The 119726-nt window shown below is 37.1% G+C and overlaps 4 protein-coding genes across 12 annotated transcripts; 1 reads left to right on the top strand and 3 right to left on the bottom strand.

Annotated features, from left to right (window-relative positions):
- The first annotated feature begins 336 nt into the window (after positions 1 to 336).
- Positions 337 to 19819, top strand: LOC115438252 (uncharacterized). 2 transcript variants are annotated; one of them, XM_030161700.1, is made up of 7 exons: positions 337 to 481; positions 6673 to 6975; positions 8597 to 8869; positions 13782 to 13898; positions 14004 to 14053; positions 17680 to 17763; positions 19365 to 19819. In XM_030161700.1, the coding sequence occupies exons 1-7, from the start codon at positions 403 to 405 to the stop codon at positions 19419 to 19421; spliced, it is 963 nt and encodes a 320-aa protein (XP_030017560.1). In that variant the 5' UTR covers positions 337 to 402; the 3' UTR covers positions 19422 to 19819. The 2 variants fall into 2 exon arrangements, with proteins under 2 accessions (XP_030017560.1, XP_030017561.1); XM_030161701.1 differs by lacking the exon at positions 8597 to 8869 and having other exon boundaries at positions 340 to 481.
- Positions 19820 to 30167: 10348 nt separating this feature from the next.
- LOC115438255 (uncharacterized) lies at positions 30168 to 41411 on the bottom strand. Its single transcript, XM_030161707.1, has 7 exons — positions 41332 to 41411; positions 36992 to 37201; positions 36805 to 36915; positions 35127 to 35396; positions 32389 to 32542; positions 31020 to 31049; positions 30168 to 30934 (listed from the first exon to the last, which is right to left on the bottom strand). Exons 1-7 carry the CDS (start codon positions 41366 to 41368, stop codon positions 30928 to 30930), a joined length of 819 nt encoding a protein of 272 aa, XP_030017567.1. The 5' UTR covers positions 41369 to 41411; the 3' UTR covers positions 30168 to 30927.
- A 1235-nt stretch (positions 41412 to 42646) lies between these two features.
- vangl2 (VANGL planar cell polarity protein 2) lies at positions 42647 to 65501 on the bottom strand. The gene is made up of 8 exons (XM_030161789.1): positions 65194 to 65501; positions 57612 to 57853; positions 57391 to 57511; positions 54422 to 55029; positions 51111 to 51247; positions 48716 to 48851; positions 46824 to 47070; positions 42647 to 44248 (listed from the first exon to the last, which is right to left on the bottom strand). The coding sequence occupies exons 2-8, from the start codon at positions 57680 to 57682 to the stop codon at positions 43991 to 43993; spliced, it is 1578 nt and encodes a 525-aa protein (XP_030017649.1). The 5' UTR covers positions 57683 to 57853; positions 65194 to 65501; the 3' UTR covers positions 42647 to 43990.
- Positions 65502 to 69350: 3849 nt separating this feature from the next.
- arhgef11 (Rho guanine nucleotide exchange factor (GEF) 11) lies at positions 69351 to 119252 on the bottom strand. Of its 8 annotated transcripts, none has more exons than XM_030161781.1 (44): positions 117605 to 119252; positions 116304 to 116339; positions 114411 to 114425; positions 113995 to 114086; positions 113182 to 113286; positions 112974 to 113023; positions 112819 to 112876; positions 112513 to 112712; positions 112085 to 112156; positions 111217 to 111324; positions 110039 to 110087; positions 109911 to 109948; positions 109695 to 109787; positions 107520 to 107588; positions 106785 to 106889; positions 106546 to 106644; positions 103350 to 103392; positions 103162 to 103258; positions 102927 to 103049; positions 99888 to 99911; positions 99666 to 99792; positions 97654 to 97747; positions 97273 to 97302; positions 96975 to 97107; positions 95119 to 95325; positions 93594 to 93641; positions 93288 to 93436; positions 91652 to 91792; positions 91042 to 91118; positions 89715 to 89840; positions 88659 to 88776; positions 88423 to 88571; positions 87815 to 87890; positions 87331 to 87513; positions 85135 to 85216; positions 84942 to 85013; positions 84802 to 84860; positions 83662 to 83811; positions 81951 to 82184; positions 79609 to 79713; positions 77421 to 77728; positions 75938 to 76070; positions 71564 to 74059; positions 69351 to 71052 (listed from the first exon to the last, which is right to left on the bottom strand). In XM_030161781.1, the coding sequence occupies exons 1-43, from the start codon at positions 117637 to 117639 to the stop codon at positions 74010 to 74012; spliced, it is 4362 nt and encodes a 1453-aa protein (XP_030017641.1). In that variant the 5' UTR covers positions 117640 to 119252; the 3' UTR covers positions 69351 to 71052; positions 71564 to 74009. The 8 variants fall into 8 exon arrangements, with proteins under 8 accessions (XP_030017641.1, XP_030017642.1, XP_030017645.1 ...); XM_030161782.1 differs by having other exon boundaries at positions 116304 to 116336; XM_030161785.1 differs by lacking the exon at positions 97273 to 97302.
- Between the last annotated feature and the right edge of the window lie 474 nt (positions 119253 to 119726).

The raw sequence follows: 119726 nt of genomic DNA, 5'->3' as shown, positions 1-119726 counted from the left end.
TTTAGTCATGTGAAGCTCTCATCTATTCAGCATCTTCTCATTTTGGAATATCTGATGACAGGATGTGGTTAACATCTTCCTACACAGATACGGACCATCGCCTTAAATTTTCGCACTTCCGCCACAGCTTTAGAAAACATCTGACTTCTGATCTGTAATTAAATTATCTCTGTCTTTTTTTTCTGCTTCACTGTAGCTCTTCTCTCTGCTGTTTATCGCTGTATATCTTTCGAGGCCAGACTTCTTCTTCTGCTTCTTCTGCTTCTTCTTAGTGACAGACACCTCCCCCTGCTCACTTAACCACCCTCTTTTTTTTTTTTTTTTTCTAGTAACTCTTCACAGCTCAGTTTTTTTTTTTTGAGACTAAAAGAGGAAACAGGCGTTGCTTCTCTCCATACAGACATGGATGGTGGTCGACTGCGTTGTTTAATCACCTTCTTTACATGTAATACCCTGCTGCTTCTTGTGATCTTCCTCCATGGTACGTGCACCTCTTGCTTTTAGTAACTCTTTTATTGTCGGTAGATGTGTTTGTGTGATGCACTATGACACGTTGGTGGAAAAGTGAGTGTAGGCTGAGACTTCAGTGTTGACTGGACGTGCATTTAATCTAGGAAATGACGTGTCTTTGTTGGAAAATGCCTGGAGTGTTCGTTTTATTCTTGCAATTTGTGTTTTTCACATGTATACGTACTTAAAACCTGCACATTATCTTGGGTCAGTTACATTTAATAAAAATCTGTAACCATTTTCTCAGTATTTATTGAAGATTTCAGCTACCTATTTAGACTTTTTTTGAAAGCCTCCTGTCTGTCAGCAAATTTCCAGCGAAAGCTTTTTACACACTTGACTCAACTCAAGGATGAGTTTTTCTTCCTCTTTGGCTGTTGTAGCAAGATTGTCTGTTCTAGTTCAAGTCAGCAGTTTGTAACGCATATTTACTACTTTCTGATAAATTATAGCTGGTTCTAGAGCAAGGGTGTCAAATTCATTTTATGTCACGGGCCACATTCAGCACAATTTGATCTCCATTGAACCCATAAAGACCCAGTGCTATTCTTATGGCAGTTCCCAAATTAATTTTTCTCTCTACTTAACCTTTCTTAAACGATTTATCTCCATTTATTATAATATTATCCTCTATATTTTGTACTTTTCACTGTAAATTACATATTTTCCTGTATATAATTTCCTATATTTAGTTTATATGTTCATGTAAACTTATAGTAAATTATAAGGTTGTTATGTCAAAACAGAGAAAATTGAAGAAAAAGTTACTTTTTCAGTAAAATATATCATTGACTGAACAGAAAACAAGTGTGTCCATCCACTGTCATTGATCCAACTCCATGGGTTTTACTGGTGAATCAATGTTGTAGAAGATGACGGTGTTTCCATGGTAACTACGGAGCCTCTGAACATCCAAATGGGTCATATCTGATGACCATGAAAAGATGACAAACTGTATTTTACACCAGTTATTTACATGTATTGATAGGATTAGTGGATCAACAGATATTAAACAGTTTAGATCAGAAGATGCTTTCGGTTTCCAGTGGAGGTTTGGGTCTTAATGGGTTAAAATAACAGCATATTAATCTATAAATAATGACAACTCCAAGTTTTTCTCTGTTTTATTACATTAAAAACATTCAGTTATGAAAATATTTACATTTATGAACTATCCAATTAAAAAAGATGTAAAATAAACTGAAAAAACTAAAACTTCTTAAGAAAAATAAGAGCAATTTTAATGTTAGGCCTCAACTTACCATTTATACATGTACACACACTACACACAATGTTACATAAATCTTTGGTTACAGGCATAACATTGATAACATTTTTAAGTTTGGAATTTGGAACTAATGTTAGACTTAGTTTTATTTTGTCCACATTTTGCTGTTAAAGGGTTATTATGCTATTATTTTACTTTCAGTCATATTGGTCTGTATTTGGCCCCTGAACTAAAACCAGTTCAACATCCTTGAATGTTAATATCTTCAGTAGCCGCTTTTCCGTTGACCCTCAAATTGCGTGAATATAACTTGCGCATAAAAATTTACCTAATGGAAAACAACAATTTCTTGTTTTTCAATTAAAAGATTTTGTACTGGCAAGAGGTAGTTTTTTTGGTGTAGCGCATTTGGTATATCACACAAAACTGCAATGGAAAGACCTTTTTCCGCAACTAGAGTCACTTGAATAAAAAAAAACAAAAAAAAAAAAACGGATGTTGACGGACGTTACAACATGCGAATAAGAGTTTTAAAGGAAACATGGCGCTCTATGTGTGGACACACCAGGAAACTAAATCATTTTTTAATTTAGTACGAGATAGAGGGGTAATATATAATAATAATAATAATGAATATATCTGTAAATCAACACGATATTCACATTTGTCGACATGTTTATGGAACGACTTCTCATGTCATCTCGCGATAATAAACAAATCATTACATTTGTGATTTAATGGAAAAACTGACATTATGTGCTTCTGTTTTTCAACATTCAGTAAATATTGGTAAAGTTTTGCACAGATGTCCAATATTAAAGAATGTAATGTAATTTTTGCATTTTGCAAATTGGATTGGAACCTTTGGAGGGCTGGTTTTGGCCCATGGGCAGTATGTTTGACACCTGTGTCCTAGAGGATAAGGGCAGACAGAAAAGTACAAGGGTATAGACTGGTTTTGCAGAAGTAGATCGGTGCAACTTAGAAATTAGGGATGTAACGATTACCGGTACAATGATAAACCACAGTAAAAATGCCAACGGTTACTATTACTGTTTAAATTCTAATTATTGTGATAACCGTGTTTGATTACCGCACTTTTCTGGAGAAAATGCTTATATAAGATCTGCTTTTATGTCAAATATTTGAGCATAGTTTTGATTTATTACAATTTTAATTGTATATACCTAATATTTGGAACCAATATTCACTTTTAAAGTCTTTGAAAAGGTCCGTTAAGCATCTTGTGTTATTTATGCAATAAGTATATACATTTTTCAAATCAGATTTTATATAGTTTTGTGTTTTTTGTCCTTTTGTGTTGATATAGTAAGTTAAAGTGAAAAAAATAGTAGGCAGATGAGATAGAAAAAAAGATACCAAACCTGGGTATAGTAAACATTTGTTTATATAGTATATAAAGGCTAAATCAAAAGTACTGAAAAACGGACAAAATAGGCTCAGACCACTAAGGGTTAATATTTGAATGTTTCTGCAACAGAAGGTACATTGTACCAATTATTTTGCTTGGGGTTTTTTGTTTGTTTGTTTGTTTGTTTGTTTGTTTGTTTGTTTTTTCAAAATAACATTTGGTTAAATTATTTCAGTGTGTGTATTAGTACTTTTTGAACATTTTGAGCACAATTTCAACAATACCATGATAATAATAATAACCATGATAATTTTGGTCACAATAACCGTGATATGAAATTTTCATATCGTTACATCCCTATTAGAAATGCATATATTCACTGAGCTTTTACATGGTTCATTAATGCACAATATCAGTTTTTCACATAGTTGTTGACACTTATTAGATACTTGTACCAACCATCACACGCTGTTGTCATTTCTACATTTTCAGTCACATATACATATATCAGAATAGACAACCCTCAACCCAAAGTGAGTTAAACCGAGACAGCTTGTGCGGTATTTTCGTCACTGAGGTCAGTCTGTGGTTGCATTAAAACTCAGGCTGCAATGTTTTTGGTTTTGTTAAAATGTTAGTTGTTAATAAACTGCTGAAGCTCTGCAGGTTTGAGACTCTACAATCGCGGAAAAAAATTATTAGACCATCAAAAGGAATCAAAAACAGTGGTTGTGCAATCAAGTTCTAACTCCTGTGTGTATCATGTGAGTAAAACAGACAGAAAAGAAAAAATGGCATGTCTAAAAGCACTGTTTTTGTCAGTACAATGCCATAGATATTGATGGAAGAACTGAAGTGATTTTAGTTATTAAGAAGAAAACCATGGAAAATGGATAGATATCAGCTCTGAAATTAAACTTTTATGATGTATTTTTGTTATTATCATTATATTTGTCCAAACAAATGTACTTTTAGTTGTACCAGGCATTAAAATGAACAGGAAATTGAAGAAAACAAGGGTTTTCTAACAATTTTTTCTGCGACTGTATATAAGGAAAATATAAACATCAGCTGATTTCAAAGTGTCCTGTCATTTAACAGATACAGATATAGATACAGATCAACTTTATGTGTCGCTAGGGGGAATTTATCAGTAACAGCAGAAGTAAATATGTCGAGGGCAAAAGAGGAAGGCAGATGAAGTTATGATTGAGCACCAGTTCGTGCACATTGTACTAAGCATGACAACTTTAACCCAGTAGTAGTTGGCTCACAAATGATAATCTCTCCAATAAGTATTTTATCACAGCATTATTTTCTATCAAAATGAGCTTAGTATTGCCACTAATATCTCATGAAAACTTAATGATCTCATAAAATAAAACATTATTGTGACATAATTATCTGGATTTACTGTAATAGATCATGCTTTTATTTTGAAAATTTGCTGTTGCAGACTAATGCTGCGTTCCAGGCCTCCCATAACTCGTGTTTTTCTAGCCTTCTACTGGTGTAAATGCACTGGAATATCAATCAAACCTGTGACTTCCCACCCATGAACTCATACTAGATCAATGTACTCCCAGTTCTGAGTTCTGACATCATGTAGCAATGGCGCCCCCCATGGATGTGCTGTTTATGCAAATTGTTATTAAAACAAGGTATTGCTCTGATATTTATCTGCAAATGTTCTGCATAATCAGCAGCTACTCTAGAGTTAGCTAGTTTTCAGTCCACTGAGTGCAAGAATAAATGAATACCAAATACATAAAAGATATAACAGCTTCTCTTGCCTCATGCACCATTTTTACTCCTCTGTTTCCCTCAAATAAGCCAAGAAGAAGCACCTTTGCCTATAGAAATGATTGTAAATGAGCATAACGTACGGTCCACCATGCTGGTTTGTTTACATCTAGCTCCCACAATTCCTTGCGCTCAGGCAGTTTGGCGTGACTTGCCTGGAATGTTACAAAGTCGTGAGTTGTGGTTTAAAGTCATGACTTATGGGCTCAAAAACAGCCTGGGACACAGCATTAGGCCCAATCCCAATTCAGCCCTTGGCCCCTCCCCCTTACCCCTACCCCTTGGCCTTTGCACTTGGCACCACCCCTTGAAACGGAGCTGCAAGGGTTAAGGGTTGAAACATTCTCCTATGAAATAAGACAACCGTTCCAGACCTGTTACGTCATCAGCAGTCATCGATACCACTATAAACAGATTAACTTTGTTTCCGAAAGTGTTCTCCATGCCGTCAGCAGCTGTAACCATCTCTGTTCCATGGGCTTTGGTCATCTTTTTGCAGCTATCAACTATAAACCGCAGAAATGCGATCTATAACACCAATTATTTACATGTATTGATAGGATTAATGAATCAACAGGTATTAACCCTTTAAACCCTGAGCCTAAAATGGTCTGCCTGGACTTTTTTTTCTTATTTTCATTCATTCATTCATTCATTCATTCATTCGTTTGTTTATTTCGAGCATTTACAGAATCATGTAAATTCAAATTCCAAAAAAATCATTCATCTATACTTGAAAAGGAGTGGGAAGAAGAAAAACTTATTAATCCCACCCCCCACTCTCATCATCAAATAACTGAACATAATAACATTTTAAATACTTACTCCTGTCCTTTGACTTCAAGCCAGAACAATGAACAAAATAGGCCTATACCAAATTGGAATGAACTCATTTGACAGCATTTACATTGCATAACTAAAATGTGTCTAAAAAAATAGAACAAGTACATTCCTGGTGGTGTACCACAGGTAACAGTTAACCGTCAACTTACATGATATAATTACATACCAACAATATGTAAATTTTGACTACCAAAAGGTTAGAAAATATGCTGTGAGTGAGTCTATTTGCCCTTTTTTTCAGATCTTTCCAAATCTAGCAGTCATTTACAATTTACAGCATGTTATAATTCTGCTAAACCGGCTTCTTCTACAGCTTCTAGTACAGGCATGAGTGAAATCACCATAATGACTCAATAAAATCTATAAAGCACAAAGTCTCAGGTTTCAAAAACTGTTGGAGTTTTTCCAGTCGCACAAACAGTGAAAGAGTTCCAGCCATCCAGACTGCATATGCATAGGGTGTGTCAGCGATGATGCATCAGGTTTTAAAGAGTTTAACAGTTTGGATCAGTAGATGCTTCTGGTCGGTGATGGATGTTTGGGCCTTTATGGGTTAAGATAACACCACACTGCATTATATTATGTACCTTTTATTATTACGTCTTGTGCTGTTACTGTAACAAAGTAATTTCCCCATTGTGTGGATCAATAAAGTCTAATCTAATCTAATCTAATCTAATCTATTTGGGATGTCTTGTTTTATGTGCCTTTTTTTGTGGCATTATGTGTCACACTCCATCCTGTAGGATACAAATACTGCTGCACAACTGTTACACTTTACTGGACCTTAGAAAGGTTTTCCTCAGAATGGTATATTTCTTACTTACTCTGCTCTCTAAGGATGTTCACGACATATTGTCATATGTAAGAATGATTTTTGTGGAATAAATCAATTTTTTTTTCTTGTGTGTTTCAGATGCGGAAGCTACCAAGTGGAAACAACAAAGTGGAAAAGTTGATGAAACTGTGGTGCTTTCCTCAGATTTACCCCCTGAAGGGGTCAGCTCAGCATATTGGAAGTATGACAATTTCACCATTGCAGATAAGGATGATTTGGTTTCTGAACAGCATCCATTCTTGGGCAGAGTCGACCTAAACCCTACAGACTACAGTCTAACAATAACAAAACTGACTGTTCACGACTCTGGTAACTTCACTTTTGTCTCACTGGTGAATGACGAACAAAGAGAAAGTGTCTGCATCACTCTGCAGGTTCAAGGTAAGACGGCGAATCTGTAAATACATTATTCAGCTGCACTATCTGACCTTTATTTTATCATATAGGTTAATGGGTGTCAGAGCTCCACCTTTTAATATTAAATGTTGGTGTTTCCTGACACTAAACATACCTAGGGTTTCAAATAGTTTCTATGACAAATCACATCTTTAAAATAAAAATTTACGCATTTAATAACTTACGTTCCTAAAAAAGGTTTTCAATTTTACTTTTATTGTTATAAACATATTATTTCCATTATATGATAAAGATACTATATTGAATTTTACCTTCAGTGTTTCTCTCTAGTTTTATACTTTTTACTTGTTTGATTTGAGGATTAAGTTCAATTCAGTTTGTTGAATATGAATATAAGCAAACAATCAAATAATTAGTGAGGTAAACAGTCGATGAAGCAAATGGATGAATGTCCTGGGCATCCCCCATCCTTAGACCCTCCTTCTAAGCAAAGAAAAAATCTCCAAAGGGAGTTTTTATCCTTGTGTGTGCTCAGTAAAACATGGACTAAAACCACATTTGCATATTTGCTTATTCTCAAAACATAATCATTGAGTTTGGTTATGTAATTTAAGCATATTAGTGTACACGTACATACATTAATATAGTTTTATTGATGGAAGTTAAATATTGTACATCCTGCACATGCATACAAAAAAATAACAACACAAATCACATAAGAAAGGTTAAATCTAGACACAAAAGTAACACTGGGTTTTTATAGGTTAAGTGATTTATCACTATTTATTGTAATTCTGTCCTCTGCATTTTGTATTCTTTTCAGTGAAAATCAGGTATTTTCCGATATTTAATTCACTGTTCACGTAGATGTTCATTAAAGCTCAGAGTAAATTCAAGGGATATTAAATGAGAAACAGAGAAAAAGTGACTTTTTCAGCAAAAATATCATTAACTGAAAGCAAAAACAAATGTGTCCGTTCACTGTCATTGATCCAACTCCATGAGTTTTGCTGGTGAATCAATGTTGGAGAAAATGATGGTGTTTCCATGTTCACTACGGAGCTTCTGAACGTCCAAATGGGTCATATCTGATGAGCATGAAAAGATGATAAACTGTATTTTACACCAATTGTTTACATGTATTGATAGGATTAGTGGATCAGAAGGTATTAAACAGTTTAGATCAGTAGATGGTTTTGGTCACTAGTGGCTGTTTGGGTCTTTATGGGTTAATTATAATAATTATAGATTGGATTTCTATAGCACTTCAAATTATTGATCCATTACTCATTCACACAGTGGTGGTGGTAAACTCCATCTGTTGCCACAGCTCCTCTGACCACCACCAAACATTCATACATATTCATACACTAGTGTGAGTGACACTGGAGACACAACGGCACATGACTAGGCCAGAGCAGGAGTCAAACCACCAACCCTCTGGTTATTGGACGACCCTCCTGAGCCCCTGCACATATTACATATGTGTTTAAAAGATTAATGCCGCCACTGCGAATACGTGCAGTAATCAAAGCTAAAGGTGATCCAGTGCAATGTTGTGTGTTTGACTTTGGCCTGGGAGTGTTTTTACAGTAGTAATGTTTATGTCAACTTATCATCACCTCTGTCTACATTGTCTCATTAGAGGTCCTATCGAAGCAGCCTGAGCTGAGTACCATCTACCTAGACTGGCATGCAGTGAATGAGTCCTGTACAGTTGGGCTCCAGTGCAGTTCACCCTCTCACAGATCCGTCTCCTACAACTGGACTGTGAAGAACCAAACCCAGAGTGGACCCACGTTCCATTTTGTCTTAAGGCCACAGGATGAAGGCACCACAGTCACTTGCACCATTTCCGACTCTTTGAGTGAAAAATCAGCGTCTAAAACCCTAAAGTGTGGTCCATCTGTTAAACCAGGCATGTACTGTCCTGTAGTTGTGGTTTATTACCCTGCCCCCTGAAGGGGAGGCAAGGGGTATTGTTTTTGGTTCAGTTTGTTTGTTTGTTTGGTAACACTCTAGCAGCAAAACTATCACTTCAATTCATACCAGGTTGGGTTTATAGATTTCCAGTGACCTAGAATAGATCTTATTACATGTTGGGAATAGTAGGTCAACATTAAAAAAAATTTAATGAATTTTTCAATCTTTTTTTCCCATTTACTTATCATGAGCAAAATTTCCCATGTCTATAGCAGCAAAACTATCGGTTGAATTCCTACCAAATTGGGTTTATAGATTGCCAGTGACCCAGAATAGATGTGGTTACATTTTGGGAAAAGTAGGTCAAAGTTAACCTCCTAAGACCCAGGACACATCAGCAAAGTACAAACTTTTTTGTTTTTTATTAAATATGTGCCTATATTGGAAACATAATGATGCAACAGTTTTTTCAGATGCAGTTTTTAAAATTTTTATGGAATGTCCTTTGTGGTGGACAGTTTTCTTTTCTTTTTTTTTGTATAAGTTGAGAAACTCTTGTCCACAAATGTGGACAGTGGGTCCTAGGAGGTTAAGACTCTGTGTGTGTGTGTGTGTGTGTGTGTGTGTGTGTGTGTGCGTGCGTGCGTGCGTGCGTGCGTGCATGTGTACACACAAAATCTGTGCAGAGCTGACTGCTGCAGTTTGTCATATTCATGTATTTTTGGTCAAGGAACAGACTAGCAAAAATGGCAAAATGATGGGACCAATATTTTGGGGGAGATATTAGTAATTTGGAATACAATAGTCTTACCATCACGTTACTGTACTCACAATGATTTGGTGGTGACTGCTGGACAAATACGGTACAGCATGCATGAATACACAACATTATAAAAACGACCACATCTAGAACCTGTGGATCCCCATGGGTCAACGAACTATAGTTTACTTGTAATGGGCGAAATTTCAAATTTCTATAAAAACATCAATTTTGTTTCAATTTACTTTAAACTTGGCACATATATAGAGGCAACTGATATGATGACATGTATAGACATGATGACATCAGCTGGATCGATGCCATAATAAGTGGCATCGATTGTAGATGTAGATTGTCGATTGTATGTAGATTGAAGTTACATTGAACATTAGAACATTCAATTTCAAAAGCATTAAACATGGCCCATTCTTCCCAACCCCACATCCTCCGTCCCCTGGTCCTACATGACATGCTTTCTCTGTTCATGGTACAATAGTAATAATAACAACAGCATTATTATTGTCACATCATTAAACCATAATTCACAATGACATGAATAGTAACAAAAATAGCAGAATACTCATAAAATAAAAAAGGTAAAAATATAAGAGAAAGAAAAATAACGAGAAAGATAATAGCAGACAAATCTGCTTATTCACAGTTACATCCTACACGCAAAATATGGACATGTGGTGTTATTAATATTATTAGAGAGAACACAAGTATATAGAACACGCCAAAAAATGTGTGTATGGGAAAAGTGCACTAAAAGCATTTTTGTTGTTTAGAGTGTTTTACTTTTTTTTTTTTTAACCATGTGGCCCCATACTACTTGAAATTTTGATGGCTGACCCCTCAGATTGTATTTAATCTTCTCTAAATTTAGAAACAGCATGAGGTCACTAGGCCATGAGGATGGTTTTGGGGAGATTGTTGATTTCCATCCAAAGAGTATTTGTCTTCTAGCTAATATTGTTGAGAAGGCAGTAATGTCCGTTTCATCTTTTTATGCATTATTCATGGTTAAGAGAGATTCCAAAACTGGGTGATCCAGCAGATGGTATTCATGCAGTTTCCAAAGCTTCAGACAGGTGATTAAATATATCTGCTCAGGAGTTTTTGAAGACCAGAGCATTTGACATCTGGTATCTGTTGCATTTATCTGTGACATTTAGGTAAATCTTTGAGAGTTTTGATTTAGTAAAATAGATGCAATGGACAGTCTGAAATTGTATTAAGTTTGGATTTGGGGTGTTTACTAAATTGTTTTTATGGTGAAAAATGCATATACCAGAAACTAGAGGTATAGAATATATAATATAATCTGATATGTTATTTGACATGAAATGGTTTCTAGAAACAAACCTTAATTATGTTTAAGTCAGCAGGCAATATATGTCTTTATCTGAAATATTAAAATGTCAGTGGTCACTTTTCAATTAGACATCTGCACAAAACATTACGGATATTTATTAAAATGTCAAAAAAACAGAAGTGTATAATCTTGGTTTTTCCATTAAATCACAAATGCGATGATTTGTTTATTTATTATCACAAGATGACACAAGAAGTCATTCCATAAACATGGCAATGAACATAAATATGGTGTTGATTTACAGATATATTCATTTTTATTATATATTATATATATTTTCCCTCTATCTCGTACTAAATTTAAAAATGATTGTGTTTCCTGTGTGTCCACACATACCGCGACATGTTTCTTTTAAAACTCTTCTTCTTCGCTTATTGTAACGTCCGTCAACATCCGTTTTTTTTTCATTCATGTGACTCTAGTTGCAGAACAAGGTCTTTCCGTTGCAGTTTTGCATGATATGCCATTTGCGCTATGCCCGAAAAACCACCTCTTCCCAGTACAAAAACTTTTAATCAAAAAACAAGAGTTTTGGCGAAATTGTGGTTTTTCCATCAGGTAATAGAAGTCAGTGGAAAAGCGACAAGTGTTAAATTACAGATATTGCTAAATGTATCCCCTATTGCACAAGTACATTTACTGCATTGGTCAAACTTTAAAGAGTTGTAGAAGCCAATAATGTAATAACAACCGATAACATAGTAACGGCCGATAATGTAATAAATTTGCCATTTTTAAAATGTAATAGGCCAATAATGTAATATCTGGCCAACAGCATAATAAAAGTCCTGAACCGATAATGTAATAACTTTTGGCCAATAATGTTATAACTTATTGGCTGGTTATTACGTTATTGGCCCGGTAAAAAAAAATTCTTTGCAAATGTAATAACTTAGCCAGTACCGTAATAAGTTATAACATTATTGGCCAAAAGCTATTACATTATTGGTTCAGGACTTTTATTACATTATTGGCCACTTATTACATTATTGGCCTATTACATTTTAAAAATGGCAAATTTATTAAGTTATCGGCTGTTATTACGTTATCGATTGTTATTATATTATTGGCTTCTACAAGAGTTTTTGCATTAAAATGAAATAGAAAAGAGAAAAGACAATAAATATTTTTTAAAAAGACAGACAAACTTTATTGATCCATACAGGAAATTATTTGGTCACAATAGCTCAGTTACATACAAAAACACTAGCAAAAAAATAAATAAATAAAGCAAAAATGAAAGTAAGAATGAAGAGATAAAAGCAATAAATAATATAAATAGAATACAAACAAATAAATAGAAACAGAAATAATAAATAAGTTAATAAAATATGTGAAAGAACTAAATGGGCAGTATTGTACTTAGAATAACTCTTGCACATTGCTGAACACCTTTTACCTTATAATTACACGTTGTTCTGAAAAAAATATATATATATATATGTACATATAATGATAACCTTTATAGATTTTGGGGGAAATTCCCATAATCAAGTAGCATCAATGTATTGCAATTTGCAGAGCACCAACAGCTGACCCCTACTATCTATTCTATGTATTGTCTATTTGTATAGGGACAAGTGTGTAGCACAGGTTATCATCACAGACCAAAGCTTTTATAACCAAGGGTAATTTTCAGTGGCCAAACAAAAGGATCACAGTTTCACACAGGATCTCCAGATGTGTAAACAGCAATAAAATCAAATCACTTTGACGTAAAAAGCACAATTTAACAAGATGACAAAATGCATGAGAAAAGTACTAAAATGCAAAAAGCTCAGGAGCTGCAGCAACAGTCAGAGATTAATAAAAAAAAGTTTGTATATTACAACTGAGGAATAAAAAATAAAATAAATTTTGAAAGGTATTACACTTAAAACTAGAAGCACTCGGAGAGCGCAGACCTCTGCCAAGGCTGATCAGTGGCCCCCCCTGTGGGCCCCCCCCACGCCAAGGAGGTTATGTTTTTGCCAGGGTTTGTTTGTTGTTGTTTGTTTGTTTGTTGTCTGTTTGTTTTGTTTGTTTGTTTGTTTGTTTTGTCCGGTTAGTGTGCAACATAACTCAAAAAGTTATGGACAGATTTTGCTGAAATTTTCAGGGTTTGTTGGAAATGGGATAAGGAAGAAATGATTAAATTTTGGTGGTGATCGGGGGTGGGGGGGCCCACGGGGGGGGCCACTGATCAGCCTTGGCGGAGGTCTGCGCTCTCCGAGTGCTTCTAGTTTGTCTGTCTGTTTGTTTGTTTGTTTGTTTGTCTGTCCGTTAGTGTGCAACATAACTCAAAAAGTTATGGACAGATTTTGCTGAAATTTTCAGGGTTTGTTGGAAATGGGCCCCCCCGTGGGCCCCCCACCCCTGATCACCACCAAAATTTAATCATTTCTTCCTTATCCCATTTCCAACAAACCCTGCAAATTTCATCCAAATCTGTCCATAACATTTTGAGTTATGTTGCACACTAACGGACAGACAAACAAACAAACAAACAAACAGACAAACAACCCTGGCAAAAACATAACCTCCTTGGCGGAGGTAATCACTGTAATTGTGCAGAGTCTTTATTTTGTGTAGATAATAAGTAAGTGTTAAAGTTAAGTTCCTCTTTTCAGTTTAAGATGAGGGTAAAATAAACGAAAAGTAATATTTTAAACAACAAATTACTTTTTTTAACTTTGATAAAGTACTCTTATTGAAGTACATGTTTGAGAAATGTATTTACAGACTTTCTATAATTAATAAAACTATTAACAGTAATAATTCTATGATCTACAGAACCAAAATCACCAACCTTCATCATCATCCTGGGAGTGGCAGGAGGCAGCTGTCTGATCATTGTCATTATCACTGGTATTATTGCTGTGGTTTGTCACCGCAAGCACAAAAGAGCTGGTGAGGAACTTATTTTCAACTTTTCAACTTTACCAGTGGATCTTTGATGTGCATTTTCTTTGGCTTCAACATGTAAAGCTCTATTTGATGTTGTGTTTGTTTCAGTAATGGGCACTGAATCAGTGTATGCAGATATCAGTGATGTTAATGTGAATGTAAGTATGAGACGTTTAAGTTCTTGCTTTGCATTGGTTTTCAGCCTGTTTATTGTGTCATGTATACGAGGGCCGTTCAATAAGTTCATGGCCTCACCCAGAACAGAACAACACAGACTGATAATTTATATTTTATTTTTCAACATAATCTCCATTTACAGCAATGCACTTGGTCCATCGATGTTCAAGCATCACTATCCCATCATGAAAGAATGTAACATCCTGTATTATAACAACCAGTATTTCTGGGTGAGGCCATGAACTTATTGAACGGCCCTCGTATGTATATGTATATGTATATGTATATGTATATGTATATGTATATGTATATGTATATGTATATGTACAGTGGTGTGCAAAATATTAGAACACTTGTCAAATCTCAAGAAACTGGTGGTTTATTGTTTTCCCAGAACCTGAATTCCACTTTTTTGCCATTGCAAAAGGTAAAGGCAAAGGTACTGAGAATATTTCACCTACAAATTTATCCTGTCCAGTCTAGGGATGGGAATCGTTAAGAATTTAACGATTCCAATTCCATTATCGATATTGCTTATCAATCCGATTCCTTATTGATTCTCTTATCGATTCTCATTGGGTGAGGGAATTAAAGAGTGCAAATGGGTGTGTTTGTATTAACTGTCTTTTATATTTCCATCTCTGCACAGAAAATATAACATACAGTATGTACAAATAATAATAACAGATGACGCCGGGCGGGGGGGTGTGCAGTGAAAGTGAAACTAAAGACTCTTTACTAATTCCTCTATTGTCGCATTTCTACTACGTGGAACCGGTCCAGCTTGGCTCGGCTTGTCTCCCGTTGTTGTGCACCTCATTTCCTTTCCCTTCTTACTTTCGGAAACTTGTATTTGAGGAGTTACGATGTTCGTTGCCCGCACCGGAACCGGCCCGGCGTTCACTCTGCTGCTACATTCACAAGCACCGCTAAGTAGAGTATCAAATACGTGACATTCCTGTAAATGATTCACATGCTCTTGACAAATGTTTGAGGATAGTGGAGGGATTCCACCCTTTTGAAGACATGGAAGCTTTGACAGTGTCCCAAGTAAGTGGACCTGGTGTCATCTGTTTAGACCGTTTCTGCCTCAATGCCATGTTGGCTATGTTCTGACCAAAACAATGCAGCGTACGTGTGACATCATCGCGCATGCACAACGAAGGCGGAATCGATAAGCAGAATCGTTAAGCAGGCAGGCAAACGATTCCAAGGAATCGAGCTACTGGGAACCGGTTCTCAAAAAAGAACCGGTTCTCAATTCCCATCCCTAGTCCAGTCCTTTTTTTTACATTTTACTTAAATATTTAGTGTGGCCCCCCCTTGGCAACAATCACAGCAGTGCATCTTTCTGGTATTGTGTCGATGTATTTTCTGAGAGTTTCAACCCCAATGTCATTCCACGCTCTCAGAAACTCATTCCAGAGAGTTTCCTTAGATTGTTGCCAAGGGGAGCCACACTAAATATTAGAGTAAAATGTAAAATAAAGGACTGGACTGATAAATTTGTAGGTGAAATATTCTCAGTACCTTAGCCTTTACCTTTTGCAATGCCAAAAAAGTGAAATGCAGGCTCTGGGAAAAAAAATAAACCACCAGTTTCTTAAGATTTGACAAGTGTTCTAATATTTTTGCATACCACTGTATATGTGTAAATGTATATGTATATGTATATGGCAAGGTTATTATCGTTAATGAAAACTAACAAAATGACGAAAACTAGAATTGAAAAAACATTTTCGTTAACTGAAATAAATAAAATCTACAATTAAAAGAAAAAAACGATAACTAACTGAAACTGTATTGTGTGTTTACAAAACTAACTAAAACGTTTAAAAATTCTGGATAAAATCCCCTTATTTTCGTCTTTGTAAATGTCGGATTGATATAAAATCGATTTATTTCCCTCAAGCAATTTTAGCTAGCGGCACCATATGATATTTAACTGTCCATCACTTGTGGTCACTTGTGGTTTCCAGTCGTCTTCTGGTCCCCACTCTACCTGGAAACGTGCAGACTAAAGTTGGGAGAAAGCAGCAGAGTCCTGTCTGGGATTTATTTGAATTCGATGGTAAAGAAGAGAAAAGATATAAAGAAACTAAAACTAAACTAAAACTAAGCATTTAGAAAATAACGAAAACTAATAAAAACTAGCAAACCTGCTCTAAAAACAAATTAAAACTAACTGAATTAGAGAAAAAAAAAAGTTGAAACTAAATAAAACTAACCTATAATGAAAAATCTAAAACTATTAGAACCTTGGTATATGGGTGCTTCTGTGAAACTGGTCCTAAAAACAGGACAGAGGGGCTAAAAATTCAAACCAAATGTAGACAAATGTTATGAAGAAAGTTTGGAAGCACTTTAGGTCTATTTTAAAAATAAATATGCTTGAGATAAAAGAGAAACTATTTTTCAGATAAAACACATTTTTATATTATTTTTATACAAAAATCCGCATGTAACACGGTAAAAAGGACACAAAAATTACATGCCACTATTTTTTCGAATATTTTTTTATTCTCTCACAGGTACATTTTGGGAATTGAAGTAAATATTGAAGGCAGAGTGTTTCACAAAAATGACCACTGTTGCAAAATCACTCACGATTTATATGTGTTTAAATGGGCAGGTTCTGTATGTAACGCAAGTGGACACGATGAGTTACACACACTACCTAGAATGAGACTGAGATTCATAAAAAACCCAAATGTCTGGATTAGAAAAACCACTAGGATTATCAAATTTAATACAGTGTCTTTATTTATAGCGGTATATAAGACCATTTCAAGTGATGTGTTCCAGTTCAAATGCACTGACACCTAGGTAGCTTTTCTTGTCCCAATTTTGGTCTTATTTTTGGCCCCAGTATTTTATTAAAAATTCATTAATTTTGGGATGGCTCAGAGCAAGAGTATAATATTTGTGCATTTATCTGAGGTCATCATTAGGTACATCCTGGGGGAAATATTTCTAAATTTCTCTTTTATTCTTGGGTCTAAAAAGCTGACAAAGGGACAGATACTGAAATAAACCCAGTTTCATGGAAAGTCCCACATGTATATTTAGCCTTTAAAAGTCCTAGAACTATTTTTGTGGCAACTTCCACATTTTTCCTCTATATTTAACCATTCCTGAGTAATTCAGCCCAATTTATTATAATATTATCTTTTGCATTTTGTATTTTTCAGTGAAAATCAGGTATTTTCCTGTATTTATTTACTGTATTTACTGATCATGTAAATGTTCATAAACACCCAGAGAGAGATAGTTGGAGTTTATTTTGTCAAAATGGACAAAACTGAAAAAACTGAACATCAAAACAAGCGTCTACTGGTGAATCAATGTTGCAGAATATTATGGTGTTTCCATGTTCACTCTGGAGGCTCCGAACGTCCAAATATGTCATATCTGATGACTATGAAAAACTGAGAAATTACACTTTACCTGGACTATTTAAATGTATTGATAGGATTAGGGGGCTTAAAGGTATTGAATATTGTAGATCAGTAGATACTTTTGGTGACTGTTTAGGTCTTTGAAAGTATTGGATAAAATGTCACTTTTACTCAGTTTATCTGTAATGTGTGCACCTTTAAACTCCCAGGGGACTTCATCGACCATGACGCCGTGCTCAGTGTATGAAACCATCGATAACAGGGTCAGCAGAGACCACAAAGATATGCCTGCGGTAAGACCACGATTTGGATCAAATGTTTGGGATTTATTTACCAGAACAAAACTCCTCAAAGACACGTTGAGCTTCTGAGGTTCATATTTTCAATGTAAACACTGTGTCTTTACAGCTTTGTAATTCTAATGAGGCTTATGGGTACATCCCCCAAAGCCCCCCAGTCCTCTGCTATATATAAATCTATCCACGATAACTGTTAGACGATCAATTTAATGTAAACTCAACCCAGCCAGCATGTCCATGTGGGCCCCAGAAGGGTTACAATTGGGCTGCATATACAGGAGGGTCCCATATGGGTTTGTCTGCAGTTTCCATGGTGACCCCACATGTGTTTGCCCATATCAGAATCAGAATCAGAATGTCTTTATTATCATTGTACCAAGTACAACGAAACTGAGGTAAAGCTCTCCGGTATCTATCTATCTATCTATCTATCTATCTATCTATCTATCTATCTATCTATCTATCTATCTATCTATCTATCTATCTATCTATCTATCTATCTATCTATCTATCGTTCTATCGTTCTATCGTTCTATCGTTCTATATATCGTTCTATCTATCTATCTATCTATCTATCTATCTATCTATCTATCTATCTATCTATCTATCTATCTATCTATCTATCTATCTATCTATCTATCGTTCTATCTATCGTTCTATCTATCGTTCTATCTATCGTTCTATCTATCGTTCTATCATTCTATCTATCATTCTATCTATCTATCGTTCTATCATTCTATCTATCTATCTATCTATCTATCTATCTATCTATCGTTCTATCGTTCTATCGTTCTATCGTTCTATCGTTCTATCTATCGTTCTATCTATCTATCTCTCTCTCTCTATCTATCTATCTATCGTTCTATCGTTCTATCGTTCTATCGTTCTATCTATCGTTCTATCGTTCTATCGTTCTATCAATCTATCTTTCTCTCTCTCTATCTATCTATCGTTCTATCGTTCTATCTATCGTTCTATCGTTCTATTGTTCTATCTATCTTTCTCTCTCTCTATCTATCTATCTATCTATCTATCTATCTATCTATCTATCTATCTATCTATCTATCTATCTATCTATCTATATCTATCTATCTATCTCCCTGAAACTCAATTTCGAGGATAAATAACTATTCTGCCTGTACATTTGAGTTAGCTGAAGTATTATTACTGTGTTTGTTTGTAGTTCTTTAGTTCCCTCTTGTGGTAAACCAAGTTTTTACACAAAGTGTTCAGTGCATGTGCAGTGAATACTGCATGATGGGAATGGTATGAGGAAACGGGTTTGTGCAGAACTTAGTACTTTTGCCTCAACAGTTGTCACCTTGAACATCATTTGTCTTTTTACACGTTCCAAAAGTGATGTCAGAAGTCAGTAAACAAGACCAATAAAAGACCAATAAAAAAGACCATCTTGTCATCTTTGGAGCCTACATCACACGTGTTTGCTAATTGTCTAGCATACGAAAAGAAGAGACTCGATATGAGGGCAGTAAAATAACAATGGATGGAAAACTTAAATATTTCAACAAATGTCACAGTTCTTTGTATTGTAATGAGTGTTAATGATGTTTGATTTTCTTTTCTGTCACATTTAGCCCCAAACAGTGTACGACAAGATCCAGCTGAACCGTGTGACACCTGGAGTTTCCTAGAGGTTCGGATCATCGTGTATGGAACAAACATAATGAAACATAAGGACGAACAAAACACACTTTCGGCCAAAAGTAGAGACTAAACTTGCTGTTGCATTTATACATACTCTGTTTTAGCCAAGAACTAAAATGACCTTCACACATTGATGCTACAACCCCTGTAAGCTGCAGTTTGTCAGTGTTGTACATTCTGTAAATATAAACGTAATATTTTTAAACTCTGTTATGTGTTTTGTTTTGTTTTTTGTTTTTTGTTTTTTTTTTTTGTTTTTTATCAAATGCAAGTATATAATCTGTACAATTTGTAAAACCTGAGTTGCCAGTGTTTACATGTGTACATATGCTACAGAGGTCAGTATATTAAATTACATTTACTTTCATTACTGTGAAGGTGTATCTGTATTGTTTCAGTTGTGGTTTTTCCTATAAAACGTGTCAAAAAAAAAAAAAAAAAAAACTGAGAAAATGTACCAATTTGAGGGTGAAAAAAAGGTAATTTGGAGTTTGATGACAGCATCACATTTATAATAGTTGGGACAGGGCCATGTTTACTGCTGTGAAACATCCCTTCTTCTTTTAAAAACAGTCTGGGAGCTGAGGAAACTAGCAGATAGAGTTTTGTGACATGAATGTTGTCATTCTTGTCTGCACTGGAAAAAAATTAAGATCTTACCAAGTGTATTTTTCTTATTTCTAGTCCAAATATCTCATCACACTTAAAATAAGACATAATCACCTAAAGAGTGACTTTTCAGTGAGATATAAGAAATTATTTTTAGACAATAGATCTTGAAAATCTTATTTCAAGAAGTCTTACCAAGATAATTTTCACTTGTTCCATTGGCAGATTTTTTTTTTTCTTCAGTTAAGCTGCAACCGGCCTGCGAAAGGGTCCAATCAGGCCCCTAGGATGGATTTATGAAATGCAAAAATTACACTAAAAACATTAACAGTCAAGTGTGTCAAAATCATTTTCAATCTCAAGTGGGTCAAACCAGTAAAATACTATCATAATAACCTATAAATAATGATTACCCCATTTTTTCTTTTTGTTTTAGAGTAAAAAAGTTAAATTACATGAAAGCCAAGGCAGATTTATTTGTATAGAACCATTCATACACACGGCAATTCAAAGTGCTTTACAAAGGCATAGAAATACATGAAATTACATTAAAATCACAGACTAATACTAGGACAATAGTAGAATAAAACATTAAACAACAGGAAAGTGCAAAAAAGATAAAAATAAATAAATAAAGAAATTTAAACACAAATAAGAGACAGTGTAAACAAAAGCTAAAAACAGCCCTGATTAAAATTAAGAATTTAATGTTAAATCAATCAAAACAGTTACAATTGTGAGTTGCAGTGCTGGTATTAAAAACAAAATAATATGAAGAACATTTAACCTGAACAAATAACATGGCCTAATATGAACAAACTGAAATGTCTTAAGAGAAGGAAGTGCAATTTTAACAACATTCTGCATGTTACTAAATATTTTGTGTATTTGTAGATCCACTGTGATCTGTAAGTTGTAATGTACATGTGTAAATGAGAAGTTGAGGCATAATGTTGTTAAAATTGTATTTGTTCTTAAGACATTTCAGATTGTTTGTTTTATTCACAATTTTAAGGAAACGTTTTGGATGTAAACATTATCAATAAGGAATTTTACTTTTGTCGCTGTTATTATTTTCACTTGACATCACATTGGGCTGTACTAAAATGATCTTGTCACGCCGGTCTGCATTAACCTCTTCAGTTAAATTTTGGCGCATGCGCAGTACTTCTATTGGCTGATTGGCCGTACCTGTCACCAGCCGCGTGCGCTCTGTAATCAACTACAGCTGTGGAACGGACTGTGTACCGACATTTTGACGTTCTGGTGTTTTTAGAATAGATAAAGACTAAATAACTGTTTCCTGTGTCTGTTGGTGGATCTGGCTGATTTACTGTCACACATCAGGACTTAACGGTAAGTTTTTAATGCGTCTATTCATCTGCACTGACATGTTTTGGCCCATTTTTACGGAAGCCGAGGGCGGCCATGGTTTAACATATTATTTTATGGTCGTTATCTCATGATAACGAATTAATTAAGTCGTTATCTCGAAATAACAATGTTTGTTATCTTGTGATAACGAACCGTTTGTGTTAGGAGAACCTAATGCAAATGGCATACGTGTGTGTATGTACCTTAGGGTGACCAGGTGCTTATGAGCCACATGTGGGACAAGGAACTGAGGTGAAGTTAGCAGCGGGTTGGATATTCCATGGACATTCAAAAGCCATTGCCTTAGGAACTATCAATAAATTACTGCTCTAAACGTTTTTCTTCAACAGCTTCTCAGTCATGTGACCCCGCAACTCCAAACCAGTCTGAAATCATTATACTAAAGAGGGCCTTTAGGAAACACCACTTAATATTTCTCTCCAGTCTATGTTAATATTTTTTATGACTATTATTCATATTTTTAGGGAAAAAAAATCTTTTTCTTCAATAGTTTCTCAGTCATGTGACCCAGCGATTCCAAACCAGTCTCAAATCATTATACTAAAGAGGACCTTTTGGAAACACCACTTAATATTTCTCTCCAGTCTGTATTAATATTTTTTATGAATATTGTTCATATTTTTAGGAAAAATGTCTCTTTTTCTTCAATAGGTTCTCAGTCATGTGACCCAGCGACTCCACACCAGTCTCAAATTAATATAATAAAGAGGACATTTAGGAAACACTAGTCTATACAGACTGGAGAGAGCGGATTTGAGACTGGTTTGGAGTCACTGGGTCACATGACTGAGAACTATTGAAGAAAAAGAGAGATTTTTTCCTAAAAATATGAATAATATTCATAAAAAAAATTAATATAGACTGGAGAGAAATATTAAGTGGTGTTTCCTAAAGGTCCTCTTTATTATAATAATTTGAGACTGGTTTGGAGTCGCTGGGTCACATGACTGAGAAACTATTGAAGAAAAACGTTTAGAGCAGTAATTTATTGATAGTCCCTAAGGCGATGGCTTTTGAATGTCTGTCAAATATCCAACTGGTGGACAACAACTGTGTTTGTGTGGGACATGTAACTGTAATGCTGGAACAAAGTCTAGATTTTTAAACAACGTCCAGCTTATTGTCGATCTTATAAATATGAATTACAACAATTTGATTTGGTTGCACACAGTATGCATATTTCTGTACTGGGCATTTATTTTTGCTTTTTTCGCACAGGTTTCAACAACTATTTTTACTTGCAAAAACAAAACAAAAAATCTACTTATAAAAACTCAAAAAAGAAACCTCAAGTTTCAAATATTGTAATTAAATACTTTTAGAAAGTCAGCTTTTTAAAAAAAAAAAATTATTTATTTGACTACATGTTCTCAACCCTCAAAGGTAAACTAATCTATGTGCAATAAAACAAAAAGGCATAACTGACAACATCATAAGAACTGTTTCCATTTCCTGCCAATTTCAGATTACTTGGACCCAAAACCTTTGTGCATCCAAACACAGAACAGTCAAACATTTAGCATTCTAACACAGTAATAAAAATAGTTAAAGGTGCAGGAGACTTTCGGGACCAATTTTTCATCAGATCTATAAAACCTCAGTCATAGCTTAAGTATCATGAATCTGTAAGTCTTTCTGTGATTACTCACCTGAATCTCTTGTATTACAGTGAACAATTTCCAAGTGCCATCACACCTGATTCAATTAATGAGCAGCTCATCATCAAGCTCTGTAGAAGTCTGATAATGATGTAATGGCTTCCAGGTGTGCTGGAAGAAGGAAATATCTATAACATGCAGGATACTAGCACTAGAGGACCCGATTTGAATACCCCTGATGTACATTATATATGTATATATCATATGTTACTATTGTAGCATACTGTTAAATTCATTGTCCACTAGATGGGGCACTCACACTGCTAAATGATTCACTATACTATTCCAATGGTTAAAATCCTGCAAGAGTGGAAAACAGAAAACCAACACAATTATTTGCCAGTTTCTGTGGAGAAATAAAACCCACTACATAAAAAGATATCTGCTTATAAAGGACTATGACAAAGGTGGTGTTAAAGCCCCAAATTTTGAATCTATGGGTGGCACATTTAGAACTAGAAAAGCACTTGGAGAGCACAGACCTCCGCAAAGGCAGATCAACCCCCCCCCCCCATTGCCACCAAAATATAATCATTTGTTCCTTGTACCAGTATCAACATTTCCTGAAAATTTCATCAAAATCCGTCCATAACTTTTTATCACAGCCAAACTCCACGTGGTTCCACATTCCAAGGCTTTTGTTTAAGAAAATGGGAGGTTTAGATTTTATTTTGAAATGTGATTTTGATGTGAACAGAATCCCAATCAAGATGTCCACTTTTCATACACAGACTCTTCAGTTTTAGAAAATGACATTTACCCACAATTTTTCTCCTCATAATTCAACTTTATGGAATAATCGAGTTATTACATTGAATAGGAAATCAGTATTTAAAAATGATTGGTACCAAAGGAACATTATATTTGTTACAGATTTAATGAATTGTGATGGTAACCTTCTAAGATATGCAGATTGTGTGTAAAAATACAATTTAGATTGTTCAATGAGTGAATAAAACAAAATGTGTAAAGTGATCCCTTTACCTTTATTCCATCTGATTCGAAACTTCTTAAGTTGTAATACATTTGTACTAACATTACCAAAAATATTGATTGGTAAATGTAATCTATTTGAAAGAAAATGTAACAATAGATTCATTAGTACTGTTTTGAAGACTGGGTTGTACTATGATTATTGCAGAGATCAGACAGCAGAGACCCACTTCTCTAACATTTCGTACATTGAACAAAGCACACTCTAAATTTATGAAATGATCAATCTTGCCAAAGGTTAAAGACACTTTAAAATCATGAACAAGAGTTATCCTGTGGCAGAGTTCATTCAGAAAATATTTAAATTTGAGGTGGATCAATGCTTCTTCTGCAGTGGTAGAGATGAAACCTTAGAACAATTATTTTTCTTATGTCCTATCCTCTTACATCTCGAGATAACGAACTTTGTTATCTTGAGATAACGACTTAATTCATTATTACAATATAATGAACATTGTTATCTCGATAACAAAATAAATTAATTTATTACGAAAACGAACTTTGTTATCTTGAGATTACGACTTAATTTATCACAAGAAAAAAAACTTTATCTTGAGATAAGGACTTAATTAATTCGTTAGCATGAGATAACAACCATAGAATAATATGTTAAACCACTGCTGCTCTCGGCCTCTGTACATCTCAGCTTGTGTTGACAATCCCATTGCAATAGATGGCGACATTGTTGTTTCAGTGTAGCCTTACTACTCTGACTGTTTTAGTTCATATTCACCTCATCATGAGTTTGAAAAACTGTCCTTTATGGCTTTTGCAGGCTTTCAGTTGATGCAGTTCTATTTATTCTCAGTGTATTTATCTGCAACCTAACCAACAGGTCTACTTACTACTTATTTCCTATTTTCTTACTCTTATGGGCTTCAAGGAACAGCCTGCAGCACACATTACACTACTGTTATGGCTGTTGTCATGGTTAAAAAGTGAAGAGAGATATTTTATTTGGGAAATGATTCTTTCTGCTTCCTTATCAGCTCTCATACTGATCGAGAATATCCTGTTTTACAACTGTTTGGTGTCGGTAACTGACACATTAGCACTAAATGAACCAAAACATTATGAAGATGCTTAAATTTAATCGGTGGTTGGCATATTTTATCAATGCGTGTGAACACAAGATAGCATAAAAAAGTGGATATCTATTTCGAAAACTGTATAAAAATATGAATCAAAGTGGAAGGGATTTTGTCTTGGCTTTCTTTGCAGAAGTCTGAGGAATAATCTTTTAATATTTTATCTCCTTTTATTTATTATGCTGAAGCCTAAAGAATTCTTGAAGTTGACAATGATTTAAGGCAAAGTAGATTAACAGGTGATGTAATACTGTAATAGTTGAACACTCTTGTCAGATACTATAAAGATTTCTATCTACACAATTCACAAACATAAGAGATGACACAATATCTTAAACAGTTTAATATATTTTATTAGAAAATCTGAAGGATCAGCAGTGCAAATAAAAACAGCTCGTACCAAAGATATATACAAGTATTCAGTTGTTAAAGCAAAAATGTATATTAAAAAAAAAGAATCCATACATCAAAAAACAGAAAACAGGAAGGTTCATAAAAGTGCTGAAATGCAATACTTTGGACCCAAGATAATATAAACTTAACCTTCCTTTTGTGTTAGGGTCAGCACTGACCCATTTTAGGTTTAGATGTATAAATGAATCGCATAAAATTTGTGTGTTGCATCTAGGCTTTTTGAATTGTTGTCAGGAACCTTTATTTCAATAAAATAATGCCAAAAAAAATTTTTTCCACTAAATTATGAAATGCTCTGATTGAAATTATGACCTTTGTGTTGTTAGGGTTGGTTTGGACCCAGTTATAAAAGTAAGATCATAAACCAATAATTAGAGCCAAAACTGAAATCCTAAGTGCGCTGTCAGCCAACACTCTGACAGACAGCTCCTCTAACAATCATGTGAGCTTTCGGGGATTCTCATTTTGCCTTATCTAGTTTTACCAGCACAAAAACAAAACAGGCAAAGACGGGGATGTCCACACATGAGGTCAATTCAGTATAGAGTTGGTGACATTGCAGAGTGCACATCGAGGGGTATACTCACAATAAAAGGCCCAGAGGCTCACACCAAAAATATTAAAACCAATATTTTCATGGATAGGGAACCTAACAAGGTAACCAAGAGATGAGAAGCAATTTGGGTGAAAGATAATTGTTTTTAGTGTATTTTACAGCTGATTTAAGACCTGGGTCAAAACTGACCTGTTAACATAACAGACGGTAACAGAAAGCTAACACAAGAGGAAGGTTAAGTGAGGTCGCCACCATGATGAGGATCACACATTGACCCGTCCGTAAACACATTCAATGTCATCGTGAGAGTTCTTCAACAAATTATTACATGTTCATTCATTCATTCATTTTCCATAAATGCTTAGTCCTGGATGTTTCACCCGTTCATCAGGGCTGACCTATAGAAACGAACAATCATTCACTGTTATACTCATACCTACAGGTGATCTGTTTTGGCCAGCTGACCTCTTTGCGGTACGAGGAAGCCGGAGTCCCAGAGAAAACCCGCAAAGACATGTGGAGAACTTACAAACAAACCCATGGGAATTTCTCCCCAGTAAGCAACAGTACCAACAACACCCTGATATACACATGACTATAATAATAATATTAACTGAGTGAACAAATGAACATCATGACCGCACAGTACAGTGGAATATCTAAATCGCACATTAAATGCAAGCACCATGTTATATAATACTGTTACTGCGCATGTCATAATTGTGTTGACAAAGAAAATGCTTTACATACATGTACATGGCTGTATGTAGACACTGTATGCAGACTTGGGCCAGATCAAGCAGTGATACAGGGACACATTAGTTCCTACAGATTCAGACTTAAAATATCACTTATACAAGCAAGAAAAAATATAAAGTTTATAGTGCATTTACATATAGTCTATGTCAGAAGTATAACTTTACATAATCAGTTATATCTTTTTGTGTACAACGGCTAAAATTTACTTAGGGGGTCAAATGAGTGGCCATTTTTGTCAAAAAAAAAAAAGAAAAAAAGTTGTAAGAAATGCATAGAACTGTGTTGAAATAATGCTAATACATTTGTACACAGATTACTGATATTATTTGACAGTTGAAGCTATATTTTCAGAAATATTGGATTTTGAATAGCACGTGTATGTGAAAACTTTTGCTGGTGGACATTGCCCGTGATGATCTGGTCAGTACCAGTACTTTATTAGGAATAAATTTATATACTTACTATTGCTAATTATCCTCTTATATCATAAATGTTAGTATTATGGATCTAAAACAATAACAGCTGAACAAAAACACAAAATGTGGCAGTGGACAAATGTGACATGGTTGTTCCAGATTCCATCATACTGATGCTCGGCAGCCATGCCACCGTTTCCACAAATGATCCCTGTGCAAAAACTAGTATCAGAATTATTTATTGTATACTTTATCATCATTCTAAAGAGTAAATAACAATATAGAATTGTTATTTCTTTATAAAAATGCTTATTATTAGAAAACTGTTGATTTAAAAAGCGACGTGTGACATTCTTAATGTACGTATTTGTGTAACGTAAGCAGAATGGGTCAGCACCATACTCCATATTGCAACCTGTAAAAATAAAACATGTAATATGTAGTATATAATCTTCTAAGAAAAATTGGGGAACCTAAAATAATAGAATATTTGTTTTTCAGATAAATTCAGTTCAAATATAACTTGGCCATTTGTGACATGAAGATATAGCATCAATTGTGATGGAATTGGACATTTTTGACCTGAAAACATAGTTCATATGACCATCAACATGTTGCAACAGAACTGAAATCCTGTAAATTTGCATAACTTGCATTTACCAACACAAAGTTCCTTTGGGGATTCACTTATATTGATTTCTTATGCACAAAGCCTCTAAGACCTCTAAGCAAATTTTAGCCGACAAGTGATACTGAAATTTTAGTTCCATAAAATAGAGTTCTGAAGCCAAAAAAATAGTCTATTTGAGAAATGATAGGTATAGTTGAAACTTTAATTTTTGGCACTGATGTTCAACTTTTGCTTGATCTGGCCCATATACTGAAATCCTGACCCTTCTGGTGTGTCCTATGTGATGGAACTTCAGAAAGAAATGGTCAATGGCAAGAGAAAAATACCTAGTTTTGTATGGAACCTAGTGATGAATTGCATCTCTTGTTAATGTTAAAACAATCACTGCCCTGGAACATTTTACCTCAAACTTAGAGAGTGAGGCAAAAACATATTAAAGGTGGGGTCTGAGATGTTTTTCTGGAGCATTTTTATTATATTCCTTAAAATCCCCTTCACACCCCGATTACAACTAGTTACTTAAATGCTCTAACACAAAAATTTAAAAAAATCTGTCACCTGTGGAACAGGCAGGACTGAAAAAACACCATCCAATCATTTTGAGCGCCCACTCAAAATGATTGAACGGTGATATGTCTATCAAACTCAACTGCCATTCACCCCTCCCCCCTTCCCCCCTCTTCGCGTTCCCAGAGGCTGGAGCACTTGTACAGGAAGCATAGCCAGAGCTTGGCTATATTAGTTCTATTAGGATGGAAAGTTCACCTGCAGACTGTTTTGTCACTAACATAAACCACTAGGAAATGTAACATTAGTCACATGGGTCTGAACTGGGGCTGTTCTGGAAGAGTGGGGGTGTTAGAGGAAACTGAATGAGCTATGGATACGTGAGCTGGAGGCTCAGCCGGGTCGTAGTCAGGGTAGGAGCCCGAGGCGTACGAGACCGGAGCAGGGAACGGAGCCTCAGCCAGTGTCGGAGACGGTTCGGCCGGACCGGAGACGGTTCGGCCGAACCGTAGACGGTGTCGGAGCCCAACCCGGGTACGGAGCACAGCAGAGCCGGCGAATTGTTGCTGTGCATTGCTCGTGAACCCTCTGGAACAAGCATTGCGCGTGTCACCACTCTGGAGGCGTGGCTTCAGAGGGACGTCTGAAGAAAGGGTTTGGACTTTTGAACTGAGTATTTTCGAAATGTAGCTTGCTCGAACCGTTTTTCCAAGATCTCAGACCCCACCTTTAAAGTTGAAAACCACTCCAGTATTCACATTGAAGCTGCTGAGACATGTTCAGTGACTCTGAACAGATCATGAATAGAGATGATATCACCTCCAAGTCCCTGAAGTGGCAAGTCTTTATATCGATGCATTTTCAAAGTCAACAGTTTTACAACAAACTGACACTTTCTTGACATGTAAAATATGCATAAAAAGTAGAATAATTCAAATGTGATTAAAAAAAATTCTTCTTATGTACATTTTTTTCCTACAATAATATAACAAATGCCCGCATTTGTATCACGGTGAATCCATGGATCATATTTATTAATATTAGATGCCAGAGGTCGTGTTAACCGAAAATTATCCATCATTGACGGATTTTTTTTTTTTTTAAATGATGGAAAATTCTGAAGGCCGTCCATCATTTTGGCAGATTAAAATACTGAGGGTAATCTACCAAAGAAAGTTTTCACACAACATGGTGAACAGAACCTGCTCGCAGGATCGCTGGTCTGTCTGTCTCTTAACAAGGCATCAAACATTCCATAACAGCATCCTACCGGTATATAACCCAACAACGCCACTATTCACAATTACGCTGAATACAGCAGCGGTACTTCAGTCAAATGACTCCCCGTTAGTCCACCTGTAGTAGACCGCCTGTCCAGTTGATGACCAGTATACATATTAATCAGTCATTGTCAAGTCTCGTCTCGTTGTTTAGCTGACTTTAGCCAAAATTAGATGCTACTTTGCTAGCGCAAAATGTGAAGACAGCTGAGTCTCCTTAGTTATTTTAAAAAGCCCCGTAAATGTGATGGCATTGATAAACGCGGTGAAAAAAGAGGGACTGATGCGGTGAAGGATGACGGACAAGCAAGGAATACACCAGTTCTGATGGCATTTGGTGTGTTATATGTACGCATTTTCTACCTTTCATGTGTTATTTGATGGCATGTCAATTTGTGCCAAGATCTCTGGTTCACAGAACCCGAACCCTAACCCTCAGTGCATAGTATTTGACACTGCATGAACATACACAAGGAAAGCTTAGAATGTCTACAGATAACACACCAGTTAAAAGTGGTGTATATAATTATGCCAGTTGTGATATCACGTTGATTTATCAGCCAGCAGCAACTACAGTTGCTGCATCATTGAGATGTTTTTGAACATTAAATACTTCTAAATATCTCATTATCATTAAAAAATACAAATTTGAAATGACGGACAATAATATGATATGACAGAATTTTAACGACCCTGTCCATCAAAATGACGGACAATAAAAATGTCTAGCACTACCTCTGTTAGACGCATATTAGTAATTTGTTTGCTGCTGTTTTATTTGCGGCATTAAATAATACAGGTGCATGTATTTTACATGTGCTACTCCTTTATCTATCTCCTGTCAAATTCTTGTTTTTTAATGTATTTTTATTTGTTTTATCTATTTTTTCTCTCTTTAACATTTTGAATTAATGACAGTGCTTGTTATTAGTTTGAGGTGGGATTTTCTTTTTCTTTTTGTATGTTTTGTCATTCGTTGTTCTATATATTCATGTTCGCAAAATCTGAAAAACCAATAAAAAGATTATTTTAAAAAAATAAGTGGCAGAAAAATAAATAAATATAGGTGTTCACTGTCTTATGTACAAAAAAGTATAAGCTGCAATTGTGCTCCTGTTTCTTATTCTACTATGGTCCAAATATCGTTGTTCTTACTGAACCCAGGTGTCTTGAAATGTTGTCGACTTTTAGTTGCTGGAAAGGGAAACAAACTGTCATTTGCTAAAATCTAAAAATGTCAAAATTAAGTTTGAACGGAGAGATAGTAAGTGACTTTTACCTTATTGTGAGTTCAGTAGTTGAGACTTTTCTGGAAAAATAAGAATACAAATAAGACTATGTTGCAGTGATCATTAAAACATGAGCATTACTGACTGACATACTTTCATTACATATTCATTAGTGTTAATTAAAATAAGACTGTATTGATCCCAACATGGGGAAATTTCACAGTTAGCAGGATCATACAATAAACAAGTGCAAAGAAAAAGACGGGTAGAAAAAAAACAAACAAATGAGAAATGAAATATAAAAGAAAATGACAAATTAGGTATTTATATAAAAACAGAGAATTAGAATGAAAAATATACATGGAGTTAATTAAAAAAAAATGTTCAGCCTCTCAGCTCAGTTACTTAGAATTTATATTGTTTACTAGTAAACGGCTTTAATCTTAACGGCATATTTCATTAGCTGACATATTACTGCCACTAACTGTTCAACAGAGGGCATTCATGGTTTACATAAAAAGCATGGTTAGGTGGAAGTAAACATGGCCCAAGACTCTACAGCAGGGGTGTCAAACTCATTTTAGCTCAGGGGCCACATTAAGCCCAAATTGATCTCCAGCACAAGAACAAGTGAAATAATAGCATAATAACTTGTAAATAATGACATCTCCAAATTTTTCTCTTTGTTTTAGTACGACCAAAATTAAATTATGAAAATATGTACGTTTACAAACTATCCAAACAAAAATGATGTGAATAACCTGAAAAAACTGAGATTTCTTGAGAAAAATAAGTGTAATTTTAACAATATTACACCTCAACTTACCATTTATATATGCATATTATGGATTGGATCTACAAGGGCACAAAATAATTAATAAGAAGTATAATGTTAAAATATTACTTACAAAATTTCAGATTTTTCACATTTTATTGTTAAAGGGTACTTTGTAAATGTTAATATTTTCATAATTTAATGTAAGTTTCTACACTAAAACAAAGAGAAAATATGGAGTTGTCATTATTTATAGGTGTAATGTAATATTATGTTTCTCATATTAAACTAAGAAAATTTGGAGTCGGTATTTATAGGTTATTATGCTATTATTTTAGTTGAGATCACATTGTCCTGTATGTGGAACCTGAACTAAAATGAGTTCGACATCCTTGATTGTTAACATCTGAAGTCTGATTTTTGCAAATTCATCCTGCGGGCCGGATTTGAACCTTTGGCAGGCCGGATTTGGCCCCCGGGCTGCATGTTTGACACCTCTGCTCTACAGGAAACTATTTAGGCTTCATATTTAAGTTGCATTGTTCCACAGAATGCAGGCAGAAAGATGAAAAAAAGAGAGAAAAAAAAAAAGTTTTGATTGTAAAGATAAATGAAGGAGAAAAAAAAGCACAGTGTTTTCTTACCTTTTTAAGTAATACCCTAAAATGACAACTAGGCAACCTACAATGAGGCCTCCCAAAAAGAATACATAATCTCTGTTTCTGTGGGTAGGTGGCGGTGTCACAGGCTCAGGTTTAGTCTTAGGCTCAGGGTGAGGTTTAGGCTCAGGCTTCTCCTCTGAAACAGGAAGGAAATAATGACACCTTTAAAGCTGCAGTACCAGATAGTTATCAGCATCATCGTGATAAAAACTCCATAATAACCTTTCAACATGTGATTCTGAGAGAACGTGAGCCTTCTGTAGGGAATCTGCCCTGTGACGGTCTAATCTGACCTAATCCCAGGTGTTTTCAGACAGGAGGGAGGGTTAAATACATGATTGACAGCTGTAATTACCAGTCACTGATCAGATGTCAGATTCAATCAGCAGTTTGTATTTAGTTTCTGTGATTTGGACTGATGAGAGAGCTGCAGAGGGAAATGAACACAACTAAAAAAAATTAAATGCTGCATGACGGAATATATGGGACACAATGGATTTCCAGTGCTTTGTACCGCATTTGTGTGTTTTTAACTCTGGATATAGTTTTGTGTTGCTAGTGCTTTAAACTGAAGATTGTGTTGCGAAAAGTTGTGACTGAGCTTCATCACAGGCTGTTTTTTGTCCTCAGTGGTTTTAGTTTCCTTTTCTCCTCATAGTCATACAAATAAGTTTGTCATGCAAAGCCTACATTTATTAGATCATCTTTCCTAGTTTGTGTCAGAGACCATCCAGCTTCATGAAATACTTAATACAACTCTTTCATTTTTAGGCAGCTCATGATGTTTTACCATCATGAAGAGGAATAAGGAATTTCATGCTGAATTCACCTAATTTTCCGAAATTCGAGCCAGCTCACTGTGCTTCTGAGTCACAAATTAATCAAAACATTCAACCAATAAAACTCATTTTTCTATTCAGGACTGCAAGTAAATAACATGTAACCCTTAATCAAGAAATAATTGTGTGCTTCGCTTTTGTTTCTGTTTTCTGTTTAGTATTAAAATAAAATTAAAACTATTGTTTCAGTTAAAGACCTTATTAACAATTAGAGAAACATAAATTATTTTGGTAATTAGCAATGTTGTTAATTTAGGGCAGTTATGGCATAAATCTGCTCTAATAAATCAAGTACTGTATATAATACTGAAACTAGGTGTACTAATAGAGCAGTGTCTGGTTTGGCACATTGGCCATGGTCAAATTAATAAATTGAATTTAATGTTAGATATTTACAAAATAAATTTTAAATCAAACATTTTACAACTTTTTTTTAATACCCTGCATTTGAACTTGCATTGAAAACATGTACCTCAAGCTTTGAGTTTCATTTCATTTTAGGTTTTGCTTTCTGGAATTTAAAAAAAAAAAAAAAAGTCTCGATTTACAAAATCAAGGTTATTTCTCTGCAAACTGTTCCTGCACAACAAGAAACCTAAATGCAACCTGTTTGCTTGCTGTAATATATTAATTGGGACTGTGTTTGTGCCACAGTGTATGGTAATGACGCAGAAAAAGAATCCATATCATGTTGAATTAGTACTGAAGGTATTAGGTTTCAAACAGCAACAAGTAGTTAATTTGATTTTATGAAAAGCTCAAATACTGTCATCAGATTCACTCATATAATACTCAACTTACTTGCAACTCCAATTTAGTTACTCAATACATTTTTTTTTTTAAAAACAAATGTCTGTCTTTTAGATCCAACAAATAGGTATATGGAAGATGAGGGGTGAAAATAATATTGTCCCAAATACCAGTCGTGGTTTCTTGGAATTAAGAGAGAGTAATTATAATTTCACAGATTTTCATATTTGTGAGTGGACTAAAGTGAGGACAAATATGAAGTTTAGATGGACTGGGATTGTGGGTGTGAAATTATGGAACGGACCTGATGATACATTGAAGTTGATCTCTCCTTTGGCGAAGTAAAAAAAACAAAACAAAACGGTGCCTTAAGTTTAAAATTATTTAGGAATATTGAATTGACATGGTAGATATGTTTTTGCTGATTTTTTTTTTTTTTTTTTTTTTTTTTTTTTTTTTATGGTGTGAATGCTCGATGCTGTACACATTTAAGTTGATGTAAGCAGTGTATCAGGTGAAAAGGATAGGCAAAAAATAAGCTTTTGCCTCTAGCCTATTCCTTTTTTTGGTTATGTTCATTATGATTAATGTACTAAGTGCAATGATTGATGTACAAACCAAAATAGATTCATTCATTCATTCAGCTTTGGAATGAATTGCCTAAAAAGCTGAAGGACTTATCAACTTTGTGCACTTTTTAAAAAGCTATGAAATCCCATTTTAACTTAACTTAATGTTTTGTAGATGTACGGTCAAATTAATTGTATAAGCCTTTTTATATTCCTTATGTAAAGTTTCTGTATGAAATTCAAACTGTAATTGTATGTTTTTTGCATTGTATATGTTGTGTATTTGAATTTTAGTCTTTTCATTCTGAACCCCAGAAAGACTATAGCAACCGCCACTGTGGGAGCTAATGGGGATCCTATTAAACAAATAAACAAAAAACAAACAAATCTGATTTAATTGTTCATTGTCTAAAACTGTCTTGGTTATGAGTTTTTCCTTTAATGTAAACTAATGTTTTTAAGGTGAATATTTTGATTCATTGTAATGAGATGCATTTTGAAGCACATTACACTGATTTTCCAGATGAAACAGTGAATCATCATAACGACACTGTGACCTCACCTTCACAGCTGACGGTGGTGTTACTGGAGGTGTATTCCTCTGTATTCCTGCTGGAGGTGCAGGTGAATTCAGCATGCTGCATTTTGTTGAGCTGCACCAAAACAAATGCAGATTTTCCATCATGGCAGCAGTTGAAGGTTTTCACTTGAGCGTCCAACTTCCAGGAGAAGGACACGCCTTCATCCGTAGAATCACAATGCAGTCCTATCCAACAGCTGTCTTTGTTGAAGGTTCTGGACACTATTTCTATGTTCGGTTTCTGGAGATGCTCTGCATGAGTTCAAAATGGCATTAGGGATTAGATGTCAGGTTCATTTTTATCAAACTTTAGTCATTTGCTTAACATTGACTGGATGCTGCATTAAACACTGCATGTCCTCTGACTAGGGGTGCACTGGATGTCACTATTAGCTGATATTGGCCAGTATCAGTATTATTGGCATAGAGAGCGTGGCAGATAATTATATACCTATCATATATAGGGGTATAAGAAAATATCGATTCTGCAATATTTCGTTTCACGATACTGTATCGATATTAAAAAGTACTGTTTTTTTTTTTTTTTTTTTTTTTTTTTTTTCAGATATTTATTCAAATGCAGACATGGTGGAGGTTCATCTTTGTTTTTTGTTTTGTTAATCAAGCTCTTTTAGTCATAGCTTCCCCTGGGTATTTTTCAATGGAGCCAAAACGACGACTTTAATATTTGTTATTGAAAATAAAATTTTGCATTGAAAACACACCCTGAAACTGAAAAAAGAAACATTGGCATTGAAAAACGTGTTATGTAAAAAAATAAATAAATAAATAAAAAATATTGCAATGGCATCAAAACAGGTATTGGCATTGGTAACATTTCACTGAAGTTTAAAACACGGACATTAAATGTTATTTCATTTTAATTATATTTTGTTTTTGCATTCTGATGTGTTTTTGAATGAAAATCAGATTATTTTTATTTGATGTCACTGTTTTATCAATGACCATTAATAATTTTGATGACTTTTGATCATTTTTTTTTACACTTACTGTGGTTTTTCAGTTTCAATTTTGTCACCTTTTTGATGTGGAGGGGAGCGTTTGAGAGGAAGGGCTAAGACTTCAAGTTTTTACAGAGGGAAGTTTTGTGATATAGCATTAGATCCTGTCCTGATTAAATAAAAAATGTTTAGTATTTGTGCATATTTCTGGTATAATTCAGTTTTTCCAAGAAATAATCTTTTTTTAAAAAAAGAAACAAAACGGACAATAATATCACCTTGTTAACAGTATTGTGATATATTGCGATATATCGCACCGTAATCCTAGTATTGTGATTTTCTATTGCATCGCCAGATTCTTGCCAATGCGTACAATGTTTACAATATTTATACCTATCATAAAGATTTCTTCATTTTGAGGGGTTAACTAACAACAAAGAAAAAATGAACAGAAAACACTGGTATCGCTATCGTCCCAAAATGACTTTTTCATTATATCAGTATTGGATAAGAATTTTGATGCACCCCTACTTCAGATGACATTAAGTAACAAAATATGTTTGCATTAAACTGAACAATGTGAATTCATTAAGTACTAACAGTGTTTTGTTTCCCTAATAAATACAGTCTGTACTGTAGTGTAATTTCTTGGTATTTGCAGGCTGACTGTATGACTCGTGAATGCAGATGATGCTTACGTTTTACAGCGAGTTTGATTTTATTGACGCTGTTCTTTTTCTTTGTGTTGAAGAGGTCTACAGTGTACAGTATGGCGTCATCTCTGGTCAAGTTAAGGATGGTCAGGTCACCTTATAAACAACAGAAAAGATGATTAAGAACATGTTGAGACACATTCTGCGCTGGCAGCCCAGGGGTTTCTTCTACCTGTAGAGTCGTTGAGTTGGAGCCTGCCTCTGTATCGGTAGAAGCGGTTCACGTTAATCTTTTGGTTGCTGTAGGTGGCGATCAAGGTGGTGTTGGTGAATATTGACCACTTGATTGAAGAGAGCTGCCATAAAGGGTCGGCACCTGACGGCAACGTAACTGATTCCCCAACATACTCATGGACCTCAGTAAGAGCCTCTGCCAGGGCCACTGTGGAAAGGAATTCAGTCAGAACAAAAGGTTTAACGTGCACTGTAAAACCCAGTGAGTTGAGTTTACACAAACTGTCTGAGGAAACAGATTGCCTTAAACCACTGAAGCTGATTAACTCAAATCATTTTAGCTCAAAATAATATTTAAATTGAGTATAAGGAACTTAGTGTTTTTTATTAATTCAACTTTACTCTGTAGACCTATACTTATTCCATTTAGTGTGTTAAACTTACCGGTAATTATTTCTGCTCTTTGTACTTATACACTACAGTTCAAATGTAGTTAAATTTAGTGAGACTCTTATTTTAAGTAGTTTAGTAACATAACCTTGGGGGGATGAGAGGCAATATTCAAGTTCTACTTAACTATTGATGTAGTTTTAACAAAGTGGAATGGAGATACATTTGTAATTAGAATGGTGAATATTTGTTTTTGATGTTTTGTACATAATGAACCATTTAGTCAGGAAAGAGTCAGGTCTGCTTTCCTTCCTACAAATGTTACTTTGATTGCGACAAACAGGAAAGGCATTATTCTGCCTACAGGTTGGACAATGGTGTCACATTAATAAAAATAAACATAAAAAGGCCAATAAACATTGTAAAACCGACACATTAACCTAAATAAACATGAACACAAACCCCCCTAGAACCCCTGCACATAAAACAGAACACATTGAGTAAAATATGCAGTACCCACAATGTAACACACTAGAGCCGGCCAATAGCGTGTCACAGATGAATCAACATCGGCCAATATGTAACCAATGTATTAACTTTTTTCCTGCGGAGATTCTGTTGCTCGCTGCTCCTGTATGTGTGCAGCAAGTTTTTTTTGGGGGGGGGTGGGGGTGGGGTAGAAGTATAACGGATAGCAGATAACTCCAGGAACAGTAAAGCATGTCAGTTTCACTATCACTTCCGCTCCGACAGTCACGCTACCCCCCCCCCAAAAAAAATTACAGATTGCTATCCCCCCGATTAAAACTCACAGACCGCTATCCCCCCAGTCTTATGACCTGTTCAAGTCACTATTACTTAAACTGTCACCAAAACTAGGTTTACGCAATTCAAAAGAGTTATTACAGCATCAAATTTTTTATTTTTTTTTAGATTATTAGAAATGAGTGACTCCAACTATCTTTGCAGACTAAGTTGTAGTAATTAATTTCATTTAGTAAAATGAGCTTTACAGTGTGAGTATTAGGGGTGGAAGAAAATATCGGTTCTGCAATATATCGCGATATTTGATTTCACAATACTGTATTGATATTAAAAAATACTATGACATTTTGACATTTTAATCTCATAATTTCAACTTTTTGTCTCATAATTATGACATTTTAACTCATAATTTAAATTTTTTATCTCATAATTAAGGCTTTCTTATCCCATAATTATGACATTTTAATCTTATAATTTCAACTTTTTATCTCATAATTATGACTTTTTAACTCATAATTTAATTTTTTTTATCTCATAATTAAGGCTTTCTTATCCCATAATTATGACATTTTAATATCATAATTATGACTTATCTCATAATTAAGGCTTTCTTATCCCATAATTATGACATTTTAATCTTATAATTTCAACTTTTTATCTCATAATTATGACTTTTTAACTCATAATTTAATTTTTTTTATCTCACAATTAAGGCTTTCTTATCCCATAATTATGACATTTTAATATCATAATTATGACTTATCTTATAATTTTGACTTTCTCATAATTATGACTTTTTAAGTCATAATTTTGACTTAACTGATAGAAGTTGCATTTAAGATGTAAAATTAACGAGCACACAAAAAAATAGGATTTCACCCAAAAATCCAATTTTTGTGCATTAAGACCTGCTGTCTGAACGTAGTCTTAGTCATCCAAATGGGGGCACTTTAGTTGGAAAAAAAAATTTTTTGGACATACATCATGCACTAATAGACTGATTGAGATCAAATTTGGTTCATATTGACCATCTTACAAATGTCCATTTTCTGTCTACCATTCAGAGTTCGCATGGGGTCATTTTCATTCACTAGGTGGAGTTTTGTGAGGAAAAATTGGTTCTGTGACCATTATTCTGCCACTATCATGTAAATGTAGCTCAAATTGAGTTCAGATCGATCATCTAACAATTATTATGGATAGATTTATATATAGCAGAGGATTTTGGGGGGTTTGGAGGATATACCCATGCTGTCGGCCCCCTGACAGTGTAAGCCTCGTTTTACTGCTGCATTCATGTGTACTTCGTATTTTACAGCTGTACATAAGTAAGGTAGAGCTCATGATGGTCTATATCGCAGGTGTCAAACATGCGGCCCGGGGGCCAAATCCGGCCTGTCAAAGGGTCCAGTCCGGCCCTTGGGATGAATTTGTGAAATGCAAAAATTACACTAAGATAATAACAATCATTTTAGTTCAGGTTCCACATTCAGAACAATTCAATCTCAAGTGGGCAGGACCAGTAAAATACTATCATAATAACATATAAATAATGACAGCTTCAAATGTTTCTCTTCGTAAATGTAAATATTTTCATGTATTTACACTAAAACAAACTAATTTTGCCAAAAAATGTGAATAACCTGAAATGTATTAAGAGAAGTATGTACAACTTTGACAATATTCTGCCTGCTACTAAATGTTTTGTGTGTTTGTAGAGCCACTGTGATCTGTAAGTTATAATGTACATGTGTAAATGATAAAGGCAGAATATTGTTAAAATTACACTTATTTTTTCAGTTTGTTCATGTTATTCACATCTTTTGAAAGGATAGTTTGCAGATGTAAACCTTTTCATAATGTAAATAAACTTCTTTTTCTCTAAAGCATAGAGAAAAGTATGGAGTTGACATTATTTATATATCATGTAATTATTTTACTGGTCCGGCCCATTTCAGATTAAATTGGACTGATTGTGGCCCCCCAGAAGAAAATGAGTTTGATGCCCCTGGTCTATATGATCATCTTATTTATAACATTGTTATAAGCTTTGTCACTCCATTTTCCACTTAATCCACGAGGGATTTCACTGTACAATAAACTCACCTCTGCCTGACATTTAAACCTGGTCATAAACATACTTCCACTATGTACTTTACTGATATGTATCCACCTCCATCTTATTGAAAAATTATGTCACTTTGTACATTACAGTTTATTTTGTACCTTACTGTTTGTCCAGAATGTCTACAGTTCTTTTTTTATTCTAATTTATTATGCATAGTGTGTTTGCTTTATATTTTTTATCTATATTGTATTTTTACTGTTTGCTACGCTGCACTACAATTTCCCAGTTTGGGATTAATAATGTATATCTATCTATTTTAAGAGTTTATTTAGTTAAAGAAGGGCGTAGAATTTTTTTCTACACACAAGAAAATCCTTCATTCTGTACTTTATCAGACACTGTTGATATGTGGTCAATAAGGGATGACAAAAAAAAGACTATTTGCCACTGTGATGTAGTGGTATAAATATTAAACTGTATAAATTAGAAATACTCAAAGTACATGTACCTTCATAGATACATTGAACCACATGTTATATCAACTAAGGTGTAACTTAACACTTCAAGTTGGATAAAAGATGAAAACTTTACTTCAGATGAGGTTTACTGAGACACAATGAATATTATTATTATTAGTGTTGGGTATTTGTCATTCATTTAAGCAGTTAATATAGTCTGCTCTTTAACATGACAAGGATCAGTAGTTTTTAAACAACGAGGTTAAATGCCACATTTTACTCGCCCACACTACTACATCATTGCTCCCCTCACCCCTTTAAGCGTATCAATGTCTGTCTGTACTATATGTCTACACGTAACTCAAACTCTACAGTACATTTTTCCTCAACACCAGTAGTTCAACAAAGTAGAATTATTCAGTGTGGAGAACATGATGGGATGTGTAATGTGATATTTTTTTTGTTTTCCAGAGTAATTATCATAGAAATTAAAATACCATGTGCCTCGAAACGCTCAAACTTCCTGCTTTTTCATGTCCACATATAGCATGAGCTGCAGTAACAGTTCTTTTGTTAGTGGATTGTGAATTATCTTTGAAATAGAAGGATTGTAAAGCTTCTGTTGGATAAGAATTTGTATTAAAGCAAAAACCTTACCTTGAAATAATGTAATACAGGTCACAAGAAGTCTCATTGTTATAGTGGATAAGCCGTCATGAGTACAAGTAGCATCGCGAGTTCCCTTTTCTAGTTTTTTTTCCCATGTGCGTCACGTGTATTTAGGTCACTTTAATTTTTCTGCTTCTGAACATGGTTGTTTTATTAAATAACTTCCCCTTTGAATTTTATTACAGTTTTGGACTTTACACAACTGCAGCTGTAATAATAAAGTCAATTCTTTTGGGGGGTTTTTTAGGCAAAGTAAGTGTAAATATAATAAATCATGAGAAAACATATGTCTAATGTACTATTTTTATGCTTGGTACATTTCAGGAAGCCCTTTTTTTTGTGTGTAATTGTTGTCATAGTCAAACAGCTGAGTTTTTGGCTTGTCACACCCGAGACACTCTGACAAAGAAGTGTCATTATTTCTTAACCAAAAAAGAAACACGAGATGAACTCAAGACAACTTGTGACCAAGAGGGAACAAAACAAAAACTAACATTTAATAAAAACTTTTAAAACCAACTCAGTCCTACACACACAGTTTAACAGTAAATAAATCTGCTATTAATGACAGTGTTCTTTAAAAAAGGAGCTTAAATTGACAAATTATAATAATAATAATAATAAAAACATGATCCAAAATACAACCTTAAAAAACGGTGCTGAAATGTACATATAAACTGACAGGAGTTTTGGATGGAAACATTATTACCAGAACAATGAGTTAATAAGATTAACCCATAAAGACCCAGTACTACTTTTGTGGCACTTCCAAAAATATTTTTTTCGGTAAAGTATTTTATCATCATTTATTATAATATTATCCTGTTTTTTCAGTATAAATCAAGTATTTTCCTACATTTAATTCACTGATCATGTAGATGTTCATAAAAGCTCAGATTAAAATTGAGGATTATAAAATCAAAAACAGAGACAACCCAAGAAAAAATGACTTTCAGCAAAAATATCATTAACTGAACATAAACCAAGTGTCTCCATCCACTGTCATTGATCCAACTCCATGGGTTTTGATGAATCAATGTTGTAGAAGATGATGGTTTTTCCACGGTAACTACGGAGCCTCTGAACGTCCAAATGGATCACATCTGATGACCATGAAAAGACGACAAAATATATTTTGCACCAATTATTTACATGTATTGATAGGATTAGTGGATCAACAGGTATTAAACCGTTCAGATCAGTAGATGGTTTTTGGCACTGGTGGCTGTTTGGGTCTTTATGGGTTAAAATTAATCTGTAACAAATGGAATAATTAGTATTTTCATACACACACACTGAACTTATCTTTTTAAATGTTAACCTATCATGACTTTGAGTCGTCTGTGGTAGTAAACGTTGGACAACTCTTGGCCTTTTTTCTCTGTATTTGAGGCAGTTGTTACCAAAAAAAGTATGAATGACACAAAAAGGTACAAAAACCTCCATAAAAACCTGGTGGTAAGCTTAGATGATGAATGACCTGTCTTAGTTAATGTAGTTTAGGAGTAAAAAATTCTAAACAATTGCATAAAACCGACTGATCTGGAGTACACCAGGAGGTTTTTGGAACAGTTATGCAGCCACTCAACCACACATTTAAACATACGCTCACACACATTATACAAAATAAATCAGTTATCAATATTAGTGCACAAGAAGGAAGCGTATTGGCTGTATTAAGCTTATCATTCAAGGCAAATGTGAACGCTAACAGTTATTAGACATAAACCTGTAAAATAATGTGCCTACTTTTTGTTCACATCAGTGTTAGCTTTATAACAACTACATTCTTGTTGGTAATACAATCCAGGAAATACCACACTTGCGTATTCATGTACCATTTGGAAATTCTTATTTCAAACTTCTGAAGAGTAAAAAATGGTTTTCACGTGTTCTGTTGTGAAACAGTTCAGTGGAATGAAAAATGGGAAGTACATGGAATACATTTTCAGTTCAGTTTTGCTTTAGACGCTGTATTCAGGTCATAAATGTGGGAAGATAACAGGACTTTCAGAGTTTTACAAACTTAATTATCAAATGAGAAGTAACAAGAAGAAAAGAGAAGTAAAGACAGCCCTGACTCGCATCACTTAACACAGCCACATGTAGTTCTTAAAATAAACGTGGCATTTCCAAGTAAGACTTCAGCCGTCACTACTAGTCTGGTTCACAGGTTGGAGTCTGTTGGAATAGTAGGCGTTGTTGACTTCCTCATCTTCAAAGTTCCCCTTGCTTTAAGAAAGAACAATAACAACCACACAACTGCAACCATACACTCAAAATGGTAAATCAACTAAACTACCCAGAATTCCCAGAGTTTTTTTGCCCCTGTATCAGAATTCTACTGATGGTGCCAGACCGATGTTTGAACAAATTCCGTCGCAGGGACTTGACTTTATGAGAAACACATCTGATCATACAGTTGAAGAGCCCTTGTTTTTCTGGACAAAGGAGGAACAGGCTATTTCTTCCTTTGACCGACTACAGTTTCATGGATTCATCATCAGTCATCTTTTCTAATTTCGACATCACAGAGGTCAAAAAATAGTTACTAGATGGTGTAAAGGTATAAAAAAAATACACTGTTTAGCAAATAACCTCTGACTCATGTGTCCTCCTTCCATTTCTTCTGTTCTTCACTCTCCTCCTACACTGATGTCTCAGACTGGAGTTTCATGACAAATTTGTGGCTTTTGGGGTCAACAAACTCTTCACCCAAAGACAGGAAGGGGAGCGGTGTCACCGTGACAACCAGGGAGAAGTCGAGGCGTCTCAGGCAGAAGACTTGGCCTTGGCGCAGGGCGGCGGTCACTGGCTCCTCGCTCACTAACGTCCACTGGCGCCCCCTGCTGTTGTCCAGGTACTGGAGGGTGGGACCTGGGCTGAGGTACCGCTCAAGAAAAGCCTGAAACAAAATAGAAAACATACTGACTCAGTGCAGTTGAGAGATGTACTCTGGAGATAAAAGATAGGTGCAATTGTAGTTTTACTGTGTATGTATTTACTCTATAGTCAATAAATACTTAGTTGAAGGGCAAAATATAAGAGTTGTATGGTCTAACCAAGGACAACTACACTAAGTAACTTTAACAACACACAGTGAAATTCATGAATGTTTTACTTTTAATTCATGGACTACATTTCCAATTATAGTTATTGTTCTTATTATACACATTCTGGGAGACATACACACAAGATTTTGAATGGTGGAGTGATGAACACCATAGTGTCCTGCACACGGCATCCCGACTGCCTGACCACGGTTGGCATTTTTGCTACAGACACTAGTCGCTTTTCCATTGACCCTCAAATTGCACAAATATAACTTGCGCATAAAAATGTACCGAATGGAAAAACAACAATTTCGCCAAAAGTCTCATTTTTCAATTAAAAGTTTTTTGCGCTGGCAAGAGGTGGTTTTTCAGGCGTAGCGCAAATGTTATATCACACAACGAGTCAGGTGAATTTTAAAAAAACGATGTTGATGTACGTTGCAACAAGCGAAGACGAAGAAAAATGTCACGGTATGTGTGGACACACCAGGAAACCCAATCAATTTTTAATTTAGTACAAGATAGAGGGGTAATATATAATAATAATAATAATGAACATATCTGTAAATCAACACCATATTTACATTCGTCGCCATGTTTATGGAATGACTTCTCGTGTCATCTCGCGATAATAAATAAATCATTGCATTTGTGCTTTAATGTTAAAACCAACATTACGCACTTCTTTTTTTTCGACATTCAGTAAATATCAGTAAAGTTTTGCGCAGAAGTCCAATGGAAAAGAGACTACTTTCCCCATTTTTACTTTAGGGTTTTTACCGTGTGTTCCCAAAAAAAATTACAATTGGACTTGCTGCAATGATAACTTTAAAAATAGTGAATCAATCAAAATGCAATTTCAGGGCATGAAACTACAACTTATTACCTACTTACTACTTATTACGTATTTGATACCTTAAAGTTTTTAAAAGGTATTACATTTAATATGGTAGGTCTTAAAGGGGTCATATTTTGGTAAAACCACTTTTATTAGTCTTTGGTTCATTTATTTGTGTTTTTGGACCCCAATAGTTCTAAAAGTTTGAATTTGAACCCTCCAGGTGCTGCAAAGCTATCTTTATATTCATTTTGGCAAAAATTGAGTGGATTTTATACAACCTGTTTGAATTCCTGCTTAATTTGTTACATCTATAACTAGTTACATCACAACATTTACATATATAAGGTCAAGACTTCCGACGAACATTTCTCAGAGTAATAATAATAATAACTGCCATAATTGTTTGTTAGCAACAGTGGTTGTAGTCCATACTGAAAATATGTCCAAACTTTGAGCCGATTACCTAAAATGTTCAGTTCTTGGTTAAACAGGACAGAGCAGCACAGCAAATAACCTGGAGGGGGTGGGGCCTGAAGTGGCTCATTTGCATATAAAGGGCCAGTGCTCAAAACGACCTTTCTGGTGTCATTACTCAGAAATAGGGTTGAAGATGGACCTGTGGAGTTGAATTAATGAAGAATTCAGACCCAAGCAGAGCATTTACAGTTTATGTAGACCACAGGGAAAAATTTGAAAATGCATAATTCCATTTAAAAAAGCAAAAATATCACTCCTTTAAGTTATGTTGCCACTGTTCACTGTATTGTGTTTAAATGTGTCTGTTAAATGTCCAAACTGCAAAGAAAATAATGTTAGTCGACTCAGTTCCACCCATTCCAACCTGACAATTCATATTGAAATTAGGAAACACTTATGGCTAACTTTGCAGCCCCCGGTGAGAAATAACTTGGAACAGTGGAAATAAAGACATTGGAGTGAATAAATACATTTTCCTAAATTCTTGGAGTCACAAATTTTTGCCAGTATGGCTTTGAAATGGGCATTAAATTCTGTTCTATGTCTTAAAAAGTCTTAAATTTAACTTGTAGGAACCCTGTTGACACTCATTTGCACCTTAATCATACCATCATGGGTTTGAAAAAAATTTTAAAAAATACAGTATATGTTTATTTACACAGACCCTATATCCTCAGAGTAAAATTTAGCTACTAGGTGACGGAAAATCCCAAAAAGTTGCTCAATATGCTAATGATTAGCTTGTTTCTATAAAAGTGAGTTAATGTAAAATATATCCTCCTGAGACCCAGGAAAGTGAAAGTTTTAGCTTTTTTTTTTTTTTTTTTTTTTTTTACATTACACAACTGTCTTGATTGGAAACTGTATAATGCAACAGTTTTTTTCCAAATACATTATTTAAATTATTTTCATTTATTTTTTTAAAATTATTTTATTTTCCTTTGCAATGGACAAAAATTTTTTTTCAAGTAAAACTGTCAAACTGTTGTCCCCCTACAGAGGACAAAAATGCATTGCTGGATCTCAGGAGGATAAGGCACATAAAATGAATGTAAAAAAAAAACAAAACAAATGAAAGTATAATTTCCATCTGAAAGCATTAAAGTGACCTTGGGCGTCATGTTGTGTGTGATGCAGAACTGCAGGTGGTTGATGATGCTCTCCATGCTGTGGTACGACTGCTGCCTGGTGGCTCGGAGGTACTTCTGCATGGCCCGCGCCATGGGGGCAAAGATGGCCTGCGCCGCCTCCCGAGGGTCCATCACCTCCCGAGGGTGTTTGGGAGAAGATGCAGTACCCTCGTCATCCTGGTGCCGTTTGATGTGGGTGAAGGCCTCCTCTACTGCCACCACCAGTCTGAGAGGAGAAGTTACACGGTGAGTGAGGTTTAGATCTTAAAGGTGCTGGAGGCTTTTGTGACCAATTTTTCATCAAATCTGTAAAACCTCAGTCATAGCCTAAGTATCACAAATCTGTAAGGCTTTCTGTGATTACTCACCCGAATCTCTTGCATTACGGTGAACAATTTCGAAGTGCCATCCACCATAAACAAACCATGTGTTTACAAACTGACCGGGACGTCACTCGGGCATCTTCGGAATTTTGTTGCGACATGCATTGTGGAAAACAGAGGTTCACACAGCCATCTGACAATGGCAGTGGCAGCGTGACCATATGGTGGTATATGGATGAAACAAACACACGGAAACAGCTGGAGGAATATGCATAGAAGGAAGGGAGTTCTTGCTGTTTCCGATCGTGTCTGTTTCAGCTGCCGCTGTCAGGTAGCTGCGCGAGCCTTCGCTTCCCACAATGCACGTTGCGACAACATTCTGAAGATGCCCGAGTGACCACCCAGCTCATTTGTATACACATGGACTGTTTATGGTGGATGGCACTTTGAAATTGTTCACCGTGAGGGAAGAGATTCAGGTGAGTAATCACAGAAAGACTTACAGATTTGTGATACTTACGCTATCACTGAGGTTTTATAGATTTGATGAAAATTGGTCTCAAAAGTCTCCCACACCTTTAACAAGTAGTTACAAAAGGATGTCCTGTACTGATGATGTGAAAAGCTGTTCCCTTCAGTTCAAGTATGGAACTACGGAGAAAAAAATACAGCTGCAGCGATTCATTACTTTCTTCCATTCGATTAAACGATTATTTGAATAGGAGAAAAATCAACGTGTCCCTTACTCCAGAATGAGTTGAAATAACAACCACAAAAAGTATAAAAGTAAAAGGATGTGTGTGTGTATAAACAACCAATGACTAAAATGACATCTGCAAAAAATATACATTTTATTTTATTTATAGGCGTCTTTGGCACTCAAGGACACCGTACAGTAAACAGGAGAGTATAAAACAAACAATAAAACAGAGTAAAAAGTAAAAGGCAGGTTAGAAATTGGACAATGCAATTGTGGTCACATAGAGAAAGCGGTCCTAAACAGATGGGTTTTGTGTTTGGATTTGAAGAGAGGGAGTGAAATGGTATTTCTGAGCTCCGGTATATAAAATGTACACTGCAGTCTTCAATAAATTTGTATTCAGCTTACTAGCTAACCAACAACTTAAGATGGAACTAACATATACTTGAAAAAATAAAGCCAAATTTTTTAATGTTTGTGTGAAAGTGTAAAAGTTTAAAGGAGTAAGTGATGGTTCCAGTGTACAAAAGTGAACATATAAACATTTTCAGCCTTTTTGTCCTCGTCTCCTCTGAACTATGCTCCATGTTGTTAGTGTTGATCCTAGTGTCATGCATGTCACAAATAAGTGTCCGTGTGAAACACAACAGTGGAACCAATGTTAAGCAGCAATGAAATTAAGGAAATGAAGCTTCGATTCAGGAAAATTGTAATTGAATAATTTTTTTAATTGATTCAAGCAGATTAATTGTTCCATTAAATCAAAAGATCCAAACTAACCCTTTAAACTCCTTTATGCATCAGTTTTATTTTAGTATTGCATTTGTATCCACATATTTGAGCTGTACCTAGCCTTGCGTTTGCGAATCCTCCGCTCCACTTCGGCCTCTTCATAGTAGTACTCATTGTGGGAGTTGTCTCGTCTGCGAGCAGCAGCTGCGATCATGGCTCTGGACTGTCCTGTAGAGTTACTGGTACTGTTCTCTGTAGACGGAAGACAAACGGATGGTGAAGAGACGCAGAGTTCAGGACAAGAGTCCAAGAGTTAGAATCTACTTTTCATCTACACATCAAAACTTCTATGACTGTTCACAAGTAGTAGTAGTTGTTGTAGTACTAGTAGTAGCAGTGGTAGTAGTAGTTGTCGTAGTAGTAGTAGTAATGGTAATAGTTGCCGTAGTGCTAGTAGTAGCACTAGTAGTTGTGCCAGTGGTGGTAGTAGTACAGGGTGGGGAAGCAAAATTTACAATATTTTGAGGCAGGGATTGAAAGACAGTGTATGACCAATTAGTTTATTGAAAGTCATGAGAATTTATTTGCCACAAGAAAATGTACATAATAGAAAATGTTTTTATTCTATGTGTCCTCCTTCTTTCTCAATAACTGCCTTCACACGCTTCCTGAAACTTGCGCAAGTGTTCCTCAAATATTCGGGTGACAACTTCTCCCATTCTTCTTTAACTCTTTCAATGCCATGGGCCGATTAAATCGGCTTTACGAATACAACCTTTAAAGTGCCATGGGCCGATCAGATCGGCTTTGGAGAACACGCCATATTTGTGTACAAACAAACCATCCACCCCCATTTCTTTCTCACATTTCGATGACGTTCTTTCTGTGTCCCCCTTTTGAGACCAAGCAGACGGGAATTTGAGGTCACGCGACCGAATAATATTTTTGTATCTTTTTAATGTTTCTTATTCTCTGGTGTTTCATCAGAGGGAGCCCTCCATGCCGGGGGGCGGCTGTAGACTCCGGGGGCTGTGGCGCCTTCTCTCACTGGGGTCCGCTCCTTTCTGGTGGGTGGGGGTCCCAGTTGGCCCTCTCCCACTAGTTGGGATGTGGGGCTGTGTTGCTGGTGCCTGGTCGCTGGGGTCGGCGGCTGCCTCCTGGTGCGGATGGCTCCCTGAGACAGCGCCTCCTAAATTGATGTTTTACTTTTACTTGTACATTTTTGTTCTGGTCTACCCGTGCTCAGTCAGTCTTCTTAAGTATGTGTGAGCTTGTGGGTTTGCATGTATATGTGTGTGGGTGGGTGTGGGTGGGGGGCGGTACTGATTTTTAAACTGATATGTAAAGCACTTTGTGCTACAGTTTTTAATGTATGAAAAGTGCTATATAAATAAAGATTATTATTATTATTATAAATTATGCAAATTACGATCAATAATGAATCGGCTGCGTCCGGTGTGTTTTGAATCTAATCAGCAATCGGTCGGATGTTACCGAGCGGTTTCCTGCAGGATTCTTCAAATATTATAAAAACGACGCGAAATACTGAAAAACGGCCAAATTCTGTGGCACTTTTAAGGCTTATTAGCCCCTTAACTGTCTGGCACCGAAAGAGTTAATAGTATCTTCCAGACTTTCTTGTAATAGTTTTGCTCAGTCATTCTCTTCTTTACATTATAAACAGTCTTTATGGACACTCCAACTATTTTTGAAATCTCCTTTGGTGTGACGAGTGCATTCAGCAAATCACACACTCTTCGACGTGTGCTTTCCTGATTACTCATATGGGCAAAAGTTTCTGAAAAGGTATGGATAATAGTGTTAGGTATGATTATGACATCAATATATGTTTGGTTTCAAAACAATTGACGTAGTGCCTGCTGAGAAAAAACAACTAAATGTTCGTTGTAAATTTTGCTTCCCCACCCTGTAGTAATAGTAGTAGTAGTAGTAGTAGTTGTCGTAGTAGTAGTAGTGCTAGTAGTAGTACTAGTAGTAGTGGTAGTAGTAATGGTAGTCGTCGTTGTAGTGCTAGTAGTAACACTGGTAGTTGTTGTTGTAGTAGCAGTAGTAGTAGCAGCAGCAGCAGGAGTGGTAATGGTAGTGGTAGTAGTAGTACTAGTAGTAGTGGTGGTAGTAGTTGTTGTAGTGCTAGTAGTAATACTAGTAGTTGTGATGGTAGTAGTAGTAGTAGTAATAGTGCTCGTAGTAGTTGTAGTAATTCTTGTAGTAGTACTAATGGTAGTAGTTGTCGTAGTACTAGTAGTTGTGGTAGTGGTAGTAGTAGTAGTAGTATAAACTGCACCCTAGTGGTAAATTAATTTCACAGCTAAATTAATCTTTACTTTAAATATCTGGATTTTTTCCTTTCCTTCTCTAATATGCATAAAAGTTACAAAAAAATGATGGCACCAATTTGGACAGGAAGTGAAAAATATTCTAAATTAAACAAAAAATGCCATGCTTTTTCCAAAACTTGCTGATTGTACATTGTCATAAGAGTCGTTCTACCTTCCCCTAGGTTGTAGATCTTGAAGGCAGACGTCTTCTTAGAGAGGATGGACTTTGGCAGATTGAGAAGGGCAGGGTTATAAACTGGAAAGTCTCTGTAGTAATTCTGTAGAAGCCACACTGCAGCCCGCTGAATACTGTGGAAAGGAAGAAACAGTTTCCCCTTAAGCTGTTATCAGTCAATGGCACAGCTCATAAGTGTGAACCCTCTGGGTCGTTCTTTACATGTTCAAAAGGAAGTGGTGGGCAACCAGAAGCTAACGGTGACACAAAGCACAGAAAAACACTGAAGGAACAAGACTGAGTTTTAAGGGTCAAAACATGGTATTCGAAATCTCTCTGATGGGACATTTTAGAGACAGTTTGACAGATTAGTGTTGCGAAATGACCCACATTTTTACTTTTAAATTCATTTATGCTTTACTCGGACCAAAAGGGATTATCCTAAACAAGAAGCTACTTTATATTGAAATAAATGTTGGAATGACAATCAAAGTTTGCTCTCTGACAGGACATTACTGTGTTTTGACCCTTAAAGAGATTTTTTCTGTAATTTCAGTTAGTTTTGGAAATGCACAATGTAGTATTATTAACCCGCCCCCTGAAGGTGAGGTAACGGGTATTGTTTTTGGTTCGGTTCGTTTTTTTGTTTGACAATGTATAAACCCAATTTGGTATGAATTCAACCAATAGTTTTGCTGCTAAAGTGCTAACAGTGACCCAGAATAGGTGTGATTACAGTTTGAAATCTTTTTGTTTTCCCATTTACTTATAATGGCTAAAATGTGTCCATGCTGTCTATGATGACATCAGCACACACATAGACATGATGACATCAGCTGGATCGATGCCAAAATAAGCTACAATATGTGTGAGGGGCGGGGTTTGTTGTGCCAAAACTTGTTTGTTTTGGTTTCAGTTAACAGTTTTTTTCCCACTTGTCATTATTCTAGTGAGCAACCACAATGGTTATAATGGAAAATGCTACTGCTAATCATTGATAATGATTGGAATTCTTTGCAACAATCCTGAAAACTTGCCTCATACATACCACTGTCATCATTTAAAAGGTGTGAGAGTTACACTTTAGGACCAATGCGTTGGTTTTTAGTCTTTCCATTTGTTATGTGATATTGTGTGATTTGTACGTGTAATCTGTTCAGTTGTTCATCCTGTGGGTGTGTGTGTGTGTGTGTGTGTGTATGTATATGTGTGCAGCCTCTTGGCTCAGGTCGTTATTGGAAATGAGAATCAGTTCTGAACTAACTTATCTCGTTAATAAGGTGTGTGCTCTTTATCCAAATAAAAATTCCAGACTTTTTCAAAACTGCTATTTTTTCCCCCAAGACCTCAACTTTGTATACTTTTATACTAGCATTCCTACTTTATTGGTTGAGATTGCACCTGTTGTGTGTAGTAGAAAGCTCATTTTAATAAACGTATGAATGCTTAATTTGCAGGAAATTATGTTTTACAGACAGAAACGTTTTCAACACATATGAAAATCACAAAAGTGCATGAACATCACACAAACACCTGTCACTAGAATCATTCCAGTACCAATCAGTTAGTGAAATCATATCAAGTTTTTTTTTTTTTTTTTTTATGTTTTCCTCATGTATTTCTTAACTTACAAGATTATGTGCCTTTGAGCAAACTCTAAAATTCAACTATGAGAGAAACTTTTTTCCATACTTTAAGACTTAAAGAAAATATTCTGGAAAACAGTGTTTCAAAATTCCCTACTTCTTAAGACTTTTAAGACCTGCACAAGCACAAGGCTTAAATAAAAAAAATAATAAAAAAAAACAGTAAATAATTAATTTTCCATCAAATTCAGTTTTATTCAGTTTTCCTCATGTATTTCTTAACTTCCAAGATTACGTGCTTTTGAGCAAACTCTAAAATTCAGTTATGAGTAGGGGTGTAAGAAAATATCGGTTCTGAAATATATCGCAATATTTCATTTCACAATACTGCATTGATATTAAAAAGTACTGTATCAATATTTTTAGGTATTTGTTCAAATGCAGAGCTTCATTTCTGTTTTTTGGTTTTTTTGTTTATTATTATTTAACACTCTTTTATTAAATAATGTTAGTTCCTTTGTTGGGATTGCACAAAAATAATGTTGATGTTCTGAACTAATAGAATATGAACATTTGAGCAGGATCTTAAACTGTAATGTCTATAAAACATAATTTAAGTTTGAACACAGGAACATTTTGTGATATAGCATTAGATCCTGTTCTGATCAAATAAAAATGTTTAGTATTTGGGCATATTTCTGGTGTAATTCAGTTCTTCAAGGAAATAATCATTAAAAAAAAAAAAATTGCCTTTTTAACAGTATCATGATATATCGTGATATATTGTATCATGATCCTAGTATTGTGATTTGTATCGTATCGCCAGATTCTTGCCAATACACACCCCTAACTATGAGAGAAACTTTTTTCCATACTTTAAGACAGGGGTGTCAAACTCATTTTAGTTCAGGGGCAACATTCAGCTGAATTCGATCTGAAGTGGGCCGAACCGGTAAAATAATAACATAATAATACATAAATAATGTCAACTCCGAACTTTTCTCTATGTTTTAGAGCAAAAAAAGTTAATTTACATGATGAAAATGTTTACATCTACAAACTATCCTTTCAAAAGATATCAATAACATGAACAAACTGAAAAAAATAAGTGTAATTTTAACAATATTATTCCTCAGTTTATCATTTACACATGTACATTATAACTTAGAAATAACAGTGAATCTACAAACACACAATATTTAGTAACAGGCAGAATGTTGTTAAAATTGTACGTATTTCTCTTAAGACATTTCAGGTTTTTCATATTTGTTCAGGTTATTCATATTTTTTGTGAAATCATACTTTATTTTAGTGTAAATACATGAAAATATTTACATTTACAAAGAGAAAAACTTGGAGTTGTCTTTATTTATATGGTATTATGATCGTATTTTACTGAATCCTGCCTGCTTGAGATTGAATTGGTCCGAATGTGGAACCTGAACAAAAAGGATTGTTATTATCAGTGTAATTTTTGCATTTCACAAATTCATCCCCAGGGCCGGACTGGACCCTTTGGCGGGCCGGATTTGGCCCCCGGGCCACATGTTTGACACCTGTGCTTTAAGACTTTCACAAAAAATTCCAGACTTTTTAGGTCTTGAAAACATCGTTTCAAAATACCTTACTTTTTAAGACCTGCACAAGCACCAGAGTTAAATAAAAAAACTAATTAAAAAATAGTAAATAATCAAACTGTATTTTTAACAAACACACACTAACCTGAGATGCCCCACGTTGTAAAATCGACTGGCTCCATCTGCAGACCTCACAACTTTCAAGCAAAAGGCCGGCCTCAGGTGTCGGACCTCCAGCAGCACCAGCGCCAGGTACTGAATGAACAGCAGCGCATCCACCAGAGACGCTGCATATCCCACAATCCCCCTGTAGTCCGTCTCCCTGGGTTCCAGTACCCGCACACCATAGAAGAGCCAATAAGACGCCACGAACAGGAACACGAGCACCAGCAGCAGGCAGCGATAAACAAAAAAGCGCGGCAGAGTGGCTCTTGGTGGACGTAAAAACAGCGCCCACGTGGAGATGAGAAGGATGAGGAGCTTAAAGGCTAAAGAGATGTAGAGACCCTCACATGGCGTCCCACATGGGTCCAGTGAGTCCCGCCACAGGAGCTGAGGGAGCGCCAAGAAGGCCAGGGGCGTAAGGAAGGCAAAGAGGCCCAAGATGCCCCCTAATGCTAGACCCAGGTAACGACGGCATTCCAGAGGCGCAGAATCCTCCAGGTCTTTGCAGACCCGGGTGAGGTCCTCCTGGGAGATGCTGTCCACGGAGGTGCCCGTGACCACTGTGGTGGTCTCACCCCAGTTGTCGTCCTGAAGCCAAGGCAAAGAAAAGACGGTTAGAGACAGTTGTATGGGATGTGATGTTCTTCAGCCTAAATCTGACAGGGTTCGTACACATTTTTCAAGGTCAAATTCAAGCACTTTTAAGGGTCATTTTCACTTTATCACTGGGGTCAAATCCATATCTACAGGAATACATACACTCATGATTATTTATTTCACTTTTTATCACAACGATGTACATTGTATTATGCTATAAACATCTAAAATTAGGTTTCATTATAGCAAAAAGTTTAGAAATCAAATGAGAACACAAATAAATTAAAGGGGAAAAAAGGGAAGCCACTTGGCGTTCTTCACACTCGCACCGAGATAAATATTAAGATATAAATGCACCTGGAGTCGACCTGAGGACACCTGGTAATTTTCTTTTTCGACATAAAGTTTTATTTTTCAAGATGCACCACCTCTTTGTAAGTAGCTTTGGCTTGACATCTAAACTGGCAACGTTAATATGAAAAATAAATAAATCACATCACAGAGTTATATTTGCAAGTACGTTCAAGCACTGCAACTAAGATTCAAGGCCTTTTCAGACCTTGAAAACACAACATTGAAATTCAAGGATTTCAAGCACCTGTACGCACCCTGTGAGCAAGAAGATTGAAGACCCAAGATCAATGAAGCAAACTGTTTAGCAAGTTGGCCCCACCCCACCCAAAAAAATTAAACGGGAAACTGAACCAGGTTAGAGCAGCCCAATAAAACATAAACAATGTGGTTGAATGGCCTGACAACCAATGTCTGTTGCTCTTTATCAGGAAATGACAAACACTGTAAGTAAAAAAAAAAAAAAAAAACGTACTTAAGACAAACTACAAACAGTAAATGGAAGATCAATGTCTGTGAACCGCTGCAAAATGGAGGGGGTTCATATTTTGATGCCCCTCTCTGTATCCATTCAACCTTTTTCATGGGAAACGCCTTAGATCCAAACCTTTTTTTTTTTACATTTGCGGCTGTATTTCTTCCTGTGCTGTCTTTTATGAAATGCAAAAGAGTGTTCCCTTTTTTGAGATGCCATGTACACTACAAAAACAAAAAGTTAAGGATTTTTCTTTTTTTTTTTTGTCATTTTTGCCATTTGTAAATAAAACTGTCTTGTCATTAAAAAAACGTGTTTCAATTCACACTCAAAAAACTAAAAACCACTGTGCAAGAATCCCAAATGAAAAAAAAAATAGCCCAAAAATTCAAAATATCCTTAACTTTTTGTTTGTTGTGTATATTGCATTACTTTAAGCCAAGCAACATATCGTGATAATTTAAAGTTTAATTTAACAAACTGCATGCCCTAACACTACTTCCTGCTACAGTTCACTGTTATGTTGGAGTGGAGCTATAACAACACTGCTCTCTAACGGTCACAGACACAAAATGAACCACTGTCTACCACAAATGTCTGCATGTCAACTATACAATTTAAAATGGATCATTTTTGAGAATCAATACCATAAGACAACTTATGGGGGGGCTTTACAAGACATAATTTATTCTATCTATCAACAGTTTCTCACATATTTTCTGTCACATAAACGTATACATGTATGTAAGAAATGAGTGCATGTTAGAGGAGAATGTGTGTGAGCTCAAATATAGTAAAAAGAGGAGGACTATGGTGGAGAAAGTTTTGCAGGTTTTTTAATCACACTCTAATTGGCTGAGAAGTTTGAGTAGGGAGGGTTGAACTAAAACTTTGCATATGTACTTCATTCATACACAGTGTTAACTTATTGCATACATGTATTAGAGCTGGGCTGTCAAACTCATTTTAGTTCAGAGGCCACATACAGCCCAATATGAACTCAAGCTGGCCAGACTAGTAAAATAATAACATAGTAACCTATGAATAATGACAACTCCAAACTTGTCTCTTTGTTTTACAGCGAAAAAAGTAAGATGACATTATGAAAATGTGTACATCTACAAACTGTCCTTTAAAAAAGATTAACATGAACAACCTGAAATTTACTCAGAAAAATAAGTGCAGGCTGTCTCTCTTATTGTATTTGGGATTATTGATTTGCTGTTTTTTTTCATATTATTGATTTATGTATTATTATTATTATTATTATTAATTTTTCTTTTCCCCCTAAGCTTCTTTCAGTACTATTATTTAAAACCCTTTTCTGATTTCTCACTTCTATATACCCATATTTCCCCCTTTTACTTATTAGACTGGCCATTTTGGATATGCAAAACCCGCACAAAAGGAAAAAAAATATGAATGACCATATATATATATACAGTTTATGTAGACCACACAGGGAAATGTTTTAAAATGCATAATTCCATTTAAAAAAAGCAAAATATCACTCCTTTAAGTCGTACCCTGTCATCTCCTCTGGTGGATTCTGCATCCAGCAGCGGCTCTCCTGGAGTCTGGATGGTCACCGACTTGTCTCGGATGCTGCTGTCTCGACTCTTGGAGCGATGCCTGTCCCGTCTCTCTCTGGACAAAATGACAAAGTGCACAAATCAGCAATGAAGCGTCATGTTTCTCACTGGCCTGGCGCTGATAAATCACCAGCATTTAGCCTTTAGCGTCCTACCTGTGTTTACGGGAGCTGCGCGAGTGGGACGACTTGTAAGAATAGCCAGAGTACGTCGACTCATTGTCCATGTCGGAGGCTGGCGGTGGGCGGGGTTTCCGAGCCCCTCCTGCCCCAGAGCCGCCTCCCTTTTCCCAGACCACGCCCAGCTGGCTCTTGCAGTTGGTGATGGATCTGGAGGAGAGGGCCAGAGGGAGGCGCAGCAAGTCCACTTTATTCCTGAGGGACTCTATCTTGGAGGTCTGAGGAGGACATGGAAATGATGCAATAACAGATTTTTTGTCATATTAGGAACTAAAAGTATCTCCACGCAGTAGCAGCAAGAAAAGAGAGTGTATTGTCACAGAGCTGCCCCTGTAAATGTCTGAAAGTACCAGTGTGTGTCCTTTCAGTCACACAGGACCAGTGGTGGAGGAAGTACTGAAGCTTAATACTTAACCCATAAAGACCCAGGGCTACTTTTGTTCTCTGTATTTAACCTTTCTTAAGTGATTTATTATCGTTGATTGTAATATTATCCTCCTTATTTTGTGTTTCCTCAGTGCAAATCCTGTATTTTCCTATGTTTAACTGACTGATCATGTAGATGTTAATAAAAGCTCTGACTATAGTTTAAGGTTATTGTATGAAAAACAGGAAACTCATCAAAAAGTGACTTTTCCAGCAAAGATATCAATAACTGAACATAAAAACAAGTGTCTCCATCCACGATCATTGATCCAACTCCATATAAGGTCAAGACTTCTGACAAACATTTCTCAGAGTACGACATAGTTGTAGTAAAAACTGAAAATATGTCCAAACTTTGAGCCGATTACCTAAAATGTTCAGTTGTTGGTTGCATTAACGAACCCAAGTGACTGAATGGGACAGAGCAGCAAAGTCAACAACCTGGAGGGGGTGGGGCCTGAAGTGGCTCATGTGCATTTAAAGGGCCGGCGCTCAAAACGACCTTTCTGGTGTCATTACCGTAACATCCAGACTATTGAGCGCATCTGAATATAAGCCGCACTCTGCGGTCTCCAACGTCTCACTATCGATTCATTGATGCCAGGCTTACATGCAGCAGCTCTATTTCCTTCTTCAACAGCCAGCTCGATCACCTGTAACTTGAAAGCTGCCTCATATGCATTTCTTTGTGTGTTTTCCATGATGAGGCTATGTACATGACATGCAGAATGACTGATCTGAAGAATTTAGAGTGGGTGCGTTTGATTTTATGGTGATTCGAGCCAAGGATATAATAGTTTTGGATTTTTCGTTATAGTTTAGTTTTATTTAGTTTTGACTTTTTTTCCTCTATAATCCAGTTAGTTTTAATTCGTTTTTAGAGCAGGTTTGCTCATTTTTATTATTTTTTTTGTAAATACTTTGTTTTAGTTTAATTTTAGCATTAATTTTAGTTTTGTCATATCTTTCATCTTCTTTGCTGTCATATTCAAATAAATCCAAGACAGGACTCTGCTGCTTTCTCCAAACTTTAGTCCCCATGTTTTCAGGTAGAGTGGGGACGAGAAGACGACTGTAAACCACAAGTGACGCAAAGTGACGGACCGTATGTTACCAGCAGCTAAAATTGCTAGAGCAAAATAATAATAATAATGGATTGGATTTATATAGCGCCTTTCTAGACACCCAAAGCACTTTACATTATTGACCCATTATTCATTCGCGCTCACATTCTCCCTCTGGTGGTGGTAAACTACATCTGTAGCCACAGCTGCCCTGGGGCAGACTGACAGAAGCGTGGCTGCCATTTTGCGCCTACGGCCCCTCCGACCACCACCGAACATTCATACACCAGTGTGGGTGGCACTGGAGGCAAGGAGGGTGAAGTGTCTTGCCCAAGGACACAACGGACTGACTAGGACAGAGCGGGATTCGAACCGCCAACCCTTCGGTTATTGGACGACCCACTCCACTATGAAAATAGCTGTCACCCCATGGCCGCCAAATCGATTTCATATCAATCCGACATTGACAAAGACAAAAACTAAGGGAATTTTATCCATAATTTTTTTTACATTTTAGTTAGTTTTGTAAACACACAATACAGTTTCAGTTAGTTTTGTTTTTCTCCTTTGATTATAGTTTTTATTTATTTCAGTTAACGAAAATGTTTTTTCAATTTTAGTTTTCGTTATTTCGTTAGTTTTCGTTAACGATAATAACTTTGTTTCGAATGGTTTCACTGGTCTACTGTGACCGGTTCAGTAATTTCATTGGTCTGGTGTGACGAGCCTAAATGTATTAACGGCATGAAGCCCGTTAAACATGAATTAGCCGCATCGTTTAAGCTGCAGGGTTTGAAGTGGGTGAAAAAAGTAGATAGTCTGGAAATTACGGTACTCAGAAATAGGGTTGAAGATGGACCTGTGGAGTTAAATTAATGAAGAATTCAGACCCAAGCATAGCATTTACAGTTTATGTAGACCACAAGGAAATGATTTAAAATACATAATTCCATTGAAAAAAGCAAAATATCACTCTTTTAAGTAAAGTGCAGATATGTAAAAATTTACTTAAGCGCAGTAACGACGTACAAATACTTTGTTAGATTCCACCACTGCACAGGACATAGATGAGCCCATTCTTCTGCAATGAGGGTGTTTTTTTTTTTTGGGAGAAACTCAGCGTTTTATCCCTGAGTGTGTTCTCAGCCAATAAAGGCTAATTACGCCACCTTCTATTCCAGGGTACAAGTCTCTGGTGGTGCAGGACTGGAACATGAGCCAGAAAACGCTCCAGTTTAACATCGACTAAAGCAAAGCTGAAATATGTGCAGGTGATGAATATGCAGTGTCACCTATGGATTAATTGTTTCCAAATTAAGGTTTGTTTTAATTTATAGGAGTTTATTTTTGGTGGGTCTGGGTCCTTGCACAGCTCACATTCCCCAAGTGTCCCCTGTGGTCTCCAGGGGCAACAGAGTTTCACCACTACAATGGAGATGAATGGGACGCTATGGGTGAGAAAAGACAGGAGGGGGGCTGGTTGCCACGGCAACTTGACCATCAACTTTGCAACCAACCCCCCTTCCATTTTCTCCTGAGACGAAGACAAATCGTCCACCAGATCCTAACTAAAATTCCTACATTCATCCTTTTATAGACGAGTGTTTTTGTCCTGATGTTTTGAGGAGGTACTTTCCATGGCTGTGGAAAAAATAGCTCTAAATGTAATAAGCGTCCCCTCATGATTTCTATTTATTCTCTGGCCTCCTGAGTTCAGCCTGCGCATTAGGCCCTTAAAGATTTCAGTGATAACTTTCATGTGATTCACACATGGACTGGATGGCTGAGGAGACTCTCCAACCTTACACACGACTGAAAACGGACTAGTTTAGGACTTTGTGGAAAGACTTAAAAATTCGGGAATTTCGCATGAAAGTCTTAATAAAGTATGGAAAAAAGTTTCTTTCATAGTTGAATTTTAGAGTTTGCTCAAAGGCATATATATATAGATAGATAGATAGATAGATAGATAGATAGATAGATAAGTAATGAACACAATGTGTTCTCATCTAATTTCAACCTGGGTACCTGACGCACAGTGCACACAGTGATCCACCAATCACAATTGTTTTTAATTAGTTTGCCAAAGCAGACCACGCCCCTAAACATGGAGTGAGTCACTGGTAACAACATTGAAAAATGAGCAACGAACAGGAGAAAATCACCGAAAACAAAGACTTGGTGCCAAAAAGAAAAGCAGCATCTTATCTGGAATTATTTCGGCTACAAGAAGGATGATATTGAAACACGTGTTCTGTGTTGACGGTGCCTTACACCTGTTGCCACAACAAGAGGAAACACAACTAATTTGATTGACCAGTTACATCGGCATCACACAGCTATTATAAACTCCTGAGTATTAAAAAAAACTACATATGATTTCACTTACCAGTCGATACTGGAATAATTCTAGTGAAACTTGTTTGTGTGATATTCATGCACCTCTGTGATTTTCATGTTTTGAAAATGCTTCTCTCAGTTAAACATAATTTGCTGAGAATTATTCATTCATACATTTATTAATATGAACTTTTCTACTACACACAACAGGTACAATTTCAACACAAGTATGCCAAACTGCAGCAGTCTACTCCTTCCATTTATTGTCTGATGCCTTAAACACACAGAGTCCACTTCGCTTTTATAATATCGGATACGTCAGGGTGCACAAAGCATACACAAGAAAAGCACTCAGAGAGCAGAGACCTCCGCCAAGACAGATCTGTCCTGCCCCCCCCCAATCACCACCAAAATTTAATCATTTTTTCCTTGTGCCAGTATCAACATTTCCTGAAAATTTCATGAAAATCCGTCATTAACTTTTTGAGTTCTCTTGCTAACAAACAAACAAACAAACATGCAAACACAAAGTAAAAGTGATCACAGTACCTCCTGGCAGAGGTAACAACAAAACCATAGCTTGTTGTTTCCCAGACAGTGATTTCAACGGATCCACTGACAAGCCTGTCCCACTGTGATCAATACACCACTGATCAATGGTAAACTGGATTCTGTAGTGTGTGTTATGTGGGAACTAGGCTCTGCACGTGACTGAAGGATATCATAAGAATGTCTGCTCCATCTGCAAATAACATTTAGACTTGAATTTCTGAAGTAAAGACACAAAATGCCTAATAATTCAGACATTGGAGAAAAATCCATTCACTAAAACGTCTTATTCCATTTTTTACCTCCTGTGGTGGACCTACAGATACTGTACATATGATTTATTCACATTTTGTGTTACTTTATTATTGTCCTTCACTGCATCTCAGAGGCAGATTATTGTAGTTTTACTCCACTGCAGTGTCTGACAGATTGAGCTACTTTTAAGACTGTAGCCCATGTAAGAGGCTTTTAAAATATAATACATGATTAGAAATGAAAGCTGTGATTTAGAAGATTTAGTTTATGACGTCATACATAAAGCAGTGTGTAGGAGATGTCTGAGTAGTTTTACTCTAAATCAGTGTTTCTCAAACTGTGGGGCGGGACCCTGGGGGGGTACGAAGGTTAGCTGGGGGGGGCACGGTATCACAATATGGGTGTTTTTTTTTCTTTTCTTCAGGTTAGAACATGTAGCAGGTGGAACTCATGTTTTAGCATTGGAGCACCCTGGACTCATTTTAGGGATGTACAACAAACTAATCTACTGCCATGGTGCTCTGTCACTAGACTAGACAAAGAGTTTAGGTTTGGACAACGGACTGGAAAAGAAACATGTGCAATGTTTGTGTTTTTGCACAGTTTGTACAGTTTGCACTTTAATATTGTGATGTGTAATGTAAACAGGCTCATTGCAGCCACTGATATCGTTCAAATGTTCATCTTTGTTACCAAAATTTTTTTATTGTTCTAAAAAAAAGTAACTTTATTGTCATAGTTGTAAGATAATTATGTATTTCTTATTTTGATTTGGAAAAATATTGCTTCAGGGGGCAGTCTGGTTGAGTTTATTTGTATTGTTCAAGAAAAAAATTATTTTTAATTTGCACAAAAAATTATTCAAGTATTGTTACAATATTAACATTTCCCTCTATAAAAGTTATAATTGCACCATTGGTACAATGTTGAGGGGGGCCTAGAGATTTTTCGTCCTCCAAAGGGGGTCCTGACAGAAAACGATTAAGAACCACTGGTCTAAACTCAGTAAATGTTGATATTATCAAGTGTCACAAAAACAGATACGAGGAAAACGTCTAAAACTGTAACATATTTTTGTACCAGAACTCAGTCATTTGTTCTTTCCTTCTGTGAATCGTGTGATTTGTTATTAAACTGGATATGAAGCTGTAAGTACGGTGGCCCAGAGGTGCAACAGCCCAAAAAATTATCCACTATAAGGAAAAAAAAAAGAACGACCCAAAAAATCATCCACTGTAAGGGAAAAAAAAAAAAAAAAAGAACGGCCCAAAAAATTATCCAGCATAAGAAAAAAAGACAACAGCCCAAAAAATTATCTACTATATATTTTTAAAATAACTTTATTTTTTGCACACCGACCTCCACTTCCGGTGGGTTACTTTCGTTAGCATTAGCCACATTAGCTGAAGGCCTTAAAAATTTTCAGCCTATGCCTTTATTTTTTCTGGTGGCCTTAATTTTAAAGCAAGAGACCTTTCAGGTAAACAGCACCCCCATAGTTGAAAAGGTGGATGATGTTTTTTTTTTCTTATAGTAGATAATTTTTTGGACTGTTCTCTTTTTTTTCTTATAGTAGATAATATTTTGGACTGTTCTCTTTTTTTTCTTATCGTGGATAATTTTTTGGACTGTTCTCTTTTTTTCTTATAGTAGATAATTTTTTGGACTGTTCTCTTTTTTTTCTTATAGTAGATAATTTTTTGGACTGTTCTCCTTTTTTTCGTATAGTAGATAATTTTTTGGGCTGTTCTCTTTTTTTATTCTTGTAGTGGATCATTTTTTGGACTGTTCTCTTTTTTTCCTTATAGTGGATAATTTTTTGGACTGTTCTTTTTTTTTCCTTATAGTGGATAATTTTTTGGACTGTTCTTTTTTTCTTATAGTGGATAATTTTTTGGACTGTTGCACCTGTGGGCCACCGCATGTAACAGTTTCACCTCCAGCAGAAACACTAACATGCTCCAACAATAATAATGTCATTATGTCATAAATAATAACCAAACAACACCTTCACTGAAAATAATGCAACAGTTTGACTCCTGATACTTTTACCAAGGTAGTCTTCAGTGCAGATTTTCAGTATTTTGACAGTATGGGCTTTATGTCAGGGAAAGGATCTGAATATTTGTACAGTCCTGGTGTCTGTCTGTGATCATCAGCCTGTTCAGACGGCTGTGTTCAGCCCCAGGTGTGTGTGCTGGGTGAACCCTGTGTGTGGCTCCCAGGGGCCTCCAGGCCTCAGGGTGGCAGTGGGCCAACCAGGCGTGGCTGCTGCCTCCACACACACACACACACACACACACACACACACACACACACACACACACACACACACACAAGCCTGTGGGGCCTTTACATGAAAAAAAACAAAAACAAAACAACACACATGTAATTGTTGCGTGTTGTTCCCACAGTTGTAACCACGCGTTGAGTTCCGCACACCCGCTACAAGCACTTTTACACGCGTGGATTCACAGCGCGCCAGTGTGGGAGACAAAGCGGAACACACCCTGAGTGGAGAAAACACGGCCAACACAACTCGCGTGCGCGTGTGTGCGTGACCTCAGTGAGATCGAACAGACGCGTAAAAGTGAGCCTCTCCATTTGGCACACCGTGCGTAAAAGCGCACGATTTAAAACCAAAATGAATGAGACTCTGCGAAAAGGCGCAAAAGGGTGTAAAAAAAACCCCACGGCGTCCACAGTGGGAGTGAAAGTGGGTTTGAGTGAATGTGATCAATAGGGTGATATGCCAACTCATCAGCCACAGCAGATGGTCAGTCAGGGGTTGTAAACAAATGCAAAAATGTGAGGAATTCAGTGTCTGTGTTCGGACACCGGAGCACAAACACACAATGAGTGGGTTTGAGAAAAGCGCGTGAATCTCATAAATGTTCCCACAGTGGGTGGGGAACTCATCTTACCTTTCTTCCCAAATGGAAAAAGCTTCGGTGCAGCACAAAGAGCCGAGCAGCAACAGTCCACAGCCCAGCCTTTCCAAACACACTGCCTACAGACGCTCCGGGACCACCGGGTCCTTATCCGGGTCCAGGTCCGGGTCCGCACAGTCCGGGTCCGACGTGACTCCGGTGCGTTCACTGACTTTTCCGCGCAGATTGCGTGACGATCCGAAGCCGTACTAAAGGCAGCCGCACGCGCCTCATCCCGGCTCCGCATCCGCTGTGAGTGGGTCCGCAGACCCAGGGAGGCTCCGGACATCTGCACCGGCGCACAAACACCGGACCACCGCGCGCACTGCTTCCGCCCCGACCTTTCACAATAAAAGCAGGATCACGGACATGCGCAAAAGCAGGAGTAGAGGTTCACTGGAACTACTGCAGGATTTCACATCTACTAATACTACTGCTATTACTGCTATTACACTATTACTACTACAACTACTGCGACTACTATTACTATCAATACTACTACTAATACTACTGCTATTACACTATTACTACTACAACTACTACGACTACTATTGCTATCAATACTACTACTGTTACTACACTATTACTATTACTACTACAGCTACTACTACACTATTACTAATACTACACTATTACTATTACTACTACAACTACTATGACTACTATTACTAATACTACACTATTACTATTACTACAACAACAACTACTACTACACTATTACTAATACTACACTATTACTACTACAACTACTACTACGACTACTATTACTATCAATACTACTACTACTGTTACACTATTACTATTACTACGGCAACTACTACTACAGTATTACTGCTACTAATACTACTACTACTACTACTACACTGTTACTATTACTATGACAACTACTACTACAGTATTACTGCTACTACTACTGCTAATACTAATACTACTATTACTAGTATTACTATAGTATTACTACTACTACTACTACTAACTATTACTATTAATACTACTAGTACTACTACAACACTATTATTTTTACTACTACAACTACTACGACTATTACTATTAATACTGCTATTGCTGCTACTACTACTACTACTACTATTTTTACTACTATTGTTACTATTATTAGTAGTATTACTATGGTATTACTACTACTACTACTATTTACTATTACTATTAATACTACTAGTACTACTGCTACTACACTATTACTATTACTACTACTACTACTACATTATTACCACTACTATTAATACTACTATTTCTACTACAACTACTACGGTTACTATTACTATTAATACTACTATTGCTGCTGCTGCTATTACTACTACAATATTACTGCTATTACTACTAATACTACTATTTTTACGACTACTATTACTAGGATTACTACTACTGCTACTACTACTACTACACTATTATTACTGCGTTTACTGTTAATACTACTACAACTACCATTACTATTACCACTACTACTCTATTACTATTAATAGTACTATTATTACTTCTGCTGTACTATTACTACAACTACTACTACTACTTTTACTGTTACTATTATTACTACTACTACTAATAACAATAATAATAATAATAATAATAATAATAATAATAATAATAATAATCCTCTATATTCCAGATGTAAATATTAGACTTTGTACTCCATTACATTGGTCTTCAGTACTTGTATATAATACTTTTAAAACCAGCAGCTTCTAAATTCAATCACAAGTGCTTTGGCTTTTTACATTAAAACTGAAACCAGGGTGAATTATAGTCAGAAAGTAAATTAAAACAACATTTCCATAAAAAAAATTAGGATAAAGATAGTTTCACAAAATTTGAAGTCATCGTAAACATTCTTTTGAAGTCTTAAAAAGGACCTTTGACATTTTTCTTCATTTTTGATATAAATCAGAAATGAATGCAGACACAGAGGGATATGGTATTCCATACACAAGAAATATTACTACAGTAGTTGAAAGAACTTTGTATTTATGTTAAACTAAATCCGTACTTTCACATGGAGTGGTTGGAAGAACATAAAGAACATAATGTCCTTACATATGTCCGTAGTCCATGAGGAAATACTCTTACTTTCACTATTAAAATATGTAATGATAATAATAATAATAATAATAATAATGAGATGGTAGATATCTTTCTGTTGTTGATTGTTTTGTTATAATGACAATGCTTGTTGCTGTACACATTTAATTTAATGTAAACAGTGTATCAAGTGAAAAGGACGGGCCAAAAATAAGCTTTTGCTTCTCGCCTATTCATTTTTTGGTTTTTATGTATGTTATAATTATTATACTAAGTGCAATGATTAATGTACTAACCAAAAATAAACAATTCATTCATTCAATTCATTCATATATTATGTTATTTTAATCAAGTCACCAAATGCTGAAGAGGTGTTTGAGAGGCAAAGGGTATTGTTTTTGGTTCAGTTTGTTTCTTTAACAGCAAAACTATTGGTTGAATTCATACCAAATTGTGTTTATAGATTGCCAGTTACCCAGAATAGATGTGATTATTTTTTGGGAAAAGTAGGTCAAAATTCACATTTTAAAAACATTTTTTACAATCTTTTTTTTCTCCCATTTACTTATAATGGACAGAATTTCAAATATCTGTAAAACAGGGGTCGGCAACCTTTATGACCTAAAGAGACATTTTTGTCTTGAAAAAAAGAAAGAAATCTGACTGGAGTCATGAAAAAAATATTTAAACCCATCTACATTTTACCATGAAGTGGCTGCTCTGCTGTAGCCTATTTGTGATTAGTTTGCTATTTAACTTTGTATTTCCATTACAATAGTGCGATGTCTGGTGTGTTTCTAAAATTATACAACTACAAGAAAGAAAACATTCAAGATTTGTACTTTTTTTTTTTTTTTTTTTAAATGATGGACACTATTTCCAAAACAATATGTTGTGTAACGGAGAAAAAGCGCAACTTTCATGTGTAGTGGCTTATTTACAAACTACAAACAAATGCAAATTGAGCATCTTGTATTGAATTTGGCAAGAAAATAATCCATTTTGGTTTTTATGCTGTTAAAAAATTATTTCATTCCATGTAAAGCCTGTGCATTTTTGCAGATGGACAAAGTTAGAATAGATTTAGGCCTTTAACAGTGTTAAAAAGTAAAGACTCATTGAGTTCATTTCAAAATTTTCCTTTTGTTTTTTGATGAGAGGAGCCATAGAGAGAGGATAAAGAGCCATATGTGGCCCTGGAGCCACAGGTTGAGGACCCCTGCTATAAACACATCAATTTAGTTTCAATTTACTTCAAACTTGGCACATATATAGAGGCATTTGATACGATGAAATCAGCTAGATCAAAGGCAAAATAAGCTACAATACATGTGAGGGGCGCGGTTCGTTGTGCCTGACACCACTTGTTTACCAGTTTTTTCATGACTCAAATGAAACCGTAGCACAGGGGTGTCAAACTCATTTTAGTTCTAGGACCACATTCAGTTCAGTCTGATCTCAAATGGGCCAGACCAGTGAAATAATGACAGTAAAAAATGTAAAATTCTATTATGATCAGGTTTACATCTACCAAGTTTCCTTAAAAATCTGAATAACATGAACTTGAATGCCATTTTAACAATATTATACCTCGGTTTATCAGTTTATCATTTACACGTGTACATTACAATTGCTCAAAATATGTAGTAACGGGCAGAATATTGGTAAAATTGCATTTACTTTTCTTAAGACATTTCTGTTTGTTCATATTTGTTCAAGTTATTCATTTTTTTGTAAATGTGTAGTTTGATAATGTAAACATTTTCATGTAATTTAACTTTTTTTTACACCAAAAAACAAAGAGAAAATTTGGGGTTGTCATTATTTATAGGTTATTATAATATTTTACTGGTCTGACCCACTTGAAATCTAATTGTCTGTATGTGGAACCTGGATTAAAATGATTTTGACCCCATTGATTGTGAATTTCTTCAGTGTAATTTTTGCAGTTTTTCACAAATTCATCCCGCGGGCCAGATTGGACCCTGTGGCGGGCTGGATTTGGCCCCCAGGCCTCATGTTTGACACCTGTGTCGTAGCACATCCAAAGAGTTAAAGCTAAACAAAGAACATCACGACCTAAAATATACAGAGGAAACACAGTTGACACGGCTCCATCTCTTTATCCAGTTTGTTTTTAATCTCACAAAACACATGAATCTGAGACATGAGTTCTTTTTCTTTCTGTGCAGCTAACAATCTCACCAATTTTAAAAACAAGGGAGAAGAAAATAATTTATACATCCTTTTTTTTTTTAATCATATCTACAAAAATAAAATCAAATACGAGGACTAAGGCTTTACAGAAAAAAATAACATATATAAAAAACAAGTGGGTCTGATCTCTCTATATTACATGAGTGAACAAGATTTGTTGTTTAAAAACACACAAATAGACAATGAGATGATAGTTAAACGTGTATGCATACAGTAGTTTGCACCGTGCAGGGAAGTTTTGTTTGTGCAACATCTTTTTTTTCTTTTTCTTAAAAAAAAAAAAAAAAGGGAATCAATTATAGCTTCTTTACAGCCTGTTAGGGCCACAACGCTGATGTTAGTGTACGAGATAAATGTATGGAAAAAAAAGATAAAAAGAAACTGAAGCGTAGAGGTAGAAATTGGAGATGCTGGAGTTGAAGAGGGAGGAAAGATGAGAAGATGAATGGAAATGAGATTTGGAATCGAGCAGCTCAGACCGACACACGGCGACAAATACTTTGATATTGCATGAGATGATGGAGATGCATCTTTCCACAAACAAAAGTTCAGCCTCCAGGTCTGAGGTGCCTGATACTCAGCAGCCAAATGTAAAGAAGAAAAAGAAGAAAAGATGTGTTCCCTTCAGTATCGCTGAAGAGATTCACTTTGGTAGAACATTTTGACAGTTTAGCACAAATACCTCTGCAAGTTCATACACAGTCGCTCTGGCAATCGCTGCTCTTAACCTGCTGTCTTTCTTTTTTTTTTTTTTCCCTTCCATATCTGACTCCTGGCCTTTGCTAAAGAGTGAAAACCTTCCACCAGCAGTGAAACGTCTATTTAAGGGCTGCCTCAGTGTGAAAATGTCCTTGGCTCCAGGTTTGGTTGTTTAGTATCGGTCAGCTGTGAGAGACTCTGGTTTATTAAAGCGCTCCTCGGTTAGAATTTGAAACCAGTTCAAATAAACTCAGTCCTGTGTGATTCTGCCCAGCAAACGTACACAAAGAGTCTGTTTAGTGTGTATCAAAAATAAATCTGACAGATGCACTTTGGGAACAAAAAAAAAGGAAACACTTGGCGTTAGTGTTAGTCTTTGCTGGTTACATGTGCCTCAACTAAGGCGAACAAACATGTTTCTGAACACGACGGGTATTCAGTTAACCCTACACAGCATCCCAAAATAGTGACAGGAACAGTTTAACATTTTAAAAAATAACATGGAGCTGCGACTGGATTCATAGTTTGGTCTGTAACATGTCGGTCGGTGTTTCACGAAGACGAACTGACGGCCTCGAATGTCCTGTTTGGTCCAGAAACCAAAGATATTCAGTTCCTGTCAAAGCTGAAGAAAGAAAACAGAAGATAATAAATAAGCCAAATTCTTATTTCACCGTCCTTTTCTCAATCAGCAGTTAGTTGTTGAATCTGTAAAATACTGAAAAATGTCAGTGTTTCCCAAAGCCCAACATGACCAGTTAGTCGCATTGGGCATCGCAGCTCTGCCTCGTACTACTCTCATGATACAGTAAATAGTTCTGTTATAGAGCTGAAGCCCCACCCCCTCCAGCTGAGGCTCATGGACCATTTCAGGAAAAAAAAAAATGCATCCAACAATAGTCACTTTTCCATTGACCCTCAAATTGCGCAAATATAACTTGTGCATAAAAATGTACCTAATGGAAAAACGACAATTTCACCAAAAGTCTCATTTTTTGATTAAAAGTTTTTGCGCTGGCAAGAGGTGGTTTTTCGGGAGTAGCGCAAATGGTGTATCGTGCAAAACTGCAACTAGAGTTAGGTGAATTAAAAAAACGGATGTTGACGTATGTTACAACAAGCGAAGAAGAAATATGTCGCGGTATGTGTGGACACACCAGGAAACCCAATCATTTTTTAATTTAGTACGAGATAGAAGGGTAATATATAATAATAATGAACATATCTGTAAGTCAACACCATATTTACGTTCATTGCCATGTTTATGGAATGACTTCTCGTGTCATCTCGTGATAATAAATAAACAAATCATTTGTGATTTAATGGAAAAACCGACATTACGCACTTCATTTTTTTCAACATTTAGTAAATATCGGTAAAGTTTTGTGCAGATGTCCAACGGAAAAGCGACTACTGGTGAAAGAATTTTTTGATCCTGTTGGAATTACACCATTATTTACACATACGTTTGTTGATTTGTAAAATTGTTTCAGTCTTGCATTGTTTTTGTTGCAAAACTGTTTTACTGTCAGACTGCGACTATATGTAAATAGAAACACTAGACACTAAAGTAGAACGTTCATTCTAATTTTCTCTCCATGATCTGTTCAAAGCTGCTGAGCTCGTCTCTGCAGCTTCAACATGACCGGACTTGTAGTGATTTCCACGACTTTTAATACTTTTTCACTACGCCCTCAAAGATTAAGGTAAAAGTGCCAAAGCAGCAGCTGTTTTGGTGTAATGATGTGGATCAGTAGCCTGGCCAGCATGAGAAATCCGACTGGAATCGTGGGGTTTGAATCCGAATATGAAGGCGGGACTAACAGGCACAGACGAAACCAATCACAGTTGAGATAAACGTGACGCTTTTGTCAGAGAAATTTGAGAACACGGAGTAATCTGTAATTCAGTCCTTATTTTTGAATCAAGTAAACAACCAACAACACTTGTAAAGAGATTTGCAGATTTAGAACTGACTTTGACTCGTGACAAAAAGAAATTGGTGCTTATGACATATTGCGAAACACCCGTCCCTCAGACTTGCGATTGGTCTGTATAGAATAGATTATGCATATTTCACAGCGATTAGCCCCATTCCGGTATTGAATACACTGAGAAAACCAGATGTCTGGCCAGGCTCGTGTATCATATGTGTCAAGAGATGCAGTCCATTCAGCTGATTAACATAAAACTAGATGTTTTTTTTTTTACTATCTTTGCCACAAATTGACTTGCTTCTCATAAAATTATCTTTAAATGGACAAGTATAAATGGTGGTTCAGTTTGAGTTTATACAGGATTAAAAACACTGACCTCTGTTCATACAGGAAGGGGCGGGACGTCGTCTCTCTACTGTCATCAGGCGTCAGCTTTAGAGGTGCTGGTAGATACATTTATTATGTTCAGACATAGGCTGTTTAGTAATGTAACTATTTACGGCATAAATATGAGAGTAGGATTAAACATAGTGGAAGTCAATGAACAGAATGTGTTTCCAAAATGTTAAACTATTCCTTTAAACCAAGTTTTTCTTCATCAAACTCTTGAACAGCTACAAACAAAAGGATAACTGACTTGGCTTATGTGTGTAGTGTATACTGGAGTTTGTTTAATACGTTTTAAACAAACTTTAGGTGTTCTCCCAAAAAATACAAGTTTTTAGTGGAAAGCTACTTGGTAAAGAGCGCAGTCCCATCGTGGCGCTGAGCCAGAGGTTGCTGGTTCACAGTATCTACCGTGGTTCGTACAAATGCAAAACGTACAAAGTAGAGCGGGCTAAAAGGAAGTTAAAATGTAGACGGGTAATGTCAGCGTTTTTTTTTTTTTTTTTTTGGCAGCACTGAAAATTCAAGTTTGAACCCGTCTTTGTTTTCCCACAGTCCTTATCAACCTTTCTCGCTCTGAAAACCTCCACTACCTGCAAACCTTAACTTAAACGTGACGCTATGAAAACAGCTGTAATGTGTCCGCTGAGCTTGTATTATATCACTGAGATCTGTGTAAAAGAAAACCCGCCAGCATTTCAGTAGTAAACAGCGCAGTAGTGTTTGCAGAACTCAAAAAAAGAACAACAATCAGTGACTTGTATGAATGAGTCGGTACGTGGATGACCTGTAGCTTAAAAGAAAACTCAGAGATATGCAAGTGTGGCTGCAGTGTTACCTCTCATGTTTCTCCCTCAGGGTTGGAAATGGATGAAGTGGTTAAATGATGGTTGTGTGTGATAATTGGTTTCCTTACCGACGAACCCAGTGCAAATAACCTGAATTAAATAGACACAGTCCTTCGGCCGAGGCGGCAGGTGAACTCAGTGTAAAGCAACCAGTGGCGTTTCCAGTCCCTGATCTGTGGACGTACATATGCATGAGAGAGGGATGCATTGTGGGTAAAGTGCCGGGGTAGTGGGTCCCTCAGATATTTCCTTTTTTTAAATTAACATTTTAACACTTTTCTGTTCCGTTCCTTCAACCAGCTCTTCAAAACAATACATTTTCCTTCACAAAACAATCCAACTTGGTCATTATTTCCCCCATTTGATTCGTTCTCTTCATGAGCCTACGTTTTACTTGTCTTCAGCCATTTTTTTTTTTTGTTCCTTCATACTTTTTCCTTTATTTTCCTGCTGGATTTCCTCTTGCCCTTATTAGAGGACAAAAGTCCAGTCAAGTCCACCCAGCGTCATGGTATCCCAGAGAAATAGAAACAAAAACCAGCTGCAGGGTCCCTCCTGGGTTCTGCTCCAGTGGCTGGTGCATGCGGGGAGGGGGGAGAGGGGTCCGAGTCTGACAGTAGGGTGGGGAGGGGGTTCATGTGCATCTGTATGCCAACAGTCAAGAGGATGTAACCCGCTGTAGATCCACTCAGAATCCAGTCGACTGGATTTTGGGTTCTGCTGGACTTCCCTCTTTGCCTGGTTGAATAAAAGGAACATGTAGTTAGTGTGTGAACTAGGGATGAAACGGTACAGGTTATCCACAGTTCAGTACGAATTGTGGTTCTTGAGTCACAGTTCGCAGTACAGTTCGGATGCAGAGGTCGGCTGGAGCCCGGCTGTGTGCCAAAACGGAACTGGGAGCTGATGGAGAGAATTAAGGCTCATTTATGTTCACTTAACGTACGTAAATACGTCCGTTTCTGAAGTTGTCATGCATCACTGTCTTTATACTTCCATGCATCATGTACGTTGGAATGAGCGTTTCTTAATCAATCCACCAGAGGGCGCTGCTCTTAATTACCATACTGGGCGAATACCACAAAGAAGACTAAAGTTTTTTGAGTAGAAGAAATCCAGCAATAACAAACATGGCGACGACAGAGGCGGTTTTACTAATGTTGATATTCAGAAGGGTAGTTGTCAGAAATATGTCCGTAGTTTTTCACTAACTCACACAGTCACTGTTTGAAAAGTTCCACTATTTATGGAAATTATTCTGCTCAAATCTCAACAGTCTCTCCATGGTTCTCAGTGGTACTGCTCTGTATTCTCCATCTGGGTTAACATCCACAAGCTCCCAGAATTACATACGTAATGAACGCAGGAGATGGACTGAATGTTTCGTGCATATTCGCCTGCATCTTTAACATAGCGCATAAATGAGCTCTTAATCAGAACTGGATCAAAGTTCTGTTTAAGTCAAATGGGCTGGGTGCAGTGCACAGCCAGGCTCCACGTCTGCCTCCAACCATTGACAGTAGAATTCCGTAAGTTGTCTTGCAAAGCTCTAATATAAATGTGAGTAGTCCGGAAATGTCATTTGAAAATGAAAAATGAGTGGTACCGCGATAACTGCTCGTATTGAACCACTTGGGGTGTACCGATCGGAACAGCATGTACCGTTGCACCCCTAGTGTGAACCAACATCTACTGCAGCATCAGCTTTGGAAAGGTTTCCCCCCGGATTCCACTGGTCTCATGCACGACTCACCCTTCGCCATTCAATACGAACATTTAACTTTTCATTCCTATCAGAAAATCTACTGGGTTGAATTTCAGTCCCATTAAAAGTCAACGGAAGCCATTTTTGAACATTTGAAAAATCTCTAAAATATGCACATGCAGTCCTGAACAGCTCTCAGTTCAGTTGACTAACAAATAACTAGCTCATCCACACCACTGTCTTAACAGGTACGTCACTTACTGTCAATTTTTTTTTTTTTGTCCACATCACAATGCAAAAATGACAACAATTGTTCAAACCCTGTTTCTAGTGGACTTTAATCTGCAGACACACATTGGATTTGGCTTCTTGAAGTGTATACTTTATAGCATGTACCTTTTGCCACAACTCTAGCTCAAGTATCCATCCCTAAATGTGTGTTAAACTCTTTTCTTCTTGGCTAATGGTAGTGAAAAATACAATGATGAGTCCTTTTAAATGTATTAATACTTCTTTACTTGAATTCTTTCAGATTTTTAGATCCGACTTGTAAAAGTAAAGTAATTTTCCAAATGAAGTTGCACAGGACATAAAGAAGAATATTGTGACTGAATACTATTTAAAAGTGGATCATTCCATCCACCACATCCTGATCAATCCACTTATCTTCATAATTATTTAGTATCTACAACCCAACCTTTCCTTCTCTCTACAGTCTGAAAACAGACCAGATGCTCTGACCCTCCCGTCTGTCTCTGCATCTTGACATTACTTTTGTCAGAAATGGACTAGGTTCATATTTTTAGCAGTGCTGAGACCCGTTTCTGGGACACTTCTGAAACGTTCTGTGTCTTGTGGTTGTTCCCGGTGGAATCCAGGGGTTTAAGATACCGAAGTCAGTGACTACTCACCATCTCCTGAGCCACGATCCAGAGACGGCGTCCTGGAGACGGTTGCCGAGTGGCACTGATGGTCTTCTGATTCCTGACTGACAGCGGGTTCTCTGAGGGTTTTCAGAAGCTTGTGATGATCCGTCTCCATTTCCTGAACAGGGAAGAAAAAAAGCGCAAAAGATAAATGTACATAATTTCACCATCAAGTCACAGATTAGCAAAGATGTCGACAGTCTCTTAAAGCTAGTGCAGAAATAATAACTGATGTACAAGCCAGTTATTAGAACCATTCAGCCCATTTTGAATCGTTTTTTTTTTTTTTTTCAAATCTTTTTCATCCAAATAAATCTAAAAAACTGCCCAACTGTGGATCTGATGTAGCCGTTTCTCCATCTGTAGTCGTCAATGCTGCAGCTCTTTAGACAGGACTCATGTCAATACAAATTAACCCATAAAGACCCAGAACTTTTGTGACAGTTAAAAAAAGGACTTTTTCCTCTCTATTTAACCTGTCATAAGTGTTTTACCACCATTTATTATGACATTATCCTCTGCATTTTGCAGTTTTATGTATAAGTCAGGTATTTTCCTATACTTAATTTACTGATCATGTAGATGTTCATAACAGCTCTGAGTAAAGTTGAGGGTTATTATGTCAGAAATAAAGAAAACTGAAGAAAAAGTGACATTATCAGCAAATCTAACATTTACTGAACTTAAACCCAGTGTGTCCATCCACTGTCACGGATCCAGCTCCATGGGTTTTACTGGTGAATCAATGTTATAGAAGTTGACTGTGTTTCTATGGTAACGACGGAGCCTCTGAACATCCAAATGGGTCATATCTGATGACCATGAAAAAATGACAAACTGTATTTTACACCAATTATTTACATGGATTGATTGGATTAATGGATTGGCAGGTATTAAATATATTAGATCAGTAGATGGTTTTTAATTGCCAGTGGCTGCTTGGGTCCTTATGGGTTAAATAGTCTTATTTACTTGTTTTATTAGTCATATACTATAAAACTTTAAGTTTATTACAATATTCTGTTATATTCACAACAAATGCAGCTGGCAGCTCTGATGAAAAATATCATTAACAGGATTTATTTTAGTTTACATTGTCAAATAAAACACAATTTTTTAAGTTTCTCATTTTACTGATTTGACTCCTGTATGTTTTAATTTGACATTATATTGTTCAATTTTATATAATTTTTAATTGTTTACCATTTTTAGATTTCTGAAATGACTGAATCCACATATAACCATTTGGCCTCGTCCACTTTCATCAGAACCAACCATGTCTTCAATCTTAAGAACAATATTTTTTATTTTGATTGTTATCCTGGTTGTATTGTTACAACAGTTCACTTCATCCAGTATTATGGCACATTATATATATATTAAAATACTCTCCTCTAACATAGCACAACATTATAATTCCTGCAATAACTTCCATCTGTATTCGTCTCCTTGATGGATCAATACTCACCCTTAATCGACGTAACTTGCTCATCAACCCCTCGATTGTGTGGAAAATCTCATCCACGTTTTTGATCACGTGACTCTGATGGCCAGTCTGCATGTGACCAGTTTCTTCCTCCTGCTCCGGGTGCACAGCTTCTGATTGGCTGGTCTCAGGGCTGCAGACGGTTGTTTTGTCCTGTAGTTGCATCTCCGGGGACATTAATCTGTCCAGATCCTGAGGGAAATGAGTGGCGGTGGGTGTGGGAGGGTCCGTAAGGTCGTCAGTGACGCTCTCACCCTGCTCTGTCGGCATTACCAAGTAGAACGTGTTCCCTAGAGCAGAAGGATGTGATTAACAACTGAATGTTTTGTGTTGGTTCCTCTGTTTTAACAGTAAACCTTCAGTAGAAAAGGGGAGCACATCTCAATGGAACCATTTAAAACCCAGAGATCATAAATGTGTGTTGTGATCATTATGAGCATCTGACAAAGATGATATCAATGAGGTTGAACCTAAAGTCTCTTTAGTGCCACCTAGTGTCTGGTTACAGTAATAAACAACCGTGGCTTTGGACATAATTACTGGACCGCTGTGAATCAACATTCGCCATAAATATGAGTTTGAATTCACTTCAAGGTGTTATTTTGTGTAAATGTGATTGACTAGTCATGTTTGCTTTCTTTAAATAAACGGAAAAAAAATAATTCCAAGGACCATTTATAAGAACGTTATACAGGGTTCCTACACGTCTCTAAAAGTTAAATTTAAGACTTTTTAAAGGGGTCATATTTTGCTAAACCCACTTTTATTAGTCTTTGGTTCATTTATTTGTGTATTTGGACCTTAATAGTTCAAAAAGTTTGAATTTGAACCCTCCACGTGCTGCAAAGCTGTCTTTATATTCATTTTGGCAAAAATCAAGTGGATTCCAGCTTAATTTGTTACGTCTGTAACTAGTTACGTCATGACATTTGCACATATAAGATCAAGACTTCAGACGAACATTTCTCCAAGTATGACATAATTGTTTATCAGCAGCAGTGGTTGTTGTAAAAACTGAAAATATGTCCAAACTCTGAGCCAATTACCTAAAATGTTCAGTTGTTGGTTGTATTACTGAACACCAGTGGCTGAACGGGACAGAGCAGCACAATCAACAACCTGTGAAGTGGCTCATTTGCATTTAAAGGGCTAGCGCTCAAAATGACCTTTCTGGTGTCATTAGTCATAAATAGGGTTGAAGATGGACTTGTGGAGTTGAATTAATGAAGAATTCAGACCCAAGCAGAGCATTTACAGTTTATGTAGACCACAGAGAAATGTTTGAAAATGCATAATTCCATTTAAAAAAGCAAAATACCACTCATTTAAGACTACTTAGGACAGAATTTAATGCCCATTTCATGGCCATACTGGCAAAAAATTTGTGACTCCTAGAATTTTGGAAAACTCGTGTCAACCAGGTCAAGAATGATCTTTTCTTCAACCAGGCATTATTAAATACACACATTCCCGTGCTTACTTTCTGCATGCGAGCCATCCCTTTAAGTTCCCAAAGCCAGCTTTCTCAGGCAACGTATGCTGCACGTGTGTTGGACTGAATGTTCTGTTATCATTTCTCACCGGGGGCTGCAAAGTTAATTGTAAAAAAAATAAAAATAAAATGTAAAAATAATTGTTTCCTAATTTCAATATAAATTTTCAGGTTGGAACAGGTGGAACTGAGTCGACTAACGTTACTTTCTTTGCAGTTTGGACATTTAACACACATTTAAACCCAATACAGCCAACAAGTTTATGACAACATGACTTAAGACCTAATGTATCAAGTTTAATACCTGTTAAAGACTTTAAGGTATTAAATGTAGATTTGTAAACTCAATACTTTAAAGACTTAAGGCCCTGTGGGAACCCTGATTATACTGAATTTCTACAGAAAACCACCGCTGGTCTAAAGCTGGATATGACTGGTCCTTGTATGTACTGTTTAGTGCAGTGTAATAACTCCTGAACTGAACCTGTATTCATTAAACACCCTGATGAAGGATCTGTGTCAAACCTGTAGGTGCACGAGTCAAACGAAGAAGTGAAATGTGACTCGACTCAGAAACTTGAGATGTGCTCCCCTTTTTGGCATCATTTCCATTTCCTCATATTTATCTGGATCACAAGAAGGTGCTTGTGTGATTTAAAAACGACAGCACGCCATTACCCTGCGCAGCGGCCTCGCTCCTTGGCTCGGATGACTTGTCGGAGGGGAGGGCGACATCAGTGATGTCGTCAGGGACAGAAGAAGAGAAAGAACCCGCAACCACAGCTATGCAGACAGGACAGCGTGACGGAGAAGAGAGTTGGCGTGTGCGGTCGTGTTTTGAGTGTGAATCGATGAAAGGTGTGGAGGAGGAAGGGGAGAAGATGAGGTTCAGCAGAAAGAGGTGTGGTATTCGTATGTCAGTGTGTCGTGAAGAGCAAGCAGACAAAAGAAAAAGAAAGAAAAGCGTGAGAAACAAAATAAATGAATTCCAGAGTGTAAAGGAAACATGCAAAGGAAGGCAGCCATAGAAGGTCCAGATGTGAGCACTGTCACCTGGATCCACCTTTACTACAGTAAAGGGTTTTAAAATGGCAAAACTGAGATTAGAACTTAATCTGGACACTGTTCTTACTCAAAAACATCTAATATTTTGGATTTTGTTGTAATATATTCATTGAACCTGTTTACAAACACACTAATACTCTGATCATTGACACTGATCTCATGAAATCGTGTTGTATGTCAAGAGTTCTTATGGCAGTGTTTTTCAACCTTGGGGTCGGGACCCAACATGGGGTTGCCTGGAACTCAAATGGGGTCACCTGAAATTTCTAGTAATTGAATTTTTAAAATTTATTTATTTTTAAAATACTAATAAAAATATATGGTGAGTTGACAGAGACAATCCCAATCCATAACAGACATGACAAACTGTGAAGCTGAAACTGAAGCACTGTGGTACCGTTTATCTGTCAAATGTTCATTGTGGTCAGTTTCAGATGTTGCAGCTCTTTCATAATTCATAGTTTGAGTTATTGCTCAGTATTAACTGTCAGCCTTGTAAATCCAAGCTGGACTGACTGTACATATCCTGACCAAGGAAAATCAAATTCTGACTTTCTGCAGTAATCTACACCTGGCTTTTCTGCCTCTGTCCATAATAATATACATTATATAGACTAAATGTCGTCTAAAATTAATGTTTATTCACAACATAGTATAGCAAACTATTACATGATCAAAAACGATTTAATTTTAACAAAAAAAAAACTGTCTCCGTTTTGAATGTCTGGGGTCGCCAGAAATTTGTGATGTTAAAATGGAGTCACGAGACAAAAAAGGTTGGAAACCACTGGTTTATGACATTTGGCGTGGCGTTACGTACTCATGTTTGACCTTTTGCGTGTCAATTTAAGCCAAGATCTCTGGTTTACATAACCCTAAACCTAACCCTTAGTGTGCGGAATTTGATGTTGCTTGAACATACACGTGGAAATCTTATAATGCGTACAGATAACACGCCAATTAAAAGTGACGTGTATATTAACGTGAGTCATGATATCACGTTGAATCATTATCCGATTTCATGAGTTGTGATCATGTGAACAGGATAATCTGATATAACAGTAGTAATCTGATTATGAGAAATCTGATTAACACACCTGGATTTCTCTCCAATACTCTGATGTCTTCCTGCGTATATATAGGTTAATCTGATTTATTTAATTCTTCTACATCTGCGCATGTGCAAATATGTAGTCAAACGAGTGAAAGACAATAAGAGGAAGTCGGTGCCTACCGCAATACTAATACACACGAATCATAAGGCTGTATAACTGAAATTTAAGATGCTTATAAGATGGGGATCAATAAATCTTAGGATGAGGAGCTGGGGGGAGATGGATAAAGCGGGGGGAATAATACATAACAGCGAGGGGGAATTCTAAGAGTGGAGGGAAGGACTTCTCCATAAGTACAGCAACGTATATATTTCTTTCTCTCTGTCTTCACAACTAACTTATGAGTAACAGAAAATTTAAGCTCGACAATAATTGTGATTTGATTTATATCATGATACATAGACATCGTTTGATATGAAAAAAATTGATATTTTTTCCATAACGCCTAGCCCTAAAACCAGGGTTTATCGATTATCGCATTTCATAAGTATATTTAAACACATCAGATCTGATTATTACACTAATCCAATTACTCCCAGTTATCAGACTTTTATGCTCATGTAAACAGGCTCACTGTTATAGCAGTCATCAGCTGTCACAGTTTTGTTTTATCAAAATTACATTTACATTTTTTAGCCAGTTCTGCACATCGAAGCCTTTGGAGCTGCTGTTTTTGTAATTTGCTGATATTTCAACCATTGATTTTTAAATGTACAAAAAAAACAGGTTAAGAATGTGAATTATCTGTAAATGTGGGAATAAACGAAGCTAGATTGATGCCAACGCTGCTGAGGAATTCAACATCAGCTCGATATTTTTTTTTTTTATGTGATCTGTTACCTTTCCTCACAACCTGAACGCTCCTCTGTTCAGACTCTGAAAGCGGCGCCTCGTCCTGGTCTGCCTCTTCTTCGTTGGTGCTGAAGTTGAGTACGGTCTCCATAGACTCCGGCCGCCGTTTCTCTGTGAACGAGCCCCTGTCATTGGCCGTGTCGTTGGTGGGCGTGTCGTCTGAATCGTGGCTCCATCTGTCCTCTTCCAGGTCTCGCAATATGAGCTGCCGTAGTGTTTCAACTGCAGACGGATGAAAACAGTGAATCATTTTTTTGGCTGAAAGAGGTTGAAAAATTATATTTGTTCAGCTAATTCCTTTCTTGGACGATAAAATTTTTATTTACAAATGACAGTACATGTTAGTCTGAGGTTTGCTGGTTGTTTTTTGACATTTATACCCAGGTTCTTTCCGTACAAATAAATGGAACAGGTGTCACTAGAGCACTAAATGACAGGTTTTTAGGCATTTTTTGATGAAGAAACACGATCTTCCATCCACCACATCATGATTTTCCAGTTGTGAGTGCAATGAAAACATGTTTCCTCTAAACACAAATGAACATGCAGGCAATGCAACTTAAAAGTCCACTTCAAATTCAAGAGTTGCTAAATTCATCTTAACCCATAAAGACCCAGTGCTACTTTTGTGGCAGGTCACAAATCAAAATTTCTCTATATTTAACCTTTCTTTGGTGACTTATCTCCATTCATTAGAATATTATCCTCTGCATTTTGTGTTTTTTCAATGGAAATCATGTATTTTCCTGTATTTAATTTACTGATCATATAGATGTTCACAGGGTGCGATTTGTTGGGGGGGGGTTAATCCCCCTTCTGGTTTTTACATCCCTACTTCTGCTCAACAAATGTCATTCTCGGGGAGGGGGGGGGACAACCAAACAATGTAAGTAACAGGCAGGTTGTGACAGTTTTCTTGCACCTATATCCTACATTATTGGCACTAACATTCACCTGAACCGAACTGTCCGCAGTCTCTGAATTCGCAAACGTCCTCATGCACTGGGGTTCCGTAAAGGGGGGGGGGCAAACGTGACAAATTCATGGGGCCTAGCATATGTGGGGAGGGGCCATAAAGCAGTGGAGGGGGTCCAGTGGATACAGGCTAGAAGTTGTGAAAATTTTGTGTAAGATCCACTGTATAATAGAGTTGGATGTTAACTTTCATTTCACATCAGCGCTAGTTACAGACCGCACTCCCACAAGAATAAAGCCCACCCCCGTTTTTTTTGGACAAATCGTACCCTGGAAGTTCATAAAAACTCAGATTAAACTTGAGGGTTATTGAATCTGAAACTGAGAAAACTGAAGAAAAAGTGACTTTTCCTGCAAAGATATCATTAACTGAACATAAACCCAGTGTGTCCATCCACTGTCATTGATTCAACTCCATGGGTTTTACTGGTGAATCAATGTTGTAGAAGATGACTGTGTTTCCACGCTAATACTGAGCCTCTGAACGTCCAAATGGGTCATATCTGATGACCATGAAAACAGTTTACATCAATCATTTCCATGTGTTGATAGGATTAGTGGATCAACAGTTATTAAACAGTTTAGCTCAGTAGATGGTTTTGGTCAACAGTGGCTGTTTGGGTCTTTATGGGTTAATCGGTTTTAGACTTTTTGTGGAAACCCTGAACTGAGTTACACGTGAATATCTCACATGCGTGACATTCTAACGTCTGATTCTTCTCACCGTCTTGTAACGCGGCCTCAGCCACACCGGTTCCTGGTCTGTCGCCACAGAAGAAAGCTCCTGATTGGTCTGTACTTGCGTCGGATGACAGCACCATGTCAGTGGTGGAGTGGGTCTCTGTGGAATCAGGCTGCTCTGTCATAGAGTTGTCTGGAAGGTTTGACAGTTAAAGACACCGTTAGGTCTTTAGTTTAAGTCAGGGTTCGTACACATTTTTCAAAGTCAAATTCAAGGACTTTTAAGGGTCATTTTCAAACTTTTCCAGCCCAGCACTTTATCACTGGAGTAAAATGCATATCTACAGGAATATATATACTCATGATTATTATTTTCACTTTTGATCACAGTGATATACACTGTATTATGCTATAAACTTTAAAAATTATGTTTCATAAAAGCAAAAAGGTTAGAAATTAGCCACTTGGCGTTCTTCAGACACAATCGCACAGAGACGAAGATTAAGATAAAAATGTAGCTGGAGTCGAGCTGAGAACACCTGGTAATTTTCTTTTTTTGCATTAACACATTAGGACTGATCCACTGAGACTGGAAAACATCCAAGCACCTTATGTAGTTGGACTACACCTACTTTTCAAACCACTGTAGATCACTTAAGTCACTGTTGCACTTCATATCACTTTTTCACTTAATATCACTGCCTGGAAATGTGTAAATACAATCAGAAGTCTTTATTTACAGTACTGTACAGGAAGCTCTTTTAGAGGTAGTTCTTTAGCAAGTGTCTTTTAGAGACCTTAATGTCAACCTGGATACTAACCCACTGTTTTGTTTTGGTCTGTCTGTTTTTTGTCTTCTTTTGCTGTACGCAAAGCTGCTGAATACTTGAATTTAGATTAGTAAAGTATCTATCTATCTATCTATCTATCTATCTATCTATCTATCTATCTATCTATCTATCTATCTATCTATCTATCATTTTATTTTTCAAAATGTATCACCTCTCTGTAAGTGGCTTTGGCTTGAGTTAATATTAAAAATAAATAAATAAATCATATTACAGAGTTACAATTGCAAGCCCTTTCAAGCACTTTTCAGACCTTGAAAACACAACATTGAAATTCAAGCATTTTCAAGGATTTCATATATTATTGAGGCTGGTGACTGAACAGTGGTCGTTACCTCCATAGACACGAAGGCTGTTGGTTGAAACTGGAGATGCGCTGCCTAGACTGGGAGTACTGTGGAAAGAAAACACAATATTACACTAAGCTCGTACAACTCCGTATGAAATTATACAGATATGATGTTAAGACACTCACGAAAGTGGCATGGACCCATGGTTGGTGACCAGTGAAGAGCTGGTGATGGTCTTCTCAAGGAAATCTTTCCAGCTGTAAAAAAACAAAAAAAAAAAAAATATTAAGTCACAGAGGTCACTTAGTGGATCCACTACCAGGGCTTGTCAGTGATAGTTTTTGAGGTTACACAGGTTATTTACAAAGAAGTGCTCACATGTTTTTCTCCTTCGACGTCCCAGCCACCAGTTCATAGATCTGCCGCTCTGTGGCGCTGATCACATACAGAGCTTTGTTGTCTGGAAGAAACATCAGGACACTAAAGATCAGTTTTTAAACCCGATTAAATCACGGTTTAAAGCTGCAGAGTTTGATATTTTTGGCGCCACTGGGCAAAAATTCCATAATTACCTTTCAACATATTGTAATTCAAGAGGTCTGGGGGGGAAAGAGGAACCCCAGCCCCTCCACCACTGGGTTTTCAGGCAGGTCCAAATATTTGACTGACAGCCATAATTACTGATTCCACCAGACATAACTACTGTTCTACTCGGTGGCTCATCACAGAAGCCTGAAAAACCTTTCCACAGAGGTATGAAACTGTCAGATCCTGTATACTGATTTAAACTTTTGATCGAGGACAGAGCTGCCAATGGGAGGTGTGTATTTACTGAAGGCTTTTACCCCGATTTCGGCTCTTGCAGTTGCATTTAACTTTAACAGGTAACATCATCTTGTTCAAAAATTCATGGGAAGGAATGCTTCTAGGACCAAAAAAAAAGAGTTTGTTCGAGGTGCTCTTTGGAAAAAGGGACTCAAAGTAGATGGCAAACTGGAAGAAAACTCCAAGGCACTCTCTTTAAACATTAAAATGCCTTTATTACCATGGCATGGTCATATCTAGACCTTAAAAAACACTTCTACGCATTTCGGCTTCAAGCCTTCATCAGGAAGTCAAAACAGGAGTCTGGAAAACTGTAGCTTCCTATATAGTAAGACGTGACCAATAGGAACTTGCCAACTGGGCATAAAGATAATGGGCTGCAGAGGGTGTCCACATGTCAAACGGCCAGCAGATGGTGTCACTACAGTTCAAAAAGGTATACACAAAAAAAGAAAACCTCACCTAGAGAAATATTTACAAATATACGTGGATAAATAAGTGTAAAATTACTAAAATTAATATCATCTTGTATTGAATTACTGACTTAAATTTGAGGAGTTTTCACCTTGAACGACTGCTTTTTGTGATGGATGAAGCTAAATAACTAAGTTCCTTCAAGTAATAATTACCTTTAAGTAATTTTACTCAATAAAAGTGTTTTAAAAGAACAGTCCACAGGTTGGAGGATGAATATGACAGAACCTGGTTACAGTTCATAACTCATATCAAGAACCTGCCTTTTGCCTGATTCCTTGTTTTTATTTAATGTATTTTTCTTTCTTCCTCACTCTTTTACTGCCATCCTCGTCTTCTCAATGCCCACAGTCTGACTGCTGGGACTTTTTTGTCTTATGCCAGAGGTCCAGAATGTTGGTCATATGACCGGAATGATCAACATAGATTGGTTTGACTCTTTTTTTATTTGGACTTGTATATTTCTTTTGGTGTTCTGTTTGTCCATTTGAAATGTGTGTTTATATGGACTAGCAGCATTGTACCCGTGGTGCCATTGTACGATAGCATGAGAGGCTAAAATTGGCCAGAATACCTCACAACATTTGAATACGGACATAAAATTGTGCCTAGTAGATAGTGGGGTAATGTTTCTATTCATTTGGTGAGTTTGGTGGCAATCGGGCCTGTGAGGTCTGAGGAAAACCCATACAAACACCTTCCTGTGCCGTAAAATGGACTTAAGAGGTTTCCGCCCACCAGTGATGTTATGTTCTTCTAGTAGAATCTAAGACCACGTTCAGACTGCAGGCACATGTGGCCCAAATCTGATTTCTTTGCCCATATGTGACCTGTATCTAATCTGTTAAAGACAGTTTGAACAGCACAAATCCGACCCAGGCCACTTTCATATGTGGTCCTAAATATGATACGTATTTGATATTTTGCAATGCGACTTCAGCCTGAATGGCCAGGTTGCATTTATCTGACCTTTACCTCATTGAAATGCGACAAATGTCACAAGGAGGAAGAGCAGCGGGAACAACATATTTATTTCCGTAAACACAGTTTATGCCTGCGTGGTCACGTATTAATTATGTCAGGACCTCTTTTGCGCATGTGGGTCACTTCAGGGTCGCATTCAGTTCGTACTCAAAACTGATAAAAGTCGCATTTAATGTGTAATATGAATGAGCACACACAAAAAAAAAAATCGGATTTCACCAAAAAAATCCAAACTGTGCATTAAGCCCTGCTGTCTGAACGTAGCCTTAGTCATGTACTGAACAGTTCTACCTGTGGCCACTGAGCGGACCAGGAGCGAGTCCAGCTTGACCAGTGGACTGAAGGAGGTCTTGCTGTCTCCACTGCCCCCTCCACCTCCACTCAGCCAGCGGGACGGGTACCGGAGCTGCAGCCGGTCGTCTGGGCCTCGCTGGAGCAGCACCAGGCAGTCGGACAGCAGCAACGCCTGGATCTCTGATGGACGGTACAAAAGATGTGTAACTACCATGATGAAAACGGACATGTTCTGACCAGTGTCCAGTACACACATACTACTACTACTAGTAATAATGCATCAGTTTTATATAGCACTATTCTAGGTACTCAAAGATGCTTTACAATAAGCAGCCAAGGAACAAACACACAACAAAAGGGCACATAAAGTTATGGCACAGATACAGAGCTAATACAAAAGGACAAACAAAGAACAAACACTCAAGCAAAAAGGCAGACAGATACAGAAAAGAAAACACATGAGAGAAGGGTGCATACTGACCGATCTGCTTATCTTTGCTGACTTTCCAGGTGAGGGGACCTTCGTGAATCATTCTTTTTGTGGTCAGGTCCAGACTCTGTGAGAAAAAGCGGCAAGAAGACCCAATTTGAGTGAACAGAGGTAAAAGCTTCTAATAGAAACTAATGGGGTGTGTCATCATAAAATCAGGGTTCCTACAGGGTTCTGCAAGTGAAATTTAAGACTTTTTAAAACTACTTAGAACAGAATTTAATGCCTATTTCACTGCCATCCTGGCAAAAATTTGTGACTCCTAGAATTCAGGAAAATGTATTTCTTTACTCCAACGCCTTGATTCCCACCGTTACGAATCATTTCTCACCAGGGGCAAAGTTGGTGATAACTGGTTCCTAATTTCAGTATGAATTGTTGGGTTGAAAAAAGTGGAACTGAGTCGACTAACATTACTTTCTTTGCAGTTTGAACATTTAACAGACACATTTATGTCAACAGAAATTAAGACCTACTGTATCAAATTTAATACCTTTTAAAGACGTTTTTAAGGTATTAAATGCAGATTTGTAAATTCAACACTTAACGACCCCATGGGAACCCTGTAAAAGGGACAAAAACAGGAAGTGTGTGACTACTTTGAACTGAGGCGCGGCATCCAGCCTGCGTTGGTATTGACTGAGCCGCTGCCGCTGTTCCATCTCCCCAACGACCTCGTTGACAACCTGCAGTATCCCTCGGCAACAAGTCTGAGCACGCTGGAGTGACGGAAGGTCTGAGGATCCAGCTACAAACAAACAGGATTCAGGTTTCCATCACATCCTTCCACACATTTTCCTCATCCAATGTGAATTGTACTGTGTGTATTCCTGACCATCGGTGTATTTGATGATGTTGTCCAGCAGTAGAGGGTACTTGGTGAGCCTCTGCATCTCAGACACCAGCAGGTCTTTGAGCTGAAGCCTCCGACAGTGAGGACTGGCCTCACACTCCTGTACAAAGGGAAACACATGAGCGTATACCAGAACAGGCCACCAGGTAATAATCAGGACAATAAGAGCATGATGTTCTCATGTAAGAAGAAAATGATAAAGGGTATGACCAGAAGATAAACAATGTTAGGAAAACTGTATTGTTTGATTGTTGTATTAAGTTAGTGATAAAGGTGTAAAAGCACTTGAGGGGTAGGATTAAATAAGTTTATACTTCTTCCTACTCCTTTTCGACCAGACTTGCACGTACTTGAAGATAGATTCTGTTCATTTTAATGTTATTTTGTTTTTGTCTTAATTTGCTTTGTTTTATTTTGTTTCTTTGCATGAAATAAATAAATGTATGTATGTATGATTAAACAAACCAACAAACAAACAAAACACATTACTTTGTACAAGCGCATGTGGAGCACCACTTACATCCTTGTATATACAGTTGTATCCAGGAATATAAGTGACAGAAACCAGCAGGACATAATGGATGAATTCTTCAGAAAACAGTCGTCATTTTATTTTATTTTTTTTTCCAAATATCTTCTTATTTCACAAAAGAAAATCATCCAGATACAGTACAAACTTAGTGATACTGGGTCTTATATTTTACAATTCTCCTTAGTGCATTCGTCCCACCCCTAAAGGAAAAAACCAGCTAAACACACTTAAAAGTAACAGACCAAAAACATAAAAGTCTAAATATAAATGAATTTTTTAAAAAAAGGAACTAGAAAAGCACTTTGAGAGCGCAGACCTCCGCCAAGGCAGATCAGTCATTCCCCCCACCACCACCAAAATGTAATCATTTGTTCCTTGTGCCCTTATAAACATTTCCTGAAAATTTCATCAAAATCTGAAGAATTAAGCATACCAAGAAGAGTGTGTATTCATGAACCATCTATGATCCTGTGCAGTGAATACATGAAAATAAAAAGTGTGTTTACCTGAATGATATGAGCAAAGCGAGGGTCTTTCCGTTGCTTGTTCTTAATCAGCTCCAGAGCCTGGGACTGCTGGCTGCATAGTTGAGACGCTTGTTCCTGAAACTCATCTCCAGCAGCACCTTCAAACTGGGGGCAAAAAAAAAAAAAAAAAACACCAATGTTAAATGTTGAGTTGAAGGTCCTTGTGTGTTTACGTCCAGGTTGGGTTACAGTATGGGTTGGGTTTGAAGCTGTCTTGTGTTTTATATCATTTGACTTTATTAAACTAATTTATTTAACCCTGTAAAGCCTGAACCATGAAATCACTGACAGCAAATTCCAGTTCTTTGAAACTGGAGCCTTTATTGGTCCTTCTGAACAACCTTTTTTTTTTTTTTTTTTTTTTTTTTTCAAAATATCAATTTCCATGTATGAGTTTGAATTTTGTATCATATTTGATACATCAGGTCTCAATGCTCAAATATTTTTGAACAAACAAAAATATAACACAAACATGTCTAACAAATTGGTAACTCCTTTTCAATATTGGCAAAGCTCTGCCTCCTTCCTAATTAATGACAGTCTTGTAGTGTAACTGGAAAGGCCTCTGGTGAATGAATTCCTCCTCCTGGTGGACTATCAGTGTATTGCATGCATCTAATTGTATACATCAGGATTTTCAAGAAAAAAATATCACACTGATCATGTAGAGGGCTTCAAAACTCATGTATCAAATATGATACGTTTGGCGTTATAGGGTTAACAGAAGCTGCAGGACAGAAGAGAACTGGCTCTGTACAGAGAAATTAGGGAACAGGCTGTTTTCACATGTACATTCATTTGTGGAGTTAATGTCAAGAAGGAACCTGGTCTCAACACAAAACACACTCAATATAAGTACACAAACACACATAATGAAACTTTTGCACCACACTGTAGAGGCCCTGAGCAGCTCCTTCAGCACCAGACTTTTACAACCCCTATGCAAGAAGGAGCAATTCCACAGGACATTCCTCCCACAGTCATCAGACTTTCTAACACTTCACAGTAACCCCCCCAATATCACACCATGTACAACCACAGTGTAAATACTATTTAAATTTTTTAAATGTCTAATTCTAATCTGTATTTATATAAATATTTATATAAATACCAAATTTCTCATTTTCCTTTACATTTAATTTCTCACTTGTTTTTTTCTACCTGTCTTTTTCTTTGCACTTGTGTGTTGTATGCTGCTGCTGTTAACTGTAAAATGTCCCCATGGTGGGATGGATACAGTCTTATATGAAGCCTAAACTCACTGTTCATACTACAAATTCAGTTTTCCCAGTGACTGTAAACTCACCCTGGACAACATAACGTCTCCGATGTTCTGGACGATGGGGGTGTCTCTTCGCTTCTTCATGGCTTCACACAGACTTGCTACAAACGCACAACACAGAGGTAGAATGAAGACAACAGACAAAGGATTCTCAATGAGGCTGGAAAATTAAACATGTCAATTAAAATTCAGAGACTCATCACTTGAATTGTTTCCTTCAAAATGTACTTATGTTCCTAAAATAATCATGAAAAGTTCTCAGATCTAAGCAGAAATGCCAGGCGCAGGGGATTTATTCTAACACTATACGACTGTTTGGCTCAATGTTAAGGCACATATTGATTTGCTGCAGGTTGAGAATACACTCCGTTAACAACCTTTACTTTGTAATTGCTTCACTTATTATTATTTACCATGAAATGTGAAGCCCTGCATACATGTTGACTCACAGTAAAAGCCACTTTATTGGTTTGTTGTGCAAATAACATTAAAAGGAACACAGTGACACTAACATGCACAACATGTTATGCATTTATGGGGGGGGGGGGCTTTTTATTTCTAACATGACAAGTTTGCGTGTAATTGTTTAGCCGTAATAACGTCGTCTCTGAGTAACGCGTTGAGTCGTACTGACCGTGAAGTTCGTAGACCTGGGGCAGGTTGGGGAAGATGCAGGCTAGTTCATCAGAGTTTAGCACAGACCTCATCTTCTGGAAGAAAACCTGGTCCAGGACTCTTAAGGTCCTGAGATGGGACACCTCAGTAGTGAACAGCTCTGATAAAAAAAGAGCGAAGAAGAAAGGAAATACAATCAGCTGAGATCTGAGAATTACATAGAAGATAGAAATCAACATTCTAAGTGTCGAAGTTGCAATATTGAGACAAGCGACATGACTGACTGAAACAGACCATAACTCCAGATAGTTAGCATAGCTTGTTACTACCTCCCACCAATAGATGGCAGACATGTGCAACTCCATCCTAACACCATTTCAGGACATGTTTCGATTCAAAGTGAAGAAGAAAATATAGTTTGAAAATGCAAGGTCCTGAGCTGGTTGAGTAAGTAAGTAAAGTCAGGCTCTTTATCCAAATAAATATTCCAGACTTTCAATGCTGCTAATTTCTTTCCACCCAGACCTTGACTTTATGTACTTTTATACCTGCATACCTACTGTTTTGGTTGAGATTGTACCTGTTGTGTGTAGTTGAAAAGTTGATTTTAATAAATGTACGAATGAATGAATGAATGAATAATTCAGAGTAAATTATGTCTTACTGACAGAAAAATTTTCAAAACATGAAAATCACAAAAGTACATGAATATCACAGAAACTGTCACTAGAATCATTCCAGTACTGACCGCTTAGTGAAATCATATCAAGTTTTTTTTTTATGTGTTTTATAAGTCATACTTCCTCCCACTCCTTTTCAAATATGTGAATAAAGTCATATTTTGTTTGTGTGTGTGTGTGTCTATATATATATATACACACGTTTTTCAAGTAGGATTACTTTGTTTTGTTGCATATTTGAAATAAACTGAAACTAAGTAACTAAGTATGTTTTCCTCATGTATTTCTTATCTTACAAGGTTATGTGCCTTTACTCTAAAATTCAACTGTGACAGAAACTTTTCCATACTTTATTAAGATTTTTATACAAAATTCCAGACTTTGCAGGGTCTGGAAAACAGCGTTCAAAATTCCATACTTTTCAAGACGTTCAAGACCTCTGCAAGCACCCTGAAAGTTTATTTATTTAAAATCGGTAAAGTTGATTTAATTTTAGTTTTGACAGATAAGGACAGGTTTGTCTACTCTGCTGTTTGGCTGAAAAGCTACTAAACCTTACTGCATTTTACTTTCTACAATGTTTAAGTTCATTTATTCTAAGGATAAAATGAAAAAAAAAAACAAAAACAAAGAAAACTTCCATGTAAATATGTTCAAAGTTCAGTTTTACTCAAATTAATATGTCTGCCTCCCGGTGACATCACAATATGCAAATTAGATGAGTACATTTCCTCCCATCATAAACTTTTGGTCATACCCAGTATTTTTCTCATTTACAGTATGACTTTATCTCTAACCACTTTCAAGTTACAGCTTTTAGAAATCCTAATATCAAAACTTTATTTTTTTAAAACACTCCGGCGCCTGAAGGGTTAACTTTAAGACGAGGTTTGATCTCAGGATTACCACATGTTTCCAAAAACTCTTGGATTCAATACTTGATAATGGGATTTACTGAACAGATTGTCCACGTACCGTATATGACGGCCTGTCTGTCCACCTCCTTGGGACTGAGCGTGGCGAGGAGCTGAGGAGGCACCGTCTCTTGCCAGTTCTGACCGTCACACACTTCCTCCTCCAGGCCCACGGCGTCCGGCAGCAGGGCGAGCGGTGAATCCATGCTCCTGCACAGGCATACAGTAGGACTGTCACAAAACTGTCCACCTCCTCCTTGTAAATCACAAACTTTTTTTTTTCCTTTTGAGACATCATGAATCTTTTTTCCGTTTCCTCTGGGAGAATGATTTTACTGTTGATCGTCTGGATGGGATGGACACTCACCTGCGTCTGGACCGAGGGGTGTATGGGGGTGTAGGGTTCTCTAGAGACCTGAGTGCGAGAGAGAGATGGCATGGAATGAAAACCTCAACTTCCAAGGTTTGAGGGGTTTTAGATCAGCTGCGTTGGATGGAGGTTCAATCAGACTGGCTCCAGTTTTTTTGGTTTGTTTTTAAGCCTGACTTGCCAATTCCAAGGTTCCTCCCTTCTGAACCCTTTATTTCAATAGAAAATTTAACTACTTTATAGCAACAGTAAAATATTAATTGTATCTTTTGCATTTTCTCCACAAAACATAATGTTAAACTTTTTTTTACATTTGCTCGAACACTTCTCAAAAGTAAAACTACTGAGCCCTGCTTTTAATTTCATTCTGTAAGTCACCTCTGATATGTCGTCTTCATTCGTGGACAGGAACTCCAGTGAAGAACTGAACATGTGTGGTGAGTCACTGAGCCTGTTTACATCCACACTAACACTCCAATCATTATCTGATTTCTGAAGTTACCGGAAAATTCCAGGGATCATATAAACAGGATAATTTGATATGCTTTATCAGATAACAGCAGTAATCTGATTATGAGAAATCAGATTAACACACCTAGATTTGTCCCCAACACTCTTATGTCTTCCTGCATGTATTACGGATTAATCTGATATATTTCTTCCTTTCACATCTGTGCATGTGTAAACACAAAACAGTAGAGAACGGAAGTTACTTAGTCAAACATGAACGGAAGACAATAACAGGAAGTTTGATTCTACACTCACTATGTACGTATATGTACTCCGAAAGAAGTCCAATAATGGATTTGAGCATCTAAACCAGGGTTTTCGATTATCACATTTGCATGTAAATGTTAATTACATTCATTCATTCATTTTCTGAACCCGCTTTATTTTCACTAGGGTCACGGGGGTCGCTTGGAGCCTATCCCAGCTACTTACGGGCGAAGGCGGGGTTCACCCTGGACATTTCGCCAGTTCATCACAGGGCTGACATATAGAGACAAACAATCACTCTCACATTAACACCTATGGGCAATTTAGATTAACCAATTAACCTAGTTTACATTAATTGGCATGTCTTTGGATGGTGGGAGGAAGCCAGAGTACCCGGAGAGAACCCACGCAGACACGGGGAGAACATGCAAACGGAAAGGTCCCACCCCCAGTCGACTGGTGTTGGAATCGAACCCAGGACCTTCTTGCTGTGAGGCACAAGTGCTAACCACTGCACCACCAGGTCGCCCATGTTAATTACAATTATCCGATTACTCTCAGTTATCAGACTTTTATGGTCACGTAAACAGGCTCAGAGTTACCAGCACAGAATCAGATATGACTGGATTTGGCTGATAATTGCCAATCAACTGGTACTTTGTTTGTAGGTCTTAAATTAAAAGGATGTGTTTAGATCGTCAAACACATGATGATGGTAAATGAACCCACACACAGATCTGAGAAGAATCTGGGACAGATGACGTGCAGATGTGCAGGTGTACAGACAGGCGCTGTGGGTCTTTACCGTGCGGAGCTGCTGGATGCGGATGATGAGGTGCTGTGCTGCAGTGGCCGGAGGCCCGGCCCCTCCCTCTCCTCCCCACAATCCTCCATGTCGACGTCGCTACGAGAGCGGGGAACCGACTCGGCTCCTGAAGCCGCGCCCCGCCGACGCCCTTCACCATGAGCCTTCAATGACTCGCTGCGCCCCAGACGCACCGAGATTGTCGGGCTGTAAAACATAAGATGAACAAATACAGAATAGAATAAAACAAGCGCATTGGCCCGTGGGAATCCACAGGTTCCAGAAGCAGTAGAGTTGATAAAATTTCTTTTTTTTTTAACTTATATTTTATTGTTACATTTTAGAAATTTTACAACACAATTAGAACATAGTGTCAATTGTCGTCCTGTATATTGTCCATTTTTTCCATCCATCTTCATAAGTTGCTTGCTGTAGTCTTATGATATACACAAGTCTCTCCACATTGTGAATTTCTTCCACAATGTCTCTCCATTATTTAGGGTAGGGGGGTCCTCTTTGCACCATTTTCGTGTGATGGCTTTTTTAGACGATGCCAAGAGGATTTTAATCAAATATTCATCCTTACTTGGTATGTTTTTTCCTGTTAAATGACCCAAACATAACACAGAACATGTCCTTGGTAGTTCGTATCCCAATATTTTTCCAAGTTCTTCGCTAATATTATTCCAATATTGGGATAATGTTGTGCACTGCCAAAAAACATGTGCATGACCCACTTCCTGCTCACTGCACAACCTCCAACAGAGCTGAGGGAATGATAGTGAAGCTTTTTGGATCTTTGGTGTTATAAAAAAATCTCATTATGTTTTTCCAAAAAAATATTTTCCAATTTCTGGAATTAGATGTAGTCAGTTGAGTTTCACATATTTCATACCATGTATCATCACTTAATTCTGCCAACAGTTCTTTTTTCCATTCATCTCTAATATACAGAGTTGAAGTTTTCCTGTTCGACACCAATCCCTGATACAGTTTGGATGTCACTTTTCCTCCTTCGCTCTTATATGCTTTACCTACAATTTCAGTCATCTGGTTTCTTTTACCTGAGCAGTCTGGTTTTATCTCTTTTTGATAATGGTCTCTGATCTGAAGGTACATAAAGAAGTCACGATGTTCTAAGTCAAAGTCCTGTTGTAAGTTTTGAAAGTTAATAATTTCCCCTTTTTTGATAAAAGCACTTAATATATTTAGACGCTTATTTGCCCACTCTTTGAATTTGGTATTCATAGTGATAAAAGTGTTTTAACTTTCAATCTTTTTAAAAATGTTTAAAAAATGTGTAAAAAAAAAAAAAAAAAAGACATTAAGAGAAAGCCACGTGGAAAGAACATGTGTGTGAAACCGGGAAAGAATTGGTGAAATATGTCCCAGAAATTAGTTGGATTGTCTAAATTGAAATTTTGAAAAATGTATAGAAAAAACACACATTTAATTCAGCCATCAAACTGCACTGCACCTCTCCTAGTGGTAAAGAATGTGCGTGAAATTTAAGAATCAGGTGAATAATGTCAGAGAAATGAGTTTGACAAAAATCTCAGCCGGTCAGATGTAAGGACAGATGTAATTCCTAGTATGGGTCAAAACACAGTATTCGAAATCTCTCTGACGGGACATTTTAGAGACAATTTGACAGATTAGTGTTGCTAAATCACACACATTTTTACTTTTAAATTCATTTTTGCTTTGGTTGGACCATAAGGGATTATCCAAAACAAGGAGCTATTTTATACTGAAATAAATGTTGGAATGGCAATCAATTAAAGTTGGCTCTCTGATGGGACATTACTGTGTTTTGACCCGTATATGTATCTATACATAACATGTGTCAGAGCTACCTGTCCATGCTGTCTTCTCCCAGGCTGCTGGTGGACAGTCTCTGGGGGTCGGCGGCGTCCCCTCCCTCCTCGCCTGTCGTCTCTGTGTGGTTCTCAAACTGCTGGATGATGTTTCTCACGCTGCCAGGACGGACTGCACAAGCAGATACGTTAATGTCATAGAGCCGCCACAAAGGGCCGTGTAGTGAAAGGCAGCTGTAATGTGGTGGGAAGTAAAAGGCTGATGCAAAGGAAAAGGAAAACTCAAGTGCAAAAGAGAATGAGAGGAGGAAAATAAAAGACAAGACAAAATATATACCTTCGGTGGGTGACAACGGGACATGGAATGCTACAAAAAAAATGAAATCGGTGACAAAACAATGAAATCAGTCACGAGACAAACAGAAATTCCATAAATCAATACATGAAACCAATAAAAAGGACAAATAGAGGGCAGGAGGAATCAATATTAGCAGACAGTTCCATTCAGTGGGTGAATCATGTGTGTGTTAAACCAGCCCCGTCAGTAATAACAACCTGACAGATTTATTTGCCTTTTTAATACTGATAATACACTGAGGACACCAGGATGAGGACTACATAGACCCATGTGTGTTAGTGCTACCACTATTAGTCACCATTTGTATGGGTTTCTTCCTGAATTGTGTCTTTTTTTTTGTGAGGGTGTGTTTGTATTTACTGGACTGGGATGTGGTCCGGGGTTTGCCGATGTACTTCAGGATGGGATTTCTCTTTTTATCCTCTCCATCTTTCTCCTTCTTGGCTCCACTCAACTGTGGAGAGACGAACCAGAAGTCATTTCATATCATCTATATGGTAGTTTGTACCAATTAGAAGTCATTTAGCCTAATAAACAAACACATCAGATGGAGAAAAATACTAATAGTGGACTTAGATTCTGTCTTGATGTCTGTGTTTATACTTTCACACGTGTTTAATATGTTAAAGTGTTGCGTATTTAAGATTTTAATTATCTTTATTTGCACAATTACTCAGATAATGCACATTTATGTAAATACTGTATTTTCCAGACTGTAACCCGCTACTTTTTTCTCACACTTTGAACCCTGCGGCTTATACAACAATGCGGCTCAAGTATATATTTTTTACGGGCTAATGGCCTCCAGGGGGCACTCTAGCAGGAAGCGCAAAAGCGAAACAGACAGGTGGAAGAGATGATGCGAAGAGAAGTTTTAAGATGAACTTTTAACAATCATTTTGCGTGTCATGCACAAAGTCTCATCATGGAAAACACACGAAGAAATGCATATGATGCAGCTTTTAAGTTAAAAGCAATCGATGTGTCTGTCCAAGAAGGAAATAGAGCTGCTGCACAGTAGTGACAATGAGAGCGACAACAGAAGAGAGACGTAGAAGGTGTGTGGCGGAGCCTTTCTGAGGTTGTTCAACCCCGACACTGAAGAAGACGACTGCAGTGGTTTCAATGCGCAGAAGGAAGATGAAGATAGCGATCAATGACTTTTCTGGGTTTTTTAACCAGCCGTGTTCCTGCCGTGTTACAGGCACTGTTTGGAAAAAACCAGTTAAGGTATGGAAATAAATATTTTAAAAGTCTTTCTGTTTACCATCTTGCTGTGTAAATATCTCATGTTACAACGTGGACACCTGCAGCTTATAGTCAGGTGTGCTCTATACATGTACAAATATTTTTTTCTTTTAAAATTTGGTGGGTGCAGCTTATATTCAGGTGTGCTCTATAGTCCGGAATGTATGGTATTATTTTCATATTTTTTATGTTTTTATGTTCATGCCACTTCTATTGGTTTTAATTTCCTTGTTAAATTATTCTATTTTTTTTTTCCCCCCAACTTATTTTGAGTTTTTTTCTGCCACAGGTTACATGTATACAATACACCTTTGTATATAAAAAGATATGAAGTCAGTAACCTAAGTGACAGTAATACATAAAAGCAAAATAAAACACCTTCAACACAGAACAAAACAGACAACAAACAAACAGCACCTTGATATTAAAGAATACAATTATACAGTTCTATGTAGGTCAATCAGCGTAAACAACATGGTCCATCTCAACGTTTAAGGTGCCTCATTGTGCACATAATCTCAAATTCCTATATGTTCAGGAGTAAATTAAGTTCAGTTCATTCCAGTCCAGCGGGAGAACAGTCACATATGTGAGTACAAATGACAAAGCTAATCAACCAGGGATAGCAAGGAAATTTAGATCTCTACCATATGAAAGAAAAGGGGTCTACATTATGTAAAATTTAGTCTTGGAGCCCTGAAGTGTATATCGTATCTTCTTGAGATGTATGCAGTTCAGGATGGATATGATCCAAAGAACAGGGGATGGAAGAAGTGGAGATTTCCATTTAAGTAAAATCAAGCGTCTTGCCAACAGGGTGACACGCGCAATTATGCTCTGGTTTGTTTCAGTTAACAGCAGTGTGGAAGAGGAGGTTCCAAAAAGTGTTCTATTTCTTTTTTATACATCTTGATTCATTGTGGACAGTAAAGTAAGATTTTCATTGTACATGGAATCCTGTTTCTTTACTGTACACATGACAATAAAACGCTTTGAATCTGAATTTACTACATCTCTATTTGCAGATATGTAATTACAACATTAAAAAAAGGTGATATTGTTAATGAGAGGTAATGAAATGTTTCTGTTTGATGACATCAGATAAGCGGTGCAGCCACTGTCACCTTTTTGGTCTTTAAGAAAGCGAGCCACTTCTCCTTCTCTGTGCTCAGACCGGGGAAGACTTTGGAGTCTCTCAGTTTGATCCCGGAGTGTCGCAGGTAAAGGAGCACGGCCGACGCCAGGGGAGAACTGAAAGTCAGAGTGAAACCAGACAGACATGACGGTGGGAATGAGAGAGTTTCAGAAACCAGAGACGTATTAACATTTAACGGCGAGACACTGACCTTCTGTCCTCTTCGTGCTTTGACCTGCGGCGGGAAAAGAAAGAGGCGTAAAAAGGGCAGTCGATTCCCTCCGTAAAAAAAGAACAAGAACAATCACTCAAAGGCAGATGGTCCATTCAGGTGCAAAGGCGTAGGAAACTGGCTTTACGCACGCACACGAGCCGATTCCTGTCACATGATTACAGCGCTAGAGTCGAAGGCGTAAATGTCATGTGGTTTGACTGTGGTAATGACCTTTGTTATGATTGCTTGGGTGAGCACCTTCTGTCACTTTGCAATAACTATTTTATTGGTTTGCTCCCGTCTGAGCGCGTTGCTAGGCAGTATGTGTCTGTTCCAGATACGGCTTTAATCAAAATTCTTGTATTGCCTCTGTGTTGTGTGTACATACATATATGTGTAATTAGTTAGCAGGGTGATATAGATCTGATACAGTTAAACTAAGCTGTAGAATTTGTTTGTCTATGGATCCAACAGCAAAAACTGGTCAAGTATTATTTACCTAAACTTACTTGTATATATCCTATTTTGCTTGTATATATCCTACAGGTCCCAGGACAACCACAGATTCTTTCACGATTATCTCTGGACCTGCTGCGGTGGTCCGGCCTCTTCCCTGCCCTCATCATCACCACTCACTTATCCTCAACCGCCTCCATGTGTCTCCCCCTACTCCCCCCTTCTCCCCCTCTCCCCCAGTCCCTATCTCTATCGCTCTCTCTTTTTCCCCTTCTCTACTCTCTCTCTTTAACCCCAACTGGTCAAGGCAGACGGCCATCCTCCAGGAGTCTGGGTCTGCTCGAGGTTTCTGCCTGTTAAAGGGAAGTTTTTCCTCGCCACTGTCACCAGTCACAAGTGTTTGCTCCAGGAGGATTCTGTTGGGTTTCTGTAGAATTGACTTAGAGTCTGGTTTTGACCAACTCTATATATAAAATGTCAAGAGATAACTTTTTTGTGATCTGGCGCTATATAAATAAAATTTGATTGATTGAGTGATTTAATTGGTTTTCCCCTGTAAGTCGCTTTGGAAAAAAGCGTCTGCCAAATGCGTAAACATAAACATAAACATCACCTGTGTATATCCTATAGTACCTGTATACTGTATATCCTACATATTACTTGTATATATCCCATATATTACCTGTATATATCCTATATTACCTGTAAATACCCTGTATTACCTGTATATATCCTATACATATTACCTGTGTATATCCTATAGTACCTGTAAACTGTATATCCTATATATTACCTATATATTCTGTTACCTGTATATATCCTATAGTACCTGTATACTGTATATCCTACATATTACCTGTATATATCCTATATATATATATATATATATATATATATATATATATATATATATATATATATATATATATATATCCTATATATATCCTATATATATCCTGTATGTATGTATGTATATATATATATATATATATATATATATATATATATATATATATATATATATATATATATATATATATATATATTTATTTATTTATTTATTTATTTATTTATTTATTTATTTATTTATTACCTGTGTATATCCTATAGTACCTATATACTGTATATCCTACATATTACCTGTATATATTTTATGTTACCTGTATATATCCTACAGTACCTGAAAACTGTATATCCTACATATTACCTATATATTGTTACCTGTATATATCCTATAGTACCTGTATACTGTATATCCTACATATTACCTGTATATATCCTATATATTACCTGTATATATCCTATATTACCTGTAAATACCCTGTATTACCTGTATATATTCTATATTACTTGTATATATCCTATTATATTACCTGTGTATATCCTATAGTACCTGTATACTGTATATCCTACATATTACCTGTATATATTCTATATGTTACTTGTATATATCTTATAGTACCTCTATACTGTATAGCCTATATATTACCTTTATACATCCTATATATGATCTGTATATATCCTATAGTACCTGTATACTGCATATCCTATATATTTCCTGTATATATCCTACATATTACCAGTATATATCCTATATTTTACCTGTACATATCCTACATATTACCTGTATATATCATATATATTAACTGTATATATTCTTCATATTACCTGTATATATCCTATATTTTACCTGTACATATCCTACATATTACCTGTATATATCATATATATTAACTGTATATATTCTTCATATTACCTGTATATATCCTATATTTTACCTGTACATATCCTACATATTACCTGTATATATCATATATATTAACTGTATATATTCTTCATATTACCTGTATATATCCTATATATTACCTGTATATATCCCATATATTACCTGTATATATCCCATATATTAGCTGTATATATCCCATAATGCCTGCATATATCCTTATCTGTTGTACATATTTCTAATTTGTAGTATATAGTTAGCTTTTGTAAATTTCAGTAGTTTTAATAATACTCTAATAGCATACCGTTGTTGTCAGGCAGAAACCTCGTAAGTCCATTTTTGGTCTTTTTTTGTCATAAAATAATTCTGCTGGTCAGTGTTCTCGTCGGCCTGATGGTTTTAGAAATATTTAACCAATGAAAAGTGCTGAAAACTGCTTGTGACTACATCTCTTAACTCCATTCATTTATTTAGAATATACATCGTTTTTCCAGTTTCCTGAAAAATTCCCATTTTGGTTTCCACCTGACAGCAATGATATGTTGGCTATATTCAATATTTTATCCTGTAGCTTTTCGCACAAGCCTACATGTTTCAGTATTGTGTGGTATTTTTATGCACAGTGTTTATTTTAATAGTGTTTTCAGAACAGAGCTGCTGAACTGATTTTCATTTTTCCTGTGACAATAAAGATCTATTCTATTCTACTGTATTTTTTTCTATTCTATTCTATTTTGACAATTGTTTTTGAGCTCAAGTCCTTTAAGTGACTCAGCTTGTGCACTCAGCTTGCCCTTCCATTGAACCTCTAGTCGATGGGAACCCATTATGCAACAGCAGCGTTTGTACAGACTCACAGTATCTCCCAGAGAGCGGTGACCTGTCTGTCAACCACCTGCCTCTCCTTCGCTGGGTCTCCGTCCAGATGCTGCAGATCTCCTTCTCCAAACAGAGAGCCCAGGCCCATCATCTGCTTGTTCCTATGAAACAAACAACAACTGAACTGTTAGTGTTTGACAGATCATTTCTTTTACAGACAAACTGCCTGGTGAATTATAAAGGATATAAAAAACAGAAAGACATGAGCAGTGCCTGTAGTCCTGGATCTGGTCCTGGATGTCCGGTAACACTTGCTGTTGCAGCTCAGACAGAGGCCCTCTGATGTCCTCCTGGGCATGGAGACGACTTTCTGAATGGAAGGAAGAAAGAATACACGTCTTTAAAGTCATCACTGCTTGACATGAGGATATGAATATAAAGAACTCTACTAGTCTTTTTACCTATATCTGTGAGATACTCCTCCCGAACTTTGATTTTCAGAGGCTGTAAGGAAAGAAAAAAATAAATGTGCTGCTTTTGATATGACTAATATGTTAAGTGGGTTTTATAGACTGATATTCCAAACTCCCAACAGCAGAAGGAGCTCAGACACAACGACAAAAACCACCAATGAATCACCACTATGTGTCGGCAGACTGTATCATCCACTGAATTAAGTACAAAGATCATCATTTACATACATCTGTATTATGGAATCACAAAGTTTTATTCTTCAAAATAAAACTGTTATTCTGACAGTCGCTCAAAATGACACTGTGTCTTATAATATTCATGTGCTGCATCAGCTGATAGTTTACATTATAGCTCTGTTAGCTTAGCTCTGTTTTTAGACTGAAAACAGCCACAGTAAAACCACAAATCACCTCTGCTTTCTGTACAGTTTGTGTTGTCAATAGCTGAACTAAAGATCTGTTTGGAATCCAACAAACAAGGTCAGAAATGTCAGAGTTTAGTCTGAACCGTGGACCAACAGCAACTTAGAAAAGATAATAACATCCCATAATAACTTTATATGCCTCAGAATCAAACAGTCAAACAGTGCTTCCAGCTTTTATCACTTTCTCGAGACACACAAAAAAGGTGAGATGGTGATCCCACCTTTTTTCCACCATTGTCCAATTTCTACAGCCAAAACAAAGGAGTAACAGAGGTGAGACAGGCTGGACTTTTACACAGCCGACCTGTGTTCCAGAATCAAAGGGCGGTGACGCAGCACAGCATGCAGTGTGACGTGTAACTTGCATGTCGGAAATACTCCAAACATAGCGGTGCTGCTAACCTCTCCAGAGTCAGAGTCTTTCTCCGTTCCACAAATGTTAGCATGGATAGAGTCCACAGCCTTAAGTGACAACAGCTCACGGATTTCGGCATCTCTCCAGTTCGACATCTTTCTAGTCCCGTTGATATGTTTGTTTACTGTTCACAGCCCACATTCATTTTTAAATCCCCCTGGTGCTGGGGTCCCACACGCAATATGTCATCAAAACATCACGCCTTGGTTGCGGAATATGAGGTGTTCCTTTTACATAGCGATGATTCCACCTTTATCATGGCTCTGTTACTACCTCCAGGGGAGTTACAGAGGCATGACCGAGGTGGGACCAAATGATCCCACCATTTTGTTTACACATAACAAATAAAGGTGAAATATTCCCGTAATAGAAGTGCTGTGTAAAAGGGGCTATTGTCTCTAAAAGTTGTTCCTTAGTGGTTCTCATGCCATCTGCTCACTTTCTAATGCTTTGCTCACAAATCAAAGGCCATGCGGTGTTAGTTTTCTTCATCATATGAGACCAGCAGAGTGACTCACTACTCCCTCTAGTGGTCACATAAATCCACTGGCCCAAAAGTGTGAATACATTTAGTTCACAAAATCTCTACAATCCCATATATGGTCATCTATGGCCGAACTTCAGAGCTCTTCATACAAAGTAATAACTGTAGGTCATTTAATATTTTCAAGAGGAAACACTACATACAGAGTTAGAATACACATCTGCTGTATCTAAACTAAAGCACATTACTCTATTGGGGTTGAAAGAAAGTTCACCATCCGTCAACTGTAACTGATTTTGGCTGAGTTTGAGCAATAATTTCAATGCAGCGCAAACACACTAGTCCAGTGGTTCTTAACCTGGGTTCGATTGAACCCTAGGGGTTCGGTGAGTCAGTCTCAGGGGTTCGGCGGAGGTCAACACACACACACTGGACTCATTAGTCAGGTGTGTGTATGTAAACAAACGGCTTCGGAGACTCTTTCTCTGATTGACATCCAATATACGCGGTGTATTGTTGTTGCTTATAGCACTACAACACATCCGGAAGTGTTTATAATCTCTTCCACTCGTCTGACGATGAATTATTTGAGTATTTTCCACAACGTTGTTATGACTTTTGCTACTTCCTGTTAACCACAGAGGCAGCCATGTGTAGCGTTTGTTTACATTTTCGGTCACCGCACTGGTCAGTTACAATCACATGACAACCGACGCACCGTCGCGGATGGAGAAATCGTATTACGCTAAAGCCGAGCTAGTGCCGTAATAAAAAAACGATCACAAAAATAGTGAAGGAGGATAACGAGAACTTTTTTATACACTACATGCAGTTATCTTTTTTTATGTCAAAATTGCATGGTTCGGAAAGTTCGGAGCGAGATGAAACGAACACCGGGTTGACCTGACGGCCTCCATCTGATTGGTGATGACACGCCCCGCTTGGCCATCACTGGCTGCAGGTGATCACAAGGTTAAAAATTAAAACCATTTCAGTGTGGTAGTATTAAAAAAGGTCATGTCTTTGTGAAAAGGTATGTAATTTGTTGTGAGTTCATGCACTGTATTGTTTTTTTTTCTTTGAACACAGTGATGTTAATGCACGGTTCATTTTGTGCACCAGTAAAACATATGCCTGTGTCGTGAATTTGAAAAAAATCACATTTTGTTTTTTAATGAAGAAGGGTTCGGTGAATGCGCATATGAAACTGGTGGGGTTCAGTACCTCCAGCAAGGTTAAGAACCACTGCACTAGTCTAAGAGCAGCCTGTAGCACTGGACTGTATGACAGTATATATCATTAAATGGTGGAAAGTGGAGATAGTTTTGTTTTTCATTGGTATATGTAGGACAGACTATGAAGCAAATAAGGGCTGGATTTTTGCGGAATCTCAACTTTCCATCTGCTTTGAAAAATAATATTAATGCATTATTGATAATAAAGTCATGCACCTCTGAGCTGGTGTGGCAACAACCAACAAGAAACATGTAGGAGCAAAGTGAATTTGTAAATATGAAGCAGAAAACACAACTTTAGAGCATCTACTTGGAAAGAACACTACTTCTATTGTTGTGGGTCTTGTTTTTAGCCTATATTTTAGCTCAGTTTTTCTTTGTGCTCTGTTTTTACCTCATGAGGTGTTTTTTTCATGTAATTTCCAAATAAAAAGGAAAAATTGAAAAAAAAAAAAAAAAGTGCAGTATTGTTAATTTTAAGCCATTTCTTCATTCTGGTACAATCACATACAATTAAAAGCAATGTGACTTTGTCCACAGAACCCACAACTAGGAACCCAAACTGCCACATGGATCAGGTGCTGGAATACCAGTAAAAAACACATAAAGACATGTTTGTACGTACAGCATCAGGGTCCAAGAAATGGGAGCAGATCTGTGGTGCAAGTGCGCGGGCGTCTTTTGGACTGGAGCCCAGATAAGCCTCGACTGACAGATAAAACAGCTGGTGTACACACAAACAAACACACACACACATATACAGTCACATGGACGCAAGGAAGCAGACAAAATATACACACAGTGCAATGTTTAGAATAAATTATTAATAGTAATATAGTAGTGTTGTATTAACTGTCGACTGACCAGAGGGTTTGGATCCAGAAGTTGAGTGAACACGTATCTCATGAACACCGTCATGTGCGCCGGCCGTGATTTCAACAATTCGATGTCCTGGAACGGTCCGTCCATCTGACAGGAAGAAAAAAATTAAAATTGGACCAAAGTCCCAGTATCTCAGCGTCATGTTCTATCATGAATCAATAACAAGCTGAATTTGTGAGGTTGTCAGGTTCTGTCTTTATGTTAGAGTCCTGTGGTCTTGACGCAATCTCCCAATAGAAGTGGGTGGTACTTTCACTCAACGAATTAAATGAAAGTCCATATATGACTTCCTTTCAGTGCTCAATAGTAACTATATTGATATCAGTAACAATTTCCATATTATAAGCCATCAAAATACGGACCATTGTAAGTAAGGTTAAATTTTAATATTACAGAAATTCACCAAAACTTTGAAAATCTAAATCTGTCAAAACTGTTGACAGTCTTTGCAGACATTGTCCCACGGAAGCTACATATACAATTTGAAATAAATCCGACCAGTAGTTTCAGAGAAGTTTGAAGAAATTGCTACCGAAGATGTCAATAACGACGGACAGAGCACCTTCGTGAGTTCATGTCCTATCAGCCGGTGAGATAAAAAAACAAGTAATAGCAATAACTTTTCCAGCAAGATGAGCAGGAGGACACACAATAGATAAAGGAAGAAAATATAAAAAAGGTGGAAAAACATTCCATCAGACAAAATCTCATTCTCACCTCATTAAATGCATAGCCATCATCTTCTTCATCCTCTTCCTCAGGGCCAATGATTTGTGCCTTTCCGCCCTTTTAACACACACACACACAGATAGATATAAATGCATAAGAAATCTTAAGAACATCAAAGGACTCACAAGTACACACAGTCATTCCTAACACACTGACGCTATGCTCAATGCACAAAAAAAAAAAAAAAAAAGCATGATATGAAATATGAAACTGAAGGGTGTGATGATGAATTATGTTCAAAGTATTACTGTAGGTCAAATAAACTACTACAAACTAAATAACTGGGGAAGTCAAAGGAGTGCGTGATTAAAAAAAAAAAAAAAGTAGTACATGACAAAAGTGAGGAGGAAAACATTACAGAGCGTGAGGCTGCAGTCTTACATCATACATGTGTGATAAGAGGGTCAGTGTGATTGGCAACTGTGGTGTTGTGAACATGTGATGTTTTGTAGCTGGGTCACCTGTCACATACTTGAAAAAAGTTCTCATCATTCACAATGTTTATGATGTAATTAGGAAGAATAATAATGCGTAAATGTGTATGAGATGATCTAAAGCTTTGAGTGAATTTCATGTTGGTCACTGCCTCCAGCTTTTATTGTCAAAGTAAGAATGGAAGTATTGGCTTTAAGGGTGTGAAGCATTTAACCTGTTAAGCCATGTTTCCAGTGCAAATCATTTCAATGTGACACTTAACAACATATTAGCTGATAGCAGAAGTTTCATTCAAGTAAAACTAAGGTATGATCAGAAAACAGCAAAGGTAAGACAAAGGACATAATCATCGCTTCATAACGCGACTTCTTTGGCTCGTTCGGTGAGTTTTAGCATTAGAGAAATAATATTTGTACTATTGGATCTGCTTTGTGTTAGCTTAGCGCTGCAAAGTCCGTCTCATTAGACTGCTGATTAGGGGTGTAACGGTGCACTCCTCTGTACTGAACCGTTTTGGTTTGGGGCCTTCGATACAATACGGAGGTGAACCGAATGAATACATGTAGCCCACGTGAAGAACGCAAACACTCAGAACCCATGTGCGGGGTTTCCAGCAGTGGTAAATTCTTGGCATCGCTGCAAAAAAAAAACAAAACATGACAACAGAGAGTATAACAGAGGCACAGAATGGGTCCAACGCTCAAACCATGATAAGTTTCACTTTCAGTTTTCGGTTTGTTGCAGCTTTGTGGCACAAAAGAGTCCACAGATTCTTTTATAGCAAAAGGATTTTATTTTTTAACTCAAGTTGGCAAAATCAAGTGAACCTGCTCCTCTTCTCCTTCACCATGTTTCTGCCACGGTTTTACTGTGAGGTCACGTTCACTGCACCTCAGGGAATACTGTGTAGTGTTCACAAACACTTAGTAAATGACAGCATTTGCTGTAAACTAATATTGAACATTGAAAAATACATAACATGTGGGGTGCCTGTTAATGCACAAATGACTGAATAATATTTTGGAGAAATGTCTTGTGTCCCACAGGTGGTTACGGAGCCCCCCCCCCCCCCCCCCCCTTCACTGGTCTCCTTTACTGTACTGGAAACGTATCAAACCGAAGACCCCTATATATACACCGAACCTAATTTTTTTGGTACAGTGACACCCCTACTGCTGTTTTACGAAATTATTCATGACATACGCTAGTCTCGGACTAGACGTTTACCCATTTAAGTGCTTGTTGCCCGAGCTGTGTTCTGTTTTATGAAAACTACTTTTGTTGAGCTTTTAGCTGTCGATTTTCTGGTTACACAGGTGTATAGCATGTGTATATTACTACAAGCATCGCAAAGCATTACCATGGCAACACAGACGGAGCTGCGGCTTAAGAGGCTACACATGCTGCCTCAGTTCAGGTGCAGTGTCTGCTGTTAATCTGCAGTATAAGTGCAGGTGCTGTTTTTGTCTCCAGATGAATAAAAGCTGTTTTTGTGACACTGACAAAGAACTAGCATCAATGCTGTCACTCTGATGTGGTAGTTCCTCTGGTTTGACAGCAGCATTAATATATTATAACTGGTTTGCTCTTCTTTGGAATCCAAAGTTAACAGCCACCAACCGCCTTGGATGGTATTCCAAATGTTTCAATGTATGCAGGAGCTTTAGAGTCACTGAATATAAGAACATGGATGATAAAAGAAATGCATCAGCGTTATGTCCATCTCACCAAATCAGACAAGGGGTGTGTGTCGGAGCTCTGGCGTTGGTGTTGAGGGGTCCTGAAGGAGGATGAGGGGGAGGATCGGGGACTCTCAAAGGCCTGGGAAGGAGGAGGAGGAGGAGGAGGAAGGGGGAGGATGGGCGCAGGAGGGGGGATGAGTAGGCTACATGCACACACGATCAATCTCACCAGTCCATAAAAAGACTAGGTTTATGGCTGTACCTCCATGTCTCCTTCACCCGAGTCCAGTGATAGTCGACCTGCGGAAAAGGAAAAACCAACAACATGTTTAGCAGATGAGACATTTGTTATAGTGAGACTTTGAATAAACTGGCTGATGAGATACACACCTTCTCCTGCTATGACGTAGCTGGAGACTGATTCTGATCGCATTCCCTCCTGAAGAAGAAGAATAGTAAAGCAGCATTTAATTTCTTAATAGCAGACTGTAGCAGGGATACATTAACTGCAAAAGTGTTGGCTAATACCAACATTTACAATTACATTTTGTGCAATTTGTGTTAATGTTACTTTCCATTTCTTTATTTTGTGTTGTTTAACACCCCCCCATCCTTAAGAATAAATCATTATATCAACATAGCGTCGAGTTAGCGTTGCACATGCGCAAATGGAGAGTTGATCCAGTAGTGACAGGCAGCAGAACCAACCCATAAAGATAGCAGACACTAAACAGCACATTGGCCTCTGGATGGAAATATGAGGACAAAAAAAATCCAAGGTGGAACAGTTGTTTCAAGTAGTTTTGTTGAAACTGTTGAAAGTGTCGAATAAACACATTAATTGCATATATATTCCCTTCTTTCTTGAGTCTGTTTGCTCATGCAAAATGAAACACGATTGATATAGATTCAAAATGAATGATATTTAATTGTGAATAATCGAAAGTAATCCACAGCAAGCCCGTGATTAATCTGATTAAAACTTTTAATTGTTTGACAGCACTAATAAAATAGGTTTAGCTATTAGCTATTTTAAGGTCTTTCCTCAGATTACCTTTGAGTGAATACAGATTTACTCATTCAACCAGAAATAAACTTTTAATACAACACAACAGGTAAATGTTTGCCAGCGCCGTCAGTAAAAAGATCATATACAGTATACAGCCAAAAACCAATACTGGCAAATATCAGCAAATATCTACGGGGGCTGATGTCTAGTCGATATGTATGTACATCCCTAAATTGTAGTATAGTCATTTTTAGTTTTAAGTTCTAACCACTTGCCAAATTTCAATACATATCTCATTTAGTCATTTTCTGCGCCATGTAATTTTCAAGAGGGTTGCGAAGCCAGTCGCCAATTCATCACAGGGCTGATGTAAACAGACGAACAACCAGCCACTCTCACATTCACACCTATGGGTGGTTTAGACTGACCAAATAAACCAAGGTGCATGTCTCTGGATATTCCACTAACCACTGCACCACCACGTGCCCCCAACACTTCATTAGACATCATAATGGAGGTGAATACACTTTCCCATATTATTAGCTCAGTAAATCCTCACCTGATCTTGCTGAATCTTGACCCGGACTTGGTGAGCTCTCCTCTTGGCACTTTCAATCCGCTCCCCCAGTGATGGAGACGGGTTCCTCAACTGCTCCTCCAATAGATCCTGCACAAAATCAGTCTTAAATAAGTGACCAAACACTTACACAAGGGTGGTAATGCTGGTGTGTGTGTGTGTGAGTGTGTGTGTGTGGGGTGGGGGGCTCATTTGCTCTATGTAACCTGGATTTTAGGCCAATGGCTAAATAAAACAATTTCTACATAATCACAGATGAGTCAGTGGCTATGTAGTAACCTAGTCAGTCTATAGACATGGGGGGGAGGGGTCCACAGCATGGGTGATGCTGTGATCGTGTAAACTGACATACAACATGCTGAGATTACGACAGCAGAGGTGATAGTGTAGCTGTGAGTGGCTGTTTCAGTTTTTTTTTTTTTTTAACTCAATTTTTATTTAGTTTTGCTCACACAAATATACAAGGCATTTACTTAAACACATCTAATCAAACATCCCTATATGGCATATATGAAAAAATATGGACATCTGCTGAAAACACTGTACCATACATAAACGATAAACTGTCACTAATAACCCATTTAAAATATGTTATCACTGATAAAGCAGCTGCTAAACACAGTCTGTCACTCTGTTGCCTCCACTCTTGCTTTCCAATATGGCGGCATATCTGTTTACTTCCAGTATTGATGATGTAGGTGGCATCGGTCTATAGGTCAAGTGTTTCTCTCTTTTTCCATGCACCTTGAAAGTAGGTCAAGTTGTGCCAGAACCTTCTATTTAGATTTACCGCAGTCCAGTGTCAACCTCAATTTAAAAAAGGAAGAGATTATTAGTGACAAATGTGTACCTGCAGTTCAGCCTCCTCCTGTTCCAGCATTTTCCTGAGTATCTCAGTGGCATGTTTTTGAACTTCTGGGTCCTGAAAAGCACATTTACAAGAAAAAACTGTCAGTCATACATGTACCCAATGATCTTTACTGTCACTGTTACAGGAACAATGAAAATTGGTTTAGCAGCAAAAACGCATAAAGTGCAGCGAGACTATAAAAATATCACACAAAATAATGAAAGTATTGACAATATTCACATTTGTTTTATAAGAAATACTAAAACATACAAAAAGCCAACTCTATACTACAGATAAAAGAAATATATACAACATATAAAGGATGTATACAGGCAGTATAGGATATTTACAAAGTAAATTTAAAAAAAAAACAACCACAAGGTCCATAAAATAGCAGAACAATAAATGCTTTATATAATTTTCATTACCTGTAGGGGTTTGGGTCCTGTGATTCTTTGGGAAGGGGTGCTACTAAGTCCTGAGGGCAGAGGTGGAGGTGGAGGGGGTGGAGCCTGCCCACCCAGAGACGTCCTTTGATTGGGTGTGAGGTCAGTGGGGAGGGGCTCTAAGGGTAAAGAGGCAGCTGAAGGAGGTGGACCTTGTAGTGTCAGAGCTACATATGTTCCAGCTGTGAAATAAAAAAATAACAATAATAAAAGTGAGAAAAATACCAGTTGTGAAAAAAAAATCATAAACAGTGTGAATGTTATTAGTGAAAAGTTCCCCCCACTTACATTTGATGAGCTTCACGACCTCCTGATGGGACATGGAGGACACCAGCGAGCCATTAACCTGAGTGTAGGAAAGACCAGCGGCTCTCAGATTAGTACTCAAACACACATAGAGGATGAAAGAGTCTGGGACTAGGGTCAGGTGTGACAGAAAATACCTTTATGATTCGGTCCCCTTCTTGGACCCCAGCCTTGACCGCTGCACCACCTGCCAGAATGAGAACCGGTATAATATGAAACTTATCTAGAGATATTCAGTTATTTTTGTTTGTTGATGCAGGTGGGGAGAGTATATGTAAAAATGTATTCCTCACTTTGCGTTGTTGTAAATGTGCTATAGAAATAAACTTGGCCTCGATGTCTCACCTGGTCGGACATTCTGCACAAGCTTGACTCTTTCTCCACAAACAGTGAAGCCAAAACCAAGCTGGTCCTTCTGCACAACTACACATCTCTGAACAAGACCAGGACCTGACAGACCAGGAGAGAGAATGACAGTTCAGGCAAGGCATGTGTGGAAGTAAATTCATGAAAGTTAAGACCCAAAAAAAAAAAAAAAATCAGAAGTACGGGTGTTAGAAAATATCGGTTATGCAATATATCACAATATTTCATTTCACAACACTGTATCAATATTAAAAAGTACTGTGTCAATACTTTTAGGTATTTATTCAAATGCAGATATTGTGGAGGTTCATTTTTGTTTTACTTTGTTGTTAATATTTTATTTATTATTATTCAACACGGTTTTATTTAATAATGGTTATTTGAAGCATCCTAAAAGCACTTTTTACTGTCACAGAGGCAGATGTTAGTTCCTTTGTTTAGGATTGCACAAAAATAATGTTCTAATGTTAGTTATGAACTACTGGAATATGAACATTTGAGCAGGATCTTAATCTGTAATGTCTATAAAACATAATTTAAGTTTTAATACAGGTAAATTTTGTGATATAGCATTAGATCCTATTGTGATCAAATAAAAATGTGTTTAGCATTTGTGCATATTTCTGGTGTAATTCAATTCTTCAAGGAAATAATCATTTAAAAAAAAAGAAACAAAAAAAATTGCCTTTTTAACAGTTTCATGATATATCGTATTGTGATCCTATTATTATGGTTTGTATTGTATCGCCAGATTCTTGCCAATACACACCGCTAATCAGAAGTCATAAGTACCTGTACTCTCAGCAGGGATGTCGGTCATTGGCTCCCTCTGTGGGCCGGCAGAGGCTTTGCGCTCTGAGTCCCCGATGGTCAGACTGCTGAGCCTGGTTTTGAGGGGTGAGATGAAAAATAGGGTTGAGTGTCAAATAATGTTAAGTTAGAACTACTGGAAGGGAGATCTGAAGGGGAAAATGAAAAGAGGGAGGATCTTTAAGGGACACATGATTAATATTTCATGGAACAGGCCAAGAAGATTGTAGGGCAGCTTGCAGTGGGACAAGAAGCAATGGGAGATGACAGAAGACGCCCAGAGGATATTTACTCAGAGGCATTCTCAGATATGTAGTCCACAAAAGATGACAATCAGAGCATATGGCACATATGAACAAGCATGAGGCGACAGGAAAGCAGTCGACAAGAGAACTCACCAAGCAGCAAAAGGGCTGAAAGCGAGGCATGACAGAAAGCAGGAAAAACAGATAAAGGAGAGAGAAAAGATTCTGAATGAAGACCAGCCTTAAAGGGAATGGCCACAGAGAAACAAACCCACAGAGAGCAGAACAAATTATCCTTTTGCCCTTTACACTCTTACAGATTGTAAACGCACAAAGCAGCTGTGATTTCTTAGAATATGTTAAAGGGAGTGTGACGCTGGTACACTGAGTAAACACTGAAGGGCCTTTGGTATTATTCCAGAGGTGGAGTGACTGGAAAGCACAAAGGGCCAGTGCAAACTAAAACATGGACAACATTATTAGCGTTTAATCTCGCCCCTAAGCACTGTAACTCCATGCAGCTGAGATCATTTACTTAAATATGGAGACTGAACTACACACTGGATGTCAAACTAAAACTATCTGAATAGATTTTAAATTATTACTCCACTTGGGTTATTTGGTACACAAGTATACATCTAATAATACAGAGGTAAGTGAAGTTGGAACATCAGATAAAATAAGTACAGAGAGGAAAATGTTGAATAAATGGATGTTTCATATTAACTAAAGTGCTAGGAAAAAAAAATAAAAAATCAAAACTACTGGTTTGACCATTTTTAGGTTTATGAGTAAAATGATCAAGTTTTCTGTAAAACTTGTAACATTTCTCAAATTCCAACTAAAAATATTAATTGAGAGCACAGGTGTCAAACACAGGACAAAACCAGCCGGCCAAAGGGTCTAATCTGGCCTTTTGGAGGGATTTGTGAAATGCAAAAATTACACAGAAGATATAAACAATCAAGGATTTTACAATCATTTTAGTTCAGGGGCCACATACAGACCAAGGTAATCATAATAACCTATAAATAATGACAACTCCAAAGTTGTCTTTGTTTTAGTGTAAAAAAAAATTAATTACATGAAAATGTGAACATTTACAAACTATCCTTTCACAAAAAAATGTGAATAACAGGAACAAATATGAAAATCCCAAAATATCTTAAAAGAAGTAAGTGCAATTTTAACAATATTCTGCCTGTTACTAAATGTTTTGTGTATTTGTAGATCTACTGTGATCTGTAAGTATAAATGATAAGTTCAGGCATAAAATTGTTAAAATTGCACTTATTTTTTTCTTATGGCATATCAGGTTGTTCATGTCATTCACAGTGAAAAAAAAAAAAAAAACTTTGTAGATGTAAACATTTTCATAATTGTACTTTTTTTCCCACTGTTATTATTTTACTGGCCCAGCCCACTTCAGGTCATATTGGGCTGAATGTGGCCCTTGAACTAAAATGAGTTTGACACCACTGATTTTGAGTATTTACATGAAAAAAAATGACAGCTGGTCAAAAAAAAAAAAAAAAAAAAAAAAAGATCATATGTATTTTTAACAACACTTCAATACTTATCAACTTCAGAAGAGTTATGAAATGAGCATTTGGGTAGTACTTTCAATAAGATCTTCCTTGCATCATCTTTCACATTGGCTGTTTTATGTCACTCCTGGAGGAAATATGTAAGCAGCTTGGCTTTGTTTGATGAATTTTTCTCTTAATAAAATGTTTTGTTTTTTTTTTATTCCAGAGCTGTAGTTCATTAATGTCATGTTACTTGTGCACCACGTTGTGACTCTTGAGAACCACATTCTCTGACTAAAATCACTATCACTGGAATCCCTATCAGCTGAGGGGAAGATAAATAATACGTTTTATTGGCTCCATGACCCTTTGTGCCAGTTTTGCATTGTTAGCTCAATCACAGTGCTACGTCACCCTCAAGCACCATCATTTGGCAAGAGCAGCCACAGCTGTACAATCCGCATGTGGCATTAACCCCCAAACGCTGACATAAGCTTATACTGGACAGCTGTCCTACCTTAACAAGTGGGTGTTTTTCTTATTGGTTGCCCTGCTGTCACATGACACACACACAGAGACACAGGAAGTAGTGGATGCACATAAGAACACACACAGGACAAAATTGACAGCGGGAGAAATAGAAAGGACACATGATCAAGACAAAGAGGCTTCAGACAGACAATCATAGAAACAGTGACGTAGTGATGAATGAAACTAACACAGGATAAATAACTACAACACATCAGGTCTGGTAGAGACATAACTAATACAAACAGGTCATAACACAACATTCAAACAACACTAAAACAGTGCGAGTACTGAGGCCAAAATTTGTGATTTTGAAAGAGAGCTTTATCATGTCCGTCTTGTCAAGCATGTATTCTTTCCCCTTTCTCTCCTTGTGTTGGTTCCAGGGGGTGGGTTTATCACCTCCCAGTAAACAACCTGTTTGACTAGTTATCCCAGTGATCTGACTGGACTTCAGATTAAGGCCCAATCCCAATTCACCCCTTGGCCCTACCCCTCAATTTTTCTCAAGCACATGAAGTGGTAGGGGTGTCCTGATTCTTGATAAATTGGAGGGGAATGGGGAGGGCTGTTTGGCCCCCAAAACGAAGCTTTTTAAAGACCACACTACAAATGGAGGGGTATGAGAAATCTCCCATAATTCTGTTCTAATTATTGACGACATGGAGGTAAACACAACAAAAAAGAGCAGCAGTGTGACGAAAGAAACACACAAATGTATGCATTTTCTTTGTAAATAATGTGATCATTTGATCGTCTGTTTAATGCCGTTTTTGAATTTCTGCCGTTTCCAGTTGATAGCTGCAAAAATATGCCCAAAGTCCATGTAACAGAGACGATTACGGCTGCCGACGGCATGGGAAATCTTTCCCAAACAAAGTTGTTGCATCTGTTTATAGCGGCATCAATGACTGCTGATGATGTAACAGGTCTTGAAGGGTTGTCTGATTTTGTAGGGGAATGTTCAACCACTACCACTTGCAACTCCGTTTCAAGGAATAGTGCTAAGTGCAAGGGCCAAAGGGTAGGAGTAAAGGTAAAGGGGAGGGCCAAGGAGTAAATTGGGATTAGGCCTAAAAATATGTCAATGGGCAAATCTGCACATGACAACATGATATGAGACACACAAACATCACACAGAACACAATGAATGCAATATCCCACAAAGACACAATACAAGATTACCAGACAGACTGACAGGGCAATCTCATAAGTCATTAATTATGTTACACATTTGTTCCTGAAACACAAATACTGAATGCTGCGTGGGTGTAGGAGTAATATTTATACCTGTCCAGGGTAGAGGTGGGTTGGCGGAGGCTCATGTCTGCAGCCTTTTAACACTCCTCTGCTTCCTGGTGCGGGCTCAACTTTGTCAATGGGCTGCTGTTATCATCATCATTGTCGTCTCTTTCCTCTTTAGTTTTCAGTCCACACAATGGGGCTCTGTTTGATCAGATCTTCGAGCTTATGTGCATCAGCTCCTTGGAAGCTGATCACAGAGTGTAGCCCTCATGTTCCCACCCACCTCAGTGGTTCCAGTTTGGCATCAGTAGAACAATTAAACAAAGTGCTGCTAAAACTAACACTCAAGGTTACATGTGTCTGTTTCTAAACGAGTGGTTAAAACAAAGGCTGCTAGGAGCTCGATGCAGTAGAAACTAGATCAGTACAGCGTGTTTCCTCAAAGATCATCAATCATGAATGAATGGCTGATATGTCTGCTCCAGGTCATCTCCCATGCCTTTTAGTGTCTGTGAAAGGCTGCACTGGGGAGACGTTCAAAGCAAATACTCGATCATGCATAACTGACGTCCGGAAAACAGCACAGTGATAATGTATGACCTCTTTCAAGGAGTTAAAACAAACCTAACAGATTTATGATATGTGCATTTCACTACAACAACCTATTAAGTCCCGTATAGGTTGAATATTGACTGAATCACTAGTTTCTCTCATATATACTTGCATAGATAATGTAAAACATCAACCATCGATGCCAAAGTGACTTTGATAATGTTTGTGGTTGTATTTATCGTGTATTTGGCTAGCTAACGCAGACGTACCTCAAGTTAAAATCAGCAAAAGGGCTTATTCCATATCATTCACGCTTCCAAGCTAACTGTAACTAGCAGACATGTATATGTTAGCGACTGTAAACAACTAAACCACAAGCTAACGAAGGCTTTCCTGTACTGTCGGACGAACCAGCTGGCTAATTAGCAAGTTAGCCGGTGTTAGCTTAAGCTGCCGTTGGGCACATAAACTGGAAGCACCGTGCAGAATGGGTGTTAAATGCTCCTGTCGGTTTTGATAGTGGCATAAATAGCTAACTGGGGAATAATAATGACCACCTGAATCGGCTGTGTTTTATCCAGCTAGCGTTAGCTGGCTTGCGGTAGGTGTACCAACAGGCCAATGTCAATCCTCGGCATGGCGTTTCGTGCTGAGGCGGACCGACGACTCTCTAGGTTCGGCTATCAGCTTCGCCAATATGTCGGTGTGTCAAAGCTAGCAAGCTAGCTAACCCGCTATGTGTGCAAAAGAAAAGGCTAGCATGACCACAACTGCAGGTGTATCAGTGGTTAGAAAAGCGGCAGTCCGGGCAAATTCCAGGTCGATATATCCCAAGTCTTGTTTTCGTGCAAATTCAGGCACTAAAGCTGCATGTTATTAGCCTGTTAGCTAAAACCAGTACGCTACCAGTAGAGCTCCACCTCAGGTCTTCTTCCAAAACAAGTCACAGTGTTAGATGAGGATTTACTTGTGTCTCTTGTGGTGTGCCAGGAAACACTAAGGTTAATCACAGTCTTCGGCGCACACGTTAAATGCCTGTTAGTCCCGGTGCTCAAATTAATGATCTCTGCTGTGTTGTTATCCTGGTGTCTGGCTGCAGATCCACCTCCATATCCTCAAAGATCATACGTCCAAACAGCGCCCTCACCTGAAAGGACTGCGGTACTGCAGGCAGCTCTGCCAGGCTGCAACCTCAAACCTGCAGGGGATGTGCAAAAGTGTGGTCTACAGCAGGGGTGTCAGACATACTGGCCAAATGTGGCCTGTGGGATGAATTTACAAAATGCAAAAATTACACTTAACCCAGTGTTTTTCAACCTTGGGGTTGGGACTCCACATGGGGTCGCCTGAAATTTCTAGTAATTGACAGAAAATAAAAATAAAAACTTACCAATAAAGAATTTATGGTGAGTTGACAGACACAATCCCAACCCTTAAAAGACATGACAAACTGTGAGTCTGAAACTGCAGCACTGTGGTTCTGTTTATCTGTCAAATGTTCATTGTGGTCGGTTTCAGATGCTGCAGCTCTTTCATAATTCATAGTTTGAGTTCTTGTTTGTTCAGTATTAATTGTCAGCCTTGTAAATCCAAGATGGATTGACTGTACATATCC

This window comes from Sphaeramia orbicularis, chromosome 18 (genome assembly GCF_902148855.1).
Source record: "Sphaeramia orbicularis chromosome 18, fSphaOr1.1, whole genome shotgun sequence".
Taxonomy (NCBI): domain Eukaryota; kingdom Metazoa; phylum Chordata; class Actinopteri; order Kurtiformes; family Apogonidae; genus Sphaeramia; species Sphaeramia orbicularis.
The sequence above is the reverse complement of the archived record's forward strand: the minus strand, read 5'-3'. Positions and strand labels throughout refer to the sequence as shown.

Coding starts and splice junctions, on each gene's coding strand:
- vangl2 (XM_030161789.1), bottom strand. CDS start 57,682: ATGGACAATGAGTCGACGTACTCTGGCTATTCTTACAAGTCGTCCCAC. Junction 55,030..57,390: donor CCACCAGAGGAGATGACAGG/GTACGACTTAAA, acceptor CCTTGGCTTCAG/GACGACAACTGGGGTGAGAC. Junction 48,852..51,110: donor GATCTACAACCTAGGGGAAG/GTAGAACGACTC, acceptor TTCCGTCTACAG/AGAACAGTACCAGTAACTCT.
- LOC115438252 (XM_030161700.1), top strand. CDS start 403: ATGGATGGTGGTCGACTGCGTTGTTTAATCACCTTCTTTACATGTAAT. Junction 14,054..17,679: donor TCAGTGATGTTAATGTGAAT/GTAAGTATGAGA, acceptor TTAAACTCCCAG/GGGACTTCATCGACCATGAC. Junction 17,764..19,364: donor ACCACAAAGATATGCCTGCG/GTAAGACCACGA, acceptor TGTCACATTTAG/CCCCAAACAGTGTACGACAA.
- LOC115438255 (XM_030161707.1), bottom strand. CDS start 41,368: ATGAGACTTCTTGTGACCTGTATTACATTATTTCAAG. Junction 37,202..41,331: donor CTGTATTACATTATTTCAAG/GTAAGGTTTTTG, acceptor TCCTTTCCACAG/TGGCCCTGGCAGAGGCTCTT. Junction 36,916..36,991: donor CCAACTCAACGACTCTACAG/GTAGAAGAAACC, acceptor GTTGTTTATAAG/GTGACCTGACCATCCTTAAC.
- arhgef11 (XM_030161781.1), bottom strand. CDS start 117,639: ATGAGCCTCCGCCAACCCACCTCTACCCTGGACAG. Junction 99,793..99,887: donor AAGCACGAAGAGGACAGAAG/GTCAGTGTCTCG, acceptor TCTGACTTTCAG/TTCTCCCCTGGCGTCGGCCG. Junction 76,071..77,420: donor GCAAGTTACGTCGATTAAGG/GTGAGTATTGAT, acceptor TTCCCTGTTCAG/GAAATGGAGACGGATCATCA.